General features: G+C 47.5%; 1 protein-coding gene and 1 pseudogene across 1 annotated transcript; one reads left to right on the forward strand and one right to left on the reverse strand.

The window, feature by feature from the left end:
- The first annotated feature begins 41867 nt into the window (after positions 1 to 41867).
- LOC119403671 (uncharacterized) lies at positions 41868 to 46096 on the forward strand (annotated as a pseudogene).
- A 1711-nt stretch (positions 46097 to 47807) lies between these two features.
- Positions 47808 to 121147, reverse strand: LOC125759519 (uncharacterized). Its single transcript, XM_049418390.1, is given in 6 exon segments — positions 47808 to 47887; positions 78273 to 78812; positions 78815 to 79506; positions 115179 to 115614; positions 120612 to 120864; positions 120965 to 121147. Coding segments are annotated over 6 exon segments (2184 nt in total).
- Between the last annotated feature and the right edge of the window lie 5252 nt (positions 121148 to 126399).

A 126399-nucleotide genomic window follows, 5' to 3' on the forward strand; every position in this document is an offset into this window, starting at 1 on the left:
CGTCGAGAAATCCTGAGCAAGAGAGAGGGATGTGCCTTTTAGCTTATAGGATTTTCTAAGAGTGATTTCCTGTTCACGATAAATCAAGAATTTAAGGAGAACAGGGCGAGTTTTTTCACCTTTAAAGCCGAGCCTATGAATTCTTTCTATAGCGGGAATTGGTACTTGCAGTTTTTCCAGGAAGATATCCTCTACGACTTTCTTTTCTAGCTCTATTAAGTTATTTCTAGGACTTCTGTTCTCCAGGTCATCTCTAATGCAGCAGCCTGATGTGAAATAACCTTCTCCATGTCATTTACTTGAGTTGTTATTTTCTTTTATTTGGCTTCAATATTTTCTACGGTAGCACTAATTTTATTTTGGCCGGCTAATAGCTGCGTAAGTAGATCGTTTTCAGAGGGACCTGGATTCGACTCGATATCACCACATTCCAACAAGTTTGTGACAACAGAAGAAAGGCGCACAAAAATATCTTTAAAAATGTGGCCAGGGCAGCAGCAATAAGAACCGGTCATCACTGCGGTAGGAGTAATCTGATGAGTAATCACCAACCTGTATTACAAAGCAGAAAGGGTTGCTGAGCATTCCGTCCGGTTGGCTGCTGCCTGGCCCACTGGTGAACAACGGTGGAGCAAGGCTTTTTCTAAGGGCTTGAGTGTCCACGTGACATGACGCCGCTGAAGGTCGATGCCAGGAAGGTGGCGTGACAGAGGGGAGTGTCACGGCGTCGTCGATGCATACACCAGCACGTGTCGCGCACTCTGGTTCCTCGGCGCATGCCCATTCCCTGCTTGTCACCGTAGCTGAAGCATGGTCAATCGGAGAGCACTGCCATCCGAGAAAAACAGATGCAACCTGTATTACAAAGCAGAAAGGGTTGCTGAGCATTCCGTCCGGTTTGCTGCTGCCTGGCCCACTGATTTGCGTACATAGATACGCAAGGACACAGAGAAAAGAGGGCGAGAGCAAGCTGGCAACTGCCACCAAGAGGGGCACATCGCCTGCCTGCTTTTTCGGGAGGGGGGAAGAGGCAGAGGAAAGGAAGTTAGGAGGAGAAAAAGAGGAAAAGAGATAGGAAAGCAAAGAAAAAAATTGACGAAGACTTGGACAAAAATGACACACACACACGAACACACACACAAAAAGAAACGCTTATAAACGGGTCGACAGATCTGTTTGGTTCATAAAGGTCAGCAGAGCTCGATGGACCTGGTCGCGTCGAGATACACAACGTAATAATGTGTTATATAACACACTATTTTAAGGGCTGCTTATAGCTATATAGCGATAAGCTGGCCTTAAAACAGACTTTACGTACAAACACGGCGGCTGCGGCCATTGCACGACATGTGTTATGTATGCCCCTGGCGGCCGTGGCCATGAACTGCCCGAGAGCGAGAAAAGAAAAGTAGTTTTTTTGTGGTATAGCACGTTTTAATGCACAAGGATATTCCTAATAACTTAAACGATAGCTTAAAAATGCTATGAACTCAGCTTCGTATATGACTTACTTATTCTCGAGCCCCTGCTACCGAGGCTAGACACTGTCGCAAAGAAGGGAGTTTGGCGAACGTACTCGTCGGCAAGTGCGCTTTTTAGCGAGTGTCACTAAGCGTTCCCGTGCGAAAGACACTAGCGGCGAAGTGCACTCCCTCAAAGTGCACCTAAGTTGCTGTTACAACTGAGAGGTACAGTGAAAACATGAGAAACGAAGAGGAAGACGTGAAGCATAGCATCAAGGCTAGAGGAAGAGAAAAAAATCACAGCATATCCACGGAGTGAATGATGATGAGTGGGCGAAGCTGCGGATGTTCATCGGTAAACCGTGGATCTTCCATGAATTCTGCCCAGTACATCATCACCGACGCAAGATCGGGCGCGTTTATATACTAAAGGTTCGATGAGTTATGACGACTTGCAGCTCACTTTAATTTTACATGTACGCTGTGAATTTTCGTTGTTTAGAAAACCATTGGTTTAGAAAACATCTGGCGTCTTTCGTTAAGCAGCTGGCGTCTTTTCGTTTTGCTTTAGAAACATCTGGCGTTCTTTCGTTTTGCTTTTAGAAAACATCTGGCGTCTTTCGTTGGTTTATTTCATCAATCAACGGCGTTTTGAACAAAATATTTATTGTTTAATCACGCACAGGAGAAATCTCACTAGGCACTACCTTGGAGGTAAACAATGGCTGCTAATGGGAATGAGAGACAGAAGAATTCGGCTTTTAGTTAACGCGCACGCTGCGAATTATTTATTGTTCAACAACGCACAGGAAAAATCTCCCACCGGCACCACCTTGGAGGTCAAGATCTGGTACTAGCTTTACGACTGGTTACGCACTACGACTACGACAACTACGAGGGACGAACGGGTGCCGCTTTAAGGAGCTTCGCCCCTAAAACGACGTCGAAGATATAAAAGAGCAGGTGACGTGGACTAGGGGCCCCTGGGTGTTGGTACGTGAACGCGTGAGGCGGGAACGAGTGTCACCAGCTTTTGTTCCGGGTGCTCCGGCTCCCTATGTTCTACGGCATTGCACCGTAGTCTCGGGCTCCTTCGCTCTATGGCACCACATCGTAATCACCAGTCGTTCAAGGACGCGTCCTAGGAACTGGACGGCAGGCGCTAAAACCCGCAGCGGCCAGGGAGCGTTATCGGCTGGTGTCCCGAGCGCACCGTCTTACGGCACCACTCCATATGCCTCGACTGAGTCTGTTCTTTTTCCCGGGGAACGCTGACCAGCGTAAGTCGACGCTAAGGTCAGTGAACTCCGAGCCTCCCAGCTTCAACCACAACGACGGCTCGCGTCCTGCAACAGATCAAGCCTGCGGCATGGACTTGAACGCCGACGTCAACGCCTGTGCCTCCGCACTGCCTCGCATCAACTTACATTGACACAGAGCGCCGCGAGTTGATTAAGCGACCAACGCTAGGTACGGTCTAGCTGCTTGTTTCCTTTACTTGTTCTTTTTGTGATATCTTTGTTTCGCGCTGGTTTTATTTAGTGTATACACTTTTTTCGTGTTTTTCCTTTAGTATGTAATTAAAATCAGTGTGCATAACGCTCTGCCTCGACCATTCCTTCTGGCCGACTGCTGTCCGGAGGTCCTCGACAAAAATAAGTGGCGAGCCTGCCAAGATTCTTTTTCCTATTTTTGTTTCCGACCTCACGGATTTCTGTTTGGCGAAGGTTTTAGAGTTGGCAGCAAAGCTTGGTTTGTCGGTTGAATAAGCGATAAGCCTCTATGATCGCGAGGAAAAGAGGCTGAGAGATGAGCGAGCGCAAGCACGCGAGCAGAGGCGTGAGAAGGAGGAACGCGAAATGAGGAGGCTTCAGCGCGAGGAGTTTAGTTTGTGAAAACATCGGACTTTGGAGAGAAGTAGTGAGAGGAGCACAGATCATAGGGACTCTGTAATAGAGACAAAACCTTCTAGATCGACGCGAGCCTGTCTCAGAAAAGTTATAGCTCCTTTTCACGACAGACGAGATGACCCGGATGTGTACTTGCATAGGTGTGAGCGGACAGCCTTAGGTCAAGGTTGGGAGCGCGAACTGAGTTTGGCAAAAGCCACAGACGTTAGACCGGGCATAGGAATTCCAAGGTTAGGTATTCTGCGAGAATTACTGCGGGAAACTGAGGAGCCTGAGGCCCACACCTGTGATCCGGTAGAACAGACGACTAGCGACCGTGGTGTCTTAAAAGAAAAAGGGTCTTGTAATAAGCAATAACAAAGAAGTAGATTCACTTACAGCATGTAGTCGCAGTAATGAACTTGTTAGTGAGTCGAACGCTGATAGTGTTGATCAGTGACCTGAGCAAACGATCGCACTTTTGCCAGCCGTCGCAGAAATCGAGAGGTGCACATGGCTGAAAATTACGCGGCTTGAAGGAAGAAGCACACGGCATACGCAAGGGATGATAATACCGGAGAGTGTGATTCATTGACTGGGTTGAGATTGACGGTGTTGCTCGAGTATTTCCGTTCCGGGCGCTCCGACTCCCTTTGTTCTACGGCATCGCATCGTAATCACCGGCCGCTCAACGGATGGCAGGCGCGAGCACCCGCAGCGGCCAGGGAGCGCCATAGACCTGTGTCCTGAGCGCACCGTCCTACGGCACTGCTCCGTAGCCTTCGCCTGAGCCAGGTCCTGTTCCCGGGAAACGCTGGCCAGCTCAAGAGCCTGCGACGCACAGGTCACTGAACTCCGAGCCTCCTAGCTTCAACCCAAAAACCCGCTCGCGTTCCACAACAGGGAACGCAAGCATTATCTACTTGTATGCCCAACGCAACGCCTCGACTGATCTCGCATCGGCACTGCACGCTGTTAGTTGATTAAGCGGCGAACGCTTCATATGGTTTATCGTCTTGCTTCTATTATGTGTTGTCTGTATGATAGCTTCCTTTAGTGCCGGTATTTTTTATATGCTTGCAGTGTTTTTGGGTAATAATGTGCGTTTCTCCTTTAGTGTGTAATAAAATCAGTGTGTATAACACTCTCGCCTCGTCCGTTCTTTCTGGCCGTCTCTTGTCCGGAGATCCGTGACAGTGGCCCTCCCAGGCAGCACGCCGGCTCGGGACTCGTCTCGGCCCAACGTCGACAAATGTCGGCAGCAGTATTGACACCACGTCGGCAAATCAGGCTCACGCTACTTTCACCCAGGGCTGGGCAAATATACTTTGAAATTGCATCGCCATACGATACAAGATATTTAGGCACGAAGTACTTATGATACAGATACAAGATACCACAACACTGATTGTATCCGATACGATACATACCAATTGTATCTTAAGATACTTCGGTACATTTGCAAATTTGTTTTATATATCCATATAGTATAATGTAACGCTAAACGCCTATGCAGAGAAATGTTCGCTTGAAAATTTATTAACTGCGACTAATTCTGCTTCATGTAAATGAAATGTCTGTTAGTATCTCAGAAGTTTTGTACTTCTTGCTCAAGGTATATTAGCTTCATTACGGAACAGCTTACTCGGATTGTTGCTCTATCTGCTTAGCATGACAGCGCTTTACAGTATTCGCTGATAGCGGTTTTTACTTGTCGCTTTTTTTAATTGGTCGGAGTCACTACACTGCTTACCGACCAACTAGCAGGTTACCATCCGACCACAAGAACTTCAAAAAGAAATCTTCACACAATTGTCAAAATACCTTGGCCTAAGCGTATCACGGTTTTCGAAATACCGGATCACCGGACAGGTCTACATCAGCAAGAACGCTGGTAGCGACATTCTTTGCGACGCAGCGTGTTTACGTACAGGACATAAAACTGCAGTGACTTTTCATTTACTACTTATCTCTTGGTGGAAAGGGTTCGTTATGGTGCATTCAGACGACGGACCGAATCCAGATTTGTCGTGGACGCGGACGGCTATTCCGTGGATCATCCGCCAGCAGGCGGATCCACGTGACAGAGGGTGCCCTTGCATTAGTGAGCCGGTTTACTCTCGACCGCAGTTTCAGCGCTCACCTGCGCCCGCTGCCAGCAGACTGGTTTGAGAGTATTCAAAAACCTGACAGAACGCGAAGCTCGCCGAGCTTTGTCGATCGTCGAGAATTGTCGGGGACTGCAATTTCTTTAGGTTAAAATGGCGTTGTTGGTGGAATGGCTGGATGGGCAAAAAAATCCGCTTTACAGAGAGCTGCTGAAGACTGACCGCGCTGCTGTCGCGCGTGGGCCCCGCATACGAAGGGAGGATACAGTGATGCGCCGATATTGGCAGTTTTGCTTTTGCTGATAACAGGTAGCGACAGTGCACAGTGCACTGCTGCACATTATGTTTCGTTGTCTTGGTTCGCATCTTGCCCTTAAAATCAGTGTTCAAACACGGGCCGTGTTCTGAGACAACCGCGTTCGTCGACAACGCCACTTTGCCGGCCGCAGAATCTTGCGTGTGCAATGATTAAAGCGACAACTTACCCGCTACTATCCAACCTGCCAATGAGCGCGTTAAAAGTGATAGATATCTCGAAGGTCATCGTCTTTGAATGCGACCACAGAAATAAACTGATCTAAGCAACAACAGAGCTGAAATCAACTGCGAGGACAGCCGTGCGGCTCGAGCAGAAGAAAAGTGAACTGGGTGCCAGCCTGTTTGTCCGCTAAAGCTTCGGTGTCCCGCCGCCAGAATCCCCATGTGAAAAACCGGTCGGGGTCATCCGTCCCCGAGCCGCACCATCCGCCCCTCCAAATCCGGATTCGGTCAGTCGTCTGAATGCACCATTAGGAATGTACTCAGTAATGTGCGACCGCTCAACAATGTTTATTCAAGGGGGAACATGCGCAGCCCAGAAACGGGTCAAACGTATTGCATAGTTGCACAAGGCGTCGCAGGACACCATCACCAGTCATACTATAGTCCCACTTATAACTCCGATTACCTGGTGATCAGTAACAGTAAAAGAATTTAGCGAAGACTAAGAAAAGGAAAAATAAAAGCTACATCTAAGTAAAATGGAAGAGAAGTTCCGTATGAAACATTTTAAGTAACTATAGAAACACGATACAGGCGGCACCCCAGGAACCCATCATAATTGTTGTGCTATACATCCCATAACCACGATCAAATTATGATAGACGCCGTACTGGAGAGCCCCAAAAATTTCGACTACCTGGTGTTCTAATGCATAAATAAAAGCACGCGGGCCTCTAGCATTCGGCCTCCATCGAAATGCGGCCGCCGCGACCTGCGGGTCGGCAATCAAGCACCATACCCACAAGACAACCGCGGCGGGTAAAATCTGACAGCTGTGACAGGCATTTAAGGTAATACCACAGAAAATTCACTGCCTAAGGAAAATAGGGTAAAATAGCTCGTTGGGACGCTCATGAGAAAAACGTTGCATCTTGTACAACAATGTTGATCCAATTCCATTGCTGACATCTTTAAGATGGCTCCTTATTATTTAAGTTGTTGTAATCAATCAATCAATCAATCAATCAACCAATCAATCAATCAATCAATCAATCGATCGATCCATCAATTATTTATTTACCACTTCAGGATGTAGAGGATGAAAAAGCTCTTGTGAGCTTGACTAGGCTTCCCAGCCGATTACAGTTCAGCATGCAGTGACGGTATACAAGAAACTGGCGTACATAAATATAAACAAACAGAGAGAAGACATCATTCTTGCACATAGTCACAAAAAAGAACGCAGCAGGTACACGCAATAAAAAGAACATGAAAAATAAGTTCAGAGCTCACATTTTAGATATCAGCTCACGAAAAAAGCATGAAGCGCAGGCCTGCAACAAGAAATATCAAAATTATTTCGCGATAAAAGATTTAACATAGAGGGCAAAGTTATTCTTAGCACCTGGGCCCGCAATTTGTGCGTGGTGTTCCTTTTTCGTACTTTCTCATGAGCCGTAAGGGATACGAAGACGAGTATTCGGTTAACTCTGCCAAATCTGCAAGCATTGGAACATTGTTCTTTATTTCATATTTATATCTAAGAACAAGGCGTAAGATATACGTATTAAAAACCATTGGGTTATCGGCAGCTTGGAAGAGCTGTGCAGAAGGATCATCTCTGGCTAAGTTATAAATGATGCGTAAAGCTTTCTTTTTGTAGGACGTAGAGCTTCTTGAAGGCTGTGTGCGTGCCAGTGCCCCATACCATACAAGTTGGCAATAATTCACTTCAGACATAAACAACGATTTCAAAAGAGCAACAATTTGATATTAGTTGGAAGAACGCAGTTATTGCGATATAAGAGAGCAACAAAACGCGAGAGAGGTAAACACACGTGGTTGACATGCACATCCGACAGCAACTTTTCCGTAAACCAAACACTAAGGGTTTTAAATGCTGCTATGATTTCTAAGCAGTGAATGCGATACGTACACGCCGTCATGTTACATGAACGAGGGCTAGCAGCTATTTTACTTCGATCTCACTTAAACAAAACGCTGGTGTATGGCAATACGGCCGCTCCCGGGAGAGAAGTGGTTTTCGGTCAGTTTGTCGTATCAGTGGTCCGAGCGCGAAGCAGTGAAATCACAACGCTCACAGCGCGTAGAAGGTATACGAGCCGTTCGCTAAGGGATGTCTGCCGAAATAGCGCGCGTGCCAGCGCTCTCAACCGCGCCCTTCTAGTCAAAGTTCACAGTTGCTGCTCGAGTTACGCAGTCCCTCTCCCCAGGCATCCCTTCCTGCTCCTTCGCCCAGCAAATGACGGGCGGGGCGTTTCCTTCTGCTTGAGGAGTAATCGATGGCAGGCCTCGCACGCGGGTTGATGTTATTCCGTGTGACGGAGATGGCCAGCTTGTTTCACCTCTGCTTTAGCCATGTTCCTTGCCAACACTCGCGAGCTTTTACTCGCGGGTAGAACATAAAATGCACGGAGTGATGTTACCGATTTAGAATTTATACGGCACATGACGGCGATGGTGAAAACCTGTCCTGAGCGTCCATACAATTGTTAACGCAATAAAAATATGCAAAAAAACCGTCGAAGTGGGCTCGCCTTTTTCCTGGAAAGCTACATCGTCTCCGCTGTAAAGAGTGCGTCCGTTATAAGAATCATATAATCCGACGCCTTTTCCAATGGTTTCGTTCTTTCCGTCAATAGCCTTCTTAGAGGGGACATCTCCTCACCACTTATTTCTTCATAAAGCACGTGTACACTATCAGCACTGAGCGTTGAACCTATCATGATTTCCTGCTTGTCGGCTACAGTCTGTTATCGCTGCATGCGCGGTCGTAAAAGGCACAAAATGGAGCGAAATCAGTTAATCGCACACTATAGTCGTGCGAGAGAAGCGAGAGCGGGTGGGTGGCTGCATAGCAAAGCAGCATGGGAGACAATTCATGACTGTTATTTCTCGCATAAGCACCAGTCGAGAGTATGTACCCTGATGAAGTCACGTGAATCACTGTTCTGGCATCACGAAGGTCACCAAAAGACAAGAAACGCCAAAGGAGAATAACGCGCTCGTTGTTTTTGTTTTTTGTTGTATTTGCAGAGGCTGTTAGGGATCTTTTATAACAACAGGACGTGCAAACACGGACACAGGAGAGTAGTCAAGACACCAGAAACGCCGCTAACAACTGAAAAAGCAACATCGGCGGAACCGAAGGTAGACACAAATATTTATCTGCGCATTCTCACGTAAGAGGCCATACCTATCAATCAAGTGCTAGTAGTGGTCTACTTGAGAGATAGCTGTTCACTCTCTCGACTTTTCTCTTATATCCGTGTTTCCACGTCATGTCTTCTTAACATGAATACCTACCAACAAGTTCAGCTATTGGCCGCGAGGCCCACTACTGGAAACGCCGGCGCCACTGTCGGCGTGACGTGCTTGGCAGGATCACGTGGTCTCAGCGGCTGCGTCGGCTGCTTGTGGAGCGCTGACGCGTGCTTTGAAAACGAGTTTCAAGTCCCACATGCGCTGCGGTCTGTTCAAATACGGAAGTTTTCTCGCATTTTCTACTTAAGTGAAACCATTCTAATAGAGTGGCTGCCTCCGAAGGCGACGAACATGGGGCTCTACCGCTCGGTGCCGCAGTGCCGGGCTTACGCAACGGAGCCCAGTGTCAGCCTGCACCGGTACCCGCGGGACAAGAAACTGCGTGAAGCATGGGTTGTTAAGCTAAGAACAGGCAAGTGGCCATCGGCTACGAGTCTTGTGTGCAACGAGCACTTCCGCGACGAAGACTTTCGTTACTGCGTCGGGCCTGCGATGTTCGGTGAGTAGCAGGCAGCGCGCACTGAGACGATGGCTCACGCGCGCTTCCCGCCGGCAAATGATGCTTATCTGCCACAGGATGGAAAATGCGCTACCTTTTACCACGTGCGATACCATCTCAGAACCCTCCAGTGCGACCTCTTGATCGTCGTCCCCGTACTCAGCGTCCACAAAATCAGCTGCAGATGCGCAAGTCATTGCTTAGATTCGTTGAATGAAAAAACTCACAGGGTCCCTTATGCACTCGCCAAAGATGACTGGAAGGCGAAAGCCATCTTCTTCTTGTCAGTCGATGTATTGATCCTGCCGCGCCCCCCTCTAAAAGCGTTCTGCACCTAACGCGGTTTTGCACGGCCTCCGTGACCGATCACGGAGGCAGTGCAAAGCGACCACGACGTGTGAATACGTCATCATGTGATGGCACATTATGTGACGTCATATTGACGCTACATATTTTGGCGATCTGTGACGTCATGATGACGTCATATAATGGCGCCATCACGTGACGATAATTTTTTGCGCATCACTCGTCTTGACGCCGCCGAAGCAGGACGCCGCGGGCAGTCTCCCCGTTTGATGAAGCATCTAGGGCTTTCGACGTTTTGCATTGCCTCCGTGAGCGGCCCGCCGATCACGGAGGCAATGCAAAGGGACCATGTCATGTGAATACGTCATCATGTGACATCACGTTATGTTACCTCGTGGTGATGTCATAATGAAGTTACAAAATTAGGAGATCTGTGACGTCCTGATGACGTCATATGGCGTCGTCATAACGTGACGATTATTTTTTGCGTCACACGTATTGACGCCGCGACGGTGAGTCATCCCGTTTGAAGAGGCATCTGGCTTTCGCCTTCATAAGCTACGCGACGTTTGCTGGTGGACGTACATAGCAAGAGAGTCAAATGCTGCGGCTGTGTGCTGCATTTATGTTGCCAATAACATTTTTTCAGTCAAGCTTGCGTTCCCCTGACGCAAACACTATGGGCTAAAAGCCTAAATTTATTTGTGCCACTCTCAAACTGTCGTTGGGCCTCTCCAACCCCATGTATTTTCTTGGAGCCTCATTTATTTACGTGGGAAAGATGCCACCCTGTTGGCGTTAGACACGACACTGCTGTCAAAATTGCTGGGGTACTCGTCAAATATTTAGTATCCTGTATTGCGGCTGCTGGTTGCTGCAATAACTTCTATTTTATTCACCGCTATTTCAAGTTCACGTGGGTCTTAGTTCACAGCCGACGTTTGCAGATCAAGTCCGGCGAACATTACTGTATTTTCTTTTTTTTCCTAGGCGTTGCATGCTACTACATGCTCGGTTTCGTAGACTACTTCTCCTTCCACCAGCAATCTCGAAGTGGTGAAGCTTTGGTCTATGAATTTGTTAATGACAGAGAGCGGCAAGTTAACTGGAATGCAAATGGAAGGATAATTAAGGAGCATTAAAAAAAGGCGCCGCATTTGCTCACGTTTTGTGTGAGCACCAAACGAAACGAATGCACTGAATAAAGAAACAGAAGCAGCGGCATTTGCCCGCTGAAGAGGCCGATCAATACGCAGTGCGAGACAACTTGTCAAATGACACTGAAACGTACACGAATTTAGACCGGGGAAAAAAACACTGAATCGTCGGGACGGCACATCACAAAACTGCCATGCGCACCGAAGCCGTAGTTGTAACGAAATTGTTTTTGAACTGCTCTGATAGCGTCCGCGCAACAGTAGTTGTTTGTGTACTCACAAATTCTCATATTTTGCGGCCTAAAGTTCACAGCGCGGTGCCAAAACGCGCTCGTAGCAAAAGCGAAACCATCAGTGCGTACATCCATGCAGACGCTCATACATGCAGAGGCACCGTCAGTCGGCGCGAACCCGTGCGATCGCTGGCTTGAGGCTTCTTTCTCTAATGCTCCGTTTGGTTATAGAGGCAGTTTACTCTAACGAGATATTTCACACAATTTGCACTCAGCGACTGACTATACCTTTCACGCGAGAAGCCGGCTCAGGGGTCTTTATCGCGGTGATAGTGTGAGGCGAGCGCTCCGTTTTCTGCAAAGAAACAGCGACTGTAAACTATCTTTGCTTTCTGTTCATCGAAAATTATTCTTTTGACAGGAAAGAACCTGTTTCTTTTCGAAAGTACCTGCAGAAATGTCCTGGAGGGCTTCCGCGAGGTGATTTTGAGAGCGCCGACAGCAAAACATATGGGGCGCGCGCCGGCGGCATCCTGCCTAGCACGTAATCGAGGCGCGTCCGAGAGAGGGCGACTCCGTAACTCCTCGCCGCCAATATTCTGTTTGCCATTCTCTTTACTTCTGTATTTATTTATCGATTTACTTGAGTAAGAATGAAAGTACAAGTATACTAACGCACTGATATATATATATATATATATATATATATATATATATATATATATATATATATATATATATATATATATATATATATATATATATATATATATATATTACTTATCTATTTTATTCATTTATGCACAGTGTGCTAGGTCCAATACTACAAGAATATGCTATCCAGCGAGTTGGGTCGTTGCCCTTTAAGGCTGGAGGACGCGGCAGCGTTAAGGTCAGGCCATACTCGTGATATTTCTGCAGAAGAAAAATGTACAACTTCTGGGGAGCTATTCTCGATGCGTTCATCCAAAGGAGATGTCCACAGTCCATTTCGGCAGAGCGCATTCAGTGATTCGAAAAAGCGGTGAGCCGTGATCTCATCTCTCTCTTGACCACGTCGCCGCACCGAACGCACCAGCACATTCCCATCGTAAGAAGAGAGTGGACAAATTTCACAGAAAGAGGCATTTTTGAAGTCTGATCTTGCGCATGAATGTGTCCCAGATGTTTGAGAATGATGCAGGGAATGCGTACCGACCTTACAGCTGCGTTAGACGAGCGGCCGCATTAAACCTAAGTCGATGGCTAATACGATCTAAAAACATGTGCACCGAAAATCGGATCTCTGAGGGCTGCGTTCGTTGCATTGACGCGCATTCCGTCCCTATCATTTGTCTCGAGAGTGTTTGAAAGCTTCCTGATGTCGTGATGGCGCTGTAGAACAAGAACCAGAAGCAGGGAGCGCGCTTCTCGCCGATCTCCCGCTACTCAGCGGCCGCTCAAATGGACTGTGGCACTGTGGACTGTGGACACATTATGAAGAGCTCCTCCGACGAAGTGCTGTATTTCATTTCCAGATTCCCCAATCGAATTAAGAGAAAATACTAACGGCGGCGCGCCGCAATTATTGCGCGGCGGCGGAAGCGGCATGATCTCTCTTGGGACTTCGGCAGCAGAGCGAGCGGCGTGGCCACAAACAGGCGACGGCGGCGGCGCACACCTCTACCTGTAAGTCGTCTCCATCCAACGAAGTGCTGTTTTTAAGGCTACGAAATATGGTGGCAACTTCTTGGTCACCATATGTGGTGGCAACTTCTTGGCCACCTTGGCCACCACATCAAACTCTGCCATGGCCACTCGGTAAAATAAATTTGAATGCGGCTGTGCTACCACTGGAATGGGAGTGCGCAAGGAAAGAGTTATTGAAGGAAAGAGTTAATGAAGGAATTAGCAAGTGAAGGACCGCGCGTTTCTGTTCCGTTGCAAATCATTTTGTCAGGTACTTCACTTTTACATCCAGGATGTAGAAGAGTGGATAGCTGCCACCAGAAAGCGTCGAAACGGCCACTGCTGCGCTGGAAAATGTCCGCATAATACCGAGTCTTAGCAGCTTTGATATCCTTGTTCAATTTATTTCTCTATGCCTTGTATGCTGTTATGATCGGCACCTGCGCCGAAAAGGAAGCGGCGCCCCCATGGGCGTAGGCAGGAGGGTGCAAAAGGGCCACTTGCCCCCCTCAAGCCACACCGGCACTTTCCCCCAAGCTATGCCAGCTCTCTCTCTCCCCCCCTTCCCAGCCGCGATCTAACACGGGTTTGCACCCCCAAGACAAAATCCTGCCGACGCCCATGCGCGCCCCTGTTCTTCTAACCGGGCGCCGAAGGGCCGCTTGCCTGCTGACGGCGGTTCAGGCACTTGTATTGTCCTCCCGAGACGGGAAGCAAGGCGCCATGCAGTCCGACATACCAAGGTTCTTAACATCGTGGTTTAAGGTTCTTAACATCGTGGCTTCAAAAATATTCCTATATTATCGCTGAGGTCACAGCAAACAACACCACACGAGAAACTAGAAATCGCCATGCTGCGTCGATAACACCATTCCAGACACGTACCAACACATTTAAGTTCTCTTTTTTTCCTCGGACCATTGCAGATTGGAACGCCCTGCCGTTTGAGTCGCTACAACACATTGACTACTTCGACTTTATCACATCATAACCCTAAGCACTATCCTTTTTTTGGTTCGTATGTACAGGAAGTACGTGCACTAGTAATCCCAGCCGTTTACATGAATGTGTTAACGTAATGATACTCCTATTGCTGTGCCATGTGTTATATTGCGAGTATGTATTGGTGTAAATAGTTTTGTGTACATATACTTATTCTGGTCACGAATTGTTACTGATTTATGTGATGAAGATGTTGTTGAATATTAATTGCTATGTGTACACTTGTTTGTATGAGAGTATTAATTTCGTGTGTATATTGCGCGCGTTGACTACTGATTGATTGTGATTTTTTTTTCCACTCCTGCATGGGCTCTGATTTGAGCCTGCAGTATTCTGTAAATAAATAAATAAATAAATAGCGCTGAAAAAAAGACAGACACATGTGAGAGACAGGACAGGCGCTAACGACAGACAGGATAGCGCCTGTCCTGTCTCTCACATGTGTCTGTCTTTCTTTAGCGCTAAACCACGATGTTAAGTACTCACCAACTCGCCCAACAACAAGTTCTTATTAAATACCAAGGTTCGACGAGTCAACCGTAATGGTTTCCTGTCGCGACTTCTTCCTTGGTCACACGCTCGGCTGTCCGAGCGCCCTACGGCCTTCGCACGGCAAGAAAGAGCGTCTTGGTGCCAGAGGTGCAAAGTGTGGTGGCCAAGCCCCAGTCGAGGACGATGACCTGGGCGGGTGTGGGTGGCACCCTCATTAGTGCTGTGTGTGACGTGATTGGACCTTCCCAACTTAGAGCAATTCCCCGATCTAGGGATTTGGGGAAAAGAGACCCTTTAAAACGAGCTCCCGCAGGCTCATTCGACACGCAATCGTCGTCATGTAGACGCGAAATCGTCATGATGTAGAGACGAAATCCTTGTCCTGTAAAACGGAATCACCATGTAGAGACGAGATCGCCATGTAAATAAAACCTCTATTAAGTTTGCCTCCCTCGAGCCTCTTCCTCCGGAGTCTCTGGTGCTTGCAAAGGCCGGTCGCAACAATGCCGATACCGTTGAAAGGTCTCTAGTTTTGATAAATGTTTTGTAAAGCTGGTTTTTAACGCTGAAGTGATGAAGAAAAAAAGGGCTGCCCCGCCACGGTGGTCTAGTGGTTATGGCACTCGACTGCTGACCCGAAGGTCGCGGGATCGAATCCCGGCCGCGGCGGCTGCATTTTCGGTGGAGGCGAAAATGTTTGAGGCCCGTGTACTTAGATTTAGGTGCACGTTAAAGAACCCCAGGTGGTCGAAATTTCCGGAGCCCTCCACTACGGCGTCTCTCATAATCATATCGTGGTTTTGGGACGTTAAACCTCAGATATTATTATTATTAAGAAAAAAAGGGCTAATCCAGGGCTTCCGAATTTTCTGTCGTCGCGATGCTTTCCTCATAGGGAAATGTTCAGTGTATAATGCTTTAAAATTATCAATAAGTGTTTCATATGCAGCATCTGCTTCTACTGCTCAGTATACGTCATGCCATGACGCATTCCGTATAGCAGCACGAAATTATTGAAGGCTGTTATCAGTTTTTCACTGATAGTATCGAGCGCACTGTAATGGACGTTTACTCGCTTGCTTCAAAAATATTCCTATATTATCGCTGAGGTCACAGCAAACAACACCACATTTTGTAATTGATAATTCGACTTTCGTTATAAATGTATCAAGAAATGTCGCCGACTGTTGTGTAACGCGAGTTGGCAAAGTAATCACATGCGCACATGCATTAGAAGACATCGTGACATCAAATTCAAATCGCAGTGCACTATCACCCAACATATCACTGTTGAAGTCTACATCTCAAAAAATAGTGTAATTATTTTCATTGACGCACTGAGCAAGACAATCTAGGCAATTTATGAACTCCGATGCAACACCATTTGGATGGCGATAGACAACAGAAAATACGATTCGGTTGGTACGAAGACAGAGCACTTCGCAATTATCAGACATAAAAAAAAAACTCAGGAATGAAGTGACATTCGAGATCCGAACGAACAAGCACTGAGACACCACCGCCTCTAAGTCACTTGGACGGTTAACAAAATACGTCTAATACATTGGTAATGTGAACACATTGTCGTCTGCATACCATGTCTCAGATATCATTATCACATTAAAGCAAAAGCCGAAGCGATTTACCAGTACAGTAATCAAGGCGGTGATGCGGGCTAGTTGGTTTGAATCAGTAGTAATCATATTTGTAGAGCAAAAAAACCAGACGTAGACACAAGTAAGGAACACATACACAGGACGGGCGCTAGACATCAACTGATTTATTACTACAGACAACATAAAAAGTCAAAAAACCGTCGGACATGAGCGCATGCGCGCCATCACACTCCGAGTTGCTTCCTTATACTTGCATCACCACGTTTTACCACCTTACATGCGAAAGATTTCCTTTCAGATAGTCAAGCTCTTTACGAGACAAGACTATCGACGCAACACTGACACATTTTCTTTCATTCTCACTTATAGCAAACGCTTCTATAATTTCTCGCGTTGCCTGGTCCTTGCCTTTCTTAAGCACACGTGTAGTGGTGAGTTCTGGAGCACAACCGCACCGGCGGCAATGGTCCGCCAAATGTCCCCCCGCTGCCTGCGCATCAACTGCCGCACGGTGCTCTCGCAATCTGTCATTAAGACAGCGCCCGGTTTGTCCTATGCATCTACATAGGACAAACCGGGCGCTGTCTTAATGACAGATTGCGAGAGCACCGTGCGGCAGTTGATGCGCAGGCAGCGGGGGGACATTTGGCGGACCATTGCCGCCGGTGTGGTTGTGCTCCAGAACTCACCACTACACGTGTGCTTAAGAAAGGCAAGGACCAGGCAACGCGAGAAATTATAGAAGCGTTTGCTATAAGTGAGAATGAAAGAAAATGTGTCAGTGTTGCGTCGATAGTCTTGTCTCGTAAAGAGCTTGACTATCTGAAAGGAAATCTTGCGCATGTAAGGTGGTAAAACGTGGTGATGCAGGTATAAGGAAGCACCTCGGAGTGTGATGGTGCGCATGCGCTCATGTCCGACGGTTTTTTGGCTTTTTATGTTGTCTGTAGTAATAAATCAGTTGATGTCTAGCGCCCATCCTGTGTATGTGTTCCTTACTTGTGTCTACGTCTGGTTTCTTTGCGCTACAAATATGATTACAGTACAGTAAACTCATCATATTTGTTGCACATTGAACAAGAATTGATATGAAAGCACTAAACGGGACCGCAAGATAGGAAATGAGAACCGATGTAACCTTTTATTTGCTAAGGAATTCATGTAGTCAACGGACCCCAGTGTAGGCATTACAGAGCGAAACTTTGGAAACTTTGGCCCCAATCCAATGGACAAAACGGGCTCGGCAAATGGTAGGCCCGACGTCGGCAAGTTTGGTAGGGCCTATGTCGTTTTTTGCAAATGGCCGGGCTGTTTGCCGACCATCGGCAGCTGGTCGGCCAACGGCGTCGGGCCGATGTCGTAGACTTGGCAGTGCCTACCTCGGGCCGCACGCGTCCTGAGCACTTGCCAACGATGACAAAAGCACGGCCAGGCAACGCTCATTTGCCGCTATTCACCGCCATACATTCTGCATTTATTTCATGCAAGTATATATTATTTCGACCGCGGAGGGGGTCAGCTTTTTTTTTTTGGGGGGGGGGGGGGGGGGGGTATAAGCAATATTAAATTCACTTTTTCAACTTTACACAAAGCTTGAGGCAAACGAGATGAATGGAAAACGTTTGCGCTGAAATAATGCTTCAAATAATGAGAAGTAATAATAACGAAATAATTTTGCACGGATATGCTTGTTTCCACTGTTAAAGACAACTAAGCCCAACTCTACTTGAGTGTACACATCGTGGCCCTAAAATTGGCAAATACAACTGCTCCTGACGCTGTATGAAATATTGGCACCTACCCAAGCAAGCGCTTCGATCAATAAAAAATCAGACGGATGCAAGTATAATTTTAGAGATCACAATTATTTTTTAACATTAGTCAAAACAAATGTCCTTCGGTAGAGGTGTATTGCGTGGTGTCAAGGTGATTCTACATTGATGTCGTCTTCCGTTTCTGTCGCCTCCTGTTACGACCGCCGTCTCCGTCGCTCGCGCCAATGAGCCACCTTTTCAAGAATTTTCCTACAGTGGACAGAGATGCTTCCGGGAAGCTGCTCAGAACAGACACTGAAACAATAATCCATGTAATGGAACAAATTGTGAACCCATAGTTATGATAAGAATACAAACAGTTTACAGAAAATGACTGCTGCACAAGCATACTAAGACGCAAGCATACCAAAGCGCTTTTAACACATAAATAACACTGCTATTTTGCAAGATCCTCGACACAGATATCTAGTTGTTAATAATCTAAGTACTACTCTGACGTGACGAACACACACTGCATGCATATATGCGTAAGTTGTCCAGGCAATTAGGGCACCTACACCGCAAGTTACGTAATTTTATTAATGATATTCGTAAACTATCTTACCTTACGCTCGTTCGACCTCAGCTTAGCTTACTTTACTTAAATTTTAATGTTCCGGGGCACAAGACTATAAGCCGGAAGTGTCACATGTGAATTACATGTATATGGGAATTAGTTTTGCTGACGATCAGACATTATAAACTTTTAATTTTATTTCATTTGAATTGGTATTGACTGCTGTTTTCAATTTCAAGCTATCGAGTGGGGCGCCTAAGGGGCAAACGCCACCGCCGAAAAATGACGGAGTCGGCGATGCGACCAAAGAGTGCTATGCGAGCCGTTAGTATGTGTGGCAGGAGAGGAGAGTCTCTCACCAGAAAGCGTCAGCGAAGAACAAGCGCGCCCATAGAGGAAGGGAAACTGTGTAGAATGGACACTGCCATTAAGTCATGCGGCCGAATAGAGAGCAAAAGAATCGAGAGAGAACTACCCTCTCGTGAAATGCATTGAGACGCCAAGTCTTTGCTTATGAGCTTTAGTTCGCGAGTTTCGGTTTTGGTTCCTTGCGCGCGCAGTTTTGCTACGTCCGTCATTATTTTTTTTTTGTCTTGTTTTCTCTTATCGCTACAGCCGGTCTCTGGGTTACATTTCTGAATGGCCAATGGGAGAATTTTTTTTTGTCATGAGAATACACGAGACTGCAAGAATTATTCACGAGCTGTCATTGTAGCTGCCCTCTACACTCTTAAAAAAATGGAGTGACCCTCTCTCCTTTAAGGGAGAAACGGCGATGTCCCCAATGTTTGTCTTAAAATGGAGAAACCGTTCCTCCCTTTTCAATGGAGAAACCGTCAAAATCAAGATGGCTGACGCCAAGCCAGTGAAGCGAGCAATAGATTTAGGCCTAGCGAGTGCAACGATTCTCGACTGATAAAGAGTATGCGGCACTGGCAATCACAAAAAACGGTCCCGCTGAGCTTAATATCGAACGATGTGACAATAAAATCATGGAGACAAACCTGTAGTGATGAAAACCTCGCGAAACGGAACGACGGAACTCGTATGTTTCGCTCGGCCAGCGAGACGGCGTTCACTTTAAAAGAGACGGATACTGCAAAGGGGCTCTCACCCGGAGACTGTACGTTAGGCTTGCTGTCTTTATTTGTCGAAGCGTCACACGTTGTAGCGACGTTATCCACGCGTTTGTGCCTCCAAAATGTACATTCCGTAGCATCAAAACAATCCCGGCGCAGCAGAGCATAGTTTCGATAGATAGATGTTCAACTTCATATAAGTAGGTGGAGCTGTGAGAGCGCCGCGGCCGTGAAGTAGGTGGTAGCTGGCGCCATCTAGAGGGATTAAACAATACTAAAAAAAGTTGTTTCTTTCAGAGGCGGCGTAAGTTGATACTGCACATGGCATTTCGGGGAGGTAGGCCCATTCATGGATTACTCAAGGACACCGGAAAATTGATACAGCTTTTATCATTACGCACACGTTCACTAGGCAGACACATAGTACACACAATGAATTCAATACATACACAATTCATTCGCATGTATAAAACCTATAACATGAACAATTCCGCATAAGTACAGACGTTTACACATACCCCTCTATGAAGCGCTGGTCACTGAATTACAGTGGACCATGGTGGCACAAGCGATGCGTCATTTTTCTTCAACTCTTTAGGATTTCATGGCTGTGTCACAATATACGCCGACATTATTAAATAGTAGCTATGGCTTAGCCAAGCGCACCAGTTAATCTAACGCCGCATAATAATGAACACTATAATTGCAGAGATGATTAAGTTAGTGCGAAAACGACCATATTGAGAACCGTTCATACCATTCCGATGACATTTTGAAGTAGCGCCATCTTCCGACAGCGGCCACAGATGAAATTTCTCTGATTTCTTTTATTTCAACAGTTACTGTGGGAGGGCGCTACATCGGCAACATGCAGTTCAGATTCTGTCGCCTTCCTCGCGTCGACTTCGTTGAGTGGTTTGGCGTTGACATCTGTTCACATTCTATTTATGCGTTGACCACAAGTATGACGATGGGCCGTGGATTCGTTCAACTGCTAGCCCTTCAATGACAATGCTTCTGATGCGATACGGCCGTCTCATTTGTGTATACGTACGTTACAACGCGGGTCGTGCGAAGAAGCAAGACAAGATGGCCTCGCACCGAACGGTGTTCTTTCGAGAGCGATGTCAGTGGCTCTTGGCGTCGCGGCACCTCGAATACTTGAGTAGAGAAACTGGCGCTACACCGCGCGAAGTATGGAAAAGAACGCTACCCACACTACGTGTTCTGTAATATTTCAGTACGCTGTACCTACATGCTGCTCTGCTACTGTTACGTCACGGTATTCGCCTGGCGTGTGAAATTGCGGTCATTGTGCGACAACTGTGTAGTTGTTGTGGCGGTGTTTAGTCTTGCGTTGGATTTGGAATACTCTTTTCACAAAGGTGAGTGTTAGTGATTACCTACTGTGCACAGCTGCCATTAGAAGCGCATTTTGTGTTGAGTTTCGCACGCCAAAGCAAAATCCTGAGAATGAGAGATACATACTGCACGCGTGCATAAGTCCGTCCTAATCCTCAGTGATGGCATGCGCATTCCAAAACGCATGAGATTGGGATTTTTGGCTTAATTGACAGAAGTCATTGACTTATTTTTCAGATATGTGCAATTATGATGCAGGTTAACGTTAAAATGCGGCCACGGCGGCCACATTTCAGTGGGGGCGAAAGGCAAAGAACACCCATGTGCATATGTTCGGGTGCATGTTAAAGGCGCCCTGCAACACTTTTTGAGCAGGATCAAAAAGCGCTGCCAATCGCTAGTCGAGGCTCCCGAGAACACGCGAGCCAAATATTATAGCGAAGCGAGCGGCCTGGAATTTACAATATATTCTCAAAGTCAGCTGAAAATCGCTCCCTCTTCTCTCGACAAATGATGTATTAGTCCGCAATATATGACGCGATTGTCGGCAGTTCCACCATTGGCTGATGTTATAATCAGGATAACACCCTCATTATTACCTTCGTTGTTAATTTTGAGTTCAATAAGTAGACAATATGTATTTTTATACTGTGTTATGCCGTTAAAACACCGAACAAACATTAATATTAGCACTTCCGGTCTCACCGACAGCTCGTCTGCTCGTAGTTGCGTGGTTGCGTTTTCTTCACCATGCGCAGTGCCGACATCGTGAATATTTCTGTGCTTTTGACCATCGCCGGTTGCCGTTGAGAGTGGCAGCCGTTCGAGTGTTGCCTCGTCAGCTGGAAACTGCGTCGTCGGCACGTTCTCACGACCGACCGAGGCAGCGGTGCAGCATTTCTCCGATAACAATGCTGGCGCCGGCTAGTTTAGGATACCTGTGTTCGCTGTATGGCGAGAGTCCCGTTCGCTGTCTGTTCAGTATGACATCGAGCCATACCTCGGCGTATCCTCCCCGTAGTCTCACCTTCCCGAGAAACCGCGACACAGCAACCAAGCAGACTCGCATTTTCACGGTAGCTGCAGACAGCCGGGGGATGGGTCCGCGCCGGCCCGATGCCCCACGATCCTTTCTTCTAGTCTTTAGTTCTTTGTTGTCAGCCCGCACACGCTGTGCGCCCGCATTCGAAGAGCAAACAGCATCGAAGTGCCGCCACTGGGAGAAGGGTGCACGCAGCTTTGCCGTGTTGAATACGATTCAAGCGTGAGCAGTGCGACGAGGCGGTGTATCGCAGTGTGGGTCGAAACCCATCTCAGCTGTCATTCGTTCCAAACGCACACGCAGGTTTGCGTCCATGGTTGGCAGAGCGATGAAAGTACTACGGCAGTTCGAGGTGCACACCCAACATTACCAAACCGACTCGCAGTTTTCAAGCACGCGCGATACACGGTGCGATGGGCTCCGCTCGACGACGACCACGCAAGCAGACCGGAAGTGGCGCCACAGACCACGTGGTTGCGCCGAGACGCCAGAGAGAAAAAAGTGAAGAAAAAAAAAATGCCCCCACCTCCCCGAAGGGAATCGTGAGGAAATGCGAATGCATTTCTTGCGCCGAGAGTACACGGCGCAGTAATTTTAACGGCGTAAATTAATGACGAGACGAGGATTTGTACCGTAACCATTTATTTACACATTCATCAGCACCTGTTTGTGTTGTCATTGTACCTGACGGCCATAATCTCAGCCTTGTGGTCGCCGTTGGCGTTTCACAGCGGCGTCTCGAGCACACATTTCGAGAGGCGCCCAGCCAGCGGACGGGAGAGTGGGGCGCAGGGAGGAAAGAGAGCGAACGGCGAGAGAAGGAGCGGCGAAGCACTGCACCCAATGCCACCTAGAAGAGCGGTGCGGAGCCGGCCAACACCTAGGAGGTGTTGAGCCGGCGCGCGCCCGCGCAAACCGCGGTGAGGAGGCGGAGCGCGCGCAGTCACGTGGGGTGTGACGTCGCTGCGCCGTTGCTACAGACGCTCCTCTCCTTTCCTCGCGCCGTTGCTATGGGACGGCGGATTCAGGGTCGCTTATAAAGTGCATTCGCACTTAAAATGCCGCCGGCGCTGACATAACTCTTCGGCGCCTCCTCGCACCTCCCCGCCCTCCCTCCCTTCACGCCCCGCGCAGCTTTCCGCGCGCTGGCGGCGTTGAGTCGAGGGAGAAAGCTATGGAACGTGATCTCTATAATTTGGTAACACCACTTAGACTTGACGAATTCCAAAAATTTTTGCGGCATATGACTCGTGAAGAGTCATACGTCAATAATGAGACTATTCCAATATCACTAAGAAAGGTGTTGCAGAGCCCCTTTAAAGAACCCCAGTTGAACGAAATTAATCCGTAGTCTCACACTACGGCGCGCCTCATAATCATACGGTGGTTTCGACACGTCAAGCTCCAGCACTTACATGTTATCGTACTTTCACGCATGCACTGTCCAGTGGTATCACGTTTGCTGAAATGTTGTAAAAATTAACTTTCATGCTTCTTTATATTGTTGTTGTATTGATAAGTGCTGTGTAAAACCAAAAACGCGTGCTCTTGCCAAGTATGTTAACGTCAAAAAAATTGATTGGTGTACAGTCTAAGGTGTTCATTAAAAGAAGGCTGTTTTGTGAAGGGGGACTTACTGTATTTATGACAAGCAGATCGTGCGCAAACGTATACAAACAACACGAGACACACGGAAGTATGCGGCGCATCGCGCACACGCTGAGCCTATAAAAAAAAAGAAAAAAAAACGCCACACACGGTACTAAACACATAGAACAAAAACAATGAACATCACTCGTGTCTTGCTCGCATCAATCCTAGGTACAAGTAATTGCACGCGAGTGGCCGAGATCGGTAGCACTGGATAGTCTGGTCTGAGGCTGCCGAGTGAGCGCGAAAGGGTGGCCGCTCTCCGCAGCACGGAATCACGATGTAACTCGGCGTGCACATGCGCGCGCGCGCAAGTCACGTGGTTGAGGAGAAAAGTTTCGCCCTTGGCGGTTGCTGCAAGAGGAAGCGACGAGTAAATCGTCCGCAAAGGAGGAAGTCGCTGCTCCGAAGGAGGAACGGAGCCCGTTGCTCCATTCTCGCTCCCTTTTTTTTTTTTTTAGAGTGCAGAATGCTTGGGTTCGATTCCTGCTGGGATCCTAATTTTTATTCTTTCCATTCGTCGGGTCAAGGCGGCCGATGTCGATTTTTCTTAACGCTCTCGCATTTAAGTTACCAATGTCTGTTCTCGCCATTCCTAGGTAGATATAAACTGTCAATCACCTGTGGCGCATACCCATACACCGCGGCCCGTGGTGAACGGGTATGTGCCACACGTGTCTGGAGCAAAGGGTTTGACGACGTACGCGACATGCTTTTCACGTTATTCATGTCATGACCCGACATTTACATTTGTCAAATCCTCTTACCTTCCCATGCCAATTTTGGTCTATACCAAGTTAAGGAGGCGATCACGAGAGCACCCAGACGTGGGCGGCTAGATAGATAGATAGATAGATAGATAGATAGATAGATAGATAGATAGATAGATAGATAGATAGATAGATAGATAGATAGATAGATAGATAGATAGATAGATAGATAGATAGATAGATAGATAGATAGATAGATAGATAGATAGATAGATAGATAGATAGAAACGCTCAAAGTGCTTAGGTTCGCTAAGAAATGCTTCACATTTAAATAAATGCCGATGCCTATTTTTTTAAAATACAGTTTATTTATGCACAAGCATATTCTTCATGTATTCACCGCTTAAATCCCAGTGTGTGAGCCTGCAGACCCATCACATGCATTGGTGAAATGTAATTTCATTATTTCCACTGAACACTGAAATGTAATTTCATTGTTCAGCAAGCCAGACTTATGCGTATATTGAAATTCTTTTGAAATCTGCTTCCATGTGATTTTGGTACATCACATCTCTGTCTTTAAACAAACGGTTGTACGCAGTTCATGCCGTTAGAATTTGGCTTAGGTACAGAGATAGTCTGTTCCAGGATGTTATAAAAGCTTTTCTTCTTAATTAGAACTTCAATAAATGCGTCAACCAAGATTCACTAGTGTTAGTAGACAGTGCAATGACACTTTTGGATGTGGATAATTAATGTGCAGGATGACATGCCGGGTCTTATTCTGCGTTAAAGGAGTGCTGACACTAAATTTCTTAACATCTGTATTGTGCTCTTAATTAGTGGCTACAAACTCGTTAATTGCGACAAAGAAACTCATTTGCCCCCAGCACCAGACAAATGTTTAATTATATCCAGAAGCAGTTTTTACATTGAAGAGCACTTAAAGGAACCGACAACCAATTTTTCATCTTAAAAACACAGCGCTTATTTAGACATGGACAGAAGAAACATCAAACGAGGGCGGGCGCTGACTGCCAACAAAGCTTTCGGTTTTCGGCCCCCCGTAAACTGGGGTCTTTGTGCAAACGTGTGAACGGAACCCACTGTGACCACGATCCCTGCAGGAAGAACCACGTGTGGCTTCTGGTGGAATGCCAAAGTGGTGTAGTGTATGAAAATCCCACCACTTGCGGCGGGACGTACGTCGGCCAGACCGGACGATGCCTAAACGACGTTTTGCATCGTCCGGTCGTTTTGGTATCCCGATCCTGATTAGCATTGTCGACTGTCATGTGCATTGCGCCTGCGCGCGCCACTCGGCTGTGTATATATGTAGGAAGACGTTTCTGAATAAAGCTTAGTTGCGAGTAGCGCCTGTCCTGTACATCAGTGTTCCTTCTTAGTCCTTGTCGATTTTCGCGCTAGCCAATTTTGAAGATTATGAACTAACTAGCCCAACAACGTACACTATTAAGCCTAAACGACCGCCTGCGGGAACATGCGAACAACGTGAGGAATAAGCACGGCAGTAATCTTGCGATCCACTGTGCCAAATGCGGATGCGCACCTCTGCTTCAAGACACCAAGGTACTACGCAAGTACAATGACAATCGCGCTCGAGAAATTTTCGAGACTTTCACGATGATGCGCAAAGGCTCAGTGTGTGTTAGTGCCCCGTCACTCACCCTGTCTGACAAGTAATACAGTTTCCTACACCAATCTTAACTATCTACACGCTTGTTTTTAGTACCTCGTGCATCAGCATCCATCTCCCTCCCTCTATCTCCCCCTCTCCCCTTCCTTTCTTTCATAAGCTATATATTTGTGCACGCACAATAAAAGCTTTGTTGGCAGTCAGCGCCCGTCCTCATTTGATGTTTCTTCTGTCCATGTCTAAATAAGCGCTGTGTTTTTAAGATGAATCCGTACCAACGAGCTCGCTTCCAAACTCTTCTAAACCAAGTTTTATGGCGCCTATTTTCTTTAGCCCAACAGGAAGTGTATAATCACGGAATGGTAACGTGAAAAACGCCGTGAAACATTGGTAAGCAAACTTTTTATATCTGCGGCGAATCTGACGTCCTATGCACAAGTGACAATGCATGCTGCAAACAGTGAGCGCGAGAGTGGTTCATGTTCGAGCGCGGTAGTTTGCTGCGCATGGGTGCGCTCCGCGCGCATGCGCTGCGGCTCGACATGTTCCACTGGCTACCGAAAAAGCAGCGCCGCTTCTCACTGTGCAACTCCTACCTCGTAAGCAGCACAAAATATAGCGGGGATAGATAATAATATACAGACTCAAATTTTCGGGACTAATTATGTGGCGCATGACAGCATCAAACTACGTGACTACGTACGACGAAGTGATCGACTCCATAATCCAGCTTCAAGGCTCTTCAGCTAGACCACGCGACATACCAGTGTTTGTAGCTTTAGCTACACTTGCCTAGCCGGAGCCGATTTCGCGTGGAGCGTCATGAGCCGTGCTGCGCATGCGCGAGGATCAGTGATGTCACACAGCTGGGTCACCGGAGCTGGCATCTCACACGCTCTCTGACACAGCCGCGCGCGGCTCGCCGCTGCTGGTCTGCGCCGCATTCGAGAGGAGTGACGTCGTAGACACAGTGGCGCCAGCACGCGCGCAGCTATTCGCCTTCGCTGTGCAGCCGCCGTCTGACAATGCGCCGGGGCCGCTTGATGGCGCCTCTGACTGGCGGTTGCAGGTGGGTAACGCCATGGAGAACGAGAGCGCAAATGCTGCTCGACGGCGCAGAAGAGCCGAGAAGCTTATCTCATCGGATCCTGAAGTAGTTGCCTGGCAATTAGCGGTTACTGTGTTGGGGCCATAGAAACGGCATGTTACTTCACTGACCAGCGAGCCGTCTTTGTGGCAATAGAGAAGCAACCTGACGTTGAGCAAAAATAAGTATGTATGTGCCACGTATACCGTGTGTGTGTCATTGGAGCAGTAGTAAGCACGACAATCAAGCTAACCCTAGACAATCTGGAAAGCTAAGAATAATCAGCCGAACCTTTGCTAACGCTACGTATATCCTGGCATAGCCGAGCTAAGCCACTGCAATTTTTTGTTACTTCTAAACACGATTTAAAAATATAAATCCTACTCACCATGCGTAAAGGATGCTGGAACCTGCCACTATGTTTTAAGGTCATTTCATTTCTACCAGGATCAAATCGCACGTTCTGGCCAGTTGTCGGTTACTTTAAGGGCCCTCTGGCATACTCGGCCTGTTCGGGAACACGACCCACGTGACCCACGTGACCGCGAACACCAGTGACGTCACTGGCTACCTTCTGCCTTGCCGTCGGCACTGTTTTTTCATCTGCTATGTTGAGTGCTGGGAGCGCTTGTTTCCTCGATGGTCAACCTAAAGCACTTATCTAGTGTGGTGATTGGTGAAGGAGCCAGCAAGAGTAAAAAGCAGTCAGAAAGGCTTGGTTCAGTGCATCAAATACGCTGGCGTCTGTGATTTTGTTCTTGTCAACGTCATCATCCAACTGAGGGGATGGATTGTATAAGCCTTGGAACAGCTGCAGTATTAGATGTGCTGAAACATGTTCGTTTCAATCATTTCTAAAGTAGCATGTTCAGCAGTAGCGAGCTTTAGTTTCTCTGTAGAAAACCTAACGTTTATGGATACCGATCTACCAAAGCTATTGACAGCAGCAGCATAGCTGGTAGCGATATATTGTGGAGTTTTGTCCAACTAGAACATATTATAACTTTTGTCAATCACGTGAGTGTTCTTAGAAAGAGAGAGAGAACGATGACCTTGAGTTGATTATTTTGTCAACGTGAAAGCTTTATACAGAGTTGGCAGGTATTCAGGTAAGTAACGGCTATGTTAGATTTGTAGGCTTCTGGTTAAGGCTGCGCATCATCAGGTGTCGCTAGTAGCGTCGTCTGTCTCGTACATGCCTCCGGTAACCCGGCCAGATCTCGTGACGTACATTGTTTACAAAAGGGTTCCACTCATGTCCTGATCGCTTTTTGCTTCTCTTTCGGATTCGGCACTTTGACGAACTTCAAAACTCAATCAAAATACTTTTCAAGCTGTACTTGTGGCTGATATTTACAGATTACACCTATATATGTACGCATTAGTGTGATGTAACAGTCCAATTCTGCCCGAATTTGCGCGCCACCACTCCTTTATGCTATTGTAAACAGTGATGGAGCTTTTACTTGCCTTGTCAATGTTTTTTTAGTTCACATAAACCAGTGTCAAATTTAATGTTCTGAGTGTCTGCCTTTCCAGAAAACTGGAGGCCATTGTGAATATGGCAGGATTGGCTCATTTGACTTGATTATAAAAGTCAGTTGTGTGCTCTTGACTAGACTGCAAGCTGCAGTAAATGGAGATAGTTGCTGAATGTGAAAGGTCTCAACAGATCGCCATAAGCAGAATTATGCTTCGTGAAAGAAGGGAGGAAAAATGCCAAGTGCCAATAATCTTCCACCGTTTATTGTTATTGTTGTATATGGCTTGTTCACCTCACAGTTAGTGGGTACCATTTAATCATTCATTGACATAGGAAGTATTTTGACACATTCAATTAGACGAAAAATGATTGAGACTTATAACATTGGTGGAGTGTCATTTGTCGAATTCTTCAGGTCGAGAAACACAAAAATATAGGCTGGCGGCCAAGCAAATGGTTGCAGAAAACAATCCATGAAAAGATCTCTGTAGAAACAACATCCGAGCTCCATAAGGAGCAAGCTGAGGTTAAAGAGAACTGCAAACTGCGTTCCTTCATTATGAAGCTACAAGAAGAGCTGCTGAACTACATGTCAGAAGCACGTAGATTGCAGTTTTCCAATTTACTGAAATTATAAAAAATGTTTAATAATCTGAGCTAAAGCGTGAAATAACAAATCAAAATTTATACATCTTGCAGCCAGTCCAGCAGCAAAACTGTGGTGTGTATGCACAGCTGTGAATTGTTTGTCAGCACCTGTAAATTTCTGCTAAAATCTAGCTGCGACTGACTAAGCAAGTTAAATAATTTGCATTCTAGGCTAACAAAAATGGCTAACAGGTTAACAAAAATGTTTTCGCCATTTAGTGCTGCTTTTGGTGGCACTCTTTTAAGAGACTTGTGCAATTTAAACTTGCTCATGCAATGAATGCTGTCTCCATTCTGTAGCACTCCTAGTGTTCGGAGATGCACTTGTTTCTGCACTAATGGATGGGTGGCGTTCGACTCTTTCATTTCATGACTCTTTAGGACTTAACATTGCTATGGCACCACACCGACATATAACATGGTACATTAGCATGAAATTTATTGTGTTGAGTGCTGGTGTTCCTGATTACATAGTCACAAAGGCACACTTTTCTACAGCTGTGCCTTAGCAAGTTGCAACTATAGGCTTCTACTTAAACAATATATGGGCTCGAGCTAGTTGGTGCTCCATACTTCAGCACAGTTAAGTGCAAAACTTTTCGCCTAAGAACGAAATAGACACTTTCGCTTGAAGCTTCTGCCTGCGACGCCTCAAGTGCCCCTGAACAACAACAACAACTTTGCCTTGGTTCAATGATTGACCTGAGCCAGGTGCATGGGTCATGGAAGAATGTTGGCATTTGGTGTTCCATTTCCTCCCACATTTATATGTATGAGGAAATGGAATGCCTGTATGTTACTAAAACAAACCAAAACAAAGGAATAAAGCCTAATGTACGAGAGAATTAAAGAACCATGCAAGGATTTTGTTATATACACAAGATATATATACAAGAGAAAAGGAAAGAAAAAGTATTCTAATAGATGCAAAATAAATGTTCACATGTTAAAACAGCAAACATGGTCTTATAAGACTCCTAAGAACGCGTAACCAGTTACGTGTGTGTAGAGCCAAACTAAGAGTAGCAGTATCACCATGGAGCCCAGTGCACACAGAAGTATCAGTGATTAACCACGGAAAAATAGATAACAGTTTAATTGATCGTTCACGTCAACTCTAAAAATTAAGTCTTGAGAATCAATTGGTTGTAGCCATACAATCATTGTGGTTTTCTAGGTATGCCAGCTGAGAAAACCACCACCTGCAGTTGTGGAAAAGACAGATAAGTGTCACCACCAGGGACACGGCCCGAGGTCACATGGTCACCATTGCATGGTGACCACACAGATGTGCTCAGTTTAAAGAAAGTTCTTCAGAGCAGGCCTCCAGTTTCGCGGCAGTTATTTACAGGTAGAACACAACAATGCTGTACCGGAACCGTAATAAAGTGTCCATAGAGATCGTGGAAGCTTTTTTTATTCAAAAGACCGATCTCGAGTGTGTCAGCCAGCCTGCCCTGAGCCTACACCCTGTGAGTTAGCGTTCCTAACAGCTGACCTGGCACCTACGCTTGCCGCGTGATAAAAGTCTCTAGTCTTAGCAGGCGTACTGTAATGGCTCGCGTTCAGTTCTTAGCGTTTCTTGACTTCGTTGCATTTTGCGTGTATCATTTTTGTTGTAAGAGCCGATCAAGATGCTGTGGCGTCATGCTTTTCATTGTGGGATAAGATGTACATTGGTGGGTGACGATGTGGTGTTTTGATCTTTGCTGGTTGATAAATAGGCGTGGATTATCAGAATAAATTTTAGTTTGCAGTTAGCGCTCGTCTCGTGTTTATGTTCCTGGCTTGTGTCTACGTATTTTATGCGCTACCTGCTCTATGATGCATTCTTACAAATTCGCCTAGATTTCCGTTCTCGTAAGGTATGGAAAATTAAAGTCTTAGGGTAAGGTGCTATTATAATGTGACAAGGAAAACATTTAATTTGAATGCTTCCAATGGGATGTAATTTAACAATCCATTTTATGAAATACAGTATGATGAGCTGCTTGTTTTATTCCTATCCTTTAAAAAGGCCCTGAAACACTTTTCCAACTAGTCATCGAATGAGCTCAATAAAGTAGGGTGTTGCCTCACAAATGGACTGCCGCAAAAATTTTTAGAATCCGTCAAGTATGAGCGGAGTTACAGGGATTTGTCACACGCTCTAAGCGCTTTCTCTCTCCTTTCGTACCAGTGAGTGCACTGAATGCTACGCAGGCAGTGGAACAAGGGGGCAATGGGCTCGTTCATCAGCATGCGTCATGACCTTGAACACTTTCTTTCCTTTTTTAAAAATAGAGTGCACATTACTTTCAGTGTGATCACGAGCGCACGCGCGGGCAAGCAGCGGCATCCTGTGGTGCCAACAGTACCTATGTAGCTCTGTACTCGAATCAACCACTGGCCTGGACTTTGTTTTTATCACATGGTTCTTTTGGATTACGGCATCATTTTGGAAGAACGATTTCTAGATGACGGAGAATTAATTGTAAATTCCAGGACACTTGCTGCACTGTTTGGCTCACATGTTCTCAGGAGCCTCGACTACGGATCGGCAGCATTTTCTGACCATGCTCAAAGAGTGTAGGGCCCCTCTAAGGGCAAGCAAATATACCTGAAGAAAATGTTTATTTTCAGTGAAACGTTATAAAGATAATAAAAAGTATTAAAAGATAATAAAAGTATTATAAAGAGTGTTATAAAGTAAAGAGTATTATAAAGATAATAAAAAATTCTGTTAAGGAACTCTTGCAGCAGCATATTTTCTGCTGGCGGGACTTCATGCTATCTGTGGGTGGATCTAGCCTGGCAAAGGAATGCTGGCAGTTACTCTGCCAGAGTGTCTCCTTATATCTTGTGAAGCCGACTGCAGAAAAAGCTCGAAGAAAACATAAAAGAAAAAATTCGGCAGATCCCACGTACCGTGGGAATCGATGTTATGCGAAGCATGCGCGGGATGGCGACTGGCATAATTTTTCATGTTGAGCGAAACGTTACGGAATGACGCTAGATAAATGTGGAAGTACACACTCATATGCTGAAGAGTCGCATATGTTTTATATAACCAGTTGTTTACAGTTGCGTAACGATGCCAACAGCAACATGGGTGTTGCCTTCACGAGACGCGGTAAGCTGATATGTAGTGCTCATATTCTTCAATACTGGCTAGCGCGAATCCGAACAGCACAAAGAAGAAACACAAATGCACAAGAAAAGCGTTACTCGCAACTAAGCTTCATTCAGCAAATTTCCCCTGGATATACACACAGGCGAGTGGCACACGCAGGCGCACTGCACGTACGTTACGTACGTTACAGTCACAGTTGCAGTTGTTACAGTTGCGTTACAATTGTTATGCCTATACTTATCTGTTATGATGGGAACACACGCACGTTTCACGAACCCGTGTGTATGTGCAGAAGGGGTTCTTGAAAGTTCTTGATCAAGGTCATTATCACCGTGATCAGTGAGCACCAGCATCTGGACCGGACTTGTTAATTGGATCCGTTCATGATCGCGGCTACGAGGGGTCTAAGTGTAGTGAAGTGCGAGGTATAGCATAGCTGGTGGAAATCCTGGATGCCTCTTACGATGAAATGATCTGTGACGCCTCCTGTCCTGCACGTGGCAGCGAGGTCTTTTGATGCCCGGTCCACATCCAAGCCGTCTTTCACGCAGTATAAGGAGCAGGCGTTGTTGGGTCATGAGCAATCAGTGTTGAAGTCACCGCTAATGATGAGAGGCCTGGTTCTCTCGGCAGATTTATTATAGGAAGCATTGACCCCGGTTTTTGCGTAATCCACGTGGTCCACGTTGCGGAACACGTAGACGACTGGATTGTAGTTGAGCGTCTTCAAGGTTTGTTCTGTCTTCAGCTTCTTCACTTTCCTTGTGTCCGCCACGGTGGTGTAGCGGTTACGGTGCTGGGCTGCTGAACCGAAGGTCGCGGGTTCGATCGCGGCCGCAGCGGTCGCATTGCGATGAATTCTAGAAGCCCGTGTACCGTGCGATCTCGGTGCATGTTAAAGAATACCAGATGGTCAAAATTAAAGCCCTAACAAATATTATTATTATCACTTTCCTTGCGTGTCAATGTGTGTGTGCGCGTTTACTGTGTTGGCTGAGACTTTGTATCACCTCTGGCACATACCCGCATAACTTAAACTCTCGTATGCGGGTATGTGCCACACGTGACTGAGAGAAAGGGTTTCATGACGAACGCGACAGGTATTTTGCGTTATTCATGTCATGACCAGTGAATCGCGTGCACCATACACTGATCCCCTGCTATGCCAATTTTGGTATATTAGAAGTTATAGAGACGACCAGGAGAGCGCCCAGACGTAGGCGGCTAGATAGATAGATAGATAGATAGATAGATAGATAGATAGATAGATAGATAGATAGATAGATAGATAGATAGATACGTAGATAGAAACGCCCAAAGTGCCTGAGGTTCGCTAAGAAATGCTTCGCATTTAATAAAATTGCTACATTGTTATTGCGAGTTCGGCAGGATACTCGGCATTAAAACCAATTGACGGGCAAACCGTTAATCCTGTTTATTTTATGTAAATTAGCTTACAGCATAGTAAATGACAAGAACTCTTTACTTAACTAGACTACTTGGCATTGTCAACTTTTGTCTCTGTAGTGCTACGCAAGACTAGTGTAACAAGCTCACTGGCGTTATCGATGTCATGTAATCACGTGACATGCGATAAATGTGGTGTAAGGAGAAGAAAGGTGTGCTGTAATTGCGCAACATACTCAACTAGTTGCATTGAAATAATATTCATGAAACAATTGAGCCTTCATATTGAATTTACTCTTGTCACTTGTGATTAATGGATAGAAGAAAGTAAGAAATTTTGTTCCTGGACCCTCGTAAAATACAACTAAGTTTTTAAAGACGAGTCTTTCTTGGGATACTTGAACGCGGAAATTTTCGTCTGTCTGCCTGTCTGTCTGTCAAACGATTCAGCCACCCGGCCAAAGTTTAAGCACTTGCTGAACGAGCAGCCATCTTGAACTGGTAGCTGGTGTTCATACTTGTGAACAATGTCGAACGAAAAAACAAATATTGCACATATTTGAGGCGAAACATCAATGTGTAAGTATTATGTGGTGTGCTCCTTTACTAGAAAATACATAGATACGTAATTCTAAAGACTCTAGTGTTTCTTAGGCTGCGCTGAAAATGCGACGCTACGCACGAAAAAGCCCTCTGCCGACGGTGCTGCCGCCTGGCAGTGGCCCTGGGTTCTGCACAAGCTCATGTTTCTCGACGCCACTGCCAGATGCCGTCCATATCTCACGCAGCGCCTCCTCTATTTTATCAATACCAGCCAGATGCGGACGATTCAACATAGAGGAGGCGCTGTCTGAAATGTCCATTGTATGAAAAAAATGGTACGACATCAACATAACGGGTGGCCGCGGATGAGACCAGGGCTCATGTAGTACGGCCGGCAGAAGACTATCTTCTTTCGACGACATTTGCAGCGAAGCACGCAGATACGCGACCAATCTTTTTTGGTTGCATTCAGAGGTGGATTCTGCAGAATTTCAGGACCAGCTGCTTGCAGAAGCTGAACCTACAGAAGCTGTACCTGCAGAAGCTAAACCACCCCAGAATTCAAGGCTGCACTAACCGCTAGCATGTATATTACAGCTTCAGTAGAAGAAAACTATTAAGTGCTTGTAAGCAAAGCAGTACATTTATTTTTATCGTTGTTTCCCTCGCGTAACGCTGTGAACAAGCATTACTAGAGCGCTGCAGTGCTGTGCCCACAATTTTGTGTGGCCGCACCTAAATTTCGATCATTGGGGTTTCGCCAACATAGAAAGGTGAAAATACAGTCGGTTGCACCAGAACTGCATTGTTTGGTTATAGATTGTTATTTGGTAGGTTCACTTAATGTTGCAGCAATGTTGTGGTGACAGCTAGGTTGTGGCAACTGGGCGACTTTGGCAGGAGGGAAATGCCATCTCACTTATATGAACTGAATCTCTAATCTTTGCTGTCAGTGAGCCATAGAGAGTAGGAAATGCCATGACCACAGCTAGTGAGAAGCAGTTCGGAGCGTGCCGAAAAATGGCATGCATGTGCTGGTAGAGGCGTATTAATGCAATAGCGTTAAAGAGCTCGTATCGCAGAAATTCCGCCATCGGTGTCGGTGTCGGCACCGTTGGTTGTGAGCAAAAAATCATCATATTGTCCGTGACCGAAAAATCGAAAAAGCTGCAAATAAAAATAAATAATAAAAATGTGGGTCCGTGTGAGAATCGAACCCAGGCCGTCTGCGTGGCAAGCAGCTGTTCTACCATAAAGCCACGCCTCTGTTTTTTTTTCTTTATTGCCTGCTTTTGACAAGAAACAAACAAAAACAAGAAGAAACGCTATTTACAATACAAACACTGCTTGCGTAAAAAGGGAGAGGGATCGACGGGAAAAAAAAGGAAAGGCCATACTGGGACTAATGAGGACGCTCTAAACCTCCTTCATTTGCAAAATAAGCTCTACACGATCTAACCAATCAGGAACATCTTCAAGAAGTTTTTGTTCTTCAACAAAACGGGTTACGCTTTCTTTGAAGTATTGACGCGCCGGACGGGCGTCCGCATCAGCGTGCCGTATGGCCATCCTGCACTTCCATATGCTGTGGAGTGTAATCAACATTATCAGATCAAAAGGTGTCCCGTCATCACTTTCAACAGAGAGATATCGAATTCCAGGGGGGTCTAAGGGGAAATCTTTTTTGATGGTACGCTGCAGTACGTCCCATAAAAACACAGCGTCCCAGCAGTCGAGGAACATGTGGTCTATTGTTTCTACTTTTCTGCATATTAAGCAATCGGTTCCCCATGGCACAGACATGCCTTTTTCCTCCAGCCAAGGTTTGACAGGAAGTGTACCTGAATGTAGTTGAAAGAAGAATGTTTTCATTCCTGCAGGTACCATCATTCTTTTGACCCTCTTTAGTACATTTCTCCATCGACCCGCAGGGTACATGGTTCTATACAGCGGTACAGGTAGTACAACGTCACAAAGGTCTTTGTACAATTTCTTCCGTGTCACAGTGGAAAGATAATCGAGAGAAAAGCGAGCGGACAAAGAATCACTAGCTAAAACTACTTCTTTTAAAAATCCATGCAAGCTTCCAGGCAAATATTTCGTGGATACAACAATGTTCGGCAACCGTTTGCACAGGCGAAGCTGGCACACAGTGCGCAGAAAAGGGTCCTGTACATTGCGTAAGAACAGAAAGCGATTTACAACCTGACGCAAAAAGAGGTGTGTCAATCCCAGCCCCCCATTTCTGACTCGCAAGAACAAATTAGTCCGACTTGTCCTTTCCCATGTTGACCCCCACACGAACACTGCAAGAACACGGTGAAATTTTTGGATGTTAATTCTCGAGCAGTGAAGAACCTGAAGCACATACCAAATCTTACTGACCAAAAATAAGTTACATACAGTTGCTCTAGAAAATATTGACCATTTCCATCCATTCCATTTGTTCGTCCGATCACGCAACTCAGCAGCCTGTTCCTGCCAGTATGGGTCACTGTCCTTGTAGTGATGTAAGGGCGCCCCGAGATATTTCACGGGTTTGTTAACGAAAGGGATATTAGCAAAAATTTCAGGGTTCGCGGACCATTCACCATGCCAGAAACCTATGCACTTTCCCCAGTTCACCGTACTTCCGGCTGCAGAACAGTATTGCTTAACCTTTTCTACCACATGTGTAATGCTCTCATAGTCAGTGCAAAGAATGGCGATGTCATCTGCATAGGCGAGAAGCCGCACTTCGACCTCATGCAGTTTAAATCCACGTATACATTCACTGTTTATAACGCTGAGACAAAATGGTTCAATATATAAACAAAACAACAGCGGAGATAAGGGGCACCCTTGACGCACAGATCTCTGCACACTGATGGGCGCACCGGCAACCTTATTGACAATCAGTTGTGTTGAGCAATCGCGGTACGCCATAGCCACTCCGTCTCTAATTACTTTTCCTACATTGACATAATCTAGAAGACAGAGAAGTATTTCATGAGGGACCTTGTCAAAGGCCTTTTCTAAATCGATTTGCAGCATTGCCACCGCGGTTTCCATTACGTCGCAGCACTCTAGTACACTGCGTGCTGTATGTATATTCGTGAATATTGATCGACCTTTAATGCCACATGTTTGATGCGGCCCTACTAATTCTTTAATGACAGTTTGGAGACGTTTCGCTAGAATTCTCATAAAAATTTTATAATCACAGTTTGTTAAACATATGGGGCGGTATGCTGTCACTCTACGGAGGACCATCGGGTCTTCTGATTTTGGAATTAGAATAGTGTGCGATCCTGAAAACGACGGTGGCAAGCAGTTAAGGCCAAAAGCTTCATTGTAAACTTCCGCTAAAACTGGAGCAATAGCATGCTTAAATGTTTTGTAAAACTCTGCCGTTAATCCATCCGGCCCAGGCGATTTCCCAGCATTCATTTTTTCTATTGAGTACTTAACTTCTTCTACAGAGATTTGATGTTCTAAGACTGCCTTAGTTTCATCGCTAACTCTCGGCATCATGTGCAAAAACTCTTTTTCATATCGCGCCATTTCTACAGTAGAACTTGCGAACAATCCACGATAGTGTTCATAGAAGGCATTCCCGATTTGATCGGCTTCCTCCGTGACTTCACCCTGAATTTCGATTTCTGTAATCTGATTGCGTCGCGCATGCCACTTTTCTACGCCAAGTGCTCTCTTTGTCGGCGTTTCACCAGCCATTATGCGTTCCATTCTTCCCCGCACAAGTGCACCACGATATCTGCTTATGTCAAACTGCTCCAGCTTTCGTTTCACTACACGGATGTCATCAGCAAACATGCCTGGTCTTTCATTCTCTTCGATTAACAATTTTTGCAAGTTAGCCTTGAGGAGTGATTCTTCTTCTCTTGCCTTTCGATTTATGGCGGTCGAACGCTCCAATGCTTTCAATTTAATTTCTTGTTTAAACAATTCCCACTTTTCTCCCCACCTTTTTGGTCTATCACTTTCCATTTTTTTCAAAGCTGTTTTCGACATCCGCAGAAAATATGTCGTCATTTAACAATTTAGAATTTAATTTCCATTGGTGCCAGTCAAACTTTTTTCCTTTGCGGCCATTAATGAAGAAACTGACTAAGCAGTGATCGCTAAATGACACGCACTCCACACGATACTCTTGACACAGGGGTATGACCTCGGGCCCAACATAGGCTCTATCCAAGCGGGCGTGGCTGCTCCCCTGGAAATGAGTGAAACGGGGTGTGCGCCCACCACCAAGACAATCAGCAACGTCTACCAAGTTGCTCAACTCCAATATCTCACTGAGAACGGCCGTACTAGCGTCTCTGAAGGGCCGTTTACTTGATTTATCTTGTGCTGACAATACACAATTAAAGTCCCCTAATAGTATAACTCGTTTTTCACTAACACAATGTTGTCTGATTTGATCAAAAAATTCGCGCCTTTCTTCTGCACTAGTGGGAGCGTAAACGCAGATAACTCGCCACTCAAGCGACGCTAAGACAAAATCACATACCACGATCCGTCCTGGCACACTGGTGGTCACTGCCTGCAGTTTAACATTTAGTGCCTGCCGTACAAATAACACGCACCCAGCCGATGTGCCAACTGCATGATTAACTAAAGCATGATACCGAGCTAGAAACGGCCGCACCATGCTCTCGGCCTCCGCTTTACCAGCAACCTTAGTTTCTTGAACCGCTATTATATCTAGTTCATATTCACTGACCAATCGGTACAACTGATTCTGTTTTCTTTTTGCAGCTAGCCCTCTAACGTTTATAGTAGCTACACGAAGCGTCTTATTAAAATTCATGGCTGATTAAGAAAGGGGAGGCCGGGAGCAAGACGCTTACCTTACAAAACAACAAGGCAGTCAGCGTCCAGTTGAGCGGAACATCAGGTATGCGGCGGCGTCTCATCCGCCGCACTCCGTTCAGCCTCGACCGAGATGTTCGGCCGTGGTCGATAACGAAGCCTTCGCGTCGTCGCTGTCTTCGCCGGTGGTTCGCCGCCTATGGCGTCGTCAAAAGCATCATGCGCGTCGCAATTGTCCTCCCGAGATCTCTTCACGACAGCACTAGGAGTCGCAGACCCCGTTACGTCCATAGATAGCGTCTCGTGGGAACTTGTCATCCTCTCTTCTGAACTTGCGCTGCCCGCTGCCTCCGTGGTCGTGGGAACGCGCGAAGCGTCGCCGCCACTGGGAGAACTTTCGCCCATGGTCTCCTTACTGACGATCTGCTCACCTTCATCCGAGGGAGGGCTTAGTTTTGTCATTGTCGAAACGTTGTTACCGGTCCCTCGCGCTGTTTCCTCTGCGTCAGCCTCGTCCATCATGTGTTCTGCGAGGTCATCGTTTTTAGCAGGCGCTGTCGCGGCGGCGTATGATGCGACTGAATTAGTGCACTACGCCTCATCGTGGCCGAAACGGCGACACAGGTTGCAACGTGGCACTTGACAGTCTCGACGTATGTGGCCTGTATTCTTGCATCGTAAACACAAAGGCGCCCTGCCCGGCACGACAACCAAGGCCATCTCACCCGCGATCTTCAGCTGATGCGGAATATCATCAACTTTAACGCCGCTTTTCAGCTTCAGCGACGCGGTCCTCGTCGTGGACGCTTTCTCAGTGACGCCATATGCCCGCCATTTTTCCCGCGTGACTTCGGTCACCCTTCCATAAGGCAAAAATGCAACGCGCACATCTTCATCAGAGACGCCGTGCAGCACCCAATGAATCTTGATGCGCAGGCCCTGGTTGTCGGGGTCGATGAGCAGACATGGGCGGTCTTTCACTTTTACATCCTTAGCAGCCAGGAGCTTACTCGTTGCCTCGGCAGTTTTCAGCGTAACAGCCCACACGTGGTAAGCCCCCAACGCAACAACGTCGGGGAGCGCACCAAGTTTAGCGAGCGTGTCCCTGTAGTCTTCGATGCGAAAAGGTCTGGCCCTCGGGTCACCATGCATAAACACCGTGTTGGCTACGATGCGCCCTGTCGGCAGAGAAGGCAAAATCACCTGATAATCTTCACCCTTTGCTGAAGAAATCCTGTTACCGCGACCCGCCTGGGCCGCCAACACCGCTCCAACGGAGCAAGACATCCCGCGTCCGATGCGCTCGAGAGCCGGAGGTGGAATGAAAGCCACGCCTCTGCTTGGGGGCTGCACTGAAAGTAACTTTCATGCTTCCAAAAATACGCGTCCTGTATACAGGTGTCAGAGTACGAGATGTAATATCGCAGTAATATTGCGTGGTACAAGCGTACGTTGCCATCGGGCGTCACACCATGTCAATATCCTAACGACTTGGCGGTTTAAAGACAGCCACCCATTACAAAAGGCACACACATTACTGCGCGTATTCCCTTAAGGCTACGTAGTGGGTGCATGGCAACTTCGAAAAAGTTTCTGGTTTAAAGCATGCTACCCATTACATAAGGCACACACCTTAGTGCGCGCAATATGTTAAACACTCGTAGTGCTCGAAGTGCGCACTAGGGGCAGGATATCGCTATCGCGTTTAACTCTTAAAGGCGAAGCTTAAGCGGCCCCCAATGTTTTTTTTTATTACAGAGGTTTTTGAACATTTTAGATTGGACTCGCCAACCCCTTTTTCAGACAACATTGCAAGGCCTCCACTAGCATTTATTCGTCCCCTTATTGGCCTCGAGAGCCACCACAGGAGAGACCGGCGCTGCTATCGCTGTGACGTGAAAAACGCCATCACGTGACTCTCCTTTGCCGCCGAAAGCTTTGCCAACGCTGCTCGCTGCATCTCATGCCCGAGGTTGAAGCTTTGTTTTTTCTTCAGCATGGTCTATTGCTCTGTGCCGCAGTGCCGAACGTATTCGACCGAGCCCGGTGTGAGTTTCCACGCATACCCCAAAACCAAGAAGCAGCGAGATGCGTGGTTGATAAAGCTTCGAATGGGGAAGCAACCCAGCATCCATTATCGCGTGTGTAGCAAGCACTTTCGCGAAGAAGATTTTGTGTACTGCGTTGGAGCTAAAATGTCCGGTAAGTACTACGTTAGACTTTCCGTGACTGTACACATAGGAATTTACGACATTTATTCACGCCAGGCTGGAAAAGACGGTGCCTGGTTCCCGAAGCAGACCGGTCGCAAAACCTTCCTGTCCGGCCATTGGTTAGCTGGGGAAAAACAGCGCAATAAAGGACGAGGACGCAGGAACACAGTAGACTGGACGAGCGCTGAACGTGCCTGTTCTTGGAAACGTCGATGTTCCAGACGGTGTCATGAAAGTGTTGAACAAAGGGCCAAAGTTCTGTGCTCCACCCTCTGTCAGACGTCAGAGTATATGCTGGCCATGGTCCGGCAGGTTGCTCACCGGTGTGGTGAACAAAGGAGAGAGAGAGAGCCATTGTGGACAGTGTAGAGTGTTTGAAACGATGCTCTGCCGTCAACACCATGAAGAAGCCGCCTCTTGAAAAAGTGTCCAGCACCCTCAAGGATCGCGGCATCGTTCTGCTTCAAGCTGACAAGTAAGGTGGTTTCGCAGTGTTGCCGACAACACTGTTCAAGAAAAAAGCTATGCGCACGATGGAGAACAATTTCATGCCGGTTGCATTCGATCCGAAGAAGCAGAAACACCGTGCTCTTCAATTCCTGGATGACCTCAATTTAGTCAACCTCGGACTACAAGCAAAGAAACAGGAAAAAGGCTTCCTTGAAGTATTTTTTACGGTGAAGACTCACAAACCTGGAACCCCCCTTCGAGACATTGTGTCTGAGAGTGGAACGTGGCAGGGCCTTGTCAGCCGGTACCTGCAGAAGAACCTTCAAGGCCTGGTGAGCAATGACCCGTTCGTAGTGCGTAGCTCTTTTGAAGTTGTAGCGTCTTTAGAACACTTGAGCCAGGGTTCGTACAATGGTTTTGCTATAGATATAGAAGACCTTTATTATTCAATCCCTCATCAAGAGTTGTTCAGAGCGGTTCGAGGCAAGATTGACGATTTTGGAGAATTAGATTTTTCAAATGATGTGGGCCTAACAAGCAACAACTTCCTGGAATTGTTAAAGTTTTATTTGGATTCTACGGTTGTACAGATGGACGACAAGTTCTATGTGCAAAGGAATGGTATATAGGATCCTCGGTGGCACCCATCCTGTGCGACATCTTTTTGTCTGTGGTGAGCGCGCGCATTAGATCGAGGTTGCAAGATGGAAATATCGTGAAAATATGTAGATACGTTCATGATTTTTTATTGTCTTGAATGGAGCTGCAGGCGAGAACTTCAACCGAATTATTGCTAACGTAGTTAGTGTTTTTGAGGATGAAAGCGAGGGAATAAAATATATACCTTTGAAGTCCCCGAGAATGACGAACTTCAGTTTTTGGATATTAGGCTGCGTTTCTTGCATGACCATATATGCTGGGAGTACCTTCCAAGGTCAAAGAAGGCGCTGCTTCCTTTTGATAGTGCTCACTCCAAGCTAGTTAAGAGGGGCATCACAATGAATTGCCTTAACTAAGTCGTGTGTTCATGTTATGTCGGCCAGCTTTCACAATCAAATTGCCCGGCTCAAGGAAGCTGGCTATCCCTCGATGGTGATTTCAAGTGTTTGTGAAGCGCTGCTGTAGAAAATAACGACCAAAACGCAGCACTGCAGCAGAGAAGAAAACAAAAAATGTCCATGTGATTCCATATATTCACCGGGTTTCCCACAACATAAGAAGAATAGCGTCCATAGACAACGTTGAAGTGGTGTTTTCTGCACCCTGCAAGCTGTCTCAATTATGTGCGATGACAAATTAAGATTCACGATGGCAATGCACTACGAAGCACAGAACGCGCTACACACGATGCGTATGCAACGTGGTTTACAAGATACCCGTTACTTGTGGACGCCAGTATATAGGGCGGACCGGAAGGTGTTTCAATGAGAGAGCGAAGGAACACAATCTGTATGTGCGTAACAAAACGGGAAGCTTTCTGGCAGAACATTGCAAACAGTGCGGATGTGCGCCCACTTTTGAGAACACGCAATTTTTAAAGAAGGCAAACGGCAAAACAGAACGTCAAATAGTGTAAGCGTTTTTTATCAGGGAAGCAGTAGACAGCTGCATCAGCAAGCCATCTATTTTGCTAACTGACGCTGAGATTCAATATCTCAAAGGTTTCATTTAAATCATTTCTTTTACCGTGTTTTTTGTTGGTCATACTCTAACTTTCCATCGACTCACTCTCAATCACTGTTATCGCGGTAGGTGAGCCTGCGCCTCAAAAATGGTTGTTGATTGTTGATTTTTTGTCGGTTTTTTCTGTTGCTTGTTCATCCTTGTTAGGAACTGCTCTTATCGGTTCGTCACTTTTGCTCTTTTTAAATAAGTGTGGAAGATGCGTGCTCACGGTGTAATTAATGTACACGTGTTAGCTTTCAGTGAATATGTAGTTTGCATACCTGATGCTTTTGATTGGCGATTTGATTGGAATGGCATGCTCGGTTTGATGTGTCGTAAAAACGAGCCGTAGGTGCAATAAAGATGTCAGTTGTAAGTTCAGCGCTCGTCCATTCTACTGTGTTCCTGCGTCCTCGTGCTTTATTGCACTGTTTTTCCCCAGCTAAGCATGTACCAACTCGCCCAAATCAAAGTCTTGCCCGGGCCTTGGACCGTCTAAAACACACCGAGAGTCGCCGGAACCGGGAGCTGGAGATAATTAGTACGTGACTGTCTTCCTTCGGTTTGCGTAACTTGTGGGGTGTTACGTGCAGCGTGCTATGCGGAAACTGACGATTTGCTAGTCTTGGTGTAACTTCATTACGTAGGCCGCGGCGGCTGCATTTTCGATGGAGGCGAGAATGCTTGAGGCCCGCGTACTTAGATTTAGGTGCACGTTAAAGAACCCCAGGTTGTCGAAATTTCCGGAGCCCTCGACTACGGCGTCCCTCATATCGTGGTTTTGGGACGTTAAACCCCAGATATTATTTTTAATTTCATTACGTAGTTTTTTTCTTCCCAATAGCGCACATGCAGCATCTCGCGCAAATACCTTGTAAAGCAATTCCGTCGTAAGCGAAAGCGGTTGGTGCGTTTGCGTGTTCTCTTGTGTGTGGTTGTTGTGCTCAGTTTTTCTTTGTGAAGCGCTGCCTTATGGTTATGTATCGCCAGCTGCAAGTGATAGTCTAGTGAGCGTGGCTGTGTAGAATAAAGTTCCGCTATGACGAATTTGTTTTGTGCAGCGCTGGACTTAGGTAGTGTCAACAATCCGGGGAACTCGGGAAGAGTTGCGCTTTTATGTGCAATGTTTGGTGTAGCTTATAAGCAAGTATTTACGGTGTCCCACATGAAAAGTCAACCGTTTATGAATCCAAAGAGAGGCTTTTTGGGGGTAGTTGGGGAGTGTGGAATGAATTGATAAACAAGAAAAGCAGTGCAATGGAAAGTTTAGCATAGTGCTACCACAATAAAAGCAAATCACTGCAAAAATTTGCTAGAATGCATGCAGCTCGCTCTAATGCACTGTTAGTGTGTACACCATAATGAAAGCTGAAAAAAATTCATCGCATAGATGCTGCGGTTGTTACGTCTGCAGATTATCTGCCATTGGCCGAGGTCTTTGCCAAGGACAAAGAAGAAGCAGTTGACAATGAGCCGCAGCCCTCCACCAGTACAGCGGAATTCGTAGACGGATAAGTGACTGCAGCTGCAGATATTGGTAAGCATACTGGTAACATATTTTTCACATGCAATAATATTTCTGCTTTCAAGGGTCACTCAAATTTATTCTTCATGCTTTAGATGATCCCGTCAACATTGAAGTAGTGATGGCAGACATCGGTATTCAAGTTGACACAGCCAATGCCAGAAGACACCAGCCACTAAGTATATCAAATGTTCGGGACACGAAAGCCCTCACTGAGCTGACCGGTGTTCCCTGTCTAGAACTTTTCTATAATTTATGCAATATCTATACTGACAGCCGCATACTGATGCAGTCTAAGAGCTTCTGCATGTCTAATGAAGATGTAATGCTTCTGAGTTTGATTAAGTTGCGCCACAACCTGCCATTTTCTTTTCTGGGTATCCTTTTTGGTATTCACCGCACCAAGCGTCGAATAATTTTCAGTCGACTGTCACCATCCTTGGTGAAATCTTGCGTAAGGCAGTACACTGGCCAACCAAGGAAGCGGTAGTTGACAATTTGACTGTGCAGCTCAAGGACTATCCTAATGTGAGAGCTGTTCTAGACTGCACAGAGATTCCAATTCAGCGACCAAAGGACCTGGAGTCCCAGTTATTGACGTACAGCTGGTACAAAGGTACATACACTGCTAAGATATTGGCGTCTGAAACCCCGGGTGCGCACATAAGCTATGTGATTAAGGCTTACGGGGGAAGGGCTTCAGACACCCACATAACTGATGAAAGTAAGATACTGGAGAAGTTCCTTCCTTCCATTGATAGCGTCATGGTCGACAAAGAGTTCCTTATTGATCAACTTTGCCTTTAGCATCATGTGGCAATGGTGCGTCCACCATTTTTACGAAAACAGAAGCAACTTTCAAAGAAAGATGCTGAAAGCAATCAGAGTATTGCGGCTGCTCGTGTACATGTTGAGCGGGCTATCCAGCCCATGAAGGTATTCAAGATTCTCTCAGGGAACTTTGGAATTGAGCTCTTTCCTTACATTGACGACATTGTAAACATTGTAGCTGGCATTGTCAACCTCTCCAAGCCCATCTTCGGTCAGGATAAATATTTACCTCGGTAACCTTGTTTCAACATTTAAGTATGGATCAATGAAAATTGTTGGACAGTGGAGTGTGGTCGGTTTGCTAATGTACATTTTTTGCGGGCTTTATGTCATCAGCGACATACTTTGTTTTTTTCTTAGATAACTGCTTGTATTTTATCTATTATAAGATCGTCTATTACATTTTGTCGACACATCGAGCTCCTTCTCACATGCCTCTCTGAATTCTACATGATCAGTGCACAATAATTTTATGTAAAGTGTATATTCATGAAGTGTTAGTATAATGTTCTATAACCATTGTTTTACTTACAGTGAGAATCATGTACATGTATGCTGAACTCGCAGTGGAGTAAGAACCTCTGTCAGGCCACACAGCCTTTAGCACTTGCTCCTCTTTGTGGATGAGAAACAAATAAACTTCAAACAACCAATGCCAATCTGACATAGTATTCGCATGAATTGAAGTCATGGTGAGGGAGTGATCAGCACTCATGCAAGCTCAGTGATACAGTGACGAAATAGAAGTCACTTGTATGGCCGGAAAAAACAAACTTGCAGGATAGTCACCAGACTGAACACAAATGTCTATATACTCTGGGTGTGTTGTGAGAACTAAGAACGTTTCATGGACATGTGCTATTTTTACTGCTTTATTTTGTCTTAGTGATGATAGCTGTGGAAAGACTAAAGTTAGTTGCATGCTGGATGTCTTGAAATAAGTTTCGGTTTCGTGAAACAAGGTCAAAACTCCTTCCTCTACATGTGTTGGATCCAAGCTGATTTGTGAGTTCCTGCATCAAAGATTTTCCAATCCAAGTGAGGAACCTGCTGCTGTTTGAATCAGTGTTGGAGTATCTCATAAGGAGCATGGTTTGATAATCCAGTTGCAGTGCCTACTCATCACTCACGTCTGTAACCTTATAAGCAATGCGTATGTATCTTGTCTCAGCGGTAAATGGCCACACCTGTCGCACTGTTGATGTCAAGATACACAGCAGTGCAGGTCGTCTGTCGTGGCACCTCATGCATGCTCTATCGAAGTGTCCTAAAAGTGCTGTCCTGAACAAATCTTCAATGCGTGGTCATGGCAAGTGCCTGCTGCGTATGCTGCCAAGTAGTGTGCATTGGTTTCTGTGATGTAGAGAGAACACAGTTGCTTGTGCATGTGCATGCAATTTGATGAAACAGAGTCAAGGTGGTGTGACGGAACTTGTGTATTTGTCTCCTTGTAACAGTACAGTGATTTTTGCATCAGATAACACTTCAACCACTATTGTATTAATGCGACCTTACGTTGGTGCAATTTCATGAACAATGTGTGGTAGAACATAAAACAAAAATAAGTACCCATATCTCTCTACATCATCATTAAAGACAGTTTGTATGCCGTACAAACTGCCCATCGGGGCAGTTTGTACGGCGTGCACCCGCATCACAGTTCTTAATAGAGGTCTCACGTCGTGTGGACCCATATTTGTTCTCAACGTGTTCACTCTTGTGTACACAGCATAAGCGATTGATGTAGTTATTAATCCTTTCCTGTACTCCATCCCATCCAGTGACTTTGCTTGGTCTAATGATTTTATTTGTGTGCATGTTAGTGAATGTATTTGTAAGGTGTTCATAAATGTCCTGCATAGAGATGGCTCCAGCTGAAAGGGCTTCTTTCACTGCCTCCAGCAATGTTGGCGACTTCCTCGGGGAATAATCGTCTGCTGGAGTGGCTGCACTGCTGCTTGTGTTCTTTTGGATGGTCAGGAGAGGCAATGGACAGCCTCCTTCACTGGACTCTAACAATGTTGGTGACTTCCTTCGGGAACGACGGTCTGCTTGAGTGGATGTACTGTTGCTTGTGTTCTCCTGGACAGTCAGGAGGGTCACTGAACAGTGTCCTTCGCTGCACCTATTCTGCCTTTCATATATGTGGCATGTCATCATTGAAGCACAGCTGCTCTGTCTTTCTGTGAAAAATAAAATGTCACAAAAAGCAATGTAGAGCACAGTATTTATTAATTTTATCCTGTATAAACACATGACATGAAGCTGATCACAGAATTAAGAAAAGTGTGATTACTTGTGTTTTTTCATGACAGTTATATAACATCGTGCTGGCTAACATGAGAAGAGAACACAATGACGCTAACAGTGCAGCTTTGAAGTGTTGCATGACAGATAAAATGAATAAATCTAAAACGTTAAATAGGCACTGGTCATTGTCATGCATGACTTACCGGCCCAAGCCTTTCAATTGTTAATGCAAGACACATTACAACAACTAACTGATTGTATCGCACTCCATTCACTTTGGTACATGTACATACTGTCTTGGCTGTGGCAAAGTGAGGGTGACGTGTATGGCAGCTGGTATAAGAGCCTCGTGAGGATGTGTCCTTCGGGAAGCACAACATTGTTTTTCCTTTGCTGAAACAAAACACAAAATTGATGCAATTTGCAAGATCGGAGCCGAAAACATAAAATTACAATTTACGACAGCGTATATAGCAATCGGAGTTACTTTTATCCGTTGTAAAAATGCTCATACTATGGAACATCCATGTAACCAACTGGGATAGATATTTGCCGTTTTTACACACGACAAGCCAATACCTTTTCTTGGTGCATACTTCTGTGATACGCCTGCCTTCTGCGCTTTACCCCACTGCTGGGACAAATCAGTTGAGGACAGAACTTCAAAGCTCTGTTTTGCATGTATGTGCAGGAGCACGGCTACCATGGGCTTGCATTTGTGTTTCCTGTAACATTTTCAACTGTGCATTAGCATGGAGAAGTAAACCTTGTTTCTACAATTGACTATGCATGCTTATTACCTTAGTTCAATTCCAGTAGCAGAATATATAATTAGCTTGTGCAAGTAATAAATACATATTTATGCATGAAATATGCACATACACTATGCAGCAGCTAGGTGCGAGCGAAAATTCCGTGTTTCACATCAGGAAATGCCCCTTTTTTCGAGTAAGACCACACAATCATACCCTGCTTTGCAACTACACGATGCGGTGTCCACTTCTCTGCCCTTGACCACAACCTCGACATCATGGGGAGAATGGCTTATTCCAGCTGTTTGCAGCACAAGGGCGGCGAGAGTGACTTTGTCTCGATGTTGTACTTTTACGCTGCATATTCGGACATGGTCCGCCTCATAGACTGCCTCTCCTTCCGTTAGCAGCCGCGATGTGCTGAACTGCTAGTCAACGAACTCGTTGATGCCAGAGACCGGCAGTGTCACTGAAAACGAGACAAGGTAATTGTTTTCGTAGTCAAACAAGCGATTGACGTGCTGGCATGATATCACATCAGTCACTGTACCACTCGCAGAGAAGCACACGAAGCGGAAGCGTGGATAAAGGAGACAAAATATATGCGGTTGAACATCTACTTATTAAAATATATCTGTTATAAGTCATCGTCCGGCAACAGTTCTGGCTGAAGGGGTGAGCCGCATTTACCACGAGCGTTGTGGACATTACTGTTATTGCGGCAAAATAACTCATGGCTACATTTACGAAAGATCTCGCGAACGTAATAACCAATGTCGAAGCATCGTTTGCACTCGGCCATTTGATTACGCGCTGAAAACTAGGGCGAGGCGTTGCCGTGAATTGTGCGCGGCAGTCCGCGCCGATCGAAACGGTGCCTCTCGGCCGCGCACCTTCCGCGCAAAAGCAAGAAATAGGTGCGCGATGTCGCGCTTTCCTCACTAAAGATAAATGTACACGAGATGCGAGGATGCTTCGAGTTACATATTATTAGGTAAATTACATAACTCGCCTTTTACAAGGCTGGCCTCTTCACGTTCGGTGTACATGGCTCCGCGCGCACTCGCTCCGTCGAGAGTGCACGACGCGACGATGACAGCGCGTTGCCTCACGAAAAACCTTTGCTGGCAAACACACTGATTGCTTCACAGCTAATACATGTGCATTCAACGCTTGCAAAACGAGAAAAACCGCGGCAGCGACCTCGAACACTCCGCGCACTCGGTCCCGCGTGATGCCGTTTTCTACGTCACAGAGAGATTCCGGCAGACGGCGCCACGGTATGTCCTCGCCGCGAATAGGTATGCTGACCTCAAGTTAGGACAACCTACTGTCACTTTTCAGTCTATGGGACTATGCCTGCATAAAGGCGTTAAGTGCTGCTATAAGCATACCGTGTGAAATTGTTTGCTTTTTGTTATTTTTTTACATTGTTGGTGCGTTTTCAAAAACCAGATGCTGCAGGGGGATGCTTCACAGCACTAGTGAGCTTCACATTTGAAGTATATGTAAGCATGCCATGCAGGTCTTCTGTGTTCACGGTTTCTTGCTCACATACCTTACATACTCGCGTAATGAACGCACTTTCCTTTCCGAAAAACCGAAGAAAAGTTCAGGGGTGCATTTTATATGCGGCAGAAATAACTCCAAAATTTGACGACTAAAGCTAGAGGTGCGTTTATTACGAAAGTAAATGCAGTTAGAGAACTGCCGACGGACGTTTTTGACTCAAATTTGATCCACACTTCATGAATTCTTTGTCACGTTTCCCATAGAACTAATGCATTTTCGCAACCTATATTTCGGACGAATTTGCACACCCAAGTTTGATTTTCTGGACTAGATAACCTGTTCCGAGCCACTACGCTTATCTTAATAGCCGCCGTTTTAGATTTTCTGCTGGCTTGGCCTCCAGTGGCCAGTTGCACGGCCGCTCGATGAAAAACACACGGTGCGGCCTGCCGCGTAGAGCGGATACCGCGTCGCGCGCCTAGTGCTCCTGGCTGCCGCCGCGGCGCCACCAGTGGGGGAGCCTCTGGGGAGACCGAAAGCGAGAGCGCCGGAATTATTGTGGCGGATCGTGGCTTGACAGCGCAGCTGCTATGCGCTTGTTAGTTTTTAAAGGGTTACAGTAAACTTGCTATAGCGTTAACTATATTGGTAATCGTCCTACCGAATGTGCGCCGGCGATGCTTCAACCGAAATACAGCAAGTGTTAGTTTTATTTGAAGTGGTTGCTCGTGCGAGTTGCAATTTTTCGCGTCATGTTTTCTCTCTTTTGCTGCCGTTGCGCTGTTCACCCTCGATAATGTATGTCTGCTACAGTTATTGTATCAACAGGAGAGTCGCTCATTGACAGGTGCCGTTATATTTCCGGAATGACTGCTGCTCACACCTTAGAAACAAAAGCATTGTGAACATCATGGGAGTCATAATTGCTTTATTGCACGTGCGTGAAAAAAAGGATCACTGTGTTATTGGAATCACAGGCGCAGCACTTTCCTGGCCAGAGGTTTTTGCGCCAAGCGTACGAGACGCTCAGCAGACATATATTAACATTTCCTGCCCAGTTGGCAAGAAGCGTTCGTAAGAGCTTTCCGATTAAAACTTTGCAGACTTCCATGGCGTGGTCGTCCGCCCCGCAAGTCCACTTTCAGCACTTCCATGGTCATAGAGAACAGCTGGTCACCTTTCAGACATCTCATGAAAAATTATCCGACAGGAATAATATATGATGTTGACAAGCCTCTTATTACAAAACATAGTAATCATTTTGCCACTTGGGGTACCGCTGTTGAGTGCTCTTCTTCACCACGGTCAACGAAACCAAAAAGTTTGTCGACTTGTCGGTCGTATATAACCCTCTGCTGCATGGCCATCTCGTCAACGATCAGGGAGCAAAACGCTTCTTGCTCTACAGTGAGACCCTGGAATTCGATGTACAGCCGCTCCTTTATCAACGAAGTGACACCGATTCCACCTTTTAAATGGCCTACATATTTCTGGAGCGTTGAGCGACAAGGAAGCTAAAAGATATTTCTGGACCTTGCATGCTCATTACTTTTGTTGAAACATGCCTTCCAAATTACACATTCCCTTAGTATGACGTCACTGCAGTGGGGATTCTTCGTCGATAAACTGCGGACTTGCGGAGCGTGTTACATCGGGCGAACTGGGAGATGCCTCAATGACCGCATGCGTGAGCACGCTGCTAATGTACGCTTGATTTTTATTGATTATTCGAAAGCTTTTGACATGGTCTGCCACGAAAAGTTTCTATGTAAACTGCGAGCAATACTAAAAGGGTCTAAATTAATAGACTGGATCACTGACTACCTACACTTAAGATCTCAGTTCGTTACTTTTAATCGCACGCATTCTTCATCGGTAACAGTCACATCTGGAGTGCCTCAGGGCTCAGTGCTCGGACCTCTGTTATTTGTCATTTTCATTAATGATGTAGTAAGTGTTATTATTAACACCAACGTTAAGTTGCGTCTATATGCAGATGACTGTGTCCTCTACCGCACTGTTACTGATGCCAGTGATCAACAAGAACTAAACTAGGTATTTTCAATGTTCTGCGAATGGAGTGATAGGTGGCAAATGAAAATGAATTTTACCAAAACAGTCGCCATGACTTTCGGTAACAAAAAGAAGCCGCTGAGTTACTCTTACAATGCCAATGGTAGTTACTTGCCAATGCCAATGGTAGTTAGTGAGTTCAAATATCTGGGTGTCATTTTTTCATATAACCTAAAATGGCACGCCCATATCAATCATATCTCTGCAAAAGCTCTTCGAAAACTTGGTTACATAAAGCGAACTTTATAAAATGCAACGTTGGAATGTAAGCTGACTGCCTACAAATCACTAGTTCGTCCGATACTAGATTACGCTTCAAATGTATGGTCTCCTCACCTCACGTGTGACATAACGCAGCTAGGATCAATCCAGAAAAAAGCTATCAGATTCATCTTCGGTAGTTATGATCGCAGCTTCTCACCTTCATCAAACGCTCACATCTTATCGTTGCAGACTTTTGAGCATAGGCGCAAATGCGAACGCGTAATTTTACTGCACAAGATCGTCCACACGCCCTCCGGTATTCACGCACCCTTCTCTTTTGTACCCGCTAATACACGTGTCACTAGGCACACACACAGACTAATTATTATTCCTTTCAGGACACACATTGACTGTTTTAAATTTTCGTTTTTTCCATTCACTGTTGAAACCTGGAAAAACATGGATGGTTCGCTTCGCGCATCGACACATGATGAGTTCGTTGAGAAACTACGAATACACATCTAGTTTTGATCTGTTTACATTGTCTTAGCGCTTGTCTTTTTCTGTATTCTAGTGATGCAAAACTATCGGTAAATTGACTATCGATAGTATCGATAGATCTTTTTAAACTATCGATAGTGTAAACAAACTATCGATAGTGCTACTATCGACAAACTATCGATAGTGCAGTCGGTAGGTACCATCGTAATATTACTAACGATGTTAGTGCTGTTACTGCTACGCGTGTTGCTTTGTTTGGACTTATTCGGGTTTCCCCCACGAAGACTGTTAGCAACGTTTGACGCAGACCGCGCCCTAGTGTTTGAGAAGCTTCCCAATTGTTTGAGATCATTCTGCTAAGATTACGCGCCGGACGCGAATAGTCAAGTTTATTCGAGAGCTTACGCGAGCGCCAGCGATATAACGCTGGAAGGTTTGATGACTGATGTGTAAAGGACGACGCGTTCCACCGATGATCAGATTACTCAACAGCTGAGAACTGCTCCCGCCGCTATCAGTGCGCAGCACGTAGCGCTTGTATCATGAGCTTTGATTTTCTGGGCACAAGTTCGCCCAAATAAAGAACTCCGTATTTCCCAGTCTTGCTGCAGCATTCTTCACCGCCACAACCACGTGACGATACTATCGATAGTGGTGTAAATAATGATGTGGTTGCTGGCCGGCCATATTGCGAAGATATTTGCGATAGTCTACTACCAGCTTCGCGTAATTAATGAGCAATTTTTGGCAGAGAAATTAATTATTTCCGCAGTGAAAATGGTGGAATATATCCATCAATAAATTCGTATCCAAAAGCAACCAGTTACACCTTACAATTCACTTCTTGATTTTTTTTTTTTTGAAATCATAAAATGCAATATCAACTTGAAGCCGCGCAGTCCCGCCACATGTGAAGGCTTCCTTTCCACTACAGCTGAACAGTTTGACTTTATAATCATGTATCAGCAAAGCACTCTGGTGAAAAACTCAATCATGTCAACTTTCTTGCCCTTCAGCCTGCTCCTCCGGCTCCCCTATGCACCACGAGAGCGGGGAACCAAGTTTACTCTGCAGTGAGTCCGCGCTGTTGATTTTATACTATCCATAGTACCATCGAATGTTTTACTATCGATAGCGCTATCGATAGTATTTTTCACTATCGATAGTTCGATAGTGACTCAGCTATCGATAGTATCGATAGTACCATCGATAGTTCTGCATCACTACTGTATTCCCATCAACGTCTGTACTCGTACCTGATGAAAGATTTTGTTGTACAGCTATGTAAGCATATCGTATCTTTATCTGTTTGTATAATCTTAGCGTTTCTTTAATTTGCTGTTTGTACTAATATATGTACCCACTCCTGCTATGTCTCGAAATCTAGACAGCAGTATTTATAAATAAATATAAATAAATAAATACGGCAATATGAGATTCTTGGCTGAACATGTCAGCAGGTGCGGTTGCCATGCGCAGTTCGAAAGCACAGTGGCGATGCATAATCACAAAGATGAGCGCACCCGTCTAATCATTGAAGCCGAGAAAATGGCGCGGGAACCTGACAACTGCGTTAGCAAACCGTCTGTTGCGCTTCTAGATAAAGAGCTTAAGTTCCTGGCAAATGGCTCGCAAGGCCAATGAGTCTACTTTCCGACCCGTGCATCCAGTGTACAAATTATGTTTCCTTTGTTTATTAACAACTTTCTTTTATCTTTTTTTTTGTTTTTTCTGTATCTGTTTCTTTTTTTTTTGTTTCTTTCGTATATATGTAGCAGGGAAAAAATAAACCTTCAGTTGATAGTCTGCGCTTGTCCCCGTCTTCCTGTTGTCCGTATAGTCTACCGCGCAGTATACTTCGATCATGAATCACCAAATGGCCCAAACGCCCAAACTTCCACTTTGTTCAATCACCAGGCGCGTTTCTTCATTTCTATGCCGGTACAACACTGCGCAATCATCGAAATCCGGCGTGCACTTACAATCTCGACAATGTAACGATAGATTAGAAGGTGAGCCTCCTGTTAGCGATCTCTTATGTTCCAACAATCTCTGGTTAATGCCCTTCTGTCCTACGTAGAAGCGGGCGCAGCTAAAAGGGACCTTATAGGCTCCGTGCAGACGTAACTCCGCTACCCGAGCGAAGGTGTCCCTAGCGGCAAGAAGCACAGATTTGGCGGGATGCTCTCACGCGCTCGCAATGGGGTGAAGTCGAGGAACTATGCCTTTTACGATGGCTACACTTTTCGTGCTTTTCGCGCTTGACAAGCGACCAGTGGTGCGATCTTGTACGCGTTCCAAAATAAACACGGAGGTGTGGCATTACATTCAGCCACACGTGACTGCACGTGACCGCACGCGATTGGTCAATGCAGGGCCGTGTCGTCTGTCGCGGTTCACATGGGCCATTCGCGTGCGGTTGGATGAAACGCCACGCCTCCGTGTTTATTTGGAATGCGTACAAGATCGCACCACAGAGCGACGGTCCGTCCGCGTTATCAACGCGATCAGTCGGCCGCAGGTGGTGAACGATAAGAGTTACATAGCATAAAACATCGCTTCGCGCTTGCACCCCTGCTCGCTCCACGCTCCCGCTGTTACGTCGCGAGGTATTTTCGCGGGCAGTTCGTTTTGTGTCGGTTGCGCTGTTCGTAGGAATGCCGAACTCCAGGAATAATTGTTGCGTTGTTGGGTGCAATAACACCTACAGGAATTCTCCGGGCACGCGTTTTTACCGGTTTCCATTAAGAGAATATGAACGGAATCGGCGTGAACGGTGTGTCGCACTCGTTCGACGGCAAAGGGAGTTTTGTGAATAGATGGGGTATTTTTTTTTCTTTGCGAATTAGAATTTATGGATGCTACATTCCACTACAGCAACGATGGGTCTAATTGGACGCCTGGGCCGTACAGCAGAATATGCAGCAGGCACTTTGAAGGAAATGCCAAGAGGCGCACCCAGCATACAATCCATCGATATTTCCTGAGCGCTACAAGTTCACACAAATGAAAAGCGTTTTTTTATTCAGCGGCCGTAACAGTGCAATTGCTGGTATCGCCAGTTTCACGCTGCGCTGAGTTCACTGCCGCGTTAGCCCGAGGGTGATAAGCTGTGATTGCTTAGTGAGCGAGGCGGCCCGCGTTACGCGCGCGCAGTTTCGCTCAACGAGCTCGTCACCTCCGTTGTCTTCCCCCAGCTCATGCATTTTATGTTGCCGCGTTCGCCTGAGGACACACGAGGTCTGGCAAGCAAAAGGAACGGAAGACGCCTCAAGCGAAGCACCAAAGCACGGCGCAGTGGCTTGCCGCTGCCTGCGTCGTCTGCTCCCATATCCCGCCAAATCTGTTGCCGTGGCCGCTTTGGCGCTGGAGGCAGCGCGCGACTGGGGCGGCTCCTAACGTATGGTGCCCATACGCCACGCACTCGTACGGCAATCACTTAATTTGTGGTGTGTTTTACGAAACAACTATCGATCCGCTTCTTGTATTTCACTCGCTCATTCTTCCCCTGCACAGCTGCAGATTGCCGTAAAAGTCAGATCCAGCTTTCTCGGACATCGGCGTTTAGTTCGCATGTCTTCAACCACGTGCCGCATGGCTTTTATCTTTTTGAATCTCGCGCGAAGTCAAGAGTTGCGTCGTGGCAAGAAAGAAAGGAAATAAACAAAAGAAGAAGAGTTCGGAACACACAACATCACCTCTTGGCTTGGTCTGCCGCCATTCTCCGTTGCGTCGGCGACGTATATAAGACCGGCCAGTGGTGCGATCTTGTACGCGTTACAAAATAAACACGGAGGCGTGGCAGTACATCCAGCCGCACGTGACCACACGCGACCGCACGCGAATGGCCCATTTGAACCGCGACAGACGTCACGGCTCTGCATTGACCAATCGCGTGCGGTCACGTGCGGCTGGTTGTCATGCCACGCCTCCGTGTTTATTTTGTAACGCGTACAAGATCGCACCACAGTTGTAACGTTAAAATGGCTAGTCATTTCCCGTTTCCTTGGCAACGACACATTTAACGCTGCAGAATAAGAAAACGGCGCACGACAACACCGGAGGTATCGAGAGTGCAGCCAGACGGGTTCATTTATTCCCTTTTTTTTAACACCAGGTGTGCAATGGCCGCCGTTTGTCCGGTTTGCGGCGTAGACACCGTGTCGTGGTCGCATTGGCGCGGTGCCACGTCAAGCAAAATTAAGAATAGCTCTACCTAGTCAAGGCAATGTAACCGTTGACAAGCCTTATTAAGCTATAATAGAACGCGTTGCTGGGCGAGTTGGTGCATTGTCTACAAATAAAAGCAGAGCGCGAAAAAGACGGGACACAAGAGACAAGAAGAAGACGGGGCGGGCGCTCGTCCCGTCTTCTTGTCTCTTGTGTCACGTCTTTTTCGCGCTCTGCTTTTATTTGTAGTTATTAAGCTATGTTGAGCACGGTAAAACCTCATTAGTTTCACATAACTAAGCAAATGAAATCACAGCTTAATAAATCTTAATTCAGCCGAGCTGGGATTTTCCTGTGCAGAGTCATGCCGAGCACGGTAATATGGCCGAGCTTAGCCTAATGAACATTCATTAAGAGTGAGTATAACTATTGGAAAATAAGCTAATTAGCTAATTAGGCTTAGGATGACTTGGGATGCAAGCTAATCGGGACCAAGCCTCGAATATGCAAGTAAACGTATTTAATAATGTAATGAACAATATTTAGGCCTAGATTAATTTGGGATGCAAGCTATATGTGACCAATCCTGAAATATTCAAGTCAGGCCAGTTAAGCTCATTGAGGTCATTAGGGTGCGTGGTGCTGTGATTGCCAAGCGATCCCCAATGGGACCCGAATGACACGTAGCCAATACTCGTGAATTACAATGTGATCACGTGATCACTTCGTGTATGGGCTTGTGATTTCATGTGTGCCTAGTCAAGCCAGGACCAGCCGAGGGCCGACAAGCTCTGCTCTGCCCCAATTTGTGCGACTCAAAGCAAGCGGCGCAACTATGTTCCTGGGTCAAAAAGCTCGGCCGATAGCAGATATCGAGGGGTTGGCGTACATTTAAAAGTCTAATGACAGCATTTCGCAATGTCGAGCCCTAAGTTTCTTAGTTTACCGCGTCTGGTCGCTTGTGTTCCCCGTGTTTTACAGCGAAAGCTGTTATGAGATCATTTCAACGGCCGTTTTTGGTGGCGTAGTTGTCCGCCGCCGCCGCCGCCGCCGCTGCCGCCGCCGCCGCCGCCGCCGGTGTCCGTAACCACTATCGCTCGAAATAAAAAAAAAACGAAATAAGAAAAAATATCCAGGATGGAACGGGGTTCGAACCTGGGTCCTCAGCGTGTGAGCCCAGTGTTGTACCTCAGAGCCATGCCGGTGCTTGGAACTGCCTTGCAAAACGACGCTATACAGGCCTCATGTCCAGAAGGAACCACATTAACATATGTAATTTAGTGTGGTAGAAGAGTGAAATAACAACCACGCACCACACAACGCGAATTCTGTAACCAGGCGTCACACAATGCGAATTGCACAACGAGTGGGCTGTTGGATGCTTCCAACCCACTACAAGGGGCTCTGCAATAATTCTTCATCGTCATCAGGCACAACACCAACAAAGTGCGCATGATGCCTTACATGTTTTTAGCGGGTACCACGGCTCTCCGTTGAATGACGAAAAATGGCATAGTGGCTGCTGCCCTACTTCACAGAAATTATGATTTATAGCGTAGTGGGTTCCTCGCAAGTGCACTTGCATTGGTTGCCAAGGAAGCCCATGAGCCCATCATCCATTTCCTCATGGTCTCAACAAAGTTCTTCCCCCCTCTCTCTGTCTCTCTTTCTCACGTCAATGTATGTTATATTGCATGGTGGGAGAGTTAAATAGCGACCGGGCGTCACACAATGCGAATTACGTAACTGGTGAGCCGTTTAAAGCTTCCAACCCATTACAAAGGGGTGAGCCACAATTCTTCATCGCCATCAGTCGTCACGTAAACAAAGTGCACATAATGCCTTACATATGTGTAGCTGGAACCTCGCTTCTGCGCACAATGATGAATAATCGCGTTGTGGGTGCTTCCCAATTTCACAAATATTGTGATTTATGGCGTAGTGGGGACCTTGCTAGTGTACTTGTGTTAGTAGCCCCAAGAGAGTTTACAACTGGCTCTAGAAATGCCGCTCTTCCAGCTTTCGCTGTGACTGTACTGCGCTTTCCGCGCAGGCCTGGCAATTTTTTAGAGCTGTTTACTTCCAGTTAGGTTGCTCTGGCTACAGAGAAGGTGGTGATACTTCTTACAAAAATTGTTGTGGTTTTACGCCCCAAGAACACGATGTGAGTGTGAGTGACGCTGTAGTGGAGGGCCGCCGATAGTTCAACAACGGGATGTTCTTTATCGTTCATTAAATCTGAGCTCACGGGCTTCTAGCATGTTGCGTCCGTCGAAATGCTCACGCCGCCTCCGAGATTTTCTTCCGTCACCTAACACGCTGTTGCGTAATATATGACTCCAAGTGGAAAGTTGTGAATTTTTAAGGTGTTGGCTCGCGGCACACACAAATCGGCTCATATCACAAATGATCACGCGCGTGTGCTACCGCTACATTCTAAGAAAAAATATGTGTCTTTTGACCATTTTGGCTTGCCACGTATATGGCCCTCTTTTAAAGGGCCACGTCAGCTCTCTCTGGAGATCATCATACACTCTTTGGAGAGTCGCGTGACCCACAAGAGAGTCAACGTGCCACTTTAAAGAGAGTCACATACGTGGCAAGTCAGGAATCCCCGACAGGAGTCGCACACACTCGTTTTTCTTAGAGTGTACGGATCTGCTGCTCACCGGCTCCGTCCAAGGAAGTGCGCAAGGAAACAAGAAACACTACCTAAATTTTGTGATTTCTTGAATAGACTAAAACACTATTACCTGGGGTTTTGCGTGCTAAAACATGCACGCCATAGAGGAGGGCGACGCAAATTTCGACCGTCTGGTGTTTTTTAACGTGCCCTCCACAGCTCATCACAAGGGCCCCAGAAAAGTAGGCAGTGGGAAAGGAGGGGGTGCCCCCCCCCCTTCCCGGAATTGTAATGGTTGTGAGAGAAAATGGGTGTTTTTCAAGGCCTTAGGCAAGTGGACCCTCCCTCCCCCCGAAAAATATTCCTGGCTACGAGCTTGCACGGTCCTCTATGATTTCACCTCCAGCAAAATGCGACCGCCGCTGCCAAAATGAAAACCGTAATTTTCGGGTCAGCAATGGAGCACCCTTCTAATAGCGTTGGCAGTTTTCGTTTAAGCCGACATAACAGTATTACGCTGTGCCCCTTGAAAAATGGTGAAATAGGAGCTCTCCGTTCTTGCGATAACCCTCTCAACGCTAGAAAAAGACATGGCTTGCCGGAATTGGAGTCTCAGGTAAAGATTCCGTAGTCTTCAACGTGGCTCGTGCTGCATCAGATGCCAGGACTTGTGGCACTGTTGAAGGCAGGAGAATTTGGGATGCGAAACTGGCGCATCCGTCCTTCGTTCCCGTTTACATCACGAGAACATGAGTCAAGATTTTCTCTGGATGCATGTCGGTATCCGGGTGCTGGCACTGGTCGATCATGGGCGCTACGTCGATGGGTGGCTGTAACTTAGAAGCATTAGCTCTGCGCACGAAAGCCACAGCTTCAATCCTTCTTAGGTTGGACGGAAAGCAAAAAAAAAAGGGGGGGGGGGCGCTCAATTGTTCCTTCCAACGCACCCGTCCGTGGTCACTTCCTTTCCGTATGGAGCATATGATGTCAGGCAGTCTTAGAACTACAGCGTACGCAAAGATAGCGCTCGTTGCAGTCGCCCGGTATTTCCGTCACTTAACGTACGACGCGTTCGCATTGGCAGCAAAAAATAACGCATAACTTTGCGTACGCATTCTAAAACTCCTTGTAAAATGTTTTATGAGTTCCGTGCAGCATTGTCTAAGATGCAGGCCTCCTCGACGAATGAGGAGGGCGACCACATTTAAGTGTACCCTTCCGTGCCCTGTCGTCTGTTAGCGGTGAGCGCTGCAGCGGAACCGGCAAGAGCGTTTCGGAACACTGTGCAACTGCGCAGTGAGATCTGCTCTAATTGTGATAGCAGATAAAAATTCGCCTCGGCACCGTGAAAGCGCGTTTCTTCGAGATGCTTGCACGCAGTCGTTTGAGGGATACGGTTCAGTACCACGGCCCGTATCACGCGCTCAAGCAACCTTCGTTCTACGCCGTTGAGCTGCTTGAGCCTTCTGAACCAGGGGTCGGCAACCTTCACAGGCGAAGGGCTGAATTGCATGAAGCCGACACCGCGGGCCCGCACGGCAAATGGAGGAGAGGGAGTTGCAGGCAAAGAGAAGAAAGGCGAATTGACAATTGATAATCATACACAAACCTGGGATGGAAATCGTGTTTATTTTCAACGCGCATGTCACAAGGATGCAATTTTCAAACACAGGAGGATGGAGGACCAAGTGTGATGTTGTATTTTAGGATCGTCACGCCGCAGAGCGTGTGACGGGTTGCAGATGGAGGAGACGGGGCGTGATTGAAAAAAAACCAAACGACAATTATATTCGGACGGCACACACACACACACACGAAAATACATAAGGCGAGAACGTACAACTGTAGTCGCTCGTCCCACGTGGCGGTGCTATAGAGTCCGGGGAGTAGTGGGCTGCTAGTCCCGGCGGTGACGTAGTCGTGCGTGGTCGGGCGTGGTAGCGAAGTCGCAGCAGCAAGGCTCATGGGCGAGTGGACTCGGTCGACGGTAGCCGCCATTGGCGGTAGCTCCCCGCGTCTCTTCAGCTCCAGGCGAAGATCCCGCTGACGAGCGCCCGGCAGGATGAACCACGCGCGTGGATGCGGGTTCCCTGACACAGGAGGCCACGAACAGGTCTGGCGACTTGAAGAACGTGAGGCGCTCGCTGTCCCGAAGACAGGCGCCTCTGTGCACGAACCCCGCTCGTCGATGCGGGTTCGGTCGACCTCCGGCCTGTTCCGACCGTGTTCCACGAGTCACTAGCCTGCGCGAGCCCTTTTTCTTCGCTTCTGAAGCACGAGCTGTTTCTTCTTCCTCGGCTTCCAGCGATCGGCCGCTCCGTCGTCTGCTCTCGCTGGGTCGCCTTTACGTGCTTCTTCACACCAAGCCAACTGGAAGTGCCATCTTTCTTTGTTCCTGTCGAACCCTACTTGAGGTCAAAACTGTCATGTCTGCCGCGAGACTGGAAGTGACAAGGGGAGGGGAAAGTTCTGACGTCGTGCCGGAGACCGCATAGCATTGTCCTGATGGCCGCATGCGACCCGCTGACGGCAGGTTGCCAACCCCTGTTCTGGTGAACAACGTCGATGACATGAGATTGTCCATATGAACTGAACCTGCTGAAGCCTGCACATTGGACAGAGCACCAGGGTGCAGTGGTGTTCCACCCGAAATCTTTTCCGGAGATGAAACAAATGTAACAAATAAGACCAGCACTACTTGCAGAAATAGAGAACGCGGCTCATGTAGAAAGACGGCGATTCGACATTACGAGCCTAGCGCTGGTCCTACTATTGCGGGTCATGTTTCTACGCGTGCGCTGCCGTTATTCTCAATATGCCAATTGCCTCATTTATTAGACGCGTTTCTTCATTCTTATGCCGATAATAAACTGCGCATGCATCGAATTTTGACGTGCACTAACACTCTCAGCACTTTAAAGATAGATTACATGGTGAGCCTCCGGTTAGCGATCTGTTATGTTCTATACTCGGGGACAACTTTCTGTGGCAATGAAGGGAAAGCTACGGGGGCGGAGCGTCTGCACATATAGTGCTACGCGAAGTAGTCCGGTTTGGCGCGCGTCTCGTAACGCCTTGGAAAGTGATGGCTAGCGTTGCATTTCGACGCAAACGCTGCTTAGCGTCTAACGTACGGGCAAAAGGCGCGACTTTTTCAAGCACGCAAAAACGCAAAGTGACCACGTATAAAGTAAAAGAAATACAAATATCTTGCTTGTGTGCGCTGCGTTCCGTCTCAAAAAGCTACATGTAGAAAATTAAGGAGTATTTTATATATCTCACGCAGAAAATACGGACGCAATTGTGGGACTACATTCATTAGCGCTAGGATACGTGCATTGTGGCTATGTAGCTTTCCCTTCATTGCCACAGAAAGTTGTCCCCGAGTATAGCAATCTCTGATCAATGAAGCGATCCGTCTGCCTACGTGGAAGCGGCCGCAGCTGAACAGAACGTTGTACACTATTTTATGTAAGACATGTGGGCGCCGCCACCTTGAGCTGTTAAACAAGTTTCTGCTTATTCTTATGTCTCACGGCGTGAATTGATAAGGCAAAGGAACGTCGAACGCACCGACCCAACCGTTATCATGTGTGTACGTCAGCCGCAGCACAGTTCGTTTATTTGTTGAAGATACCACAGGGCAAGGCTAACAGCCCAATATGCCGGCACCGAACCCATCCGTAAAATAGTCTATACACCACAGCTGTACGGCAGTCAGTGAATATGTCCGCGTGTTTCACTGAACAAAAAAAAAAACACGCACATCCACGAAGTGAATGATGCTGAGTGGGCGAAGCACTGGGGATCGTTCGGTAACCCTGAATCTCCCGTGACATTGCTCATTCGCGTATGTAAATGAGTGACAACGCGTGTGTACAGTCATATAAAATGTTTATTGGCCATAAATATTATGTCGTGTTGAGTTGCGGATTCCATTTTCCCTTTATTACTGGTTTGTGGTCCGTGAAATGGAGAGGTAATGGTTCTTCAATCGGATCTAGCCTGAAGTTGGCAAGGACAAGGTCTATGCACATCCCCCTGGCGGTAGCTCGCTGTATGCGTCGTCGTTGCCTTTCGCGGGCGAGCGCGCGTTCACGGTCCATGGCAGGAAGTGTACGTGTGGTCTGGAACGCGCTTATACATACCAATTTTCACTGCAGCGCCTTATCGTGTATTTCTTTACAGCAAAAGCTGTTATGAGATCATAACAAGGGCCCTTTTGGCGCCGTTGTTGTCCGCCGCCGCCACCGCCACCGCCGCCGGTGTCCGTAACCACTATCGCTCAAAAAAAAAACTAAGTAAGAAAAAAATTACATTATTTCCCGCTAATGGGGACCATGAGGCGGTACGAAGCCGCAGCACTTGCACGATCGCGTTCCGTTGGCGTTCGTTGGGCATGCTACGGACCTCGCGTCGTGCAACGCGAAGAGGAACGCGACGCGCGTCTTGTCTTCCCTCTATCCTGGCGGTTAATTCTCACAGGTCGAGCGGAGAACGCGGTCGACAGGCGGGCGAGAGGGAGGCAGCGTAGGAGAGGAGAGAGAGGGGGAGGGGACGCGCATGCGCTGGCGCTCATGGCGCCGTTGCGCAGGAGAGAATTTCGGCTTGTCTAGCCCGCGTTTCAGAGGAAGGGTGGAGAGGGGGAAGGGAGAGGGGAAGTGGAGAGAAGTAGGGGAGATGGGAAGTGGAGAGGGTATGCGCATGCGGAGTAAGGGTGGTCACGCCGTACACCACCACCACCGGTTTGAACTCCGCTATAAGATGCTTCGCATCGAAAAATTCCAGGATGGAACATTGTTAGAAACTGGGCCCTCTGCGTGTGAGCCAAATATTCTACCTCAGAGCCACGCCGGTGCTTGAAACTGCTTTGCAAAGAGACCGTATACAGGCTTCATGTCAGGAAGGAACCACGTTATCATATGTAATGTAGCGTGGTTAGAGAGTAAAATAACAACCGATCGTCACACAACGCGAATTCTGTAACTAGGCGTCACACAATGCGAATTGCTCAACGAGTGGGTTGTTGAATGCTTCCAAATCCAAACCTTTACAAACATAAGCGTGCGCAGGGTTCCCCTTCAGGGGGGGGGAAGGTTCGTCGCAGCGCCCCCCTCCCTATTATGTCAATGTATGCGGCTGCCTTTGCGCCCCCCTTCTCGCCCCCCCTACAATGTATAGGGCTGACTTTGCGCCCCCCCTTCTCGCCCCCTTGCCCCCCCCCCCCTCCTGCGCACGCCTATGGTTACAAAGGGCTCTGCCATAATGCTTCATCGTTATCAGGCACAGCCTTGCAAAGGGCACATGATGCCTTGCAGGTGTTTAGCAGGTACCACTGAAAGCTTTATTGCTTGAACAGAAAATATATCTAAACTTGACGCTCGACTAATTCCCGCGCATGCGCATCGTAGGCAAGGCAAAAAACCAGAGCAAAAACAAAAACACACCTCCTTCAACCCCCCCTCGCCCCAACGCATGCGCGGGAATTAGTCGAGTGTCAAGTTTAGATATATTTTCTGTTCAAGCAATAAAGCTTTCAGTTGTGAGTAAGCGCTTGTGGTGTTCACTTTCTTGTTTTCGTCTTTTTTTGCGCTACTATTACACCATTATCAAAAAAAAATTGCAGTGGCTGAGCTCGGCTATGCCAGGATATACGTGGCGTTAGCAAAGGTTCAGCTGATTATTTTTAGCTTTCCAGATTGTCTAGGATTATTAGCCTTCTTCTGTTCATTCTTCGTATGCTGAACCGCTTAATTGCCAGGCAACTACTTCGGGATCCGATGAGATAAGCTTCTCGGCTCTTCTACGCCATTGAGCAGCAATTGCGTTCTCCTTCTCCATGGCGTTACCCACCTGCAAACGCCAGTCAGAGGCGCTATCCCGCGGCTCCAGCGCTGTGTCAGACGGCGACTGCACAGCGAAGGCGAATAGCTGCGCGCGCGCTGGCGCCAGTGGGACTACCAAGGCTACGACGTCACTCCTCTCGACTGCGCAGACCAGCAGCGGCGAGTCGCGCGCGGCGGTGGCGGAGAGCGGTGAGCCAGCTGTGTGACTTCACTGAACCTTGCGCATGGGCAGCACGGCTCATCAGGATCCACGCGAAATCGGCTCCGGCTAGGCAAGTGTAGCTAACGCTACAAAATTATAATTTGTGGCGTAGTGGGTACGTTACTAGTGTACTTGTATTGGTACCCGCAAGAGAGTTTATAACGGGCTCTAGAAATGCCGCTCTTGAAGCTTTCGCTGTGACTGTGCGGCGCTTTCCGCGCAGGCCTGGCGTTCTTTTTTTCCCCAGATGTTTTCTTTTTCCCTGCAGCGCCCTGCCGTTTATTTTTTTCACAGATGTTTTTTTTTTCACTTCAGCGCCCCGTTAAGTATTTTTTTTCACAGATGTTTTTTTTGTTGCGGTTCACAAATGTTTGTGTTTTTTGTCGGTTTCGGTTTCGTGGACCGTGTCGGACGCGGACAACGACAAGGTTCTGCCCTAACGAGCTTCACATCTAATATCGGTCATTCCTTTTCTTTCACTCGCTCATTCTTTCTCGGCATAGCGGCGACTATATCTTACTTAGCTTATTGGCTGCCGTAAAAACAACGTTAACGCCGTATCTACTTCCTACTTTCGTTAGCCTATCAGATACGCAATGAATGTACGGAATACCTACGACACATTTCTTCCTCTCGCTTTCGGCAACCACGCCCGGACGTAACATAACGGACTTCTTTAAACGTTCCGCGGCAGTGGCTACTGCATCGTGAGGATAATGTAGCACACCTAAAGACGCCTAACCTGGCCATTAAAGCTATCATAAATTTTGTGCTCACAGGACTTGGTGAGGGAAGACTTCAAGAATCCGAGCCAGAGAAAGCGAGTCCGAGCGGTACCTGCAGCCACTCGCCAGAGCAATCGGAGCCCGGAAGAGGATACGTGTCACCGCCTCTTCTGTAACAAAGACACGAGACGCGGGAGTCACGTGATCAGATCTCGGGCGGACTCCGAGTACAAAGTGAGAGCTCTCAGAGGTGCAGCGTGGTGCTCTGAAAGAACGTAGTCAGTGCGCTCGATTTCGACCAGCTGAACGTGAGGCGCGTCTTCAGAGCGCTCTGCAGCGCTCGGAAACGACCACTCCAATGTGCAATCGAGCGCGATATGAAGGTTATCGCGTGAGCATCGACCAAGAACTACGACTGCGCCATGGCCCAGAATCCTCTTTGGAGGAGAGGAAGGCATCAGGCAAGCTTCACTCACTCTTCTTGCTGTTCCTTAAGCTGCGATCACTCCCGTCTTAGGAAGGCACATTTTCATTTGTTATTTTTTTGTATGACAACGCGATATACTTGTTCAACTTAGTAAGCCGTTCAAACGAAGATGTGCCAAGCACCAGCTTTACCAGATTTTACCCAGGGTTTTTGTTATCGTCCGCAGAGATAAGAGCCAACGAAAAATACACTTGATCGCAAAGAATGGAAAGCTTAAAATAGAGAGAAAGGGTGTAGTTCGTCGCACGGGTGGCTGGTGTAGCATGGAACAGCCAACGATGGCGAGAAGAATGCGTAATCTTGATTTTCACTGTTCCGAAACCTGCCGCAAGGCCCCTGGGACGCTAGGTCGGTCGATGCTCGTGTGATATCCTTCATATCGCGCTCGATTGTACCAACAATCAAATCGTGCCAAAACAACGGCATAATGAAAAATTACACCATCTCCCGCTAAAGGGGACCATGAGGCGATGCGAAGCCCGAGCACTTGCACGATCGCGTTCCATTGGCGTTCGTTGGGCATGCTACTGACCTCGCGTCGTGGAACGCGAAGAGGGACGCTACGCGCGTCGTATCTTCCATCTAGCCTGGCCGTTAATTCTCACAGGGCGAGCGGGGAACGCGGTCGACAGGCGGGCGAGAGGGGGGCAGTGTAGTAGAGGAGAGAGAAGGGGAGGGGACGCGCATGCGCTCGAGCTCATCGCGGCGTTGCGCAGGAGAGAATTTCGGCATGTCTAGCCCGCGTTTCAGAGGAAGAGTGGAAAGGGGAGGGGAGAGGGAAGGGGAGAGGGAAAGCGGGGAGGGGAAGGGGAGAGGGAATGTGGAGAGGGAACGTGGAGAGGGTGACGGGAGAGGGGATGGGGAGAGGGAAAGTGGAGAGGGTATGCGCATGCGCAGTGAGGGTGGTCACGCCGCACACCACCACCACCACCACCACCACCACCGGATTGAGCTCCGCCTTAAGATACTTCGCATCTAAAAATGGGAAGCAGACGGTAAGACTGGAACAAGATGACGGCACACACAGAGCGCTTGTTCTTCTTGTTCGGTCTTCATGTTCCAGCCTTACCGTGCGCGTACCGTTTTCATTATGTCGCTATACCAACTAGCTCGGACCCAGCCTGTGATTCAGTACAAAACAAAAGGCTTCATTATGAGGCACGCTGTGGTGGAAGGTTCCGAATAATACAAGGGCTTCTGGCATTCTGACCTCCTTCGAAAACGCTAGAGCCGCGACCGGGATAAAACCCGTGTCCTTCGGGTCAGCAGCCTAGCACCGTAACCCACTGTACCCCCACGCAAACAGGAGCAATAGTGTAAAAAAAAAAGACAGAAAAAAATTACTGCCTCGATTCGAACCTTCGACGCGACGTTCACGCGCCACACATCATGCCACTGCTTTACCGATTCGGCCACAACGCCAGCCGGGCCAGCAGTGACAGAATTGGTCTTATCATGATACTGCGATGAAAGATGCAAGCCAAAGACACAACTGCGTTGTAGAAAACCTCGATTTGAACGTGTTTTATTCACGCCAAAACATCGTCGCAGGCTCAAATGAAAGCTGTGTCTTCATACTACTTAGATCTCAGGGAACATTGCAGGTTTCCGTCTGGTTTTTTCAGACGGCCCGTTTTTGTCCTGAAAAACAAGGCGAAATTTCGGTGGCTCCCATAGGATCCCATTGTTTAAACTTTACTCGTCGTGGGAACAAAATGTAATGGCCCGACGGCAAAAGTGCTGCATTTGTGAGGTACAGTACAAGTTCTAGAACGTGCCTTCCTGAGAACTTTTGGAAGTTGCGAATCAACGATTTTTGATCGCCGAAGAATGACCCTGTCCCATTGAAAACGGGCGAGCTTCCAGCAGTGGCCGCTTGGAGCGCTGATAATCCAGTGTCGAGCCCGGTGGCACACTTGTCACCGCCGCCAGGCCCCGGAAAGTCTCAAGTTCCAGTGATCGCCGCAGAGGGCGAAAAAATCAACCGTGGCGAGTTCCATCGAGATGCGCGTATAGTGCAACTACTGATTCCTCTTTTAGCGGTCGGATAAATTAGTTTGCAATTTCAGTGTTAGGGGCGCTCAACGCGGCCAATAATTTTCATTTTAAAATGTATCAGAAGATTGTTAGAAGCTAATAAAGCTAATAAAGCTAGTAGGGACCGGCTTTTGTGTTACTTCTAGAGTTAATACAAGAGCTTGATTGTTTGAGGACAAGTATTGAGATTACACTGACGCTCGAAAAGCAGCAGCCCATTGGCATCGATTGGGCTTCCGCCGTTTATTCCATTCAAATTGTGCCGCGGTCGTTCTCTTTGATCGGCGTTACGCAGCTCCGTTTTAAATCAGTTTTTATATAGCAATGCGAGTTTGTGCGCCAAACTTTACATGCCGCTGCCACAAAGTGAACGTGTCTAAAGCCTGCGAATCATGTCAGCTGCGGCGCTTCACCGGCTGCACCAACGTTTATAGATAGTTTATAAGCGTTGGGCTGTACAGCTTCCAGCGTGAAAATTCAATGCCTGGAAGGAGCTCGGACACTACCTACGAAAACGGAATAACTATGCACCATGTGGGCGTGCGCACCGGTGAGTGAAAATGCACTGCTTCGCATTTGAACATAGCTTTATTTTTTTTGCATGCGCTACCTTTTTTGTAATTTCAAAATGTTTTACGACTCGTCCAGCTGATCAGATGCACCGCTTGTGGATTCCAATGACACTTTATAAGATTATTTACTTCGTTCTCACTTTTGCAGAAAATATCTTTACTGCTAAACTTGTAACACAGATCACAGCATAAGTTTTACCTATTTCTGCACAAATGAGTCTTCTGCGATAAATGCTCGTAAATCCAATGCACGGTAGAGCCAAGTGAACTTATAGTATGTATAAGCATTTATACATTTTCGTAAGTTTACAATCACACATATTACATTTGCACATACCATACAGTTTATAGAGTTGGGCAATTAACTAACTTAGTATCCTCTAACTGAGGCTTGGGTCACACACTGTCCACTGAAGGTCACCACTAAAACAAATTCACAAGCAAAGCAATGCTATGTGAACACTATTTTTCTCATCCAGTGTTCTCATATACATTCTTCTCGGACATGAATCGCAAATTCACTCACGCTTCTACCATAGTAATCATTGTTTTTTCCTCCTTCAACCCAACCACAGCCTTCAAGAAACTGCTCATATCAGTATACGCTTGGATGCCTTATCTCTGAACCTACCCCAAGTCAGCAGAGGATGTTCCATTACTGAAAGTAAACTCATGGTCCAAAATCCTCACAAGATATGGTTGTGGACACTTTACTTATTGATCCAATTTTTCTTTCATCATTTCTTTCTTGCTTTTTCTCACGGCTCAATTTTTTTCTTCTCAGAAAACTGGACAAAAGAGAGATCATTGGTTTCCAAGCTACCCACACCAAGTCGTAAGAAGCTCAAGAGTCTCCTCTGCGCCACCAAAGTTTACCAGGCGGACAAATGCAAGCCTTATATTGAAAAGCAGTGATAGTGTACGGTATGTTGACGCAATACAAAATTGTGTGCACAAATTATTGTTTCTTGCTTCATGAATTACTCAGTTTAGAGGAAATGAGCTGGCTTCAAATTTCTTGGATAGTGCATGTGATGGGGTACACATACTGTAATTTAATCTACATGTCAAACTTTGCACAGAGTATCACATCTAACTTGGTAGCAAGTGTGCAAGTAGAAGTGCACATTTAGCAACACTTCTTTTTCACACTGAGTATAGATTGCTGTAATTGTGAAGGCTGTTGCAAAGCAATGGCAGGGAAAGCTACAGTAGTGCTGAAACAAAAAGTTATGTGTACCACTTGCTTGTAGCGAGTGACATTGTGAAGGTTCTAAAATAGGAAGCTCTGTGAAAACACTCGTGCCTTCATTAAACGAGACACATCGTGTAGTGGTTACATTGAGAGTTGTTCCCGGGTCGCTACTCTGAAATAAATAACATTTGATGATTGGAGTAGGAGAATGAACGCATGTGCATAAGGACATTTTGGTCAATGTTCTATGAAACAGGCTGTTGAATTTGTAAAGCATTTGAAAAATTAGTTTTTAGTTTTATTCAATCAACTTTGTCAATACCTTAATGGTATGATATGTCCAATAAAACCGACTGGTGGGCTAGTTGGTACTGCATTTCTTATGTTTCAGCGCAAGGAGACACGAACACGAGCAAGAAGGGACGAGGGCACGGCGCTACTAACAACTGACGTTTATTGCTCACGATAACAGAATAAATACTGTCACGTGGTCGTGACGTCGACGAAGACAGCAGTCGGCCTTTGCAGTGTGAAACTGTTTATTTAGCCGAACTTGTGGCCGGAAAATGAGAACTAGAACTACAGCAATACACGCTGTACAATGATAGCGGCGAACAGGGCGTCGTCCGTCGATCAACTGACAAGCGGTGAAGCGCGTCGGCATTTAAACATGTGCCGTCGAATATTCCAGCGTTATCGCTGGCTGTCGTGCAAATTCTAGAATAAGCTCCAGTGTGCGCGTCTTGCGCGCAATTTTAACAAAACGATCTACAATGATCGCGAAGCTTCTCGAACTATGAGGCGCGGTTCGCGCTGAGCGTTGCTGACAGTCTTTGTGGCCGAAAACCGAATACAGCAAAAGTGATAAACAAACGCACGTGGTAAGGCCCCCCTCTGAAAAAGCATCGTCCTGATGCTTAAAACAGAACACGGGGAGGGGGGGGCAATACATGCAACAATAAATAACAAGAATAAAGCAACAAAGTACAATATACAATAAGCACAAGCAAGAAAGTACAATAATAAACCAAAATGACAGTCCTCAATTTCTCTAATGCGCGTAATATGGTTTGAGGCGCACGACATGGACGACTTCAGGTCGTGCACGGCGCCGCTGAGAGTTCGTAATGCAGTCAGGGACAACCGCGTAGTCGAGGGCGCCGAGGCGTCGAAGTACCCTGTACGGTCCGAAGTATCGTCGAAGAAGCTTCTCACTAAGTCGCCGTCGGCGTATTGGCGTCCATACCCATACACGGTCACCGGGTTGGTATTCCATGTGGCGTCGTCGAAGGTTGTAGCGGCGGCTGTCAGTCGTCTGCTGGTTCTTGATCCGTAGGCGGGCGAGCTGTCGTGCTTCTTCGGCGCGCTGTAGGTAGGTGGTCACGTCGATGTTTTCCTCGTCGGTCACGTTTGGTAACATGGCGTCGAGCGTCGTTGCCGGACTCCGTCCGTAGACCAACTTGTATAGCGTCATCTGTGTCGTTTCTTGTACGGCCGTGTTGTACGCGAAGGTCACGTACGGAAGGATGGCGTCCCATGCCTTGTGTTCGACGTCGACGTACATGGCCAGCACGTCGGCGATGGTCTTATTTAGACGTTCGGTGAGGCCATTGGTCTGTGGGTGGTAGGCGGTGGTGCGGCGGTGGCTCGTCTCGCTTTATTTGAAGATCGCCTGAGTTAAGTCCGCAGTAAAGGCGGTACCTCTGTCTGTGATGAGGACCACTGGGGCGCCATGACGCAAGACGATGTTCTCCACGAAGAACTTGGCTACCTCGGCGGCACTGCCTTTGGGCAAGGCCTTTGTCTCGACGTAGCGGGTGAGGTAGTCAGTTGCTACGACGATCCACTTGTTGCCGGAAGTCGACGTCGGGAACGGCCCCAGTAGGTCCATCCCGATTTGCTGGAACGGCCGGTGAGGTGGTTCGATTGGCTGCAGAAGTCCCGCTGGCCTAGTCGGCGGTGTCTTCCGTCGCTGGCAATCTCGGCAAGTCTTAACGTAGTGGGCGACGTCGGCAGCAACGCGTGGCCAGTAGTATCTTTCCTGTATTCTGGCGAGCGTGCGGGAAACACCGAGGTGTCCAGCCGTCGGGTCGTCGTGTAGGGCCTGGAGGACGTCTGGTCGCAATGATGAGGGTACGACGAGAAGGTAGTCGGTTTGAAGGGGCGAGAAGTTCTTCTTCAGGAGAACGCCGTTCTGTAAGAAAAACGACGGCAGTCCTCGCTTGAATACCTTCGGAACAACGGCGGTCTTGCACTCGAGGTACTCAATAAGGCCCCCCAGTTCCACGTCGGCCCGTTGCCTTCCGGCGAAGTCGTCGGCACTTATAGTTCCGAGGAAGCAGTCATCGTCGTCGTCTTGTGGCGGCGCGTCGACGGGGGCACGAGACAGGCAGTCGGCGTCAGAGTGTTTTCGTCCGGACTTGTACACGACGGTAATATCGAATTCTTGAACCCTCAGACTCCATCGTGCGAGACGACCTGAAGGGTCCTTCAAGTTAGCTAGCCAACATAAGGCGTGATGGTCACTGACAACTTTGAAGGGCCTGCCATAGAGGTAGGGGCGAAACTTTGACGTGGCCCAGATGATGGCAAGGCATTCCTTTTTTGTTGTGGAATAGTTTCGTTTCTGCCTTGGATAGTGACCGGCTAGCATAACTGATAACCCTTTCAAGCCCGTCAGTCTTTTGCACAAGGACGGCACCGAGTCCTACGCTGCTTGCGTCGATGTGTATTTCCGTATCGGCGCAATCGTCGAAATGCGCAAGTATGGGTGGCGTCTGCAGGCGTCGTTTAAGTTCTTGAAAGGCTCGCACTTGCGCCGTTTCCCACCTGAATTCCACGTTATTCTTCGTGAGAAGCGTCAGTGGTTCGGCGATACGTGAAAAGTTTTTGACGAAGCGCCTGTAATAGGCGCATAAGCCGAGAAATTGGCGCACGGCCTTCTTGTCGGTGGGTGGCGCGAAGTCGGTGATGGCAACTGTTTTCCGCGGGTCTGGGCGCACTCCAGACTTGCTGATCACATGACCCAGAAACAAGAGCTCGTCGTACGCGAATCGGCACTTTTCTGGCTTCAGGGTCAGTCCAGAGGCCTTGATTGCTTGAAGTACTGCCTCAAGCCGCCGGAGATGCTCGTCGAAGGTCGAGGAAAACACGGCGGCGTTGTCCAAATACACAAGGCACGTCTGCCACTTCAATCCGGCCAGTACGGTGTCCATGACACGTTGGAACGTCGCAGGTGCCGAGCAAAGACCGAAAGGCATGATCTTGAACTCAAAGAGGCCGTCGGGTGTTATAAAGGCAGTCTTTTCTCGGTCTCTCTCGTCGACTTCGATTTGCCAGTAGCCGGTCTTGAGGTTCATCGACGAAATGTACGTCGCGTTGTGAAGTGGATACGGGGTGTCGTCTATTCGTGGGAGGGGGTACACGTCCTTCTTCGTGACTTTGTTCAGGCGCCGATAATCAACGCAGAACCGCAGTGTCCCGTCCTTCTTCTTCACTAACACCACGGGTGACGCCCACGGACTCTTGGACGGCTGGATGATGTTGTCGCGTAGCATCTCGTCGACTTGTTTCTTTATCGCGTCGCGCTCTCGAGTAGAAACTCTGTAAGGGCTCTGACGGAGTGGTCGAGAATTTTCTTCTGTTATACTGCGGTGCTTTGTCGGACCCGCGATGACGACAAGAAACAGTCCTTGTATTGCAGGAGCAGGGCTTTGAGCTGGTCTTGCTTGGCCTTCGGAAGGCTCGGGTTGACGTCAAAATCCGGTTCGGGACCTCTATTCGTCGAAGCAGGTTCGGCAGCATCGAAGAGGGCGAAAGCATCGCTGGCGGCTAAACATTCGCCGATGTAGGCAACCGTCGTACCAATGTTGAGGTGCCTATATTCGTGGCTGAAGTTTGTCAGCACTACCTTTGCTTTACCGTCACGCCGCTCGGCTATACCTCGTGCGACGCAAATTTGACGGTTCAGGAGTAGGTGCTGATCGCCCTCGATGACGCCTTCAAGGTTCGCAGGTTTTTCGGTGCCGACGGAAATAACGACGCTGGAGCGCGGCGGAATGGTCACCTGCTCTTCTATCACATTCAATGCATGGTTGCCTGGCATCGCGTGGGGCGGGAGCGCTTTGTTTGAGGTCAGTGTTATCGTCTCAGACCTCAGGTCGATGACGGCGCCGTGGTCACTTAGGAAGTCCATTCCAAGTATCACATCCCTGGAGCAGTTTTGTAGGATTACAAAGCTCGCAGGATAAGTCCGGTTATTGATAGTAATTCGCGCAGCGCAGACACCAATCGGCGTTATCAGATGGCCTCCAGCGGTCCGGATCTCGGGGCCTTCCCAAGCAGTCCTAACTTTCTTGAACTGTGCAGCGAACGGCCCACTGATGACGGAATAGTCGGCTCCAGTATCGACGAGAGCGGTGACGTTGTGGCCGTCGATCAGAACGTCGAGGTCGCTAGTCCGCCGTCTTGCGTTGCGGTTACGTCGCGGCGTCGGGTCACGGCTACGTTGGTTTGCACCGCTGCTTCCGCGTTGCGTCGTCAGGTCTGCTTCCGGTCGCAAAGTTTCGTCTTCAGGACGTCGTTGGGCGTGCGGCGGGGGCTCGGAACTTCGTCGCGGCGTCGTCGTCGACGGCGGAGGATCTTCAGCATTTCGTCGTTCAGCAACCGCACCTCCATCGGTTGCTGCCCTTAGTTTTCCGGATACGGGCTAGGCGACCGGCCCCGGTTTGGGCCAGTGTACTGCCGGCGGTGCGGTGACATGTAACGGCCGGGCGACGGGGAGCGGGAAGGTCGTCGTTCTTGCCACTGTGTTCCGGTGAGGTAGTCGTTGATGTCGCGAGGCCGTCCGCCTGGCTGCGGGCGCGGTGCGTTGACGGCGAATCCGCGTAGCCCCATCTGACGGTACTGGCAGCGGCGGTACGTGTGGCCGGTCTCCCCGCAGTGGTAGCAGAGCGGGCGGTTGTCAGGGGCGCGCCAGACATCGGTCTTCCTCGGGGTGTAGCGCTGGCCGACAGGTGGGCGGTAGGGCGTCGGTGGCGGCGGCGGCGTCTGGCCGACAGGTGGACGGTAGGGCGTCGGTGGCGGCGGCGGCGTCTGGCGACGGTATTGCGGCGGTGTGTCGTCTTGGCGTGGGCGTGGAAGAGGAGCATGACGGCGGGATGCAGCAGCATAGCTCATAGCTTGCGGCTGCGGCTCTACTAGCTGAGGCGCACCGAGTGAATGCTGGATCTCCTGGCGCACGGCGTCGGCGATGGAATCTACTTGAGATTGCGACGAAGGTAGAAGTTTTCGCAGCTCCTCTTGCACGATTGTTCGAATCGTCTCACGCAGGTCGGCGGATTCTAGCGCTTGAACGTCGGCGTAGCTTGTGGCCGAGACGCTGTGGTTGTATTGCCGTGTTCGCATCTCAAGCGTTTTCTCGATTGTTGTTGCTTCGGAGACAAATTCTTGGACGGTATTCGGCGGATTCCTCATAAGGCCAGCGAAGAGCTGTTCCTTTACTCCCCGCATGAGGAAACGAACCTTCTTTTCTTCAGGCATGTTGGGGTCAGCGTGGCGGAACAGCCGGGTCATTTCTTCCGCGAAGATGGTCACGTTTTCGTTCGGGAGCTGAACCCGTGTCTCCAGCAAGGTTGCGGCCCTTTCCTTTCGGACGACGCTCGTGAACGTCTCCAAAAAAGCATTGCGAAAGAGATCCCAGGTTCGAAGCGTGGACTCCCGGTTCTCGAGCCATGTCCTTGCTGCTTCTTCCAAGTAGAAGTACACGTGACGCAGCTTGTTATCGGCGTTCCAGTTGTTAAATGTTGCGACCCTTTCGAACGTCTCCAGCCAGGTTTCGGGGTCTTCACATGGCGAACCACGAAATGTCGGCGGCTCCCTTGGCGGCTGCATCACTATCGCGGCAGGGTTCGCTGCGGCCGTCATCGTGCCTGTTGTCCTTGACGCCGTGGCTTTTGTCTTGTCCGGTAGAGTCCGTATTGGGGGGGTAGTCCTTTCTGCCGGTGGCTGGTTCGAGGATCCTGGTTGTCCTTAGAGTCGTTATCTTCGCGGCTTGGGCTTGGGTCAGCGCTCCGCGGTGGCGTCCGGATCATGAAGCAGCACCTCTACCAGATGTCACGTGGTCGTGACGTCGACGAAGACAGCAGTCGGGCTTTGCAGGGTGAAACTGTTTATTTGGCCGAACTTGTGGCCGGAAAATGAGAACTAGAACTACAGCAATACACGCTGTACAATGATAGCGGTGAACAGGGCGTCGTCCGTCGATCAACTGACAAGCGGTGAAGCGCGTCGGCCGGCCCTTCTAAACAGTGACGGGTTTTACAGTCCCTGTTTAATTACTTGTCAAACATTGGTCTAGTAGGAAAGCTTTACCGATTGCATGATTATTTCATACAGCAAAGGCTTCACTTACCTGACACACTCGTTGTAAATATTTCTATCAGGTTCACTTGCGCATTTCATTTTTTTATATTCTTTCTTTTTATTATTATTTCCTTCCCTCTCTTCTTTAGTCTGTCAATCCCCTTCCCACTCCCTACACAGAGTAGCATGCCAGCGGTTATATAATGACGCCGGCAAAAATCTGTTTTTCCAATAAAGAGTCTCTCTCTCTCTCTCTCATTTAAACATGTGCCGTCGAATATTCCAGCGTTATCGCTGGCTGTCGTGCAAATTCTAGAATAAGCTCGAGTGTGCGCGTCTTGCGCGCAATCTTAACAAAACGATCTACAATGATCGCGAGGCTTCTCGAACTATGAGGCGCGGTTCGCGCTGAGCGTTGTTGACAGTCTTTGTGGCCGAAAACCGAATACAACAAAAGCGATAATGAAACGCACGTGGCAATACCGAGCGCAAGAAAGAGGGGAACACGTGTCAACATCACCTTCATACCAACAAACTGCTTAACGGCCACAGCACCACCGCTACCGCGACAGGAATGCTATCTCTTTTTGAGTTAGCGAAATAGACGGGCAGCTTACACAATCTTTGTTTTTGTTAATCTCGAAAGCCTCTACATTCTCCCTGGTCATCTGGTCTGAACTACTCGCGATCACTTTGGTTTCGTTAAAAATGGGCTTACAGCCACAACGCATGCAATGTGCTGCCAGATGACCAGTCGTCGCCAGTTTGGTTACATTGTAAGAATGTTCTCTTAGGCGGTCATTCAGGCATCTGGCCGTCTGCCCAACGTACTCTTTCCCACATGACAAGGTGATAGAGTAAGCAACACCTTCTGCGCATGGCACAAACTGATCGCGATGCTTCTTGCTGCAGTTATAACGCTTCTGCGTCGAATTATTCACACGTGCGCACAAACCAGAAAGTTTTAATGGGGCGGAAAAAACAACATCCACACCAACTCTTTTGCCAATCTTTTTTAGATTGTGGCTCAGGTTATGCATATTAGGCACCACAACGACTTTTTTTCTGGGGGTCTGCGAAGTGACCTCACGATTTCCAGTATTGCATTTCTTTAACATGCTGCCAGCCACCGCCGTAAGCACCTGCATAGGGTAGCCAGCTGCGCAGAGGCGCGAAACTTGGTTGTCAAAACTTTCCTGCGTGCGATGTCCACACGTTTTTAGGAGAGCATTTCTAAAACACAGATTGATGATGCCCCGTTTGACTAATTTCGAATGCGCAGATGCGTACGGTAGGAGGGAATTCTTTCCTCGGGGCTCGTAGCACCAACACGTGTGACTGTCTAAAATATGAAGGGTGAGGTCTAAGAATCTAATGCGTCCATTGACTGGCTCTTCACAAGTTATTACAAAAGGTTCCAGGCATTCGCGGAAAACCGAGCAAATGGTCGATGTAGCAAGCGCTACGGATTCACTGTCACACTGTACGAACACCAGTCATCGACGTATCGAAAAACCTTAGCAACCATCGTTGCTTCCAAGCGAGTCCCCAGAACCCTGTCGTAGTGCGCGAGATAGAGGTCGCTTAAAAAGGGGGCGAGACAGGAACCAATACAAACGCCTTCTCTCTGCAAAAACGTTTGGCCACCGTAATCGGCGAACGTGGAAGACAAATAAAACTTTAAAAGCTCTAAAAACTGGCTAGTGGATAGACCGAGTTCGTTCTGGAAGCTCACAGTGCCGTGGTTGTCAATAGCGTCTTCCACGCACAGAAAAAGTTCCTTATGAGGTAAAGAATAAAACAGATCTTTAATGTCCAGAGAGAAGACAGAAAAGTTTGCATGAGTGTTCTGTTTTAAAAAATCAATCACATTGTCAGAGCTGCTAATCATGAAAGGGTCGTCAACGGTTAAAACATTGAGTTTTGCCTGTAGAAACCGGGCAACTGTTTCCTGCCAACAGCCCTTCTCTGAAATAATTACACGGAACGGGCAATCCTCTTTATGTGTCTTTGCAGAAAAAAACATCCGCAAACACAGACCCTTGGTCTTGTCCAGATCGCAACAAACTGTTTCTAGATCAAGACTCCTACACAACCTACGCGCCTCTCTCTTGACTTTTTCAGGGCATACGTCGTTTCGTCTTACAAAGACAGAACTTATCGCGGCTAATGCCTTAGAATTATAGCTCCTTTTTCAAGCACAGTAAAACCGCCGTCTTTATCGGCAGGAACTAAAAACAAGGAGTTGTTCCTGAGGTATGTAACAGTGCCGTTCAAGTCGAACCTACCGACAGGCGCAGCTGCTTGAAAGGACAGCTGCGCCAGTCGGTACGTCTCAGCCAATAATAGCTCACAGCCGGCAACACTGGGCCGAGATTGCGGCTCGCATAGCCGCCGTAAACCAATATCGGCCCGACGTTGTGTGCTCCCTGGGCTATGTGACAGGAGTATTCAGCGCCGCTCGTAGTCACGACGGTGAGCGTGGAACGTGTTTTTAACGCGAGAGCGTTAAAAACACGTTTCACAGAAATTCGGTGTCGGCGTCGTTGGTTGTCAGCGAAATATCATCATCTTTTCTTGACTGCAAATTCGAGCAAGATGTAAATAAAATAAAAAATCACACCATCTCCCGCTAAAGGCGACCATGAGGCGATGCGAAGCAGTGTTTCGGCATGTAGAGCCCGCGTTTCAGAGGTGGAGTGGTGAGGGGAAAGGGGAGAGGGGAAGTGGAGAGGGGGAGGGGAGATGAGAGGGGGAAAGGGGGAGGAAAGAGGGGGGTGAAGGGGAGGAGAGATAGGAGGGGAAGTGGAGAGGCTGTGAAATAGGGAAATGAGAGGGGGAAAGGGAAGGGGAGAGGTGATGTGGAGAGGGAAATGAGAAAGAGGGAATGGGGCGGGGAAGTGGAGAAGGTTTGCGCATGCGCAGTAAGGGTGGTCACGCCGCACACCACCACCACCGGATTGAACTCCGCCATAAGATGCTTCACATCTAAAATAAAAATCTTCAGTTTGAGTGAGATCTGAACCCAGACCTTCTGCGTGGAAAGCAGGTGTTCTACAACAGACCGACGCTGTTCCTTCAAACTACTTCGGAAATAAAAACACTATTCGAATGCCATTTAGTGGAAGTTGTCTTCTCGACGCACGTAATATTGCGTGGCAGAAGCGTCGAATTGCGCCAGGTGTCAAAACATGTGAACTGCGCTTCGAGTGGGTGTTTTAAAGGCCCACCCATTACAAAGCGCTCAGAAATATTTAGTCATATTCAGCTGCAAAAAAAAAATTACACCATCGCCCTCTAAAGGGAACCCGGTGTGCATGCGAAGCAGCGGGGAGATGGTTAGCTTGAGCGGGAGATGGTGTAACTTTTTTTTCTTGCGTTCTCGAGCCTCTGCCTTCCTCTGGTTTAGAATCAGCACTGTCTTCCAGTCTCCATCCAGCTCTCGCTGCGTGGAAATACCGGCGTCCGAGGTATTCGACTCCCACAAAGTCGCAAGATCATGTGCGTCTGCCTCTCTGCAGTTCATTCCATTGGTGTCGTCGTGGGATTCTTCAGCGTAGGGTGCCTTGATGCGCGTTTTGTTGCGCGTTTACACATCGAGGCACACTACTTCAGCGAGGGAAGGAGAGCACGAGCGCCCCGCGTCTAGACAGCGCCGGTCTAGAGCCACAGAAGCAGAGGCGGCCATCGGCCGCTCGTGCCACGTCAAGGCGCCGGAGGCGTCGCTGCTGCCATGGTCCCTCAATGCTTTTACTGGTCATGAAACTCCCGCGTAACTCAATGGGAGAGCTTCATATACCACCCGCACTTTCCGTGCCGCGGCGCTGGCGTTGCTGGAAGGGGGACTGAGGAAGCCGGCTGCTGCTGGCCGCCATTAGCGGAGTGTGGGCGCGTAGTGGCGCTGTTTGTGCTGGTTGCGCCCTTTTTTTCTTTTTGTGGTCACCTCGCCGTGACAGCGATGCCCAACACCTGCCGTGTGCCGGGCTGTCGCTCGGGATACAAGGACACCGTCGAAAAAGTCTTCCTGTTCTGTTTACCAGCCGACGCAGAACAACGCGACAGGTGGAAACGTGCAATTCCGTGACAGGAGACTGTCGGATTTTCGTTTGACTCCAAGTACGTTCACGTGTGTGAAAAACATTTCGATGCAAGTGACATTCTACGTGCGGACGTGTGCACAGTGAATGGAAACATCGTTTCGCTGCCTCGAGATCGACCAAGACTGGTGGAAGACGCCATGCCTAGAATTATGTATGTAGTGTGTTTCAGTGTGTTTGGAGTTATATGTGAAGTGTGGTGTTCGGAGTGCGTGCGTTTGCTATCTGGATAATGATAGAAACTATAAAGTGATGCCATGGGCCAAATTGAATATTTTGTTTTACTTTGATAGCGCTGTTTGCTGGTGCTGTCGCTTGGTCTAGAAACTTTCAAGAAAGGTTCAAAAAGACTAATGCAGTTTTATGTGTAATTGATCAGTTTAAGCTGAATAACTGGGTTGATGAAAGCTCCGGGTAGATTTCGATTTTTGCTAGTGTTTACATAGAAAGAACAGGGTGGCTAACTGGAACGCCAACTTAGAACTCGTGGTCATTGCGACAGTATATGGGAATGGATAAAAAAAAAAGGAGCCGCGTATATTGGAACTCGGCAGTGTTATGAAATCTGCATGCGTAAAATCAAAACCTTTCACTTAAAAATCGCACATAGTGCCTATATCAAGCAAAAGCAGCTCACAGCAGTTCCACCTCATGATTTTTTTAAATCTTCAAAATCAAAAGCGCAAGTCATGACAGCAAAGAAAAAAAAAGAAAAACAACACGAGCATTCCTCTCCGTTCTGTGATATCTTAATCTGCGCTTTTGATTTTTGAAGCTATGTTTCGCTAACGATATCCATCAAGATGTACTTCAAAGCTATTAATGCCAAGTTAGCCTCAAAAAAGGCGTGTTTATTGGCACGGGAACTTTTCTTTGCAGCTTCGTGATGCCCTATAGAATAAAGTGACAATTAGTACGAAAATGAGCGTTACTTGCAGCCAGAGCACGGCTACTCCGCAACCTCTAGCGCAAAATATGTTAACCTGTTAGTCATCTAGAGCCAGTCACAGTTTTCGGTTTAAGCACGAAAGGGACTATGCGGGAATCGGAGAAATCTAGGAACGTCACGAACACACGCATCACTTGACAGACGCCCTCAGTCAAAAAGCCAGCAGTCAATGACTTGGGCAATTTCACAACACGCGTCATGTACTACATTGACAATACTAATCAATGATATGATTTGATAGTGAGACCACGGAGAAGAAAAGTATCTGAAGAAATGTATTTGATAGCAAACGCTTGCGCGAACGCGCAACTGCCCTACCAAGCGCGGGAGATCAATGCCCTTCTGCTTACGGTGGCGCCTTTGGTGGCCACTTTTGTCCCTATATGAAACTTTCGCGGGAGTTTCATGACCAGTAAAAAGTATTGAGGGACCATGCTGCTGCCTACTCGTCGCAGGAGAGAATGAGGAGCGCGAGAGGGTAAGTGGAGAGGAGGTATATGTGGAGAGGGTTATGGCATGCGCAGTAAGGGTGGTCACACCGCACACCACCCTACCACCACCGGATTGAACTCCGCCAAAAGGCGCTTCGCATCTAAAACATCAACAACGTGAGCAGCTGCGTAGGTTCGCGTGTTGTCTTACGGATGCATAGTGGGCCCATCGCTGATTTGCAAGAGGAAGAATTGTGGCGTAGTGGGCATTTAATAACTGTACTTGCAGTAGGCATTCTAGGATAGTTTGAAACGGCCAATGTTACGCCCACAGTCGTTCGTTTTCTTAAGGCAAGGTTGAGGCACGGCCGCTACATAAAAATTTTATGTAGCGGCCGTGGTTGAGGCATGCACCGCAAACCGAAGAAGGGCTGGCAAATGAAATGCGATGTGCACGGGGCCCGATTGCACTGTCGCGTTCTACTATTGAAGGCGAAGCTCAAGCGTCCTCGAAGTCTTTTTTTTTTGCCAGCTGACGTCACGTAGCACTTAATCATTTACCGAGCAGCGTTCGTATACTACCTAAAGTAATCAAGTCTGCCGATATAGCATAGGGTGCGTGGTGTAAGAGACGCTTGTTAGGGCAGCAAGCAAGAGGACGCAACTGGTACGGCGCACAAACATGAATTCTGACATAAAAAGTGCACAGACAATGCATACAAAGTACAGGTAGAGAATGAACATGCAAAGCTTCTTGAGAAATAAGTTCAAAGAAACAACAAGCTCATAAGTTTGGGCTGGACGCAGTGGTCGTGGCTGCAATTCTGCGCTTCTTGGACTAGAAGGGCCAGGCGGGTTGTCGCAGGTTTGTCTGCGTCCGCTGGGCGCCGTGTCAGAAGACGTGTCGTTGTCGAAGTCCCCCGGGATTTGATGCTGAACGAGCTGTCACCGACAATGTTGGCCTCGCGAACGTTGATGTCTGACCAGGCCAACGTGTCTTCTCCGCTCCAGCTTCTGGCTCCGTCTGCCTGGCCAACGTGGCATGTTCCTTTTTTTTTTCTCGCGCGCCACGTGAGCACAAGCAGGGACGCGTCCTTCTATAATGGGCGAGCCGCTCTTATTCTAGTGCGCGTGCTTACACGATGTCGAGGCCGCTACGTGGTCTTCTCAGTGGTGTCGAGGAACTTCATCACAACATATGGCCACGCCTTACCCCAGACATCGCTCGCTACGTGAGGACAGCCAGCGATGCAAGACACCGCCGGAAAAGGCAGCAGGATTTCTTCAGCCAATCGATACACCTCGCCGAACCTTCGAACAGATCGGGATGGACTTGCTGGGGCCATTTCCGACGTCAACGTGCGGCCACAAGTGGATCGTCGTAGCCATGGATATCTCGCCAGCTACGCTGAAACCGGGGCCCTGCCCAAAGGTAGTGTGCCAGGGTAGCGAAGTTCGTCGTCGAGAACATCCTACTGCGCCACAGAGACCCCGGAGTCCTTATCACAGACAGGGGTGCGGCTTTTACGGTATACCTAACGCAAGCGATCTTGAAATACATCCAGACAGCTCAACGAAGGGCAACTGCCTACCAACCGCAGACGAATGGCCTCACGGATCGTCTGAATAAAACCCTCCCCGACATATTGGCAAGGTACTCCGACGTAGATTAGAAGACCTGGGACGACATCCTTCCGTACGTAACTTTGCTTACATACGGCACTGCAAGTAACTGCGAAAAGAACCATTAAAAGAAATAAAAACCAGCGACACGAAAATGTGTCTGCATGGGTGCACGAACCATCCGAAACACGCGAAAAGTGCTTGACGTCCCGAAAATGGGCTAATTTCATTGCACAGAAGGCCTATGTGAATTCTTTCTGGGTGGAACGAAGGTATTTGTAAACTTGTAGCGTAACTTCCATAGAAGCCCATGTATCATGTAGTTGGCGACTCTTTGCTACCGTCGCCACCTACGTATCGCGGGGACAACTAACAGCAAGGAAGAAATAAAAAATAAAATATGACTACACATTTTGTGAGTTCAGCTTCTCTGAACTGTCACGCCAGTAAACAACACTTAAGCAAATAAATAACCTACGGAAGATACGCACGAAGCCACCGCACAAAAGTGAGCGATGCCTCGTTGATCCGAGAATGCGCCCAACTAGAGTGTACTTGAATAGGGGAGTGCTCAGAACGAGCTTCGAGTGCCCCGCCACGGTGGTCTAGTGGTTATGGCGCTCGAATGCTCACCCGAAGGTCGCGGGATCGAATCCCGGCCGCGGTGGCTGCATTTTCGATGGAGGCGAAAATGTTTGAGGCCCGTGTACTTAGATTTAGGTGCACGTTAAAGAACCCCAGGTGGTCAAAATTTCCGGAGCCCTCCACTACGGCGTCTCTCATAATCATATCGTGGTTTTGGGACGTTAAACCCCAGATATTATTAGAACGAGCTTCGAAAAGTGAAGTCCAAACAGGGTCAATCCGCTTGCGGCGCTGCGATCGGTAGTCTGCAATGTGTCGTCGTTTAAGAGTTTCGCGTGGCTCCGCCGAAGTGGTACAGGGGTAGAATGCCCGCTTCCCACTCAAAAGGTCCGAGTTCGAATCGCAGCTGTAGATCCAGAAGCACACGTTGTTGGGCTAGTCGGTTCATGTTCTTTCAGAAGCCACGGAAGTGGCTATTTCGCGCAAAGAAAACACAAGGGGAGGGTTAAGGGGAGCGCAAACTTTCGACTGTTTATTCCAAATTTACTGCAGTAGTATATATATATATATATATATATATATATATATATATATATATATATATATATATATATATGCAAACGCATGCGCAGAAAGCGAGGCAAACAACGAACAGATAACGCTTTGTGCAATGCAATACATAGGTATAGACATGCGCAAAAGGGCAGGCTCACAACAATCGGATACCATCTTAAACACAATCTGCGATGCAAGAACGTGCTCTCTGCCTGCGAAAGGAACAATGAAGTGTCACTAATGCATAATAAACCTCGTGCTTTTCCCACAAGTGTGAGCCGTATCTGCATAAAATTAAGATTCTTGGGAGAAGCAGGGACAGCACTGCTCGGGAGCTGTTGGAAGCTTTTCACACTAAAGCACGAGGTTTATTATGCATTAGTGACACTCCATTGTTCCTTTCGCAGGCAGAGAGCACGTTCTTGCATCGCAGGTTGTGATTAAGATGGCATCCGATTGTTGTGAGCCTGCCCTTTTGCGCATGTCTATACCTATGTATTGCATTGCACAAAACGTTATCTGTTCGATGTATGCCTCGCTTTCTGCGCATGCGTTTGCATATATATATATATATATATATATATATATATATATATATATATATATATATATATATATATATATATATATATATATATATATATATATATATATACTACTGCTGTAAATTTGGAATAAACAGTCGAAAGTTTGCGCTCCCCTTAACCCTCCCCTTGTGTTTTCTTTGCGCGAAATAGCCACTTCCGCGGCTTCTGAAAGAGCAGCTGTAGATGGTGGGTTTCTATTCTTAGTGTCACCTTTTATAGCTGTATTGGTTTTCCTTTGATTCCTAAAACTAGCTCCAGTAGCTACGTGTTGCTTCAAGAAGTAATGCGAACTTTGAAGTAAAATAAAAAAAAAATTTGACAGTGAGCGTAGTTATTTTGCAGCGCCACCACCCAGGATTCAACAAAAACGTAAAGTATGGCATCCGAGATCTTTGCGAATACGAGACTCGAGACGAGATTTCACATTTTACGCTACTTTTGTAGCAATACGTAGCAACAGAAGTTAGTTCTAAGAAAGAAAGGAAAACCAATACAGCCATGAAACGTGACATTAAGAATAAGAACCCACTATCTACATTGCTTAGGTACACTTGACAGTGGCGCAAAATACATTTTGTGAAAAAGGGGCGTAGAGAAAAGAAGAAAGTGAAGCGCCACTATCTACAGCAGCGATTCTAACCCGCACATTTTGAGTGGGAAGCGGGCATTCTACTCCTGCACCACTTTGGTGAAGCCGCTTGCTACTCTTAGACGACACATTGCAGACTACCGATCGCAGCGTCACAAGCGGATTGGTCCTGTTTCGGCTTCACTTTCTGTACATTGGTGCTGCGGCCATTCCGAGCATCGCGATAGTATTTCAGAGATACTTTTGAGTATCTATGTTTATATATCGAGATACACTTGAAAAATGTATTTGTATCTCAGTAGTGAAATATTTTTACGATGTATTGATTGTACCGCGATACTATGCCTGACACGGGTATCTCGTTACTTTTATTTTGTCGGAAATAAGCTTAGGCGTGTTTCGAAGAGGAAGGGGGGATGAAGGTTTGTTTTTGTGCCAAGAAAAACAAAGGCGCGCCGCTGGTCGGCGACATAGGAAGGGCGGCGGTGATGGTTTCCCCTGAAGCACAGAATGGTCCAAGTGGTAAAGCGCGCGACGCCGCTGACAGCAGAATCGCAGAGGCATTTGCCGACGAAAGTCGCTGTCTCTCAAGGCAAGTGCAGCACGCCTAATTTTTCCCGGGCGGCAAACCATTACTTTGTGACCCCCTGCGCGGATACTGCCTTGAAACAGAGGCTTTGCTACGCTTCGGGCGCGTTCAGTTCTCAACATAGGCGTGCGGCCGCCCCCCCTAATCACCTAACAGCGGGGGGGGGGGCGCGAAATCTGCCCCGTAGATTGACCCTTCTAGTCATCTGAGAGGGGGGGGGGAGCGCAAAATCTGCGCCATACATTGACTTAGTAGGGGGGGGGGGGCGCTGCGATGAACTTTTGCCCCCCCCCCCCCTTATGGGGAACCCTGCGAAAGCCTATGGTTCTCAAAGTAGCGGCGCTTCCAAGAGCAGGTCCCGCAAGGGCGGCGGAAGTGACTAGGAGATGGCCGACTCCTTCGCGCTTTCAGCCACCCCTCCAGCGTCTCAGGGTGCGTTCCCATTTGATTTACAACCTCTAAACGGTCTTTTGTGGTGACTTCAACATTGATTTATAAAGACCCAACAACCCCTGGTCTTTATACCGCATGAAAGACGGCTTGGGTGTGGACAGGGCATCAATAGACCTCGCTGCCACCTCCAGGACAGGAGGCATCATTTCATCGTAACAGGCATTCAGAATTTCCACGAGGTGTACTATACCTTTCACTTCACTACACTTAGACCCCTCCCAACCGCGATTACGAACGGATCCGATTAACAAGTCCGGTCCAGCTGCTGGTGTTCACTGATCACGGTGATGAAGACCTTTTTCAAGAACTGTCAAGAACCGTTCCACACATGCACACGGGTTCGTGAAACGTGCGTGCCTTCTCCGTCATAACAGACAAGTGCAAGCATAACAACTGTAACAACTGCAACTGTGACTGTAACGTACATGCAGTGCGCCTGTGCGTGCCACTGGGCTGCGTACCATATATCTAAGGAAACTTTCATGAATGAAGCTTAGTTGCGAGTAACGCCTGTCCTGTACATATCTGTTCCTTCTTTGTCCTGTTCGGATTGGCGCTATCCAGTATTGAAGAATATGAGCACTACATATCAGCTTACCGCGTCTAGTGTTGGTAACACCCATGTTGTTGTTGGCATCGTTAGGCAACTGTAAACAACTGGTTACATAATAAATATGCGACTCTTCAACACATGAGTGTGCGTACACTACTTCTACATTTCTCTAGCGTCATTCCGTAACGTTTCGCTCAATGTGAAAAATTACCCCACAGCCACCCTCCCGCGCATGCTTCGCAGAAGATCGATTCCCACGGTACAGGGGATCTGCCGAATTTTTTTATATTTTAGGACCCGATAACCTTATGATCGAAGGAGGCGAAAATGCTTGAGGCCCGTGTACTTAGATTTAGGTGCGCGTTAGAGAAACCCAGGTGGTCGAAATTTCCGGAGAGCTCTACTACGGCGTCCTTCATAACCATATTGTGGTTTTGGGATGACCATGCTGATGCAGATATCACCGAGTGCGTCCTTGTGCTCAATCTCTCTAATGGGACGGGTAACCTCATCCTTTGTGCGAGTGACTGAGACAGGGTTGACTTTTTAAGAATGATCGGTGCGACTAGAAGCAGTAAAATGGCAGTAAAATATGCAACCGGGCAAATGATGTGTTACTATGATACAGGGTGTGCAAAAAACGTAATCCGGAGAATTTCTTGCGCAGAGCAAGCGGCGGCATGTTCAGCGTTTCTTTCAAAGATGAAGCGCTTTGAAATCGCGAGTATGATAAGACTCCTTAGACTGTGATCGTTACTACAGTGTTTTTCCAGCAGTGCTTTTTTTTTCAGTTCTTCATGCGCAAGGGTCAATATATTGTTGCAGTACCAAGGAGAACATTTTCTTTCCCATTGGAAAGATTCTCTGAAAGTTTTTTATGTTTCCTCTTCGTCTCCGGCGTGCATTATTTCATGTGAATATTTTTCTCGTCCTCACATGCGCACTGAAAACTGCATCTGGACTCGTGTGGGCTTGGGATTGTGTATGTATGCAGGGACTCGGCATAGTGTGGTGCGACATGGGCTTTTATTCTATTTTTGTGTACTTTAGTGCTTGTCTCAGGCTATATGAGTGCGTGCTATTTCATGTAATTCTCACCTTGTGTTTCTATTTTGAACGATGTGTTATATTATTATTATTATTATTATTATTATTATTATTATTATTATTATTATTATTATTATTATTATTATTATTATTATTATTAATATTATTATTATTATTCCTGCTACTGTAATTCCGACCTACAGCTACTTGCGGAAACAGCGGCCGTCAACACTATGCAGTGCCTTTCAACTTTTTGAAGTATTTATTTCAATATTAAAGAACGAATTATGATGCCTTCAAGAAGAAATGAGCAATTTTCTTATTTTCAAGTGCAACGACGGCCGGCATGTGCATTTGAAATCAACGTTTCCTAAACCATTTTTTCTTTAAGAATAAGTTTTGCGTCATCATATCCAGCTTTTGTGGACACGTACAAGCCAGCGCCCCTGGCGGCCGCGGCGCGAATCTAGCGCGTTTTCAATGGAACTAGCGAGTTTTTCTCGAATAATTAAGTGTAGAGGGTGAATGCTGAAAAAACGCAGACCACAGAGCGCTTCTGGGAACCTAAACGCACGAGAAGACTGCAGCGATCGTGTTGCAGTAAGCTTCAATTTTGTTCCCGGAGCAGTTAAAGATTGTACAATGGGAGTCTACGGAAACGGCGAAAAATGTGGCCTGTTTTTCGAGACAAAAACGGCCACATTCGTAAGACTAAGCAAGTTATGTTAATGGTCAGGAAATCACATGTAGTCCTGACATTCAGCTTTCGTTTGAAGCCATTCTCAACTTGCCGCAATTGGCATAACGTTGTTCCCTAACGCGTTTTTTGAAACGTGGTCCTTTAAATGCTTGTGGTAAATTGATAAACCCTTCTAAAACTTTTTGTTGGGCTAGTTGGTGCATTTTAGAGCGGTGAATAAACGGCGTCAACGAAACAACCACAAGAAGAGACAAGGACGTACGCCTACTAACAACTGGTTTTATTCGAGGCACACGGGGACACATATATGCTCAACTCTTGTCAGCTCTGATCACATGGTAACCATAAAATCGATAAACGTTGTACGTGATGACGTATGTTTAACAAAAAATGCAATAGTGATTTGTGAAACGTGGTGTAAACAACTAAAGTAAAATGAACACGTGACAAAGGATGTATGACTAACAGAAAATTTCAATGCGCCAACATACTTCAACGAGCCAACATAGAAACACCCATTAACAGGCATTTCTTTTCCTTAATCCCGACCATGCGAAGTTGTCTCCAAATCAGGCGGGGGTTAACTAAGCGCTTCTCAAAACGATACCTCGCATTTATACAATGTTTTAGATGGATCACTAACACATTCCAGGTCCTTTTTCTTAATGAAGAAGGCCTCTTGCAGCTCGCGTGCTACGCTGTCATTACTTTTATCCAGCACCAAGGTGTCCTTTAAACGAGGAGAACATCCGCAGGCTTTACAATGGATGGCCAAATTGGACCCGGTCCCTTTATCAAGTGACCGCTCGTGCTCTCTCAACCGTTCGTTCAGGCAACGCCCCGTTTGTCCTATGTAGACCTTGTTGCATGTGAGCGGGATTTCATAAACGACACTTTCTTTGCACGTCACGAACGGTCTTACATGCTGGGTTGCGCAAGTAATCTTGCTTTTTTTACAATTATTAATCCGAGGGCACAGGGAGGCGAGCTTGATAGGGGCCGAGAACACAACCGGCACATTGTACTTATTGGCGACTTTTTTTAGATTGTGGGCTACGCGGTGAGAGTAGGGTACCACTACAGGCCTTACTTTCCTGGTTTCTTCTGGTGTACTTTTTCCTGTCTTCTTACCTTTAATTTTCTGGAGAAGAGACTCCACTATTGCTGTTAGCACTGTCTGAGGATAGCCAGCCTTTTTTAGTCGTTTGATCTGGTGTCGAAAACTGCTTCCCATGCAAGGCTCGCAGGATCGAACCAGGAAAAGAATTGCCTGTTAATGGGTGTTTCTATGTTGGCTCGTTGAAGTATGTTGGCGCATTGAAATTTTCTGTTAGTCATACATCCTTCGTCACGTGTTCATTTTACTTTAGTTGTTTACACCACGTTTCACAAATCACTATTGCATTTTTTGTTAAACATACGTCATCACGTACAACGTTTATCGATTTTATGGTTACCATGTGATCAGAGCTGAAAGAGTTGAGCATATATGTGTCCCCGTGTGCCTCGAATAAAACCAGTTGTTAGTAGGCGTACGTCCTTGTCTCTTCTTGTGGTTGTTTCGTTGACGCCGTTTATTCACCGCTCTGATAAACCCTTGCTTACCGCCAGCCACAAGGCGTCCACCGTCGCCAAGCGAGCTAATCACTCAAGTTCAGAGAACGGCATAACCGCGCCGTCATCGGTTCGATTGCTGGCGACGGATCAGCATTTTTTTTCAGCCCGTGACTTAGTTCCACAGCTTCGCACAGGATGTCGCCGCCGAAACAAAAAAGAGCTTTCGTTTTGGTTTCGGTTCTTGACTGTAATCTTGAGCTGCCGTTTCTTTTTCTCTTTATATTATGACTTTTTTTTAGTGCATGTTTAAACACTCCACGGGTATCAGATCGTTTAGATCTACATTTGTAATTCTTACTTTATTCTTTTATAAACGTCTAAAGGGGTATTCAGACGGGGGAGAAATGCTCGGGGGATAAAGGCGGAGACTAGTGACGTCAGCTCGCGAGGAGAAATCTCCACAAGTGCCCCCCACTCACACGGACGAGGCGAACGGAGGGGGAGACCAGTGTTATTGGACTACTCTGGTGGCTTGCACCACCCGTTTGACGAGCTGCAGACGACCATGCAACTGCAGACTGTACACCCGCTGCCGCTCTCTGCAGGAGCAAGCGCAACAATGTGGCCAAACAAGAGCCCGAAATTCCGCCATATCCCCCACGGCCGGGGGATTGTTTGTCCTTTCGGGGAAAAGTTCCCCGTCTCCTCCGAGGAGGCGCGGGGGGATCACGCCCACTCGCTAATCCGTGACGTCGCGGTCACGTGATCCACAATCCCCCCGTCTCCCACGAGCATTTCTCCCCCGCCTGACTACCCCTTAAGGAACAGAACGCCCGATCAAGTTATGGTGAACAAAGCTCTTTCGAACTCTCGTACGCGTATTGTGGTGGAAACCTAGTTCTCCGTTCTCATGATTTCGTTACGATCTTCTCAGGTACTTACAATTGAGCAAGGCCCCGCCACGGTGGTCTAGTGGCTATGGCGCTCGGCTGCTGACCCGAAGGTCGCGGGATAGAATCCCGGCCGCGGCGGCTGCATTTTCGATGGAGGCGAAAATGTTTGAGGCCCGTGTACTTAGATTTAGGTGTACGTTAAAGAACCCCAGGTGGTCGAAATTTCCGGAGCCCTCCACTACGGCGTCTCTCATAATCATATCGTGGTTTTGGGACGTTAAACACCAGATATTATTATTATTATTTACAATTGAGCAACGCAAAAGAAACGAACTAAGCTTAGAAAAGCGAGGCATATAATAATGAAATAATAAAGTTAAACGTTTTTGCAGTTGCTTTTTACTTTAGGGCTAACGCCTGTCGTAATCTTAACGAAAGAAGGGCAATTGTTCGAGGGGTTGTTTTCTTTGTTAGACACAACTAATGAAACCAACAGATAATTAAGCCAAGCAAAGAATAGGAAACATCTTTTTGTTTTGTTTTTGTTTTTTTCAACAGCAGTGCAATGATTTCGCCCTTAATTCAAAGAAATCAAAATCGCTATCTCGACAGGCATCAGCGGACGGCTGGTATACCTTTCTGCATGCTGCGCTCTCAACGCGAAGAGACTGTGCGAAATTTCCTTTCCGACCCGGAGTGGCTGTGTTCTGTTACAGCAACATTTTGTAGAGTTACGCGAGACTGCAGGATCTAGAAGAGTTAGCTGCCAGCCTTACTTCATTTGTTGTTATCGCACTCATTGCATCGCCCTGCGGTGGACCTGGGATTTTTATTCATCTCTTGTCATATCTATCGTCCTACGTGAACAGAAAAAGACCAGCATGCTTTCTGCTTTAACATCACAAAGCACTGTGCGCTGCATCGAATAGGTCCGTGTGATATGACGTGCGAGTGTGGATCAAAGCTTTGGCGAAGTCCAGGGACTAGTGCTGCCAGTTACAAAACAAAAATCCTGTGATTCAGCAGCTTTTCGCACGCACTCGCAGCCCACCTCAACGTACCGCAGTAAGATGCCATTTTAAACATCTATAAATAAAAATGTGCACATCATGTACTAGTTGCGAAAAGCTGGAACCTACAGCGGAGCTAGTGTTCGACCTAGCTTCTTCTAATGTTTTGCTAGTAATACCAAGCTATTGATAGAGGTGCAAAGTTTTTGCTAGTATATAGTACCAGAGTACTGAAGGACTCTCATAGTACTACACTAACACAATAGATAGAGTAAAAGGGGCGTCTTTTTGTCCCACAACAATGATCGTCATTTATTTTGCCTTCCTTTCCTTGCGTTATCGCCGCGCGCCCTGCACTTTCTGGTCACGAACGGCATGTGCACTGTCAGCGTGACATAAGATTCTTGGCAGCCGGTCTGAGAACTGGCTAACCTCCCTGTCTTTCCGTTTTTGTTCTCCTCCTCCTCCTCCATTCTTGGTAGGAAAGTGGCCAGCGCCGAGTTTTCAAGAAAGGAAACTCAAGCAAGCCAGATGACGATTATTGTTGTGGGACAAAAAGGCGCCCTTTTTACTCGATCTTTTTTGTGGGTGTAGGCTATGCCTAGACTTGGATATTCTATTCTTCTCAGGTTTCGGTCGGTTCCCCACACTACGCACTTGTTACGTGGTTCTGAAGGGGACATGTCGCGTCACTAGTAGTTACGTGAAAGGATTTTAGTCACCTAGAGGGAAAGTACAACTTTATTAGAGTCCAGTGCAGACACGCTGAGGTTGCCCTGCGCCACCCGGTTGTTCCGAAGTTTTTGGCGGAAACATGTCACATAAGTAGTTACGTGACGTTACGGGATTTTAGTCGCGTGACTAATTAAATGATCTTACATGATTTTAAGTCACTTGACTAGTTGTTACGTGTTGTAACGTGATTGAAGTCACGTAAGTAGATGTTGTGCGATGTTACGTGATTTTAGTCAGGCGACAACTGCAAGCCTCGCGTACAATAAACTGCAGTCAGAGGAAACAACCCATCATTGATATCACACATATTTTACGATCACGGGCAATTCACTTTCGTTGCTCGAAAGAGCAAGCGAAGCTGCACTCATGCACCTTTTTATGACGTTTAAAATTTTCTTCGGCTTCTACGATTTTTGTATGCTTCATTTGCTCTATTCTTTTTTCTTTCCTGGTGAAAAGCACGTATATATTGCTGTAAGCTTGAAAATATAGCCAGTTGTCAGTTCAGCGCTGTCTTCCGATATCGTCCTCGTTCCTTACGCTGTCAAACATCGAATTATGATCTACAGTGCATTTTTGCCAACAGAAAGCAGCTGTTTTCAATTCTGCATTTCGGTCCTGCTATTTGGAAGGTGGGGACACTTCCAAGGAGCTTTGCAAGGAGTGTTTGTCCGTAGTATCTTTATATTACCTATCGTATCACGTGCCAGCCGCCGCGCGCTGTGGCTGAATCGGTTGATCGACCGTGCTGGCTGTTCGCGCGTAATCGCGGGTTCGAATCCCAATGCGTTGTTTTCTCTTTTTTTTGTCTCTCTCAGAACGGCTTATGTTTGCCGCGGTGGTACAGCGGTTATGGTGCTCGGCTGCTGACCGAAAGGGCACAGGTTTGACGGCGGTTCCAGCATTTTTTTTTTTGAATGAGGCGAAAATGCTAGAGGCTCGTGTACTTGGTTTTAGATGCACGTTAACGAAGCCGAAGCGGTCGGAATCTCCGCAGCCCTCCTCTACGGCAAGACTCATAAGCATATTGTGGTTTTGACGCATAGAAGTCCAGCAATTATCATTACTTGTGCAACACAGCTGAAGATTTACTTGCTTATTTTCTCGCTCGAGCATTGCATCCGAGATATTTGCTGCAGTCTCGGCTTCGCTTCTGGAAATGGAGCAAGTAAACTTCTCATGTTTTATTATTTATTGTCACGCAACCCATTACTTAATAACGAAGAAAAGGAACCACCGGTCACCATTTTAGTTAACCTCAACCATAAGAAGGCAATACACAGTGAAACCAAGGCAAGCATGAGGACAGGCATTGAAAATATAATGAAGCGTTTTAAAGAAGTACTATACTATTAGACACAGACGCAGAAACGTAACCAGCAATTGTAGAACCAACGCAAAGCTTGTATTGTCGAATCGTCGCCTTATTTCTACGGGAGCAGCGTTCTCTGCTTCTGCAAGTAGTGCTGCTCTGTTGCATTACGTTTACTTACCCTCCGAAAAAGAGCAATCCTGGCTAATTACGGACAGATGCACAGTGATAGTAAGGCTTTATCAGGTCCATATGCACAATCTCATGCCACGACATTGTTTGATTGCAATAAGTCTCAAGCGACTTAGATCAAGTACGAGGCTTGCTAGACCAGACGGTATGGGCCGCGGTACTTCGGAAGAAGTTTCGTAGACCGAGCGGGGCCACCTAGGAGTCCAGATCCCAGGCTCGAATCTAGCCCCTCGTTCCCCTCCCAAAAGTTTGATGGAGGGGGTGTTTTACCGGCATGAATAATCAGCATAGGTGTTGTTCTCTAGCTGTCAAGGCCTTCAGCAGTGTCGCACACGTTCCTCTAAAACAGGAACGACAGCTCGTTACTCGTTCCTCTCCAATCTTGGAACGAGTTCCCGTTACATGTTCCTTTAATGCGAAAGGAACTCGTTCCAGCTACATTTCAAAAATTGGAACGTGTCGTTACATTAACGTTACAGTTGAAATTTTAACCAAAATGTAGTGCCGTATATTCCTGAGGCGACATAAAGTGTTCAATTTAAAGCTCACATCATGCTACATATATTTTACCAATTTTACATCACCGGCAGCAGGTTATATGTAGATAAAAGAAATCTAATGAAACGCTTCTAGAAGAATTTTTTATAGACCACCGGCCGTACTACAGACATATCTTACTGCAACTTTCGTGCTCGTCTATCACAAGTGCAGAACATCCAAAAAACGGCAGGAAGTGGAAGATGGAAGCTGCGATGAAAAAATCCGTAAAACAGGGGGTGGATGCTCGAGCCAACGTTTCGACAAGTGGACTTGTCTTCTTCAAGGCTGGAACTGATTTCCTTAGCTATCGTGTGTATATGCTTCGTGCCCTCTCCAAAAGAGGGGAGAAGGGGTGGGGGGGGGAGAGGCCACCGCGACGATTGGGTGAGTCAGAGGGACGAAAAAAAAAAAAAAAAAAAAAAAAAAAAAAGGGGGGGGGGGGGGACGGGAGGGTGTACGTTTCACTGAATGGTTGTCAATGGAAGCACGTGGCATTTTAACAATAGTAGGTTCGAAAGCTTAGAAGAAGGGATTAACTCTCATTCGTTTTCGTTGTGTATGTACCATATCGAATCGATTCGAGAGCCCCCTTAGACACGTTAATGCCTGCTGGCTGGAGTGTATTGAACTTGTGAATAAGGTATGACTCTGTATATTTTCTGTCTCTTGGGGACCGGAAGTTTGACTGAAGTATGTAAAGTTTGAGATCTTCGAAGTTGTGACCTGCTACATTAAAATGCTGTGCCACTGCTTTGGGTAACTTTTTCGCTGTGTCCGCGCGATGCCCGTTTAATCTAACATTAACAGGTTGTCCCGTTTCGCCAATGTACCGTTTTTGACAATATGAACATTCGATCATGTAGATAACGTTTGAACTAGTGCAGGTGAAACTAGATTTTATATGATGGACGTAATCACTTCCGGTGCTTTTAACTATAACGTCATCTTGAAGGTGCTTACAAGTCTTACATCTTGGACGAGAACACGGTGTTATGTGGGCAGTAGAATGAGGGTTTACTTTTGCGTGCACTAACATGTCCTTAAAATTTTTATTGCGGCGATACACGACCTTTGGTACTCCGGGAAACGCTTTTCTAAGGCGCTCGTTGCTTGCCAGTATTGGGTAATACTTACGGAGGATATTATTTATGTTTGGTAGCGCATTTGAGTATTTGGTTATAAATGCTGGCGGCTGGTTAGGCTGTGCTACGGGGGCCCTTTGAGCTAGTGATGATTTTCTATCTAGTTGACAGGCTTCGTTGAAGACCTTGTTTAGAGCATCATGCGGGTAATTTCTTTTAACTAATGTTTCCTTTAGGTTGCTTAAGTGGTGAACGTAGTCGTTGTCATCGCTACAGATCCTTCTTATACGCCGCGCCTGTCCTACAAATATCCCTTGTTTGCAGTGTCGCGGGTGATGACTAGTGTAATCTAGGTATTGCTGGCTGTCTGTTGGTTTTCTGTAAAGCGTCGTCTTTAATTTTCCTGCTTCAATAGATACCGTCGTGTCTAGGAAGTTAATTTCACTGGGGAATGGTGCATGGTGAATTTAATACTAGAGTGAAACTTGTTACAGTGGTCAATGAATGCGTTTAGTGTACTTACGCCATGTTCCCATATGATAAATATGTCGTCTATGTAACGGAGATAGGTGGAAGGCTTCACTGGACATGACTCCAACAGCTCCGATTCTAAGTGTCCCATAAAAATGTTGGCGTATGTTGGCGCAAAAGGGGTTCCCATGCTAGTGCCGAAAGTTTGCAGGTAGTAGGACGAATCAAATTCAAAATAATTTAGCGTCAGGACTAGTTTAAGTAACGATAGGTAAACTTCAGCATTATGTGCTTGCTTGCTTTCTATGAGTGATTTTGAGACCGCTTCAATCCCTTCATCGATAGGTATATTCGTATACAAGGAGCAGACATCTAAAGTTACCAGAATGGCCTGATCCGGGAGTGTTTGTGTTTCGTTAATAGAATCTATTATTCGAGAATAGATTCTATTAACGAAACACAAACACTCCCGGATCAGGCCATTCTGGTAACTTTAGATGTCTGCTCCTTGTATACGAATATACCTATCGATGAAGGGATTGAAGCGGTCTCAAAATCACTCATAGAAAGCAAGCAAGCACATAATGCTGAAGTTTACCTATCGTTACTTAAACTAGTCCTGACGCTAAATTATTTTGAATTTGATTCGTCCTACTACCTGCAAACTTTCGGCACTAGCATGGGAACCCCTTTTGCGCCAACATACGCCAACATTTTTATGGGACACTTAGAATCGGAGCTGTTGGAGTCATGTCCAGTGAAGCCTTCCACCTATCTCCGTTACATAGACGACATATTTATCATATGGGAACATGGCGTAAGTACACTAAACGCATTCATTGACCACTGTAACAAGTTTCACTCTAGTATTAAATTCACCATGCACCATTCCCCCAGTGAAATTAACTTCCTAGACACGACGGTATCTATTGAAGCAGGAAAATTAAAGACGACGCTTTACAGAAAACCAACAGACAGCCAGCAATACCTAGATTACACTAGTCATCACCCGCGACACTGCAAACAAGGGATATTTGTAGGACAGGCGCGGCGTATAAGAAGGATCTGTAGCGATGACAACGACTACGTTCACCACTTAAGCAACCTAAAGGAAACATTAGTTAAAAGAAATTACCCGCATGATGCTCTAAACAAGGTCTTCAACGAAGCCTGTCAACTAGATAGAAAATCATCACTAGCTCAAAGGGCCCCCGTAGCACAGCCTAACCAGCCGCCAGCATTTATAACCAAATACTCAAATGCGCTACCAAACATAAATAATATCCTCCGTAAGTATTACCCAATACTGGCAAGCAACGAGCGCCTTAGAAAAGCGTTTCCCGGAGTACCAAAGGTCGTGTATCGCCGCAATAAAAATTTTAAGGACATGTTAGTGCACGCAAAAGTAAACCCTCATTCTACTGCCCACATAACACCGTGTTCTCGTCCAAGATGTAAGACTTGTAAGCACCTTCAAGATGACGTTATAGTTAAAAGCACCGGAAGTGATTACGTCCATCATATAAAATCTAGTTTCACCTGCACTAGTTCAAACGTTATCTACATGATCGAATGTTCATATTGTCAAAAACGGTACATTGGCGAAACGGGACAACCTGTTAATGTTAGATTAAACGGGCATCGCGCGGACACAGCGAAAAAGTTACCCAAAGCAGTGGCACAGCATTTTAATGTAGCAGGTCACAACTTCGAAGATCTCAAACTTTACATACTTCAGTCAAACTTCCGGTCCCCAAGAGACAGAAAATATACAGAGTCATACCTTATTCACAAGTTCAATACACTCCAGCCAGCAGGCATTAACGTGTCTAAGGGGGCTCTCGAATCGATTCGATATGGTACATACACAACGAAAACGAATGAGAGTTAATCCCTTCTTCTAAGCTTTCGAACCTACTATTGTTAAAATGCCACGTGCTTCCATTGACAACCATTCAGTGAAACGTACACCCTCCCGTCCTCCCCCCCCCCTTTTTTTTTTTTTTTTTTTTTTTTTTTTTTTTCGTCCCTCTGACTCACCCAATCGTCGCGGTGGCCTCTCCCCCCCCCACCCCTTCTCCCCTCTTTTGGAGAGGGCACGAAGCATATACACACGATAGCTAAGGAAATCAGTTCCAGCCTTGAAGAAGACAAGTCCACTTGTCGAAACGTTGGCTCGAGCATCCACCCCCTGTTTTACGGATTTTTTCAAGTGCAGAACATGTGGCACTTTCCACGTCAGTCTTCAAATGCTCAGTCAGAATACTGCGCTTCAGATATTCAAGTAGAAATTTCCACACACCAATATAATTAAGTTTCTTGCACAGGAAGCCGCATTCAAAGGAACAATACATAGGCGTTTAACGCGTGCTGATTCAGTATTGCAGTGTCAATAGAAAATAATGTCCAGGAAAGATATTCGCGACTTAGTAAAGTCCCTTGTTCGCACTCATCAAGAGTTGCATCTCTATGTCTGTATGAGTAACTCAAGGGACGAATTGGACATATAAAGCAGAGCGGTAGATCTGAAAATAATATGCAGAAAGCTAAAGTAATGCACAACAGTCTCGCAAGAGAACAGCGTTTTGCGATAGGTAGCGAGGCACTGGAAGTTGTAAAGAAATACGTCTACTTAGGACAGTTAGTGATCACGAAGCCGAACCATGAGAGTGAACTAGAAGAAAAAGGATGGGATGGAGCTCATTCGACAAGCATTATCAAATCATGAATGGTAATCTACCACTATCCCTCAAGAGGAAGGTATATAACAGCTGCATCTTACCAGTACTTACCGACGGAGCAGAAACATGGAGGCTTTTGAAGAGTGCTCAACTGAAATTGGACTACGCAGCCGGCAATGAAAAGCAAAATTATTGGTTTAACCTTAAGGGACAAGATCAGAGCAGGTTGAGTCAGGGAATAAACGGGTGTTAAGGACATCTTAGTCGAAATGAAGAAGAAGAAATGGACATGGGCAGGGCATTTAGCGCGTACACATGCAAGGTACACAAGTACACATGCAATGTACCCACTACGCCATAAATCATCGTAATTTTTCTGAAGTAGCGAAGCTCCCACTATGCGATTCTTCCTCATTTTTCGGAGAATCGTGGTACCCGCTACAGATTTGTCAGGCATGTGCACTTTGTGCTGTGGCTGATGAACATATATGGCTGAGCACTTTGCAGTGGGTGCGAAGTAGTGTTGCGGAATGGGAGCCTCCATTCCATTCCAATTCCATTCCGGGGAATTAGGACTTGCCGCCATTCCATTCCTTTCAATACCTCAGAATGAAAAAGCTTAGCCCATTCCCACTACGGGAATGGCCGGGCAGTTCAATTCCATTCCTGTAATTATTCAACGTAGGAAAGGCATCTTGATAGTTTTATCGAGTTAAGAATGAAGGCCCCATAAAGCTGATGCCATCAGATGCATTTATTTATTTATTTATTTATTTATTTATTTATTTATTTATTTATTTATTTATTTATTTTATTTGCATACACAGATACAGAAGGACGCAGAGAAAAGAGGGAGAGAGCATGCTGGCAATTGCCACCAGAAGGGGCACAACGCCTGCCTGCTCTTTCGGGAGGAGGGAAGAGACAGAGGAAAGGAAGTTAGGAGGAGAAAAAGAGGAAAGAAGACAGTAAAGTAAAGAAAAAGTTTGACGAAGACTTGGACAAAAATAGGTAAACACACACCCACACACACACACACACACACACACACACACACACACACGCGCGCGCGCGCGCACGCACGCACGCACGCACACACACACACACACACACACACACACACACACACACACACACACACACACACACACACACACACACACACACACACACACAAACACGCGCGCGCGCGCGCACACACACACACATTAAGAACTGCAAAAGTACGCAAAACACATTACCAAGGTCGAGCGATAGTAGCTTGGTGACATCTCTCGTGCTGTACAACCACCCTACTAATTCCCATAGGGGCAGTTCTTCCGCTACCTATAGTATTTACATGGTCAGCATGTTTGAACGAAGTTGATGTTTTATTAATGTTTAGGCTTAAATGTGTTACTGCTAAAATGACGACATAGCGCATTTTCATGCTGAAAAAAGTTTTATTCTAGAAGACTGAGCAGTTTTGCCACGCGTCTGGAGCGGTCGTGAATATGGATAAAACTAATATTTACTTATTGGGGAACAAAACCCTCTAGATCTGCTGGTATTAGTTGGAGCAGTGCCCCTCTCGGACACCTTGTGCCTTTGCATCGAATACGGAACACCGCACTGCTCGTCAGCACTGACGCTTGTCAAGCGCGCCTCGCTAGCATGGATGGGGTGAGAACTTTCTGTGTTCACCTGTGCGCAGGTATGCAGTGTCTTCCTTGTCGCAAAGGTTATTTACGTGTGTCAAATACTAAACCGCTCGTGAGACAAAGATCAGGCTGTTCATAGTGTATTCGCCACTTTCGTGGGGGGGGGGGGGGTGTATCAGTGCGAACCAACGCTCAGGGGTAGTTGCTTTCTTCCTTCAGTATCTGCTGGGATAATGCATTTGTTTGTACACTAACTTATGCCTCGGTTTGTAGTAGGCGCGTTGCTGATAAATGTACCGTGCTTGTAATCAGCCAAGCCATTGTAAAAATACTGCTTTATTGTTAAATTCGAGGCTCTGACTTACTAATGTTTGAAGTTTGAAAAGAGCACGTGGACGAAAACGTGCTCTATTGTCGGAAGAAAAAAGCCCCCACCTCCCCGAAGGGAATCGTGAGGAAATGCGAATGCATTTCTTGCGCCGAGAGTACACGGCGTAGTAATTTTAATGGCGTAAAGCTGGACACATCGACGCGCTCAAGTGTCTCCCTTTTGGGCGCCTCTTTCAACGAACGCTTCCTACGTGCGTTCGTAATCACCTCAGGGATGTTGCCAGCGCCTTCAATGCAGCACAAACGCGTTTAGAACGCGCTGCTTTCAGGCTGTGCCAAGGCAGCACAAACGCTACAAACGCGATTCAAACGCACTGCATTGAGGCGGTGGCGCAGGGAGGAGAGAGAGCGAACGGCGAGAGAAGGAGCGGCAAAGCACTGCACCTACCCTCTCCTACACTCTCTCCACACACGCGGGAGCTCCGCCGAGCTCCCGCGATGCGAGCGCCCTCACACGTCAGAGCGCGCTCCTCCTCTGCACTCACTCTCCGCTACTCCGCCCGCACCACCTGCTCCGGTGCTAGGGGCGAGGATAAGCGCGCGCGCCCGCAGCTGTTGCTATGGGAGAGGGACTGAGAGCGGAGAGGCGCGCGGACAACGCCGGACGCCTGACATAGCCCGACTAAGAAATGCATTGGGCGCAAAAGTACCGCGGCCCGTACGGTACATCGTGCCCATTTTGCGACGCCCCAAGCAGCGATGTAACTGTCACACACCTATTGTGGACATGCACCGGTCTACAATTAAGCCGTCGCCGTCACCTACGTGCCACAGGCCTCAGGCCTGGCCGACCACCCGACCTTGACCGCTGGATTAGTGGACCTCACCACTGCTCGTTACTGGACTTCATACACGAAGCAAATTTATATCTGTATTTCTGAATAAATATTATGCCTAAGGGCAGACTTTCGAAAAAAAATGCATTCGCATTTAAAAGACGTAATTACATTACCATTCCGTTCCTCCAAGCGTTGTCTCCTTTCCATTCCGATTCTTTTCCGGGGTCGCGAAAATGTGGAATGATTTCGGAGTCATTTCAATTCTGGAGTGGAAACTCCGCAACACTGGTGGGAAGCATTAAACCATACACTTTGCGCTGTTAGCGTTGTGCGATGACTGGCTGTTATTTTACTCTTCTGCCACGCTATATTACACATGTTAACACGATTGCTTGCCCGACATGACACCTGTATAGGATATTTTTGCCAAGGAGTTACAAGCACCAGCGTGGCACTGTGGTGGAAGACCTGACTGCCACGGAGAGGGCGCGGGTTGAAATCCCACCGAATCCTGGAAATTTGTTTCTCGTTCAATTTTTTCGTATTTCACGTGATAGCGGTCACGGACACCGGCGGCGGCGGACAACCACGGCGCCAAAATCAGCTGTTGTGATCTTATAACAGTTTTCGCTGTAAGAAATTTCAGCGCCGACAATGCTCTCTCCACTTTGGCCTGCGTGACAGGCGCGCAGGAGTCCACTTGCGTTAATATAAACATCTCTGGTTGCAACTCTTTTCGTTTTTCGCACAATTTCAACAAATCTTTGCTTTAAAATTCCTGCCTGAGGTACGGTCTAATACTGTACCCTGAGATATGCTCACATTCAACGAGCTCAGTTGTTCCGGATTGCGCTCGTGAACCGAAAAACGATTGAAAAAATTTCGGTTTCACTCCGGAACGAAATAATATATAAAGTTTCGGGTACATTTTCGTTCCGGTCAAAAATATCGTTTTTTTTTTCGTTTCTTTTTCGTTTTTCGTTCCGCTCCGACACACTGGTGCTGCGTGCGTGCGCCTGTTCAATGCCGAGGAGCGTTTACAGAAGGAACGCCGTTCCCTCTGCAGTTCCTACGTAAACGTAACCAGTTACCGTTACAGTTCCACCTATCCTCAATGGAACGGTGGCGTTCCTCCGTTCCTCCAAAAAGGAACTAGCTCCTGGAACGTCGTTCCTTGGAACGCCGTTCTGTACAACACTGGCCTTCAGCAAGTGCACCCCCCCCCCTTTCTGCTGAGTGGCGCAGGCCACCGGCGACGGCGGCGGGGCCGGTGTGCGCGGAACAGACGGCGAAACGGTAGGCAAGCGGACGCGGAAACGCGACAAAGCGTGCCCGCGAGCCGTTGCCATAGCAACGACGGAGTGATCTTCCACCGGCTGCTTTGCTGCTGGCTTGCGTTTCTTTTATTGAATTCTCGGCGCTCGCCACTTTCCTATGAAGAATGCTGTCTCACGCTGATAACGTGCATGCCATTCGTGACCTGGGAGTGCTGGGCGCTGTAATAATGCAATCGAGAGGCATAAATGATATCAGGACTATTTTTGTGAGGCGAAATGACACCCTTTCAACACGTTCTTTAGTGTACGCTGCTTTCCTGATCAGCATAGGTAATTTCTTCGGGAATATCCGCCGATGACACACTGCCTTTTTTACAGCAACGCCACTTCCCGCAGTTGAAAGAGTAATCACTTAGAGGGAACCTCAGGCATGGACACATGCGTGTTGTCTTTGCTTCTGAATTTCCCGGAATAGGTACCCATGTCAGCAGCAATCTACAATAGAGCGAATGAAAACAGCGAGGAAGAAGACTTCAAAACTAAAAAGCGCTTTGCGCATTACAGTTCTGCTTAACGATTCAATGAGCCAAGTATTCGATGCTTACTAGATTGCCCTCCGAACTCTTAGCGAGCTAAGCCGAATAAGGGTTCATCAAACTATCTAAACAGATCGAGCTCGCCTTGCTTGTTCGCCTCAGGTTTATGACTAACGTGACGCTGATGCACTACATACACTATATATATATATATATATATATATATATATATATATATATATATATATATATATATATATATATATATATATATATATATATATATATATATATATATATATATATATTGTAGAGAAGAATTGGAACGTTGTAATGGGCCGTCCTCTCCAGCGCCTTCTAGTGGGTCGCCCTCTTCGCCTCTTCTCGGAGAGCACGCCCCTCGTGCTCGTGCTCGTGAGAGTCTGCGAGTCTGCGCTCTGTCGTTGTGCAACGTCGCCGTCAATCCCGCCGTCAATAAACGCCTTAACAAAGTGGTGGAGAGTGCTGTACCGTCACCGCAACTTCGGTCTCCATTCGATGCCCCTGGAGCTTCGATCCCGTACCGTGCCATCTACCATGCCGCAAGACGCCGCTCAGCAAACGCCGCCTCCTGCTCCGACCGCTTGTCCCGGTGTCCCCCGCATCCGCGACCCTCCTGTCTTCACCGGCGCGGATGGCACTGACGTGGAGGACTGGCTCGCAATTTACGAACGGGTGAGTGTTCCCAATAAACGGGACGAAGCAGGCAAGCTGACCAACTTGGTTTTCTACCTCGCGGGTGTGGCAGGCATGTGGTACAACAACCATGCATCCGATTTCCCTACGTGGTCCGATTTCAAGACCGCCATCGTCAACGTGTTTGGCCGCCCTGCCGTTCGTAAGCTTCAAGCCGAACAGCGCTTACGTGAACGAGCTCAGCAGGCAGGGGAATCGTTCACGAGCTACATCGAAGACATCCTTGACCTGTGCAAAAAAGCCGACGCGAGCATGTCGGAGTCTGACAGAATCAGGAATGTTCTGAAAGGCATCGACGACGATGCCTTCACTATGCTGCTGGCCAAAAACCCTCGCACAGTGGTAGAGGTCATTACCCTGTGCCAAAGCTACGAAGAGCTGCGCCGGAAGCGCTTGATGACCCGTCGACCGCCATCACGCGATGCTGATCTCGCAGGCTTGTCGGCAATTCCTGACCACTCCACCTTGCTCGCCGAAATCAAGTCGTTCGTGCGTGAGGAAATTGCCCGCCAGGTCTCTCTACTGGCTTTCACTCCACCGCAGCATGTTGACCAGCCGCCAACTACACTTCTGCCTCCTCTCCGCCGAGCGATTCAGCAAGAAATCGCGGAGGTCATTCCCGAATACCACCAGCCGCCTCTAGTGCCTGCACCACTAAGCTACGCGCAAGCTGTAGCCAGGCCGCCCCCAGCGATTCCTGTGGCTGGCCCGCGGAGTTACGCCGAAGCCGTCGTCGGACCACAGGCCTTCGACGTGGCTGTGCCGCCTACATACGTCGACGTCGCCCCCAGGCCCCGACAGCTGCGCACAATGCACTCATTTCAGCAGCCGCCTCGTCCATCCCGTTCTGCGACATGGATGGGACCCGCGAACCGCTGGCGCACTTCCGACAACCGCCCCATTTGCTTTGCGTGCGGTTGCGCCGGTCACGTCGCACGCTACTGAAATCGCGTGCAGCCGCCTCGGGTCGCGTCAACCCTGACCAGCTCATCAAGCAGCCCTTATTATGACCAAGCGCCGCCAATGTCACCGACGTCCCGCCCCGCACCATCTACCCGCCGTTCACCGTCTCCACGACGTCGCTCACTGTCGCCGATGCGGCCACGTCCGGGCTCCCGCGACCAGGAAAACTAGTCGTCGCAGTCCACGAGGCAAGGGCTGCGACGCTATCGAACTGCGAAAGCCCTCAGCGAAGCCCCTCGAACGTGATTGACGTGTTTGTGGACAGTGTTCGCGCATCCGCCCTTATCGACACTGGAGCCGCCGTATCCGTTACGGACGCCAAGTTTAGCCGACTACTGCGAAAAGTAACGACGCCGCTTTCGGGGCTCTCCCTCCGTACAGCCAGCGCCCAAAGTATCCACCCAACAGCGGTCTGCACAGCTCCCGTCATTATTCAGGATGCTCTGTACGCCGTCGAATTGATCATAATTCCTGCCTGCTCTCACGACGTCATTCTAGGATGGGATTTTCTCTCCCGCCACGACGCCGTCATTCATTGCGCACCAGCCGAAATAGAGCTCTCACCATTCTCTGAATTGGCGCCGGCAGACAGTCCATCGGCTGCGGGCAAGGTACTTGTCAAAGACGACACCAAGGTGCCTGCGAACTCGTCGACGGCGGTGTCAGTGTACTGCGCCAGTCTCTCCGACACCGTTGCACTCCTCTCGCCATCTGACCGTGTTTGCACGAGGAAAGGCATGCTGGTGCCTTTCGCGACCGTGCAAGTCCCTCAGGGCAGTACGTCAATTTTTGTTATCAACCCATCTCCGTACAGTGTTATGTTGGTCCGAGGGGAATGTCTCGGCAGCGTGGAACCCCTCGAAGACGCACAAGTTATGGACGAACCAGATGAAATGCACTGCCACAGTTACAGTACGCTCAGCGCTGTTTCGACATCTGGTTCATCACCCGCTGATGTCTTTGGTTCCTCCATTGCTGACGACCTTACACCGGTCCAGCGTTCCCAGCTTCTGGGCCTGTTGGACGAATTTCGCTCTTCTTTCGATGTCGCTCAAACTTCTCTCGGCCGCACTTCCGCCGTTACGCATCGCATCGACACTGGCGCCCAGCCGCCACTGCGGCAACGTCCATATCGCGTATCTCCCACAGAACGCCGTGTAATCAACGAGCAAGTCGACGACATGCTGCGACGCGATGTTATTCGACCATCTAACAGCCCCTGGGCGTCTCCTGTCGTACTTGTTGCGAAGAAGGACGGTTCTGTGCGGTTCTGTGTAGACTACCGACGACTCAACAAGATCACTCGTAAGGACGTGTATCCACTACCGCGAATAGACGACGCGATTGACAGCCTGCAAGGAGCAGAATTCTTTTCATCTCTCGATTTGCGCTCAGGGTACTGGCAAGTACCCATGGCTGATGACGCTCGACCGAAGACCGCCTTTGTCACGCCCGATGGCTTGTACGAATTCAACGTCATGCCGTTTGGGCTGTGTAATGCGCCCGCCACCTTTGAGCGCATGATGGATACCGTTCTGCGCAACCTGAAATGGCACACATGCTTGTGCTACCTCGACGACGTCGTTGTTTTCGCTCCGGACTTCTCCACACATCTTCAACGCCTGCGGCATGTTTTGACGCGTTTGAGCGACGCCGGTCTACAACTGAATCTAAAGAAGTGCCGATTTGCAGCACGGCAGCTGACAATACTCGGTTACGTCGTGTCCAAGGACGGTATTCTTCCCGATCCAGCCAAGCTTCGGGCCGTGACCGAGTTCCCCAAACCTACGTCCGTCAAAGAACTGCGCAGTTTCGTAGGACTGTGTTCCTACTTTCGGCGCTTCATTCGAAACTTCGCGACCGTCATATCGCCGCTGACGAAGCTCCTCGGAAGTAACGGGTCCCTCAATTCATGGTCGTCAGAGTGCGACGACGCTTTCGCGAAGCTCCGTCGTCTGTTGACGTCGCCTCCCATACTACGCCACTACGACCCTACGGCCCCTACAGAGGTACACACAGACGCCAGCGGTGTTGGCCTTGGCGCTGTCCTTGCGCAGCGCAAACCAGGGTTCCCTGAATATGTCGTGGCGTATGCAAGTCGTACACTCACCAAAGCCGAGACCAATTACACCGTCACCGAAAAGGAATGCCTAGCGATCATCTGGGCCCTTACGAAGTTCCGACCTTATTTGTATGGTCGCCCATTTGATGTCATCACCGACCACCATGCCCTCTGCTGGTTGTCATCATTGAAGGATCCATCAGGCCGCCTCGCCCGCTGGGCACTTCGCCTACAGGACTACGATATCCGCGTGCTGTACCGCAACGGACGCCAGCATGCTGACGCCGACGCACTCTCGCGCTCACCCTTGCCTGACGACAACACCCACAGCTCAATGTCTCAAAATGCCGTTTCTTCCATCGACGTTCACACTATCGCTACCGAACAGCGCAAGGATCAATGGATCGCTTCACTGCTAGACTTGCTCACTGATCCTTCGGCAACACCATCCACTCGCGCGTTGCGTCGTGAAGCCCACCATTTCGCCATTCGCGACGACCTCCTGCACCGACGCAATTACAACGCCGACGGCCGCCAGTGGCTACTAGTAATACCCCGCAGTCTGCGTTCTGAAATATGCGAATCGTTCCACGCTGATCCACAGTGTGCGCACTCTGGGGTATCGAAAACATACCACCGCATTCGCCAACGGTACTTTTGGCGAGGCATGTACCGCTACGTGCAGAAGTTCGTTCGCTCCTGCATCGATTGTCAGCGCCGCAAAACTTCAACGCACCAGTCACCCGCAGGTCTGCAACCTTTACCTTGCCCTGATCGGCCGTTTGGGCGCGTTGGCATCGATTTGTATGGGCCACTCCCTCTGACTTCGGCTGGTAACCGCTGGGCCATCGTCGCTGTAGACCACCTTACGCGATACGCCGAAACTGCCGCCCTCCCAGCGGCTACAGCGCGCGATGTAGCCTCCTTTCTGCTCCGCCGGTTCATGCTGCGCCACGGTCCACCCCAGGAGCTGCTCAGCGATCGAGGCCGTGTCTTCCTGTCGGAAGTCGTCGAAGCCATCCTCAAAGAGTGCAACGTTGTTCACCGCAAAACTACTGCTTACCACCCGCAGACGAATGGGCTCACAACGCTTTAACCGCACGCTCGGCGACATGCTCTCGATGTATGTCGCCGCCGATCACACAAATTGGGATTCCATTCTACCTTTCGTCACCTACGCCTACAATACCGCCCCTCAAAGCACCACTGGTTTCTCACCATTTTTCCTATTGTACGGCAGGCACCCGTCGCACACAATCGACACAATCCTTCCATACAAGCCGGATCGATCTGAGTGTGCGCCTATTTCTGCCACAGCCAGACTTGCTGAGGAGTGTCGCGAGCTTGCGAAGACCTTTACTACGCAGGACCAAGAGCGGCAGAAAAGCATCCGTGGTGAGACCAACACTTCTGCACCCACGTTCCTACCCGGAGCACTCGTATGGCTCTCGATCCCTACCACTGCAATTGGCCTCTCTTCCAAACTGCTGCCCAAATACGAAGGCCCCTACCGTGTCGTCGAACGCACATCCCCGGTCAACTACCTGATTGAACCCATCGACCCATTTTCCGACATGCGCCGTCGTGGGCGCGACATTGTCAACGTGGAGCGCCTCAAGCCCTACCATGACCCGCTCGTAGTGACCAGCTGCTAGGTCGCCAGACGGCTCCCTTTTCGTACCCGGGGTAATTGTAGAGAAGAATTGGAACGTTGTAATGGGCCGTCCTCTCCAGCGCCTTCTAGTGGGTCGCCCTCTTCGCCTCTTCTCGGAGAGCACGCCCCTCGTGCTCGTGCTCGTGAGAGTCTGCGAGTCTGCGCTCTGTCGTTGTGCATCGTCGCCGTCAATCCCGCCGTCAATAACCGCCTTAACAATATATATATATATATATATATATATATATATATATATATATATATATATATATATATATATTTGTTCTTTAGTTAGTTAGGTTGGTTTTATTGGCGCAAAAGCGACTACGGCTATGCTGCGCCAGCCACATGGTGAGAGGAGAGAAAAGCGAAACAAAAACAACAAAAGCCAATAAATTGTACTCTAGGTAACGTACACTATGACCGTGACTATGAGAATGTGGTCGTCTATGACATATGGGGTGGAATGAAAAGTGCAGTGTGGCTGTAGGAAGGCCTAAGATCATTCGCTGTATAAATGCGTAAAATATACTGTATATATACATTAAAACTATGAGCACGATACGCGGGATGGTCAATGGATATGTATTCTGCGCGGGATTATGATGCTAAAACGGCAGAGATATGTACATAGCACTGCTGCCTTCCCCGTGTCCTTGTTTCCAAGGGCCAGGAGGCAAGTGCTTTATTTTAAAATAGCCGCCGCAGCAACAGCCTCTTCGAAGAGGCCGTGCTACAGGTTGCAAAAGTTTATAAAGCTTCCCGCACTATGTGTGGCATGGAGCGTAGTGATTAAAGCTTATTTAATAGGTCTGTTTCGTCTAAGAAGCTCATGATATTAGCTAGTGGTATTAAAGGTTCTTCACCTAAAAGTAACCTTGGATGTAGTGGTATGTGTAACTTATAAAGCATATGGAAGTGTTTCTGTCTTTGAGTTTCCATATCTGGACAGGTAGTTAAGATGTGTAATACTGTCAATTGTTCATGACATTTGTCGCATGTTGGTGGGTCCTCATCTGCCAATAGGTAGTTATGTGTAATATGCGTGTGACCTATACGAAGTCGACATAGGACAACTTCGATGAACCGCTTTTGATGGTAACATGTTTTCCATTCACCAAGTACAGGCTTGATGAGTTGGAGTTTGTTGTTTATATTTGATTCCCACTCGCTTTGCCATTTGAATGTTAGTGATCTGCGAAGAGCTTTAATTCCATCCGTTAGAGGTACGTTTATGTTAGAAACATTGAGATGTTGTGCTTCTGCTGCATGCTGATCCGCCCTTTCGTTTCCTGGGATCCCGACGTGGCTAGGGACCCAGCAAAAACGTATAGACTGACCTTTACTTACGTGTGAAAGTATGTTTAAAATATTGCCAATAATGGGCTCATACTGAGACCGCGGATTCAAGGCCTTCAAAGCACTTAGAGAGTCTGTGTATATTACTGCTTTTTTGTATCCGGCATTTACAATCCTCTGAAGTGCCATCCACAAAGCATAACATTCAGCCGTGTAGACCGAGACAAACTGCGGCAGTCTAACTGTACGCTCATACGTGCCTTGGACAACGCTGCTTCCGACATACGTATTTGTTTTGGAACCATCTGTATAGAATTCTTTATAATTGTTGTAAGTTTCCTGCACCATGCGAAATTCCTGTAGAATATGCTCACGTGGTGTATTTTGTTTCTTTAAACGTGCCAGCGATAGATCGACAAATTTCGTGAAATCATTCCACGGAGCTAGTCTGGGTGAACTTGGCATAACAGCGAGTGCTTCAGTGGGGGCGTTGCACTCACGACTTTTTTCTTCAAATCTGAGCATCAGCGGTTTGATAACATTTGGCTTGTTTGCATAGTGTAAGCGTTTGTCGCAGTGCGTGATGATGTTATGACATATGTGGTTTGGCAGAGAATAAATTCTGAGAACGTATGCGAACATAAGTTGCGTTCTTCTCTGTTCTAGGGATGGCTCGTTACATTCCGCATACAGGCTGAGAGTTGGCGAAGTTCTGTAGGCACCTGTCGCTAAGCGTAGCCCTTTATTGTGGACAGGATCTAGTCGTTGAAGGTAGGAGTGTCTGGCAGAGCCATATACTATGCTGCCGTAGTCTAATATACTACGTACCAAAGAGCGGTAAATCTGCAGCAGGCACTTACGGTCAGAGCCCCAGCGCTTGCGGGACAGAACTTTGAGAACATTGAGCGCATTGTTTGTTTTAATTTTCAGGCAGTTGATGTGAGCGAGGAAGTTCAATCTTTTATCAGATACGATGCCTAACAACTTGTGTTCTTGTTTCACCGGCAAAACTGCGTCATTTAGCTTCAGGGTGGGGTCCAGTTGTAAGCCTCTCTTTTGAGAGAAGACAACAGCAACAGTTTTTTCTGAGGAAAACCGGAACCCGTTTTCATATGCCCATTTGTTGAGTTTGTGTAAAGTAATTTGAATTTGACGTTCACAGGTTGCCATATTTGATGCACGGCACCCGATCTGAAGATCATCCACGTAAAGTGAGTGCATTACTGTGGTAGGTACAACCCTGTTAACCGAGTTCATCTTGACAACAAACAGCGTTGTGCTTAGAACACAGCCCTGAGGCACGCCGTTTTCTTGAATGAACACACGTGATAGGACCGTGCCAAGGCGCACTTGAAATGTTCGGTTCGACATGAAACTAGAGAGACAGTTTAGCATTTTGCCTCGAATCCCCAAGTCTGCCAAGTCCCTCAAAATTCCGAATCTCCATGTAGTGTCATACGCTTTTTCAAGGTCGAAAAAGACAGCTAAGCAGTGTTGTTTGTGTAGGAACGCATTGCGTACTTCATTTTCTAATCGGACCAGGTGATCAGTTGTTGAACAACCTTTCTTGTACCCGCACTGATGGCTATCCAACAAATTCTCTGTTTCAAGGATATATGTCAGTCTAATATTTATGATGGTTTCGTACGATTTTGCAAGGCAGCTTGTCAGCGCAATCGGTCTGTAGTTACTCGCTAATGTGGGCTGTTTTCCGGCTTTCAAAAATGGGACTATGATTGCTTTTTTCCATTCATTTGGCATTTCACCTGTTTCCCAGATTATGTTAAAGAAACGAAGCAGGGCCTCTACTGCTTTCGGGGACAAGTGAGCGAGCATCGCATAATGTACTCTATCAGGGCCAGGTGCTGTATTTTTGCCTGCAGTGAGCACCCTATTATTTCAAGAAGTGTTAACGGGTTGTTGTATAATTTGTCAGAACCTCCTGTGATTGGAAGCTTTTGTTTTTCAGCAGATTCTTTATATTTTAGGAAAGCTGCCGAATAATTCGCTGAGCTGGATATTGTGTGGAAGTGTTGGCCCAATATGCCTGCTTGTTCCTGCAAGTTTGTTTGGCTGCCAGCTGTTGAGAGAATGGGAACCGTGTAGCAGGTGTAATCACCCCTAAACTTACGCACCTGATCCCACATTCTCTTGGACGTTACTGAACTATTGATGGAGGAGGTGTATTTTTTCCAAGATACTTTTTCTGCTTGCCTGCGTACATATCTCGCTTTTGCTCGTGCTTTTTTAAATATGAGAAGATTTTCTTGCGTGGGATATCGGCGAAAGGTACCCCACGCTTTGTTTTGTAATTTTTTAGCTTCTTTACAATCGCTATTCCACCAGGGTTTTACTTTTTTACAAAAGATGCCAGAAGATTGTGGGATAGCCTCCACTGCTGCTGCTAGTATGCAGGCAGTGATCCTGTCGTTCAATTCATCTACACTTAACCCCTCCATTATCTCTGTTTCAAGAGTAGCTTTTTTAGTGAACAGAGGCCAGTTTGCAGACTCAAGCTTCCAGCGCGGTGGTCTACAGGGGATCATGGGAAGTGGAGACACAAGTTGTACAATGGCAGGCATGTGGTCACTACCGTAAGGATTATCAATGACTCTCCAGCTAAAATCGGTAAATATAGATGGGGAGCACAACGCTAAATCCAAGCAGCTCGTAGTTCCAGTACTTGGGGAGCAGTATGTGGCTGTGCCAGTGTTTAGGAGGCATATATCGCTCGCAAGTATAAAATCTTCGATTATTTGTCCTCGACAATCCGTTGTAGTGCTTCCCCACAATGTGTTATGGGCGTTAAAATCCCCCGTTACAATAAAAGGTTCCGGCAGCTGGTTTAAAATTAACTCCAAATGTCTTACAGTGAATGGCGTAGTTGGCGAGATATAGACGGAGCAAATTGTGAGTTTTATGTGCTGAAATTTTTACCGCTACGGCTTCTATGTGGCTGTTAACCGTTACTCGTCTTGTAGGGACACTACTTTGCACGATAACAGCCACGCCACCAGACAACCTGCTAGCCTGGGTTCGGTCTCGGCGTATGACAGTGAAGTCCTTTAAAAAGTTTGTGTGCCTGTCGCCCAAGTTTGTTTCTTGTAGGCACAATGCCACAGGGGAGAAGGTGTTTATTATGTCTTTTATGTCACCTAAATTATGTAGCAGTCCTCTACAATTCCAGTGGATAATAAAAGCCATTTTGAAATTAAAAGGTGAGATTTGCTGCTACAAGTGACTGGAAGAGAGGAATGTTAGGTGACATATTGCAAGATCCAGCAGGTTCAATTACTTTACGGGGCCTTTTTCAGGCCCCGTAATTGGCGTCTTGTGTTTTGTGGAGCGGTCGAGAGAGTCCCTCCGCCCCTTCGGCGCTGCCTGCGCCGTCTGACTTGGAGTGGTGTCCATGGCCTCTTGAGAGGCTCTGGACAATCGCTCCAGAGAGCGATGTCTACGCTGCGTAGACTTCGTATCGAGCAACGAAGTCTTGGACCCCACCTGGCCGGACGTCGATGGGACCTCGTTGGCCTCTGTGGTGCCTTGGCTGCTGCTGCAGCTCGTCGACGCCACTGGTGTGGTCAGGATCGGAGATGGCAGGGCAGCCTTGGCTGTTCCCGCCGTGGGGGCGGGTGGCGCTGGCCTCGGCACGCTGCGCGTGGTCCGGGCAACCGCCAAAGGCCGTTGTGGTGTCGCCCCCCGCTGCACCACTTCGGCGAAAGATGTTTTTACTGCGAAGGACGGTGAGATACGTTGTCGTGCTTCACGGAACGTAATATTTTCTTTGACTTTAACAGTAATAATTTCTTTTTCTTTCTTCCAGGTTGGACAAGCTCTGGAGTACGCAGGGTGAGGGCCGTCGCAGTTTGCACAGTGCGTCTCATCGTGATTGCAATCATCAATGGAATGTCCCGTTGTTCCACATTTTGCACAGGTAAGCTGCCCTCGACAGCCCTGGGACGCATGCCCAAATCTTTGGCATTTAAAGCAACGCCGCGGGTTGGGAATGTAGGGCCTGACATGCAGTATTACATAGCCGGTTTCCAGAGTTTCGGGTAAGGTAGTTGAGCTGAAAGTCAGTACTATGTGCTTTGTCGGGATTTCGATGTCATTCCTTCTGATTGTAATGCGCTGCACATGGACAACATTTTGATCTCTCCATCCGTCTAGGAGTTCTGCATCGCTGAGTTCCATTAGATCTTCGTCTGACACTACACCTTTGACAGTATTCATGGCCCGGTGTGCGCTCACGGAGACAGGATTGTTTCCAAACGCCACGAGGTGTGCAAGCTTGTTATACTGGTCCTTGTCTTTTACTTCGAGGAGCAAATCCCCGCTTGCCATCTTAGTAGCCTTATAGCCGCTTCCAATAGTTTCCCTTAGACACTTAGCAACCAAAAACGGTGAAATAGCTCGAGCCTTTGTAGATGATTCTTCGCAATGTATTACATGGTATTTCGGGAACGTTTCTTTGTTTTTTGGCGAAAGCAGAAAAGATGCATCGGTGCGGACCCTTTTCAGGGTACGATCAGTTGAAGGGTTCGAGGATCCCATCAAAATATTGATTTGTTCGGCGGCAATGCCAGTCACCCACCACCGAGCCCAACGAGGGGACATGGCAGAGCTTGAGAGCGATCCCTGACATGCCAACTGTACATTGCCACTATAACCAAATATGATATAACCTAGGTTGGTTATGTCACACAGGGTTAACCCTCGCCACCACGAAAAATCGGAAGTAAACGGAAGAGAGAAGTAGACAGGAAAGATATAAAGCGAGAGCGAAAGGCGAAGGTGTCAGGAGAGAGGGACAGGAAAAGGCGACTGCCGATTTCCCCTGGGTGGGTCAGCCCAGGGGTGCCGTCTACGTGAAGCCGGGGCCAAAGGGGTGTGTTGCCTCTGCCGGGGGGCCTTAGAGGTCCAATCGCCTGGCGTTGGCTCAACCCCCAGGATCCCCTTTTCCCCGGACACGGCAATGCCACGCACGGCTAGGCGTGGGAGAGGGTCGAAACCCCCCCGTTAGCTCGGGTCCGTGGTGTCGCTACACACCAAACGCCTGCTTGCGCAGACGCCCCTGCGGGGTATATATATATATATACCGGGTGTCCCAGCTATCTTTAGCCAAGGGTTAAAAAATTCAATATTAGAGGCAGGCGAGTGAAATCAGTTGCAAATTGCTGACAGCCACCTTGCGCGCTACAGACAATTTTTTGTTTTGTAATTAACTAATTTGTTAATTAGGACGATTTAACTAATTTGCTAAATATTGACATTAGGCAAGAAATCCTGCTTGCAAAGTTCGAGAGCGTCCTCAAAAACTCCAACTGCATTTATTTGCGTTAAAGAAAGTCTCACGTATACCATTTTTTCCAAGCTGCAAAGAAAGCCCGCGAAATACAAAAATAACCACGTGACTAGCGCGCTCGCGCGCCGCGAGAATGCTGCCCTCAGCCGAGGTTTGAGCGAACGAAATCACCTGCGGCCGGGACTCGCCCGTTCCGTTGCAGCGGTAGGCCTATAAGTGGGCGGTGGTTTCTTGGCCCGTTGCCAGACAGCTGCGCGCGTGACTGTGCAAGTTGTAGCGAGCGCGGGCCAAGAAACCACCTTTAACTTATCGGCCTACCGCTGCAACGGAGACGCCGAGTCGCGGCCGCAGCTGATTTCGTTCGCTCAAACTACGACTGAGGGCAGCATCCTCGCGGCGCGCGAGCGCGCTAGTCACGTGGTTCTTTTTGTATTTTGCGGGCTTTCTTTGCAGCTTGGAAAAAATGGTATACGTGACACTTTCTTTATCGCAAATGATGCGATTGGGGTTTCTGAAGACGCTCTCGAACTTTGCAAGCAGCATTTCTTGTCTAAAGTCAATATTTAGCAATTTAGTTAAATTGTCCTAATTAACAAATTAGCTAATTACAAAACAAAAAATTGTCTGTAGTGCGCAAGGTGGCTGTCAGCAATTTGCAAGTCATTTCACTCGCCTGCCTCTAATATTGTATTTTTTAACCCTTGGCTAAAGATAGCTGGGACACCCTGTATATATATATATATATGTATATGTATATATATATATATATATATATATATATATATATATATATATATATATATATATATATATATATATATATATATATATATATATATATATATATATATATACCACTTCTTCGACAAGGTCCTATACAAACAGCTGCAAGGAGAGACCTTTTCCAATTGCGTTTAACCTCCGTGCCTTTCAGTGTCAGTATAGTTGTTCATACTAAAGGACATGGTGCAGTTTATTTGATTTCCAGCTTCTCAAAAACTGAGCGTTTCCTGTCTTCCTATATGCCTAAGGCATTTGAAACTTAGATCGAGCGCCTAACAGATTTCTTCGAGAACCAAGTTTTCCTGTTTTATTGCAAGCAAATAATCACGCCTTTGCACCGTTTTGAATGAACGATTTTCCGCAGATAGAACGTGAAGGTAGGATATCTATTGTCTTACGGTCCATTACTTGTCAGGCTAGGGCATAGTTTTTAGGGGCGAAGCTCCTTAAGGCGGCACCCGTTCCTCCCTCGTAGTCATCGTAGTAGTCCGTAACAAGTCTTACGCTTTGACCTCCAAGGTGGTGCCGGTGGGAGATTTCTCCTGTGCGTTGTTGAACAATAAAAAATCCGCAGCGTGCGCGTTAACTAAAAGCCGAATTCTTCTGTCTCTCATTCCCCATTAGCAGGCATTGGCATGTTCCAGTAGGAAACGTTAGTAGAAGTAGAAGTGTAAGTGTTAGCTAAAAGCCGACTTTTTCTGTCTCTCATTCCCATTAACAGCCATTGTTTACCTCCAAGGTAGTGCCTGGTGAGATTTCTCCTGTGCGTGATTAAACAATAAAAATTTTGTTCAAAACGCCGTTGATTGATGAAATAAACCAACGAAAGACGCCAGATGTTTTGTAAAAGCAGAACGAAAGAACGCCAGATGTTTTTCTTAAAGTGCAGTAGTAGTAGTTGTATGTAGCCACCTCGCCCGATCGTCAACGGGCGAGGTGGACCGGCAACGGCGCGAGGACCCTGCCGTACGAGAGTTAAATCACACTAAAAGACATACTTTGCGGGCGATACACTCTAGTGAGCTTTCAACTTTTCGTGTTAATGTACATGATAAAGAAATTATTTCTACGAAAAACGCAAGGCACACCTTGAGCAATATATTTGGTTTTGGGACGCTAAATGGAACCATGTGGCGATGCGAAGCCGGAGCACTTGCACGATCGCGTTCCGTTGGCTTTCGTTGGGCATGCTACCGACCTCGCGTCGTGGAACGCGCGTCCTGTCTTCCCTCTAGCCTTGCCTTTAATTCGCACAGGGCGAGCGGGGAATGCGGTCGCTCTTGGCGCTCTTTCGCTCGGGAGCGGACTTCTTCCTTGCATTTCACCGATCACAAGTGATAATGAAGGGACCACGTAAACCAACAGTACAATAAAAGTTTGATGTTTAATATATACACGATGTTTCACACTCTTTATATTATGTACTGGGCGCATTTCACGGAAGAGTTTCACGGTTTACAGATGATTCCCTCCGTAGCTTCGCCCCACTCATCATCATTCACCCCGTGGATATGCTGTGATTTTTTTTCTTACGGCATCGGAAGGTGTTTTGACCCAAGCAAGGCTTGTCGAACGTGCTGTCCATGTAGTACCACTCTGGCATAGAAAAGTTACGCTGACTTTATTTCAATGGCCAGTGTCCGTTGCCCAATGTGCGCATCGATCATTGCGTGAAGGAGCATCCTTGCAATTATTGTACCAAGTTTAAGCATTATTTAACCATCTTCTCTTTTTGTTCCATTATTCAACACCATTCCATTATGATTATTTGACAAATAAACAGTAAAAGTGGAGAATTTGCGCAAAGAAAATTGGTGTAGAATTTTCAAAATTTCATTTCCGTGCTTAAACTGGTTTCTGAAATGATGGCGTAACATTCAAATAAACTTCCCCATAAAATCAGAGTCTTAAAACCAGCTCTGCTCCAGATTACGATAGCCGCATGTATAATTGCATTTCGGAGCATCTCAAACAGTTACGTATAGTGCCATTCGAATGCGGTGTCTCGAAACCCGAATGTCAAACACAGGTGTTCATATATATATATATATATATATATATGCCGGCGGCAAGTCATCTTTTCGTCCACTTTACTTTCTTCACATTTACGTTCTAAATACTACAGATAACACCCCCTGTACTTTCCTTGGCGTTATTGTCTGTTAGTTCTCATTAATATTGTGTCTTTATATATATATATATATATATATATATATATATATATATATATATATATATATATATATATATATATATATATATATATATATATCGCAACGGGTATAAGCCAATTCGTGGTCGTATCCCTGCGAGCGCGTTGGGCGTGCATCATGTCATCGGTAAAGGAACGTCGGTGCTGTCGCTGCTCATCGACTCCACAGTCTGCAACGCCGGACATGGCCGACAGCGAGGATACAGCGGATGCAGGTTCACGAGGTCGGTTGTGGCAGCTATAATCGCAACCGAGCTGTTCGGCGTTCACTGATTTGTTGTGTCGTTCGAGTTCTTTGCGGACAATTTGCCGTACTGTTGCCGTAAGTTCAAACTGGAAAGTGTAGCTGTCTTCGACGCTAGCAATCATTGCCACGTTAGCTAACCGGCCGAGCTTTGGCGCGATACGGGGTAGCTTCAAGGTCTCACATGTGCGGCAGTGCTTGATGACGTCAGCGACCAAAGCGAGACTGTCCTTGCCGATGAAGTAGTTGTACACATCCTCGGCAACGCCTCTCAGAAGGTGCCCAACTTTGTCCTCTTCGGACATTTGATGATTCACCGACTTGCACAACTTGAGGATCACCTCTATGTACGTAGTAGAGGTCTTATCTAGCATTTGAGGACGCTGAAGCAATGTCTGCTCTGGCCGCTTTCTTTTCGTGGTCGAATCTCCGAAGCACTGTATGATTTCAGAAGCGAAGGGATTTCAGGTCCTTAGACATTCTTCGTGGTTTTCGAACGACAACAGCGCAGTGCCTGTGAGGAAGAGAGAGACATACTCTTGCTGAGCCGTGGGATTGCAGCTGTTCCAATTGCTCACCCGCTTGTAGTGCATGAGCTATTCCTCCACGTTCTCGCCGGGTTTTCTCGAGAAAGGCCAAGGCTACATCTGACGCATCCAGGCTCCGGTTGTCCGTGACGGAGGAGTCGCAGATGACTGTGGGGTCGCCGTTGTTGGACATCGGAATCTCCGGTAGTGTTGGAGGCAGTCGAACGAGGCGTCGGCTTCGGCGTATAGCTAGCGGTAGCGGCTCCGTCATCTTGGTCGTACTACCCAGCACTGCCACCAGAAAACTGTTACGGTTAAGGTTTAAGTATGGTTCTTTACAGGAGAGGTTGATGGTCGGGTAATGATGGCGTCGGCAGATTCCACCAACCCACGTCTTCTTCCTCTCCTCCTTGACTGGCTTATACCCATTGCAAATTATATATATATATATATATATATATATATATAGATATATATATATGTGTATATATATATATATATATATATATATATATATATATATATATATATATATATATATATATATATATATATATATATATATGTATGAGAGGTGGCACTTCAAATACACTTCATTTATTACGTCGACGTTTCGGTCAGAGCCTGACCTTTCTCAAGACTATATACAGGTTGTCCCAGCTATCACGCAGCACGATTTAAAAAAAGAGGAACGGCGTTACGCGAAGCAAATGTACTGCATATTGCTCCTAGTACACTGGAGTAGCCATTGCTATTTTTTTCGTTAATGAGGTTTAATTATTTAGTCATAACTATATTTGTAACTCGACAAGTACTCGCCTAATTGACAGAATGTCAATGAGGCGTATGTAGGCATGTTCGAAGGACAGCTAACTGCGCAATTTTAGGGGCGAAGCTCCTTAAGGCGGCACCCGTTCGTCCCTCGTAGTCGTAGTCGTAGTGAGTAACCAGTCTTACGCTTTGACCTCCAAGGTGGTGCCGGTGGGAGATTTTTCCTGTGCGTTGTTGAACAATAAAAAATTCGCAGCGTTAGCTAAAAGCCGACTTCTTCTGTCTCTCATTCCCATTAGCAGCCATTCTTTACCGCCAAGGTAGTGCCTGGTGAGATTTCTCCTGTGCGTGATTAAACAATAAAAATTTTGTTCAAAACGCCGTTGATTGATGAAATAAACCAACGAAAGACGCCAGATGTTTTGTAAAAGAAAAACGAAAGAACGCCAGATGTTTCTAAAGCAAAACGAAAATACGCCAGCTGCTTAACGAAAGACGCCAGATGTTTTCTAAAGCATTGGTTTTCTAAACAATGAAAATTCACAGCGTACATGTAAAATTAAAGTGAGCTGCAAGTCGTCATAACTCATCGAACCTTTAGTATAAACGCGCCCGATCTCACGTCCGTGATGATGTACTGGGCAGAATTCACGGAAGATTCACGGTTTGCCGGTGAACCTCCGCAGCTTCGCCCACTCATCATCATTCACTCCGTGGATATGCTGTGATTTTTTTTTAACAACGTACTAATTGCGTGCTCATTTTTTCCGGCTCATAAAGAAAGCCCGCGAAATATGAAAAATAACACGTGACTGCGCTCCCACCCGCAGAGGAAACCAGCGCCCTCAAATAAGCTTACTACAAACAACCGTTTTGCCTGTTGTCCGTTGCGAGAGACAGCGTTCCGCGGTTTGGCAAGGGCACAGATCGGGCGCCAACGATATGCCTGCAATTTCGCTGGGATTCATTCCGTTCGATAGCACGCCACAATCATCCATATCTCACGGCCGACTGTTCTCATTGATAACGCGGCAGGTGTTCTGATTACGGCCTGACTCTTTAAAACCAAGCGGTGCATTTCTTAGGCCGGGGAGTGGCAGATAGGGCGATGCGTTTTTTTTTTTCTTTCTGCATTTTTTCCTTGATACTGTCTACCTCATAGGAAGCCTGTTTGAGGGCGCTGGTTCCCGACGCGCGCAACGGTCTAGTCACGTGCACTTTCCATATTTCGCGGGCTTTCTTGATCAAGCGGAAAAAATGAATGCGCAATTAGCACGTTGTTGAAAGTAGCGCAGTTAGATGCCATTTGAACATGCCTACATACGCCTCATTGACATTTTGACAATTAGGTGAGTAGTTCTCGAGTTACAAATATAATTATGACTAATTAATTAAACCTCATTAACGAAAAAATAGCAGTGGCTACTCCAGTGCACTAGGAGTAATATGCAGTAGGTTTGCTTCGCGTAACGCCGTTCCTCTTTTTTTTAATCGTGCTGCGTGATAGCTGGGACACCCTGTCTATATATATATATATATATATATATACATATATATTGTTACGTGAGTGACGAGTCGCTTTTACAAGTCGCTATTCACAAGATGTATTCGCAAGAGCGGCTGCAGCGCTGACCAGTCCGGCTCCGAGCTCGAGCAGCTAGCGACCTTCGTCCTCTTCGTCGGGCGCACACGCGCGTCGACAATATGAATTCCGGCAGCCTACATGTAGCATAACCCCCGGCGGCAAAGGCGCCGTCTCGGCGCATCTAGACGTCAACGTCATTGGGCGAGTGGTACTGCTTCAGGCGTGCGACGTGTACGATGTCGCTGGCATGCGGGGTGGATGAAGACGACGGGGCAGCAGGAGCGATTTCATAGGTGACGGGAGTCACTGCACGAAGCACTCGGTATGGTCCCGTGTACCGAGAGAGCAGTTTGTCGGACAGGCCAACGTGCCTGGTCGGAGACCACAGCAGAACCAAAGAACCGGGCGAAAAGTGTACGTCGCGGTGTCGTTGATCATACCGACGGCGTTGGTTCTCTTGGGAGGTCAGAAGGCGAGTACGAGTGGCTTCGCGTGCATGAGCGGCCCGGCTGATAGCGTCCAGGGCGTATTCAGTGGTCGGAGCTGCTGGCAACGGAATGACTGTATCGAGGGGCGATGTGGGTTCGCGGCCGAACAGCAGGAAAAATGGGGAGTAACCAGCCGTGTCATGGCGCGAGGAATTGTAGGCAAATGTCACGTACGGTAGAGCAAGGTCCCAGTCGGAGTGGTCTGAGGAAACATACTTTGAAAGCATGTCGGTTAGGGTTCGGTTCAGACGCTCCGTGAGGCCATTCGTTTGCGGATGGTACGACGTAGTGAGCTTATGCCGCGTTTCACATGAACGCAGGATGTCCGCTATGACTCTCGATAGAAATGTGCGGCCACGGTCCGTGAGCAGCTGGCGTGGAGCACCGTGTTGCAAGATCACGTCGCGCAGAAGGAAATCGGCGACATCTGTGGCGCAGCTTGTAGGAAGAGCTCGTGTGATGGCGTAGCGTGTGGCGTAGTCTGTGGCCACAGCTATCCACCTGTTGCCAGCAGAAGACAGGGGAAAAGGGCCGAGTAGGTCCAAGCCGACGCGAAAGAAGGGTTCGGACGAAATGTCGAGGGGTTGAAGGCACCCAGCCGGAAGCGTCGACGGTGTTTTGCGGCGTTGACATTTCTCACACGCCGCGACGTATCGTCTGACGGAGCGTGCGAGACCTGGCCAATAGAAGCGACGGCGGATTCGGTCGTATGTGCGAGACACACCAAGGTGACCGGCAGTTGGTACGTCGTGAAGTTCGTGGAGTACAGCCGAGCGGAGGTGTTTGGGTACAACAAGCAGCAGGGATGGTCCGTCTGGATGAAAGTTGTGGCGGTATAGTGTACCATTCTGGAGTACGAACGAGCGATGAGATCGGTCCGAAGGTGAGGATTCAAGGCACTCGATGATAGCCCGTAAGGATGCATCACTGCGTTGCTCGTCGGCTATGTGGGTCAGTTGGGAAACGGTGCACACGCAAGCGTCGGTGTCAGGGACGGTGCGCGACTCGCCAACCGGATAGCGAGATAGGCAGTCGGCGTCTTGATGCAGGCGTCCAGACTTGTACGTCACTGCAAAAGTGTACTCTTGCAGTCGCAGAGCCCAGCGACCAAGTCGACCTGTGGGATCCCTTAATGATGAAAGCCAGCAGAGCGCGTGGTGGTCGGTGACTACGGAGAAGTGAGTGCCATATAAATATGGACGGAACTTGGAGACCGCCCAGACAAGAGCAAGGCATTCTCGTTCGGTGATCGAATAGTTGCGCTCCGCAGGTGTAAGGAGGCGACTAGCGTAGGCGATAACGCGGTCGTGCCCCTGCTGACGTTGGGCGAGGACGGCTCCGATCCCGTGACCACTGGCATCAGTTCGGACCTCAGTCGGAGCGGATGGGTCAAAGTGGGCCAATATAGGTGGCGTCGTCAAAATTGTAATGAGGTGAGAGAAGGCGGCAGCTTGAGTGGATCCCCACGAAAATGGGACGTCTTTCTTTAGAAGATCAGTAAGTGGTCGAGCGATTGCTGCAAAGTCTTTCACGAACCGCCGGAAATAGGAACAGAGTCCCACAAAACTCCGAACATCTTTGGCGGATTGGGGTACTGGAAAACTGGTGACGGCACGAATTTTCTCAGGGTCCGGCCGCACACCAGAAGCATCAACGAGGTGGCCCAACACTGTAATCTGTTGGCGGCCGAAGTGACACTTCGACGAGTTCAACTGGAGGCCAGCATTGCGGAAGACGTCGAGAATAGCCGACAGACGCTCAAGGTGGGTCTCAAATGTAGGTGAAAATACGAGGACGTCGTCTAGGTAACAAAGGCATGTTGACCATTTGAACCCTTGTAGCAGAGAGTCCATCATGCGCTCGAACGTGGCTGGGGCGTTGCATAGACCGAAGGGCATAACCTTGAATTGGTACAGGCCATCGGGAGTGACGAAGGCGGTCTTTTCTTGGTCTTTCTCGTCCACGGCAATCTGCCAATAACCGGAGCGAAGGTCTATGGATGAAAAGTAGCGTGCGCCATGGAGACAATCGAGAGCGTCATCAATGCGGGGCAAAGGATACACGTCCTTTTTTGTAATTCGATTTAGATGCCGGTAATCGATGCAGAAACGCCACGTGTTGTCTTTCTTTTTAACCAGGACGACGGGTGACGCCGAAGGGCTCGATGAGGGCTCAATAATGCCTTTAGCTAACATCTTGTTTACTTCTTCTTGAATAATCTGGCGCTCCGATACGGACACCCGATACGGTCGACGGTGAATGGGAACAGCATCACCGGTGTTGATACGGTGCTGCACAAGAGAAGTTTGGCCGAGTGGTCGATTGTCAAGGTCGAAGATCTCGCGGTAAGAAGCCAAAAGGCGGATGAGGGCGGCTGATTGCGCTGGGGGGAGGTCTGGGGCAATCATGGGGCGTAGTGCCATGTCGAGGCTTGTGGCATCGGGTGGGCGACAAGGAAGATTGGAGCATACGTCTGCTGCAAAAGAGGTGACGTGGTCATCGGCTAAGGACCGCAACGTGGCGATTAAGATGCCTTGAGGGAGGACTTGCTTCGTGAAGCCGAAATTTATGACGGGGAGATGTACCCGGTTAGCGGCTATA

Source organism: Rhipicephalus sanguineus, chromosome 8, assembly GCF_013339695.2.
Source record: "Rhipicephalus sanguineus isolate Rsan-2018 chromosome 8, BIME_Rsan_1.4, whole genome shotgun sequence".
NCBI lineage: Eukaryota > Metazoa > Arthropoda > Arachnida > Ixodida > Ixodidae > Rhipicephalus > Rhipicephalus sanguineus.